Source organism: Cyprinus carpio, unplaced genomic scaffold (genome assembly GCF_018340385.1).
Source record: "Cyprinus carpio isolate SPL01 unplaced genomic scaffold, ASM1834038v1 S000006515, whole genome shotgun sequence".
Lineage (NCBI taxonomy): Eukaryota > Metazoa > Chordata > Actinopteri > Cypriniformes > Cyprinidae > Cyprinus > Cyprinus carpio.
The window spans coordinates 17,387-161,565 of NW_024879183.1; the positions used below are offsets into that span (position 1 = coordinate 17,387).

The window sequence follows — 144,179 nt, forward strand, 5'->3', positions numbered from 1 at the left end:
AGTGGCAACATGAATGTACCAACATTTAATGCAATCCAGACGGTCAAGTACACCCTGCAGTCCAGGGGGAAGACAGCCATGCAGCTCTTCAGAAGGGACGATGTGAAGTTTGGGGAAAGCAGGCCGTGGAGACACTGGTGGTTCAGGCAAAGAAGAAAAAATGAGATCTGGTTTTAAGAGTATTACGAACTGTAATGTAAATTGTTATCTTTGCCAATAAAATGTATTAAAATCTGAATTACATAACATTGTATTGGCTGTCAATCATGATGGAAGAGTGGACTAGTTAAATTACAGCATGTCCACCATCTCTTGTGGGGATTAGGCCATTTGTGGTGCCCTTACCACATTGTGCCTCATATACTGTAAATGTTAGACCCTGTGACAGGCTGGCATGAAATGGCTTGCATAATACTTAGTAAGGAGGCCATAATAATTTTTGACTCATGGCTAAGTTAAGTTTCTCCAGCTCTTCTCAGGTTGGCAAAAAAAATGCATCAGATTGATGCTTTAAAATATGGAATATTAAAATTTTTCTTACGGGGTAGCATGCCCCCGGACCCCCCTAGAGGGGTAATATCCTTCTCACCTTTTTCACCCCTGACCCGTTTTCATGCATGGTAGTTACTAAAAGTAGTTTACTAAAGTGTCTCAATATTTCTTGTACTAATTACATTGTCATAGCTGTAAACAATTTCTCTTTTCCTTCTTTCCCTAAATCAGACCAGACCTCTGTACTGCAGGATGAAGCTGAATGTGGCAGCGCTGGACAGGTGTTTAATGGTTTTGGGCTGAGCAGGGAGACCCTGACTGTGCTACTGGATCTTCAGAGAAGTGCCACAATCCAGACCCTGGTGTTTGTCTTCCATCTGCCAGTGGTACATCATAGAGGTGGTCTTCAGAGTGTTTGACATGTGCCTCGTTCCATTATCCTCTGAGTCTCTGAGGAGGTGCTGGTCATTCAACTCCTGAAGACCCCAGAACACACGGAGGCAGGGCTGGGCTCGAACTGATGTTGTTTTTCTGATGTTAAACCTAAGCTATGTTGTAAATAGGTGTAAAAAAAAATTTAGAGGACAAAAAAATAAACAGAAGAATGTTTTGTGTGCATGTAAAATGAAAATAAAACTTCTCTTTTATTTACACATCCCAGCCAGCACATGACCGACCTTCAACGTAGAAATATGGTTGAAATGAGGTTAGTTGTTGTTTTAATGTTGAAACATGTTTAGTGCTAAATGGTTGAAAAAGGTTAACAAAAACACTTGTAAATCAACATATTTTTATTTTAAAGATCTGTATGTTGAATCAACTTGTCTTCAACATCATACAAAATAAATGTCTGCCTTTTAAATTATTAATATTAAATTATTTAAGATTATTATTATTATTTTAATAGCATTTTACAATATTTTAATCATGATACCTATTCTAAAATCTGAAAGTGTTATATATACCTTCATATTTCAGAATATATATATATATATATATATATATATATATATATATATATATATATATATATATATATATATCATTAACAACAATCATTTCGCTGCTAATCATGCTGAATCAATTCCTATTGGTTGTTTGACTTTATTGCTTTGATCATGATTGGTTAATCTGGCTGTCATCCAGGAAACTGGACAATGAAACGGTTTGCGCCTTTCTAAATCTGAAAATATGATGGTTATTATCGTCTTTCTGTGAGTGAGGCGACTGACTGTGAGCTGCTGCTCATTGAAACTGCTCGGTCGGTCCCGAATTATTTAATATTTGCCTGTTAATTTTTTTATTTGGAGCGAATTTGAGTCGTGACATGTCAATGGAGAGCAAAAACTGTAATGTGAACACAAGAAGGGTCAGATGTGTTCTGCGAGGTCCAGAAAACATACTGGCAAAATGAGGTAAGAAAATGGCTATCTTTATTATCTTTCGAAAATAGTAAAGTATAACGTTACCAAAGTTTACAAATGGGTAAAGAACATGTAACCTACAAGAATTCCTAGCGAGCTGGGCTTTTTCTGTTTCTCCCAGTTGGGTAATAAAGTTTTATGGCCTGGTCAGGAATTTAAACCCAGCCATGCTGGCACAAGGCCGGTCATTCAGCTTGCAGAGAGTTTGATTTACCTGCATGAGTTCAGGGGCTAAAAGCTTTGGGTTTTAGCCAAGGAATGTGCATTGTTTTAGATTCAACAAGCCATGATTCATTAATTCAGAACCAATGAATGAATGAACTGCTCATACGCTACAATGAAAACAGACTTGACATGAATACTGAATTCAATTATTGGTCACACTTTAGTTTGGGGACCAATTCTCACTATTAACTACAACTTTTGTCTCAAACTAATTTGCTGCTTATTAATACTTAGTAAGGTAGTTGTTAAGTTTACATTGGGATGGAATACAGAATGTAAAATATGGTCATTCAGAATAAGGAATTAATATCTGCTTTATAATACTAATAAACAGCCAATATGCTAGTAATATGCATACTAATAGCTAACTAGTTAATAGTGAGAATTAGTCTCTAAAGTGTTTCACAGATGAGGTGATTTATCAAAACAAAAATGTGTAGATAAAGTTCTATTTTACATTTTGTAACATCATGCATCTAGTGGACGTCCATGACATGCGGAGTCCCACAAGGCTCAATTCTTGCACCGCTCTTGTTAAGCCTGTATATGCTCCCACTGAGTCAAATAAAGAGAAAGAACCAAATTGCCTATCACAGCTATGCTGATGATTCACAGATTTACCTAGCCTTATCGCCAAGTGACTACAGCCCCATTGACTCCCTCTGCCAATGCATTGATGAAATTAATAGTTGGATGTGCCAGAACTTTCTTCAGTTAAACAAGGAGAAAAGTCATTGCATTTGGAAACAAAGATGAAGTTGTCAAGGTGAATGCATACCTTGTCTGTAGGGGTCTAACAACTAAAAATCAAGTCAGGAATCTTGGTGTGATTCTGGAGACAGTTGGAATTAGCATTGCCAACGGTCTCTTAAAATACTGAATCGTAAAATGATGCGTCCCTTATCAACACAATATGGGATGAGATTTGTTGCATATTTTACAAAGGCCAACACATATTTGAACAAACAAATAATTGTTTTGCACTGTTTATAATACTAATAACAATTATAATGAAATCTGTTTCTTAAGAAGTATTAGAAAAGCTAATTTGTGCATGATTTTGGCGTTTTTGTTACCATAGCGATGGAGTCTCCAGCACGCGCGCCATTAAATCCCTTTCACAAGAGCACAGCATGCAGTAAACAAACCTGCGTGGTTTAAAACATCTAGGAGCTCACATCTGCCCTCCGAACACAAGACTCTCCAGATGTTGGGCTGAATGGGAAAGTTATCAATGTGTCTGTCCAGTAAATTATGATGAACGCGCAGTTTGCAGAGAGGCATTTCAGTTGTTCACGGTGGACTGTCTTACTTTAAGGGACAGTTCACCCAAACATGACAATTTTGTCATCATTTACACACCCACAAGTTGTTCTAAATCTGCATTAATTTCGTTCTTCTGTTGAACATAAAAGAAAATATTTTAAATGATGTGGGCAACCAAACAGTTTCTGGTCCCCAATGACTCTGAGAGAGCTGGAGTTATTAAAAGTGAAGCTCCTATCAGTTGAGCCTTCAAGGGCCACAGCGTTCCCATGACAAGCAGTAACTGTCCTCTGCATCCAATAATTTCTGCTTGTGTGCAGTCTTATTAAATGGCTCTTTTTATATCTTATTCTAAGTAGTCGATATTTCTGAATAATGACAGCTGTCTGTAGCAAGATTAAATAACTGACCATTCATCCAGAAAACCTTCAGTTTCTGTTCTGTGGTTTCTTCAATAATTTCAGCTGAGATCAAAATTTCACTTCATTTATTTGATAAGTAGCCATGCAATAAATGTCATAATGTACAGTGAGCTGCTCAATATCACACAAACAGTAATTATAAATATAGTTCGGCTGGATAATGAATAGACATGAACACACTTCAGCTCTCTACAGCTCTCTAACAAATCTGCAATTCCACTAATAACCAGCAGAGTCAAAAAAAATGTACTTCATCTCTAAAGAACGCTGAAAAGAAGATAATATGAGGACAAAACATTATAATAAGCAGGTAACTGGCTCTGATTACTTACACATTCAGACTACCTAATTTTACATAAACTACACAGAGAAAGCAGCGTGTATCTACGTGTAGCATTATTTGACTTTATCCTTTTTTTAACTGTATTTACAGTACCTAACCGGTTAATCTCATCTGATCTCAAGTCACACTCTTGCTAGACACACAAATGTGTTTTTCGCTTGGTTTTAACTGAGCAGTGGTGTGTTCACAGGAGTTTCTGAATAAATTACTGATGTGATATTAACACAATGTTGATACGAGAGTTCATGAAGATTGAAAGGAGAGCACTTTCACAGTCTCCCTCTCGACACCGCCCTATATAACCTAACCGCTGAAGTCGTCAGTCTTTACTCTTCAGACCTTCATCCCGGCTCTAGACCGAGGCCAAAATGTGATGTGGTCGCATTTATGTGAGTTTAGGGGTGTGCCATATGACTATATTTTTGATCGTGGACAATAAAAATGTCTCCAGGATTGGCTGCTCTATCCAGGAGTTCATGGGTATGTTACTATTCATCATATTATTATGTTGAAAACAGCAGAGGAGAACTTTCTCAGGTTTCTTTGATGAATAGAAAGTTCAGATGAACAGCATTTATCTGAAATAGAATCATTTTGTAACATTACAAATGTCTTTATTATCACTTTTTTTAAATTAAAATTATCAAATAAAAATACTAAATTACATAATTCAATAACCCAAAAAACCCAAAAAACTCTACATCATACAACAAAAAACAAAACCAAAAAAGAAAAAACCTATATAAACATATATGTTTCAATATAGGTTTTGATATAGGTTTTTAATATATGTGTAATATATAAAATTGGCCGTTTTCCTATATTATATGTACATATATGCACATATATATGTACACATATATATGTGCATACATATACCTATATAGGTACATATATGCACGTATATATGCACCTATATGTTCACCTATAATAGTAAAATTAAAATCCATAGCTGCTAGGCAACATAAATAAAAGTCCAAAATGTAGAAATGTACATTATGTATTTACAAGAACAATCAAATAGTACAAGAACAAAAAATAAGACAAAAAACTGAACTGAACAGAAAAAAAAATTACCTTGTTGCTTTCTTTTCAGCTCCGTGAGCTTTGAATTAATAGATGTGCCTATCTCCCAAATAAATACAGCCGCAAACATCTACAAAGGAACCAAAAGAGCAGACAAAACATCTAATAAGACATTATTATTATTATACTATAGTGCTTCATCAGGAACCCAAAGTGCTTACAGTACATCTGCGATTGGACACACATTTTGGATAAAGGGCTGATCATAATAAAAAGTGCGTCATGTAAACACGTCAGTTGGATGATTCTGATTGTATTCTGTTAAATCTGAAAGAAATTCTGATTGGAAACATCACCCCCTCCCCCCTTTTTATTTTTAGCGGCATCGTTCTTTGATATGCACATGTTCGTCATGGGGACTGCATTGTTAACAGTCACACGGTCAATCATGTACATCCAAAGCAGAGAAAATTCATGGATAGGAAAAATTTAGCCACTCCTGCGTTTTTTGGTTTGCTTAAAACACAAGTGAAGTACAACTTCTGCAGTTGTTTTCGGGAAATTACCGCTCTGCGGATGTCAAAATGCTATTATTCTGAATACAGCTTGGTGCATGTTTATGCACGTCATGATTTGACTATTGATTTGAGAAGAACAACAGCTAATTGTTATATAACTTCTTTTGTAAAAGGTTGATTCTGATTGGCTGGGAGGATGTTACGAGAGGTGTAAGAGGAAGGTGACAAGAAGTCTAGGGCAGAAATCCCTCCACTTGGCTATATGTAACTGGTTGTCCGGCCTCCTGGTGGTTATTCCCTACTTAAAGGAAAGCTACACCGTTTTTTCAATTTTTTACTATGTTCTTACCTCAATTTAGACTAAATTATAAATTCCTGTCTATTTTCAATGCGTGCAGTGCATCGTGAATATGTTAGCATTTAGTCTAGCCCATTCATTCCTTAGGATCCAAACAGGGATGAATTTAGAAGTCACCAAACACTTCCATGTTTTCCCTTTAAAGATTGTTACATGAGTAGTTACACCAGTAAGTTAAGCGGATAAAAAATGAGAACTATATTGTATGGCGGAAGAGCACTTAGTTTGCAGCACTTCGACCTCTGGCGCAGTAACATCCTCACTCCTGTGGAGAAGAACCACAAATAATTGTTCATATCCTTCGACCTCTGGCGCAGTAACATCCTCACTCCTGTGAACTCCCCCCTCTCATTCAAACTCATTGAGAGGAAGAGTGATGTTGTTACTGCGCCAGAGGTTGAAATGCATTTGTCCTTTAAAACATGAAACTTCCACATCTTGTATTTCATGTAATGTATGTATGTAATACACCACACACTGGATGTCATCATTTAGGCTACCTTTTTCTTGGAGGGTGGTACTATGTCCTCTTCATCCCCAATACACTCCTCCTCTTCGCTGGCCCGCTGGAAGGGAGAGAGAAAGAGAGAGAGAAGACAAAGTTGCCTACTGTGCTGGTGTCATACCTTGTAACAGCTACTGGTAATGCACTTTATTATAAAAGTCTTACTTATCTTTACTGTATTGAAATGTAATAAAACACACAGGATGCAGACTGGTAGTGTACCTTGTTCTTTGAAGGTCTGTCATGACGCGCCTCATCATCCTCCTCCTCCTCCTCTTCCTCGTGGTTATATTTGGAAGACCATCTCTTTTTCACGTCAATCTTCAGAGGGAGAGGGAGAAACAGAGGATAAAGTTCCGCATTGTGCTGGTTTCATACTTTATAACAGCTACTGTTAAAAGCAATTTAACGGCAACATTGGCACAGGTGGCGAGTCGTCTCATGATTGGAAGGTCGGGGGTTTGAATCCTGTGTCTATGGGCAAGACACTTCACCCAATCCCTATGTGTGAATGTTTGGTGGTGGTCACAGGGACCATTGGCGCAGATGTGAGCAGCCTCGCTTCTGTTAGTCTACCCCAGGGGAAACTGTGGCTACAAATGTAGCTTACCACCATCAGCATGGAGTGAATGAACCACCCTCCCTTTCATGTGTGAAGCGCTTTGGGTGTGACTTGTGTCTTATAAAAAACGCTATACAAATAAGATTCCCTTATTCCCCATAAAAATCTAACTCATCATGAATGTATTGTAATGATACAACACACACAGGATGCAGACTGGTAGTGTACCTTGTTCTTTATACTTCTTTAAGTGCGAGCAAAACCATTTAATGTGGTATTTAACTACATAACGTCAGGTAAAGTTTGCGTGTAACATACTTGCCACATCAATAATTCTGGCTCGGTGCACCGGCCATGGTTGGCGGCCTTTTCGCCATTCCACCAGCTTCTCGGTTTTATCAGTCCTTTCAAAAAAATCTGCAACTGAAAAATTCCGGACACAGTTGAGGGGCAAAATACTATGGGCCCCTTTATCCTCACCCTCAGTCCATTCAAGTAGGACACAGCGGATCTCCAACGCTTATCGCCATTTTACTCCCAGCCACTATCTTTCAGCGCCAAAGATGAAATATAGCGCGCTGGACGCATGCGGATGACGTCATCAACTACGCGACGCTGTAGCGGTGATCGGTAGCTGTAGAGTGGAGAAATGCTTGCCAGTATAAAAAAGTTATGGAAATAAGACGCAAGAAAAGCAATAGATATGGATCCAGTATGTTACAAAAGGTACCTCGTTGACGACGAAGCACCCGTTCCAGAAAGAACAAAGAGAAGACGTAAACGAAAGTAAGTATTGTAACAAAATGTGCTAGAAGCTAGCTTGCTAAGTTAGCCAGCTAACAAAGCTACCAGCTACAGATTATTTCCTATAACGTTACCATGTAAACGTATATGGCATATTTTCCCTTAATGTATATTAAGTAACTTATGTTTGTAGGTAAAATTTATATTTTCATTTCTACTGTATAACACCCCCCAAAAAAATAAATAAAAATAAGTAAAAAAAAAAAAAATAAAACAGTTAAAGTTGGAACTCTAGCTAGGAAAATATTTCACTTTGTGTGTTTTGAATTTACAATCTTAAAGGTTTCACCTCATGAATGGAATTTACCTACTTGTCTTGGACTTAATCAACAGTCGTATCAATCCTATTATATTGAGTGATGCATAACATTACCACAACATTTTTGTTAGGGAAATTTCTGAAGATATGGGTGATGAAGAAGCTGTGGCCTCTTCTTCTACAACTCAGTAAGTAGAAAAATTGCACACACGCATTAGGCCTACATATTTCTTGATCATGATCAAGGATTTTTATTTTATTTTAGGTATCTCACCCAATAGGACAATCAAGATGACCTGGTGTCTACTGCTTCTGATAACACCGTAAGTTGCTAAAAATGGCTAAAATATTCAAGTTAGGTGTTTTGTTTGTGCATGTGCATGCACACTAGTTACTGTAAATCATCATTAGATAATTCCACAATCCAAACTTCCACCCCTCTCATGTTTCCAAAACAAAATCAAAAATTGTAACATATTAATACAATATTTACTTTACCCATTCCTTTGACCACATCGAATACACACCCATTTATCTTATCAAATATAACTTTTAAAATATAACTCTAAGGTTTTGATTCACACCAGATCAAAAACAGCCATAAAAATAAACAATTCAACAAAAGAGATAACAGAAATAAATTATTTTTTAAATAATTTAAAATTTAACTCGCTCAAAGTACCTTTTCTACAAAGCATTTGATTCAGTGAAAGAGATATTAGAAGTACATTATGTGTGCAAGAGTTGCAACGTAAGCATGCAGGAAGGTCCCTTTAATGTCAAGTGCCCAGTCTGTGACCAGGACACATCAAAAGTGCATGCACAAAAAGACCAGTGTTTTTTGTACTTGCCACTACAAAACCAAATAAAAAAACTGCTTGAGGACCACCAATTAGGGACACACCTGAAACACCGTTTTGAGAAGAAGGATGCCTCCATCAAAGATATATACGATGGACATTTATACAAAAAACTATCACCCCTTGCATCACCAGACAACGTATCACTGATTTTTAACTGTGATGGAGTGCCAGTGCACAAATCAAACACACAAAGTTTGTGGCCAATTTTGTGTACTGTTAATGAACTGCCAATACAACTACGTGCAAAACATGTTATGCTTTGTGGCCTGTGGTTTGGTCAAAACAAACCAAATATGAACACCTACATGAAACCATTTGTGAACAAACATGTTGACATTGTTTTCAAATTCATTAACCACAGTGAAATGCTCCGATAGATGGGATGAGGATGATGATGATGATTACTTGAATGTATGTTCTATGTACTTTTTTTTTTGCTACATTTAGACTGTAATGACCTTTCAGCCATATTCATCTAGAAACTGCATTAAGACAATACAGAAAACATTGCGTTTACATTGCATTTGGTGGATGTAACGGTGAATGTGTGGATGTGTATGAGCTGTGATGTGAATCTGGAAGTGACTTGAAATTGAAAAAAAGGTTTGACAAAATAAAAATTTATAAACCATTTTGTTATACATTTCCTTCTTTTCCACTATCTTCATACAAGAAAGAATTGACCTTGTAAATGTTTCTGGAAAACATGTAGATATCATAGTTAATATATCATGTTAATATATTGCCATAGTTAAATTCCATAACATGCCAATTACATGTGATACCAATTTCACGTGTTCGCACATAAGTTCTTGCATAATTTTTTTCATTAATTCTTAGTTTTTGCCTTGATAATAGAAAATGTGAGCTAGGCATCATGTATGACAGTCAAAAATGAGATATGAGCTACAAAATGACCAGATCCTGCCATAAGCTATATAGAAGACATATCTTGTATGTATAGGGCTTATATGTGGATATGAAGAAGCAATACAGGAGACCTATATTTCCTGTATATGCACATATATGCACCTCAATTTTGCCTATATGTGGCATATGTGGCGGCTTGAGACTAGAGGTACACTAAAAATTTAGGAGAGTCACCGACTACGCCACCCCGGGGCCTCTTTCCGGGGAAATGCTCTTTAAACAAGAACAAGGCTCAGAGGTTTGTTATATCAGAGTCAGGTATCAGACATGGGTTGAGTGTAAAACAAAAACAAAAAAAAATACTTTCTCATTAATGAGAAAAATATCAAATTTTATTTAACACGACAACACCAATAAACCAAAAGAATCTACACACAAAATGACACACAAACGCTCACTTCAGAATGGGGCGCTGGCTCTCCTTGGCAGAAATGATACAGCAATCATATGTGCACACGCAGTAAACCAATCATATCCACAACATTAAACAGAGCCCCAGACAATCTAAAACAATTTTAAAAGAGTTCACCACATCAGTTTGACTCGTCGAATCAAGGTGCCGCGTCCGGTCACCCGACAATGCTAGGATGGACAGAAATGGGCAAACACCGCTAACAATATCACAAAGAAAAACACATTCTATAGGCTGCCCTTAGGTTGCCCACACATAAGAAATAAACAAACAAAAATAAACTTGAATCACACAAAATATATATATGGATAATATACCAAGCACAACTCAAGTCAATAGGAAAAATATAAACCACACAACAACAATCAACTCACAGGAAAATCAAATAATGTTTAAAGAAAACAAACTGCAGAAAGGAATGGTGACAGTTAGGTGGCTGATCTAATATGTGGACGCCACTGGAGGCTTTTGATTCAAATTGGTTACTCACAGCACATAATCGATGATACAAGCACCACGCCAACGGCCCGCAATCATCGGTCCAGCTGATAGATGGTAGACAACCAAAATGGGTACTATTGCCGCGCGTACCGCGGCGTTAACTGCAAGTCAGTCGTGTGTTAAATTCATTCGCGAAACTACCGCCAGGTGGCGCAAAGGGACGGATTGCGAAATGAATGTAATTGTAAATTAGATAAAAGGAGGAGGTAAAATAACAATAACATTATGATATAACATTGTAACATCTTTAAAAAAAAACCATTTAAAAATGTACAGTGAGTTAATTTCAAAATGTAGGATAGTCTTAGGCTACAGTCTACTCATCAAAAAATAAAAGAAAGACCTTTACACAAAGGATCTTATGCTTGCTATTGTTATTAAACAGTCATTAACTAAGGCCTATATATACGGATCAAAAGCTAAATATTTTCATTTCGGTTCATTCATGGTTTAAAAAAAAATCCTTCAGGTTCCATTTGCAGATCGAAATGAGAACGGTCCAGCATTTAGCAAAAATTATCATTAATTCTGTTATTATTCTTGATTTTTCAAACTGCTAACACTTTGCATTTTTGAATTATGCCTTTACTGTGTGACCAAAAATTTTGTATTTTCTGTTTCAGCTGTTTGATCACGCTGGTGCCTCGCGCACAATCATTGGAAACAGTAGCCATTCACCGTGCCATTCGGCGTGAGCAGCGGTCCACTTTGGCATATTTTTGTTAATTATGTTTTTTTTTTTTTTTTCGATACTGGTAATTCTTGTTCTGTTCTGATAAATTTGTTAAATTTAAAGTATTTATTGTAAAGTGAAGAGAACTAAAAATATCCTGTTGGCACATTATAACATTATTAGGCCAGCCGTTATTATTTCTGAATGTAATAAAATGCAACTTATACATGACTTATATATATATTTTCCTCTCACAAACTTAATTTATTTTTTAGCCTGTTTTAAAAAATAAATAAATAAATAATAAAATAAAATAACATGCAGCAAACGAAAATAGGCGATTAATCGGTTAAAATTGGTTACTGTGAGGTAATTATAATTATTATATACTTAGGAACAGAGTCTGGGCCTAATCTAGGCTATCCAGGGTTTTTATTTTTTCATTGCATCTGAAAATGACTTTTGTGCAGCACATTCACTTCGCACGCTCAACCTGCCTCGCGCGTTGCTCAGCTGTGGACAGATTTAAAAATGTTTGATATAAAGGTTGCTGTCCCATTTTTTTATGCAGGAATTGTTCATTAAAAAAAAAATCGAATTATATTGTTAGTTCTAATTATATTGTTAACACAAGTTCATTTAGGCTATTTAACATGCACTGTGACATTTTACCCTTTTTAACTTATAAACTCCTTGAGATTTTAAAGTCAGTTTAATAGTATTAAAGTTCAAGTTTTTAAAAAAAGGTTTTAAATGCTTAAATTATTTCTATGAATTAATAATATGTTATCATGTTTATTCTTGTAGAAAATACGTGTTTATTCTTTAAGAAAATAAGGGAAAAAATAAGGGACGATCCAAATATTATTCATATTTGTTTTGCTTCACCTATTTATGTAAGCTACAATTATTCTAAAAAACAAAAAAAACAAAAACAAAAAAAAAAAACATAATGTAATTAAAGGTGCCATCGGCCTGAGTAAATTTGACCATTATAGAATTGTGACTTTAAAGGTTAGTGATTTAGGAGGTGAAAATACTGTGAAATTACAAATGGCATGGTATTTTAAAGCATAACAACTGAAGGGCTATGAAACGTTAGCCAATAAAGCATTTTTTAAACAATGGCACTTAAAGTTTTGAACTAAAATATTATTTCAACCATATAGCCTGTGAATAAACAAAATGCATACTTTTCAATGAAAGAACACTGAGAGTTTGCTTCTGGTGTTTGGATTTGTACTTCAATAATGAGCTCCAAGTTTAAGAATAGCCAACACAGGTTTTCTCTCTCTCTCTCTCTCTCTCTCTCTCTCTCTCTCTCTCTCTCTCCATTTAAACTCTCTATTTAACAGCATTAACTTACAATGAAATACATCTTCCTTCAGGTAGACTGAATGTTTTTCTGTCTTGCTAAATGTTGGGCTCATGATCAGTAAGTTTGTATTCGCTCAAACTGATTTAGTTAAATCAAAACTTGCGGACTTTGAAGCTGGGTCAGTTAGCGCGAGTCCCGCGCTCTGTGAAGCGGAGCAGCTGACGGAGGATTCCGCTTGGTCTTAAAAGCCTTCCGCAAATGCTACGTTCACAAATAACAATGATTTTCGTAAAATAATGATGATTATCAATAGATAATTTGTTATTATTATGGTCTTTTTGAAAACAATAATTTGGGCTGCGGGAAAATAATGAATAAAAAGAGTAGGGCTGCTGTGAGTGCAGGCATGTTTCAACCCAGTAACATGACAACACACCGGTCCCTCACAGCCAAAAAAACAGACCGAATTCAGTTCAGCTGGAGGGGGTTGGGGGGTAGTTATGTATAGCTTGTGGGGGGTCGAGATAAAGTGTAAAAGGTGTAATAAACTTTACCGGAAGGTTTCCTGCTCTGACTCAAAAGCTGAACTGTCCACCCCTTTTGTTTAACAGCAGGAGCACTTGGAGCACTAGTGCTACTGTTGCTTCCTTCGTCAGCTTCAAAATAAATAAATAAACATTGTAGACTACACTACATATTGTAAGCTAGAAATGGAAAATCAAAATTTCTGGTCAAATTTGGCACTAAAAAAATACTGTGTCCCCATAGGTAACACGGTGTGCTAGTTTGTCATTAAGATGCTCTTTTAAAAACCTCTATCATTATATATATTTGTAATTTCGTATTTTTTAGAATAGTTTGTATCTATTGTAAGTCTCTTTGGATGAAAGTGTCCGTCTGCCAAATGATTACGTAAATATAAGGGGTGCAAACAGTTCAACTTTTTCACGGTTAGGTTTTGTTTCACAGTATGTGCTATGTTTATGGAAAAACGATACTTTCAAAAATATATATTTTTATCATATTATTAAGAATATTCTAACTACAAGCAACAAAACTGACTTTCAGGGTTTTTTAGGTAGGTATAGCATAGTTTTTAGGGTACATAAATTGAATAAAGTAATCAAATGTAAAACAGCATTGAATTTTGGACTACAAATTAAGATAAATCTTTATTAAAGTTACAAAAGCTTTTCAATCAAGAGCATTGAGTGATTTCTTTGTTGTTGCTGTTCGATTAATATAAAGACTGTCACTTTAAAAGAATGCACTGATCCAGTGTTCGTATTCGTATTTGAACAAGAGCGAATGGTTTGGCCACGGGGTTTTTTTTTTTTTTTCATCTCTGTTGTTGTAATGTCTGGGAAGCCAGAATGTTCATCCATCAACAGAAACATATATTTACTGAACCCTGTTTGTTTTACGTGTTATTTATAGTAAACCATATTACAGATGCTTTGTCAGAATTAAGTTGAACAGCGTTTCCAGCGCGTGCCGAACCGTGTGTGGAGAAACCGAACAGTTCGATTTTTTCATGTGAACCGTCCCACCCCCTAGTAAATATAATGTAAATGTAATTCTGACCGACCTGCTCCCTTACTGGTGAACATGGCTGGAATTTTGCATCAACTTAATGCGTCTGTGGCCAGGGCTTTTCTCTTTTTTATACGTTCCCGCTCTGCTCCTCTTTGCTTTTACGCTCCGTTTATTGCACGGTTTTCTAAGATGAAGCCTGCCTCTGGATATAGCCAATTAGGCAGTGCTTCGCTGATGTTTGGTCATGTGATGGTGTCATTTTCACTCCGCGATCGCCTGATTCGTTAGATTCATAAATCCGTCAATTAATTCGCAGTTGCATCCCAGCCTATTGCACATCAGCCTGATCGACTGCACAGCGGCAGCCGGCAGGCCAGAATGATGCTCCCTGGACATGACAAAAAATGGGACTAGCTCACTAAAATAGGCTACCACTTTTAATGCTCTGATGCAAAGTAAAACCCCAATTTCTATTGAATAATATAAACACATAATTCATATTATATAAATAATACTGCACACCTATTTAAATGTGTCAAATCTAAAATATGGTTGTAATACTTTGTAGCTTAGAGAAAATATAAGCACAGGCTCAGGCACAGGCTTGACATTTATCCTGCTTAAATTCGTTCTAAGAAATGCAAATAACTTCATAATTACCAAACTTTCATCTGTGAATATTAAATATATTAACTATAGTGTTTTTCTTTCATTTTCCCTGACCGCAGCCGTCAAATGTAACACATCAGTGAGGCAAAACTGACGTCTATTTGCGAAAATGTGCTTTGATGCGACTTGTTTTGAAAACTTGTGATAAAAGCGCCACTCAGTGGTCAAAAGCTGTAAATGCACTTTGCAGACGCGACGGCGGTACGAGCGGCGGTAGAACCAACGTTTTGGATGTCCACCTACTGTATATAAGTATTTATTTACTTTTTGAACAAACGTACAATATCTATATCAATATCTCATCTCACGAAGTTTTGATCATTATATTCCAAACATTGTTTTCATAACGCGCATCTTGATGTAAATAACGCTTCAGACAGTTTCGTTCATTTGGCATCTCAGACCTTTCAGACATATTTATATTACACTGGCTCGTTCACCAGTAGTGTTAGGTTACCTATTTTATGTTCACCTGTGAATTTACCTGCTGTTAAGAGAATGCAGTCTAGCTAATCACCGCTGAGTGATGATTGCGCTAGAGCTGCTTTATTATTCTCATGTGTTTTAAGCCTTGTCAGTTTAAACATTAAAGCGGTTCGAGCCATTATCAGTGTCAGAATGGTCCTCATCTCTTCTGTGGTCAGTCTGACTGAAGGGTCTGTCTTGATCAGCTGATCCTCCTTGTCAAAAAAGAAACCAGTATAAACCTTTTGATCCACAAACATTTTTAAGTATATTCTTAACATTTGATACACTTACCAACAGGGAATTTTGTGCTCTCTGATGGTGATGTGCTGCTCTCTCCTGTGTCCAACATTACAGTTGAAGCACTGCTGCTTTCTGCTGAATCTAATGTGCAAGCACTTGAATCACCATCATAGTCCTCAAAACCAAGGAGCTTCTTCTTTCTTCTTTGTGGTGCTGGACCCTGTTTCTTCTTTGGGGTTCTCATGTTGTGGAGTCTTTTCATTAAAGGTTTGAAGACAGAATCCTGTTTGAATACGATACAAGGTTGTACAAACAGAAACATTCAAATTAATTTATCAGATGGTTTATTTGTGTGTGTTTGTGTCTAGACACACACACACACACAAACTACCAGTCAAACATTTTTAAAGTAATCTCTTCTGCTCACCAAGCCTGCATTTTTTTAATCCAAAATACATCAAAGACAGTAATATTGTGAAATATTTTTACCATTTAAAATAACTGCTTGTATGCAATTTAAATGTAAATGTAATTTATTACTGTGATCAAATCTTGATTTTCAGCATCATTACTCCAGTCATATGATACTTCAGAAATCATTCTAATATGCTGATTTGCTGTTCAAGACACATTTTCATTATTATTATTATCAATATTTAAATCAGCTGAGTAATTCTTTTCAGGATTCTTTGATGAATAGAAAGATTCAAAGATCAGCATTTATCTGAAAGAAAAAGCTTTTGTAACATTATACACTATTCCATTCAAAAGCTTGGAGTCAGTATTTCTTAGAAATTATAATAGAACTTATAGTAATAATTATTTTATTTAGCAAGGATGCTTTAAATTGATCAAAGTGATGATAAAGACATTTATAATGTTACAGAAAAAACTTATTTCAGATAAATGCCTGTCTTCTGAACTTTTTATTCATCAAAGAAACCTGAGAAAATTCTACTCAGCTGTTCTCCACATAATAATAATAAAAAAATAATAAACGTTTTTTGAGCAGCAAATCAGTATATTAAAATGATCTCTGAAGGATCATATGACACTAGAAAAAATACTAAAAAAACACATCTCAAAAAAAACAAAAAAAAAACACATTAAAAAATATACAAAAATAAAAAATATATTAAAATAAAAAAAACCAAAAAAAAACTGTTTTTGCTGTACTTTGGAGCAAATACAAATGCAGTCTTGGTGAGTAGAAGAGACTTATTTAAAAGCATTAAAATTCTGACTGTTCAAAACCTTTTGACTGGTAGTTTATATATATATATATATATACAGTATATATACACACACACAGACATACATTTAAAAATCACAAGCCCTTAAACACTTACCGAACTATGTTTGGAGTGCACAGAGTCATCCCGAAGCATGGGATCATGCTCAACCAGTCGCTTTGCCATTGCAAGGACATCATTTTTGTATGGATAAATATAGTCAGTACTTGATGCTCTCATTAAAGACACCATGTTGGTCACCGTGTTCCTCACTAGTCGACAACAAAGTTCCTTTGAAAGTCTGCAACCTCGTTCTTGCCCAACACGCTGCAGATCAAAGCACTCTTTTCTATCATGTTCTAATTCACTATCTGTGTAAAGAACATATTCAGGGTTTGCCAACTGCTAGGTTCTTGGAGGACCCAATGTATTTTGTCCACTGGGCCCTTCAAAGGTGCTGCTCCTCAGGCAGAGTGTGCGCTGGAGTCATCCTGCTCCCAGTTTGGAATGAGGTATTCCGTCTCCTGTCCCTGCTGAATTCAGATTAAATTTATTACAAACAGTATAAACAACACCAACTCCAAACTTGTTAACAGAACACTCACAAACTAAATAATAACAACAAAAATATCTCTTCTTGACTATTGCACCGATACAGATCACTCATTTAAATAAGGAGTTAATTAGGTTACTTACAATAGAAGGCTAACTGTTACTCAGACAACCACTATAAATCATCAAGATGTTTAGTATGATTGTATAGAAATTATGTGAATATTGCAGTACATCAACTTTATTTTTTGTGACACTATTAATTATATTTCATTAAAAGTTAATACTGTTTGAAAAAATGAGTGAAGTTCTACCTCCTTGTCTTCATGAAACATCTCCCATATAGTTTTTCGTCGTAAAAAGTGTTCTGGTCCTGGGAAAAGATCACGAATGTTGTCACGTGACAATGTTGGTAAGACTGCACCACTGATGTTTGCGGCTAAGATGATTATAAAAAAACATACAGAACAATCGGTCATACAACAGTTATTATACACATGAGCGCGTGCAGAGAGTGCTAAAGTTTGTGCAAAAGTTAAGGCATATTAACAAAAGAGAGTGCAAAAGTTAATATTAGATTGCTTGAAATGGTGAAAACCGCGAAAAACTGGCGTAACTATAACAGTCGTACATAAATTTAAGGACAGATCCAAAACACTATGCATAAAACTTGTTAAAATGATAACAATCATAGCATTTCATAATCTAATTTATTTGAATCTTAGTACTACTTTTTGTAAGTGTTCTATTCAAAAGGAATAATGCTTAATGTTTCCACCGCCGTATTTTATGTAGGATGGAATATTCTGGACTAAAAGTTTTAATCACTTCTGATTGCTCTCAGTGGGACAGACACGTACAGAGAATGGGGTAAAGATAGTAAGACTGATTCGCTTTTTCCTCGTAAATGATTTGGTGTTGTGTTATTTGCTGCCTGTTTGTGGCACTGTCATTAAGAGCTTTGTTGAGTCACATAAACACTGCATAGTTCCAGACTGGATTTTCATGTGGTCTGTGGGATTGATGGCTGCTGTCAGGAGTACAGAGTGTACAACTCATTTTACTATCATGGCAAACCGAGGCATTCTTCGCATTTTATCAGTCACAAATCCAGGTCAAGTGGAAGCCAAAGAGCAGATAAAGCTAAAGGGAACGATTCCTTGCTTCTACATCTACAGCTTCTGGAATCAAAGCGGCAAGGAGACTTTCGAGAATTTCGGCATCCCAGTACAGCCAGAATGTGTGCCAAGTGAACATGATGCGTCTAGGGCCCCAGGCCCTTCCAACCTCGAGGAAGGTTTATCTGCGGCCAAGCACCAGACTTCACCGCTCCTGCCAGCTCTGATGATGTTTACACTGTGGACTGAAACAGAGGAAGAAGTCATGCACGCAAGTGGACAAATATGACAAATAAAATATTTCTTTCATTTGCATATCTGCATTTTGTGTTGTTGTAAAAATAGTATTGTTATCAAAAAGATAAGTCAGTCAGTCTTAAATGATAAATATTGATTTTATCACAAGCCTAATAGAGTGCAACTGTCATGGTTCCAGGAGTAAAATAACATTTGATTTATCCATAGGAGTTTTGAACAATAACTTTTTTAAAAACAGACCTGCTGTGATTTCAGACACTGTAGCTGATGGATGTGGTGTGTATTTAGCGGTCCACTGTCGTTCCCATTCTGCATATATTATGTGTGTATGTTTTGGTGTAAAAGTCATGACGTATTCAGTACAGTGCCTTTATCTTTTGTTTCAAGTCAAAATCCATAATGCTGTCTCCTCCTGACGTTAGCTGACTGATTTGGTGCATGACATATAACTACTGAACAATAAATTAAAGTAAGTTACACTGAACAGGAAAAATACTTCTGGAACCAAGGCCACTGAAAAAGTGGATGGGCACTGTTGCACTTCTTAGAGGTATTAAATTATAAATTTCTAAATGATACAGTCTTGAAATAATTTATTTGATTTCCAGCAAGAAGGTGGGATAAATGATGAGCCTGAGGTAGATAAACTGAGGAAGCATGCTGCTGTCTTTGTATTGTATTGTCTTCAAGAGAGAAACACTGTCTTTCCCAGGTGAGAGTTCATTATTTGGACTTGGACACACTGAACAGTGCTGTTCTAGGATACCCATACTCAAACCTTGCCCTGTTACTGTCTCCACATTATCATCAAATGACTGAGCAGATTAAAGATTTGGGTCCAGTGCTGAGACACATGTGTATGAGGTTTGAATCTAAACACTGTTTCTTCAAACAATGCTCTTCTAGGTTACATTATAAGAATGTTTGCAAGTCTTTGGTTAGACACAATCAGATGTTTGAGAGTTGTCAAAATACCAGCCGTGAGAATCACCCAGTTTTCTCAAAAGATGTAATAGTGGGTCCTGCATCTGAAGTGGAAAATTTGAAGTATGTGCAGGATAAAATGAGAGATTTCTTGGGTGTAGAAAATGTTCATCATGTGATATCTGTAAAATGGCTTGAGCTAAGTGGTAACAAGTACTCATGTCAGAAGTCAGTGATCATAACCGAAGGTGTCCCTGTACTTGGGCTCATAAAAGACATATACATTCCAGATTCTTCATTATATTGCTTTGAATGTCAGGTTTATAATGCAGTGGGTTTCAGTCGTGATTTAGTATCTTATGAAACTGAGGTTCCAAACCTTGCTCAAGCCACTGAGATAGTGGATGCAGATCAAATTGTGGATTATACATCATATAATGCACTCAGTTTTAAGAACCGTACTTACATTCCTCTCTAGTATTATCTGGGAGATGTGTGTGAGATTTATGAGTGCACCACTCACTACTAATTTACTAACAAAGTGAAGCCATTACACAGAGCATGCAGTTTATTGGCATCTTGTTTTATTTATTTTACATTGTAATTCCCATTTTACTAAATGACTGCATGGATCTAATAGAATCTTTTTTATTTTAAGGATCCAAACTCAAATTTAATTTTATGTATACAAACCAACAAAACAAACAAACAAAAGAAGAAAAAAAACCCTACGCATTAAATTTTGGAGATTTATACTGGATACTGTTTGGTGTACAAGAAGTTATCTCAATAAAAATTGACTTTGTCAGTATCAAATAAAATGTTATACTTTTCTGATCTGCAGTTCTTGTTCTCATTTAGTTCAAAAGTTAAGTGATGTAAAAGAAAAATTACTTTATTTAAAAAAAAATTAATTATCATTTTTTTAATTAAACATGGTGTTCTTAAAATAAGGATATATGACTTGAAATTTCTTGTTTCAGGAAGTAATGTGTTAAACAATGTTCACTTTAAAAAGTTGATTAATTAATTGAAAAAAATCATTTGAATTAGCATTTTTCTAAGCAAGAAAATTCAAGTCGTATTTTCTCTAAACAAGCAAAATATTCATTTACTTTATATTCTAGGCTAGTTCATTTGTCTTGAAAGAAAAAAAAAAAGATTTATTGCCTAATTTCAAGATTTTTTGACTTGTCAAGATTCAGTTTTTTGCAGTGTAAGACCAGAACTGGTGCGTTTCACCATTGGTCAAGTGAATTTCTAAGTGACACTGGGTCATCAATGAAGGAATAATTTAAAGTATTAGATTTCCAGAATAAATCAAATATCTAAATTAATAAACAATCAATATTTGTGATCAGTTTTTTAAAATTAGAAATATTGCCTAAATTTAATGATCACTTGAATTTGGAGTCCAATTGAACATGGAGCTAGACTAAAATCGAACTGATAAATTAAATGAACTTTGCAGAATGGCAAGTAAAAGACCTACATGCATTATACTTTTCCCTGCCAATTGGATTTGCCCAATCTGAGTGGATCCTTACACAATACAGCTTTACAATATTAAATAGGAAACATGAACAATACTTTCAATGCTGTTATATGTAGAGGTACAGAATCATTTTACAGAGTTAATGCATTTCACAAGATGCAGCATCCACCCGGAGGGCGCGCACTCATCTGCTTCTGTAAAGCATTCATCTGTTCTCTGTGCTGCTGCATCATCATAGCCATAGACTCCTCATGTCTCTTGTTGGAGTTCTCCAACAGCTCTGCAAACTCTCGAGCTCTATTACTCTCAGCTTCAGCGTTCTGTCTCTTGAACTCTTCCATCTCCTGGCTCATCCTGTCAGCCTTCTCCTTAAAGCCCTTCTCCAGCAGAGCGGCCTGCTCCCTCAGTTTGCTGTCCATGGCACGCTCGGCCTCCTCTCTCTGAAGCCTCATCTCCTCATCCATCTTCTCCTTCATCTGTCTCATCCTCTCTTCATTACTCTGTTTTTCTGCTTCCATTCTCTCTAGTAACTGTCGCTGCTGCTCCTCTTTAGCTTTGATTTCCTGCTCCAGGAGTATGGCTTTCTCTGTTTCCTCTGGTCATTGACAAAAAGAAGAGGAAGGAAAGAGATGCTTTACAGATAGAGAAAAGACTCAAACCATGAGATTAACAGTCTATTTAACTGTAAGGCAGATATAAACTACAAGGTAAAATATTTTAAATTATTCATTACACTTCTGCTTAAGTCTTTGTTTTCGTTCATGGAGCGCTTGTTTGAGTTAATAAAATACTGAATGTAACATTCAGGTTCTAAGTTACACCTGTCTTAGAAGCATTAAAACAGAGCCTGAAGAGTTAGAGGAATTGGCCTGAATCACACGGTTCTTGATTCATGATGATAATGGCACGAATATCCTCCTGAAATCTACACCCAGGACTGCAGTTATTATCTGTTTTCTGAAAGCAAAATTATTCATGGACCCTTGAAACTGCTTCTACCATGTATTGCTACTTGTTGCTTTTGAAGTTTATCACCTAAACCTTTGAGCACTTCTTTCACAAGTAACCTGGTCAGAATGTGAGAATGGGGAACTCCTACCTTTAATCTTTTTTTCCTTCTCAGTCAGTTTTTTGTCGGCCTGCAGAATAGCTTTAGAATCCACAGACTTCTGCTTCAGAAACACCTTAAGGACCGCTTCAGCCTGTCGACACACACAAACAGAGAGCTTAGAAGCTATATCAAAGCACAATGTTTTAAAATGTCATAAATAAATATAGACAAGACCTTGACTTCTTTATTGGTCTGGCTGTTGTATTTCTTCACAATGTCCTCCAGATCCTTGCAGAAGAGATCATAGCCACCAGATTTAGCATAGATGCCCTGTTTGAGGTTTTCATTCATTGTTGCTGAGAGGAATGACAAGAGATCCTCGCATCTTTTCTTTGAAGCTTGCTCATTTTGGCACAGGTATCCATCAAAGAGTTCATTAACTTTTTCCTGAAAAACATACAGACAGTGTTTCAGTTCTTTGATGACTTGGGGCTTGCTATTTGGTCTGACTTGTTTATTTGGAAAACCACTGCCAGCACAGAATGACATAGAGAAGATCAAATCAGTGAGAATGTCCAGATCTCATTCACTACTCTGAAAGAAGATCTCTCTATTAGTAAGCTCAAAGCAGCTCTTCAGAGAGAGATCCAGCTAACCTCTAGAGATTTCAGGTGCTTCCCGTCAGTGTCCCTGAAAGATCGAGTCATGAAGGTCTGTGTTGCCATGCCGCTGAGACGTTGGTGTTCTGAGGACACAACCTTCAGTTCCAGAGGGAAGGACTTCTTCAGCTTCTCCATTCCACTCTGGTACACCTCAAGCCCCTCCTTCACCGCAGCTTGATTCTCAATCAGTGCCATGGCGATCACAGCATTCTCCAGACACGGCACAGCTCCACTGGCGATGGTGTCTACGTATGTTTTTGCTAGATGACCCAGAACTTTTAAAAAAGAAGGAAAGAAGTCAAACAAAGTGATTGAGCAACAGATATTCCACTGAAAGCACATACGCAAGCTCTTCACATGTCCTTCTGAATCACCTCTGCCAGTGACTGTATATCCATCTTTCAGCTTCTTCACTTCACTCTTGTCAAAGACAAACTTGCAGAAACGTGCTGTAACCACCAGGAACTCAGTGGATAGGTCAGCAGGATCCAATCTCTCCAGACGAGACACGTTCTCTGGGGCGGTTGGAAACGGGAACGTGAAGCACGTCCTGGAGGGGAAGAATTTTTGGATGCACTCCCTGGGAAGGTTGTACTCCATCACTTTTCTTGCTGCTCCTAGAAGAGATGAACACAAGCTGTAGCTTTTCTCAGTTCTAGAGTTTTGTAAAGTTAAAAAAAACTGTGTCTGTCCTTTGAGCAGAGTGTAGCTGATTTAGCTACTCTTCTGGGGCACATTGTCACTGGACATTTAGTTTTTCTCCATTCTGAACCCTTTCCATCCACCGTGTATTATAAATTTATGCTATTATCTAGGTGTCCAATCCTGCTCTTGGAGGGCCAGTGTTCTGCAGAGATTAGCTCCAACTTCAATTAAACACATCTGTACATCTAATCAAGGTCTTACTAGACACATTAGAAACTTCCAGGCAGGTGTGTTGAGGCAAGTTGGAGCTAAATTTTTCAAGACAGTGGCCTTCCAGAAGTTTTGGGCAGCCCTGATCTAGAGCAGTGGTTCCAAATTCCAGTCCTCGTGTACCTCCGCTCTGCATATTTTGCATGTCTCCCTCATTTAACACACCTAATTCAGATAACTAGCTCATTGTAAGAAAGCTTAACTGTGTTCCCAATGACATGGTCCCTGCACAGTGTTCATTGCAGGGGAAATCTGTTGAAGTTTACTTCACTACGGAACATTCGTTCACTGATTTCCACTATGCAGCGGCCTGCAGTGTCTCCACACACAGACGAAACTTACTAAGTCAAGTCAAGTCAAGTCACTTTTATTGTCACATCACCACAGCACATGTGCCTTGGTGAGTGAAATTCTTGGGAGCGTGCACCAGAAATTGCAGAAACAGTTAACATATAACCATACAGACTTCAACAGGTGAAAATATGCAATATGCACATACATATAGTCAGTACACACAGTGTACTATTGGACATACTTACAGTTAGCACTACACATTTTACGCAATATGTACATACATACAGTTAGCACTACACATTATACACTATACACAGAATGTACACATTCCACATTATGTAGACATATATACGCATGAAAATATGCTAAGGTGCAACAGAGTGTACGTGGATACAGAAATGTTATGGATGTGCATTGGATGGAATCCAGTGGTAGCAGGTAGATTATTGTGTTAAATAGTTCGGTGTTGAACTGTCAAAGTTAAAGTGCAGTGTGTGGCATACCATATTGTGGAGTATGCTGTAGGGTGTATTAGTTCAGACTGTTTCATAAGTCGGATAGCCTGAGGGAAAAAGCTATCCCTCAGTCGGCTAGTGCGGGATCGGATGCTGCGGAGACGTCTTCCTGAGGGCAGCAGAGAGAGCAGTCTGTGGGAAGGATGGCTGGAGTCACTGATGATCCTCTGGGATTTCCTTATACACCGCCTGGTGTAGATGTCCTGGAGGGAGGGAAGCTCACCTCCAACAATGTGGCTGGCAGTTTGCACGACCCTTTTCAGAGCTTTGCGGTTGCCAGCGGTGCTGTTTCCAAACCAGGCAGTGATGCAGCCAGTCAGGATGTTCTCTATAGTGCAGATGTAGAATGTTCTGAGGATGCTGGGGCTCATTCCAAACTTCCTCAGCCATCTCAGGAAGAAAAGGTATTCATTTATCTTCCTCATCAATCAATGCATCAGTGTGTGTAGACCAGGTGAGATCCTCACTGATGTTAACGCCGAGGAACTTGAAGCTGCTTACCCGCTCCACAGGTGTCTTGTCGATGGTGATGGGTGTGTGTTCCCTGCTCTGTCTCCTGAAATCCACCACCAGCTCCTTGGTGTCAAGAGAACCACCTCTCACTCAACATCGACAAGACCAATTAGTCAGGGTGCTCACCTCCTCTCTGTAGGCCATCTCATCGTTGTCGGTGATCAGGCCTATCACCGTTGTGTCATCAGCGAATTTGATGATGACGTTGGAGCTGTGTGTGGCTGTACAGTCATGTGTGTACAGGGAGTACAGGAGCGGGCTGAGGACACAGCCCTGAGGAGCACCAGTATTGAGGGTCAGCGGGGATGAAGTGTTGTTGCCCATTCTGACCACCTGGCTTCTGCCTGTCAGGAAGTCCAGGATCCAGCTGCACAGAGATCTGTTTAGTCCCAGAGTCTGGAGCTTCCCAACAAGTGTGGCAGGCACTATGGTGTTAAATGCTGAGCTGTAGTCCACAAACAGCATTCTCACATAGGTGTTCTTATTTTCCAGGTGGGAGAGAGCAGTGTGTAGGGTGAAAGCAATAGCATCGTCTGTAGAACGGTTGCTACGATATGCAAATTGTAGCGGATCCAGTGAGGCAGGCAGCACAGAGCAGATGTAATCTCTGACGAGTCTCTCAAAACACTTACTGAAGATGGGTGTGAGAGCAACAGGCCTCCAGTCATTCAAGCATGTGATTTTATTTTTCTTTGGTATGGGCACAATGGTGGATTTTTTGAAGCACGAGGGAACCACAGACATACAGAGAGAGAGGTTGAAAATGTCTGTAAAAACACCGGCTAGTTGGAATGCGCATGCTCGGAGCACACGGCCTGGGATGCCATCAGGACCCGCAGTCTTGCGGATATTCACCCGTCGGAAGGATCGGGTTACATCCACGACAGAGACGGAGAGTGCACTCACATCTTCTGCAGCAGCTGCGGTAGCGCTCTCTGTGTGGGCAGTGTTGTGAGCCTCGAAACGAGCATAAAAGCATATTCAGCTCGTCCGGTAGAGAGGCGGCAATGTTCACAGTAGCTGGTTTGTTCCCTTTAAAGTCTGTGATGTTATTGATTCCCTGCCACATGCCTCTTGCATCGTTGGTGTGAAATTGTTTTTCAACTTTGTTTTTGTATTGTCTTTTTGCGGCTCTGATGGATTTCCTGAGATCCTAACTGGCTTGTTTGCGATCATCAGCGTTTCCGGATTTAAAAGCGGATGTCCGCGCTGACAAGGCTGCTCGAACATCGCTATTAATCCACGGTTTTTGGTTGGGGTAGATGTGGATTGTTTTTGTCGGCACTACATCTTCTACACACTTCCTGATGAAACACGTTACAGTTTCTGAGTACGCCTCTATGTCGTCATCAGACGCTGCCCGGAACATGTCCCAGTCCACAGTCTTGTAGTATAGCGTCTGATTGGTCCGACCAGCATTGAATTGTCCTGAGGGCGGGTGCTTCCCGTTTCAGTTTCTGCCTATAAGCAGGCAGCAGCAGAATGGAAGAGTGATCTGATTTGCCGAAAGGTGGGCGTGGAAGAGATTTGTAGGCGTCCCGAAAAGGAGAGTAGCAGTGGTCCAGTACACGATCACCACGCGTGTTGATGGTGATGTGTTGAAAATATTTCGGAGCTATTGTTCTGAAGTTGGCTTTGTTAAAGTCCCCCATAACAATAAACCCTGCATCTGGGTACGCGGTTTCCTGCTCACTTATATTCCCATACAGTTCCTTGAGTGCCTGGTCTGTGTTGGCTTGAGGAGGAATGTAAACAGCTATGATTTTGACCGCTGTAAATTCCATCGGTAGCCAGAATGGTCGACACAGAAGCATATGAATTTCCAGATCAGGGGAGCAGAAGGATTTAATAGAGTGTAGGTTCCTCTCATCACACCACGAGTTGTTGATAAAGAAACAAACGCCCCCACCTCTGCTTTTCCCTGTGAGCTCTTTCGTTCTGTCCGAGCGGTGCACGGAGAACCCCGTAAGCTCGATGGCTGAGTCTGGAACCACTGCAGACATCCAGGCTTCTGTGAGGCAAATAATGCAGCAGTCCCTTGTTTCTCGTTGGTATGAGATACGTGCCCGCCGTTCGCAAAGTTTGTTGTCCAGTGACTGAACGTTAGCTAGCAAAATGGATGGGAGAGGAGGTCGGAGGGGACGACGTCTGAGTCTGACAAGGACACCGGCTCTCTACCCTCTTTTCCGGCGGCGTTTCCTCGGTCGCGCCCGCGCAGCCCAGACAAAGGGCTCTGATGCCGTGTCTGAAAACAAAGCGCCAGCGTTCAAGAACTCAAAGTCCGGTTTGCGTTCCGCAACGTAGGAACCAATGTTTAGAAGCGTGTGTCTGTCGTAGACAGTTATACAAACAACATCCAACACGTAGAACAACAAAAAAACAAGTAAATCAAACGAAAAACTGCAAAGTTTACTCGGAGCTCGCAACTAGAGAAGTGACATTATATACACCTGTGCAAATAAATACAATTTAAAATATAGCTGCAAGCAGCGATGGGGGGCTCAAGCCATCAGCACAAACGCCACCCCGGTGGCATCAGGTAAACTGTGCCCAGCGGGCACATGCATTTACAATAACCCTCTGGCACTCAGATTTTAAGGGATACGGCAATTAACGGGTTAATCCGAAGCATCAAGACTTTGAAATCACATACACAGAACAATATTCATTAAGAAAGTGAAATTAAATGATTAATAAACTATTTATTCGAACCCTTGCTATTTTCTATTCTTGGCTGTGGAACATCTGTAATAGAGTTGGCTAGCTGGATGCAAATAAAGTCATGCCTTTTATTTGTTCCCCTGTTTGCTATTTCACATTCCTGTCACTGAAGCGTTGTGGCCAAAGACACAGAAGGTAACTGAAACAATGTGGTTTAACTCCAGGTGATCATAAGGGGTCCAAGCACAATGGTTTGTGTAGATGATGCAGTTAAACAATGGACGTGTCTCTTTTCAAGTAAATTATTATACGCACAACATGAAAATAGATAACAAATATAGTGTCCCTTCTTCACTTTTTCAGTAATGCGTGATAACTTGAGAAATATGTTGTCAATACTATTAAAATAAGATAAAAACGTAATGGTATTTCGGAGATGATAGTTTTTGCATAACTACTATATTGGGCTTTCTTAAAGTTTATGAAAAAAGAATGAATGTATATGCATTTTTGATTTATTTACATAAACTGAAAAATTTTCAAGTCTTTGAACAGATCTTGAAGTATTTGCTGTCCTGTGGCGCCATCGAGTGGACAACATTAGCATTGTGCCCTTCATTTTTGAACAACATTATGAAAGGGGCCAATGTTTTTTGATTGATTATAAATATTTAATGATTAGTTTACTGATAATATACCCACATTAAAATCGAATTTACTGATTCTGTATCTTATTTCATGCTTAACCATGAGTTTAATTTTCAACTTACATTTTTAAGCAGTGTTGAATGATTACTATGTGAGTTGCTAAATTTGTTTTGTTTTTACAATTATAATACATAAAACTATATAATGATGAAAAATACAACAGTTATTGTTTTCATAATATTTACTATTGACAATTGTTATTCTGTATTGTAAAGAAGAAGGTTTTTATGACAACAAAAATGGTCATTACTAAAAATTAAACACTAATTTAATTCATAGTTTTATTTTTCTATAGGTTAAGCACCTTATCGTAAATATGGCTGTTTCCCAGTTTTATTTATTTTTTTGTTTGTTTTTTTTTTTTTTTTTTTTTTTTTTTTTAGGATTTACATTTAAAAAAATGAGCCTACTTCAAACATTTTAAGCAGCTTGAACAAAACCTGTTAATATTTATTATAGACCACTGTAACTGTCTATTATCTAAAAAAAAAAAACAAATTTATTATGAAAATAAAAGTGTGTACACCAGTTAAACTGGACGATAAAGAAATTGCTAACAATAGTTTAATAGAGCATGTTTTAGGTTTATAGGTGTTTAGATGCAGAAATGGACAAATCAAATGTAAAATAACATGTCATCGATTTAATTAAATATAGATTAATTCTTGTTAGAGCAAAAATAAATAAATAAATAATAATAATAACAAATACATGAATACATACAAAAAAAGCAGCCAAGACGAATGATTTTCTGTTTTTATAGATTAAAATTAAAGACAGAAAGCAGCTGGTAAATGCAGTCACTTTAATATTCAAATCTAGTATCATGATACACTTCAGATTTATTTCTCAACTGTTTATGTTCACGTGACTGTTTTCGTTTATATTCGCCAAGCTATTATGTCTTTTTGAAATAACCTTGTTCTTGATTTGTTCGTTCTTGCCAGAATCAGCGTCCTCTGGAGCTCGAGAGATCGATGTTATTCTGCCCTTAGACAGTCTCGCGCTGTCAAATAGTCCTTTCACTTTTCACAATCAAACAGCTCACAAATACCTGAATTTAGCTCTTGTTGTGTTCTAATGGGTGGATTGGTGTGCATTCGCGGTAATATTTTATTTTAAAAAGCTCTTAAAAACTATAAAAATGCTTTTATTGTGAGCTCGTGGTGAGACTGCACGCGCTGATGCAGCGTTGATTTCTCTCTGGTCTTTCTCACTGTTCTGGCCAGACATCAATTATTAATGAGATCTGAGCCGGTAATAATAACATATGTTGGTTCAGCTTGTCAGTGTGAATTAAATGTGTATTTATTTGTCCGTTCTCGCCGAAAAAAACCATCACCGTGTTCTGGAGCGCAGAGCAATCGATGTGATGTTCAGCCCTTAGACAAAGAAAATCTCATAAGCACTCATAAACACTCATTTTCATCTCTATAATATGTTCTTCTAATTGTTTTCTGTTGAATCGCCGCAGTGTTTTAATGTAAAAGGCTGTAGTTTCTGTATGTACACTTTTTTCCCTTCAAGTGTTCAGACGTCTCGCGCTGTCAGACAGGCTGCAGCAAATATTTCATTTTAACATGTTAACAGCTCACAAACATCTGAATTTAGCTCTTGGTGTGTTCTAATGGGTGGATTGTGTGCAATCGCCGTAATATTTTATTTTTAAAAGGTCTTAAACAAGAATAAACTCGTTTGTTGTGAGCTCGTTGAGACTGCACGCCATACCTGTCAACACTCCCGTTTTTCCCGGGAGTCTCCCGTATTTCACACCCATCTCCCGCCCCCCTCCCGTTTTGTTATTTCTCCCGGGAAACTCCCGTAATTTGTATGGCCTTTACCTCATAACATTACCTCATACCGTCAATACATTATTCCAAGGTTGTCCAGTTGTCAGATCTTGTATGAAACGTATCCTACTCACACAATAGATACATCATACAATTTTGAACCCATTTGTGACCTCAACCTGGCAACCTACAGCTCTGTTGCGCAGTTGATATCTGCGCAGGTAGACGGGGGAATTTGAATCAAGCGTCACTAAAAATGGCATTAGAAAGCTCAGGTGGTGCTACGGCGAAAAAAACTAAATATAGCTGCAAATATAACAACAGTTGGTCGGAGGGAAAAACGACATAACGCAGCACAATAAATCCCAACGGCACAATCGCGCTATGGAGGCACAAAGGGGCACACCCGCGATTTCAAACTTTATCACTCCCTCCAGAGGGGTACTTTTAACAGCAAAGTCTGCTACTTACAATTATAATTCTAGATGTAAGAAACACAAGGAAACACCTTCATGTTAAATACACGAAGTACTGTACTTCATGTATTTAACATGAAGGTGTTTCCATGTAACAAAAAATTTCATGGACTTGAAGTACATGTTCCACATGCACCACAGTGTTTCCTTTTATGTAATATAAAATTTGTTATAATAAAGATAAATAAAAAAGAAACATGAATAAGTCTCATTATTATCACAATAATTCTTATTATAATTATGTTTTATGTGTATTTAACTGGCTTCTGACCCGCCCCAAACCCAACCCCCATCTGTCGAGCCCCGCCCCCGCAAACACTCCCCCGCCCCGCCCCCCGGAGTCTCCCGGATTTCGTTATCCAAATGTTGACAGGTATGCTGCACGCGCTGTTCGGAGCTGTGATTTATCTCTCGTCTATCTCTCTGTTCTCTGGCCAGACATCAATTATTAATAAGCCCTGACCCGCTAATAATAAGATATGTTGGTTTAGCTTGTCAGTGTGAATTAAACTGATTTATTTAGTTGTATTTTTAACCGATTTAAAAGTGAAACTAAGCGAGACTCCTCCCTCTCAGTCCCGGGAATTGCTCCTGCAGAGGCGCATTTTCTCTCAGACAATGAAAGTCTCACCACACATACATTCCTCACACAGAGCCAAAAATCCATATTCAAATCAAAATAGGCCGACTTCCTGTTGGTCGTAGCTAATGACTGTAAATTAGAAAGTTGTCCGTCTTAATAAGAACAATATATGTACCGAGTTTGGTGTCTGTAGCTAAAACTAAGCCCCCCACTTTTGACAAAAGGTGGCGCTATAGAGTCCCTCCTCCACGCCCTCTTATGACCTTTTGCCAGTGTCTAGCTATCATTAACACTGATATGTGTTCTGAGTTTCATGAAATTCTAAGCATGTTATCTGCCTCAAAATCAGAATATATTATACAGAAAAATATTCCAGTTTCATATGTTGCCATGGCAACACTATATTAGATATCAATATCCCCTCAACAGTTTTACATGGGCCGTGTTTTGTCATTATTCTGATGAAGTTTGGAAGCAAATTGAGTAAAAATAAGATGCTGAATTCAAAGCATTTTGAAAATGACACACTTCCTGCTGCCAGTTGGTGGCGCTATAATTTTGACTCCTAATAGTCACATATATGCGATCGGCATCATACAACGAACAAATTGATGAAGTTTAATTAAAATCAGGAAATGTATGTGGATGTTATTAGACACTTCTTGTTTCTCATTTCTCGCCATAATTTCAACGCCTCGCCACAAGCAAACCATTCGAGATATCAAAAATCCCCTGGCAATTTTGCATCCCCAATGTCTTGAGATCATGTTGACCAAGTTTGGTGGCAATCGGGTAAAAAAACCTATGACAAGTATATCAAATTCCAGAGCATGCACTTTTTACATAGCTCTAAATAGCTGACTTCCTGTTGGGCGGAGCCTATGACATGCAATACGAAAGTTGTTCGGCACAATGAGATCTATATGTGTACTAAGTTTCATATGAATACGTGCAAGTATGTTTGAACTATACATCAACATTTCTGACTGTGTTCCAGGGGGCGCCGTAGAGCGCCAGTGCCACGCCCGGGTCTCAGCCTCTGCAGCCTCCTAATGGCCACAGATTCTAAGGTGTGTGCAAATTTTCAAGAGTTTTTGAGCATGTTAAGGGCCCCAAAAGCCCCCACAACTTTGACGAAAAATAAGAATACTAAACCCTAAATAGCCAACTTCCTGTTGGGCGGAGCCTATGACATGCAGTACGAACGTTGTTTGGCTTGATGAGATCTATATGTGTACCGAGTTTCATACGTCTACGTGCAAGTATGTATGATATATGGCCCTCCATATTCCAGGGGGCGCTGTAGAGCCCCTGTGCCACGCCCGTGTATCAGTCTCTGCCTGGCCCTAATGGCCGCAGGTTCCAATGTGTGTGCCAATTTTCAAGAGTTTTCGAGTATGTTAAGGGCCCCAAAAGCCCCCGAGACGTTGGAAAAAAAAAAAAAAAATAATAATAATAATAATAATAAAAAATAATCCTAAGGAAAACAATAGGGCTCTCGCCCTCCAGGCTTGAGCCCTAATTAATATCTTACACACTTTAATGCCCTTTAAATTAATATGCACTCCCTTCTGACAGGAATCTTGGCAAAATATCCTGTGATGTACACTTTGTAAAGCATTTAGGGGCTAATAGAATAAATATCTGAAGTGTAAGAAATACATACAAAATGTGCAGAGCAGGGGGTCGCAAGGACTGGAATTGAGAACCACTGATCTAGAGTTGTAACAGGGAGAACACAATCTGCTGTGGATGAACAACACTGGTTCAGGGAGTAGATATGTTGACTAGGAGATTTCCAGCTTAAATCCTTTTAAGAAACTTTTAAATGAGCTTAAAGTTGCATCCCATGCTATCATTTTTGGTAGTGGAAAAACTGATTTGAAACTGATATGTCTTTTTTTTTTAGTCCATTTAAACAAACTGCACTACATCCAAAACTTGGATCTTAAATAGAACCAGAATAAGTGATGTAAGTGTAAGAAAGATCTGTTGATAAACGATGAAGTTTGGAAAAACTCATAACAAGAGCTCATTGTGATAGTAATCGCAAGGGCTCTTAAAATAATCTTTGTGTCATATTTAAGATTACCATGTTTCAGCTTCAGAGCAAACTCTAGATAATCATTCTCTGTTGCATCTTTGCCATCAATCTTTCGCTCCAGGGTAAAGTCCCTCACTGCCCAGATGAAACTAGGGAAGAACTTCACAAACTCATTTGAATCATCAGCATCCTCGTCTGGTGATTTGACCTTGATGCACTCTGTTAGTTCAGTAACATATCTGACAGTTTGTTTAGGTATGAACACAAAGTGACTGTCCAACACGATTCCATTAGTATTTGTACACATTGCAGAGAACTATAATAATGCTGTCTCTTAAACAGTTGCTATGTTAACAAACTTACATATCTGGTGCATATGTAAATATCAGACAATAATGCAATACTAAAACCAAGTTTGCCAAGCACTGTTATAAAGATAAGATGGAGATGTTCACCAGAGAAATGCAAGGGCAGCGTGGCAGAGACTCAACACGATGATGGAGAGAGCTCAGGTATCAGTTCAGGAACAGTGTCCACACTCAGTTAATGGTTTTAAATATAGTAGCATCATTTTAAATACTGGGGTCCCACAAGGCTGTGTCTTGTCACCTATTTTGTTTTCCAAATACACAAATTACGTATAATGCTAATGGTCTGTCACTTTTGAAAAAATATTAATATCCTTGGATGCCTGTATGATGGATCAGCAATCTCTGTTTAAATGCAGGCAGTATGAAGACACTTTGGTCCTCTGGTTCCAGGAAATCTCTCTGGAAATGAAAACAGAGAACCTTTCACCTAGATATCATACTATAGAGACTGTGCCTGCTCACTGATCTAGCAAATACAAAAATACCCAAACCAATTTAAGGGCAATAATTGAATTGATTTTCTACTAATACGAAACATATTTAAGATAAACAAATAAATAACCTTGGCTTAATGAATATTAGATCCCTTTCTACAAAAGTGCTTTTTGTAAATGATACAATCATGGCTCATAACCTAGATATGCTCTGTTTGACAGAAACCTGTCTAAAACCAGGTGATTACATTACTTTAAACAGTTTTACCCATCAAGATCACTGAAGGAAAAGCAGTGTTGGGTCTTTGTCTGCCTCCTTACCGAATGAGCTCAATACATTCTCTGCTCGCTTTGAGACATGCAGCACATTCCCTGCTGTGAAAATACCTGCTGACCTTGACACCTGCCCTTTGGTTTTAACCACACTCGAAGTGAGTAAGGCCTTCAAGAGAGTCAACGGCCAGAAAGCTCCAGGTCCAGATGGCATACACGGACGTGTCCCGAGGACCTGCGCTGTCCAGTTAGCAGATGTCTTCACCATCTTCAACCTCTCCTTGAGACTAACAGTGATCTCCACATGCTTCAAGCAAACCACCATCATCCCTGTTCCCAAAAAACAACTGTCTCCTGCCTGAATGACTACTGCCCTGTAGCACTGACATCAGTCATCATGAAGTGCTTCGAACGGCTAGTCAAATCCCACATCTGCTCCTCTCTGCCTGACACCTTGGACCCATTACAGTTTGTCCTGGACTTCCTGACCGGCAGACCCCAGGTGGTTAGAATTGGCAATCACATATCCTCCTTACTAACACTCAGCACTGGCGCCCCACAGGGATGTGTACTCAGTCCTCTCTTGTACTCCCTATTCACTTATGACTGCTCTGCTAAGCATAGCTCCAACATCATCCTCAAATTTGCTGACGATACAACTATCCTAGGACTCATCACTTATGGCGATGAGACATACTACAGAGATGAGGTTAATGCACTCACAGCATGGTGTGCTGATAACAATCTCTCTCAAAACGTCAGCAAGACCAAGGAGATGATCGTGGACTACAGGAAGTCACAGAGAGAGGGTCACGTTCCCATTCACATCAATGGAGAGATAGTAGAGACAGTTAAGAGCTACAAATTCCGAGGCATTCACTTCTCTGAGGATCTTTCCTGGAGCCTACACTCAGAGACCGTAGTGAGAACAGCCCGTCAGCGTCTCTACTTCCTGCAGAGGCTGAAGAGGTTTGGCATCTCCTCTAACATCATGTCAGATCTCTACCGCTGCACTATAGAGAGCATCCTGACCAGCTGCATCACTGTATGGTACGGCGACTGCTCTTCTTCTGACCCAAAGCGAGTGGTGAGAACAGCAGAGCTCATCACTGGACACAAACTCCCAGCCTTACATGACATCTATCAGACGCGCTGCTCGAGCGAGGACAGGTGGCTCATCACCTGTTTGCCACACTGCCATCAGGCAGACGCTTACGATCCATCCGATCACGGACAACCAGACTGAAGAACAAGCCATCAGACTGCTTAACAACCAGCTATCCTTCATCTAAAACCAGAATACATGCTGCTCTTATGTTTACTTTTATTGTACTTGCACTGCCACTTTTTAATATTCCTTCATGTAGCTCTGTGACACTCTTCAATGACATTTTAGACACCGCTCTACCCATATAGTCTTATATCAGGACCTCAGGACTACTTATAACTCTTAACACGGTCTATCCATATTGTATCTGTTACTGCCACTTATTTGTATGTAATATGTGTCACTCAAAATCTCAGTGACCTCCACGTACGTCTATGTCTGTTTATGCTGATGACACTCAACTCTACTCTCATTCCATTTTGATGATCCGACGGTAGCTGCTCATATCTCAGCTTGTCTAACAGACTTTTCTTGAACTTTTCTTTTCTGGATGAAGGACCACCACCTTCAACTAAACCTGGCTAAGACAGAACTGTAGTATAAATACAAGTAGTCAACGTCCGCGCTGTGAGTGTATGCATCCAGATTGCTCACGCGGAAAGTATAACACAGGCTTAACTCCTTCAAAAACAGCCAGAAACCTTGGAGTTGTGATTGATGATCAGCTAACTTTCTCAGACCACATTGCTAAAACTGTCCGGTCCTGCTTTATTTGATTTGCTTTATTCAACATCAAGAAGATCAGGCCCTTTTCTTTCAGAACATGCTGCACAACTCCTTGTTCAAGCTCTTGTTCTGTCCAGGCTAGACTATTGCAACGCTCTCTTAGCAGGTCTTCAAGCCAGTTCTATCAAACCTCTACAATTAATCCAGAATGCGGCAGCAAGATTAATTTTTAATGAGCCGAAAAGAATACACGTCACACCTCTGTTTATCAATCTCCACTGGCTACCAATAGCTGCTCGCATAAAATTCAAGGCATTGATGTTTGCCTCCAAAACCACCACTGGCTCTGCACCCCTTTACCTAAATTCATTACTTCTATAAGCTTTAGAAGCCATCTCAAAGTGAAAACACTTTCACAGACTTTAAATTAAATGTTCCCTCCTGCTGGAATGACCTGCCCAACTCAATCCCAGCAGTCCTTAGCCATCTTCAAGAAGCGACTATAAACACATCTGTTCCATCTTTATTTGACCCTCTAACTCTAGCACTTTCTACTCTATTTTAATTCTACTTTATCTATGTCTTTTTTTAATAAAAAAAAGACACTAGCTTTCTATTTTTTGTATCCTATCTACTTGTTTTTCTTTGTATGTGTGTGTGTGTGTATATATATATATATATATATATATATATATATATATATATATATATATATATATATATATATATATACCTTGCTACATGTACTGCGTTAGGCTAACCGAGACTTGTCATTAGCACTTACGTATTGTTGCTCTTTTGTTAGAAATAGAAGATTGCTTCTATTGTCCTCATTTGTAAGTCGCTTTGGATAAAATCGTCTGCTAAATGACTAAATGTAAATGTTCCTTTTTTGGGAAAAATGGTTTCTATGAGGTTTTCCAGTCAGGATTTAGACCGTATCATAGTATGGAGACTGCTCTCATCAGAGTTACAAATGACCTGCTCTTAACATCGTGGTTGTATCAGTTGCATCAAGTACAGTATGTAGTATCACAAGGCTTAGGACTAGGACCACTGCTTTTCATGCTTTACATGTTAACCTTGGGAGATATCGTCAGGAAATACCCTACATTTCCACAGAACCTTTGGCTCCTGGCAAAAAAAAGAGCTTACTCATTTCTGAAGTGTGTGCCACTGTACTGAGTTTATTGTGCTTAATAACTCTTTTTAACATCAAGCACATCCCATGCTTTATTTTCTTATTCATGCATGTTTCTTGTCTTGTCAATACAGTTAGCCAGTCCTGCATTGTGTGGATATATAAAGTTGGCGTGGCCAGTGTGCCTGCAGGGAGTGAAGCAGAGCGCTGCACACACTCTGCCCTGCTGCCACAGCTCAGGAAATACGGCTCTTATTTAACTGCTGTCACTCTTAAGGCGGGCGTACACGGCACGATTCTGAAGGTCAGAACGTCATGAGCCCTCGCACATCACAATTGAGTTTATCCGAAAATCGTACGGAGGCAGTCACACACGACATGGATTTACTATGATTTTACAAACTCTAACATAAGCATTTTCACGCCATTCATAAAAATATGGATTGTGAAGACGAAATAGTTTTCTTTGTGGCAGCTATGGCTTGTGATGTCCAAAAAAAAAAAAAGAAATGAAGACATGGCAAAGAGAATGACTGAAAAGAAGAGAAAAGCATGGTCTTTCTGTCCTTCATAAACAACTCGAGGTGAGAAGGATATTTCTGAATTTCTGCTCGTTTTGCAGGAAATACAACAGGTAGCCTATATTCATTCATGAAGCTGAACGGCAAATTTGTCACAATTCGGAATAACAAATAAAAAAAATAGAGCTGTATAGTTAAACTAAAATTACTATATAGACTATTTAAATACATAATATGTGGTTTTTGTCATCTTCGGATTGGTCAACTTCAGATGGATCGCCAAATTGTCTGGTTTGAAATTGACATGTTTGAAAATTATCGGGAGGTGCTCGTAACGTTCTCGGATCGGCCCGTAATTATTCTCACACGGTACAAGCGGTGACCATGCAAGCATCTGCGATTTTCTCCCGAGAGGAAAAAAAATTCTTTCAAGCTCATACGACAGCAAAAATCGCACTGTGTACGCCTGCCTTTAAAGAACCAGTACTAGTAAAATGAGGAATCATACTGATTTTAAAAGCAGGGATTGTGATACCTTTTTCAGTACCAGTATATCGTGTAACACTACTCTATACATTACTCTATACTGTTGTATAGCACCAGACAGCACTTCAAATTAAACTATGTTTGGACTACTTTGGTACTGCTTGTTGTCACTTTTGGAGTAAGTTATTGTGATTACACTTGCCTGTCTATCGTGTGTTTTTTTCCTTTATATTGTGTATACTTATACAAATAAGAAATTGTTAGGTTTAGAGATAAAAGAGGGTTTAGTTGCCAAAAACTGCATAATTGAATATTGCAATTAAAATTAATTAACTTCTGCCAGTCATGTTTTAACATTGGAGTACATGTAACTATATAAAAAACTTTTTATATAAAGCATTCACAAAGCAAGCACATTTGCACGTTTTCCTGTGTGAAATGGTGGTAAACATCTGAACCATCTCTTTCTTTTGCAAATAAACAAATAAATGAATGAATTAATAAAGAAATAAATTCTAATCTAGGGGATCTTCAGAAGGATACTGCAGCTCCTCTATAGCCCTGTTGTCGATCGTCCCTCGACTGTTGTAGACCAGAGTGCTGCTCAGTAACACAGCCAGACAGAAGATGTTTGTGTCATGCTTCGGGTCCCCCTAAGATGCAGAAACACATTTGTGAAGTTAGAATAATAAACTGGAAATAGCCTTGAATTTGCATTTACATTCAACTCCATGAAAGGTGCTCACACAACTACAGGCTATAACATCTACTGCTCTATTTAAGCAGGTTGAGATGTCAACGCCTCCACTTTACTGAAAACTAGCAAGCTAGCACTAGACTGAAAACATCTGTCCATTCCATTCTCAAAAGCCAACAACATGCTAAATGCACGACCAAAATAAAAAATGCACTTGGAAAATACCGAGCTGGTTGACAGCTGTTATTGCACAGTCACCATTTCAGATTGACTATCTGTAATACTATGCAATAGGGTGAAACGACAACAAAATTTCATGATGCAATAATATCACGGTATGAAGTCCACGATAAAATATTTATTGTGATATTTAAATAAAATAAAAAAAAAAGACAAATGAAGATTTTGAAAAAAGTGCCATAAGTGTTTATTAAACAGTGGCTGAATGTTAATAAATGAACCCCGTTATCTCTCGTCACCAAACACTCTCAGTTCCTTATTCATTCCTCAAGTTCCTTTCACCATTTGAACCCTAAGAAGTAAAACACCTATGTCTGCATGTGTGTATACACTGAGACAGAGAGAGGTAAGACTACCGGGAGAAGAGAGGGAACACAGAAAGAAGGAAGGAAAAGCACAAGGGGAGAGAAAGAGAAGGCGCACAGACAGGTAAAGAGCATGATATAATCTAACACTGAACATTACATTACCACATCATATCCTGGCCTCTTTTCTTTATCCTCTAATCATAACTGTTGCTAAGAGGTATGAGGTAACAAATAAACATCATTATTTTTCTAACATTCTCTATGCTATAACCTAACTACCTCGTAGATTAGCTATCAACTTTAAAATGAAAATAAACTGCGTTTTCAGTTTTCATAACAAGCAAAAAATAATCAGACCCAGTAATAAGTTTCAGTTTAGTTTGTCCACTTTTAACAACTAAAAGAAGAATGAACTCTCAGACACTCATGTTTTGGGGATTATGAGCTGGTAATATTGTTTGACAAAGTATGGCTGTGATGGGATTTTCTATATTTTGTGTCGAGCGTGTTTGATAAACTCCTGAAACCTTGGCTGTCCACCGCGGAGGATGGCTGTAGGTCCTTGGCTATATATACTCTTTTGTTGATTTGGATTGCTTCTATTGTCCTCATTTGTAAGTCTCTTCGGATAAAAGTGTTTGCTAAATGACTAAATTACTAAATGTAAACTTATATTTAATAACCAAAAAATGCTCCAAACATTTTTCTAAATTAACTAAAGGAAATATAATCACTTTGCCATTACAAAACTGAACTACTTTAATAGCTAAAACCGTAGTATAGTCTGTTTTGGGAGAAGCGGGGATAAAGGCGGGGTCGGGTCGGACTTGGACGATAATTCTGAACAAGGGCCGGGCTAGGGCCTGTATTTGAGGCCCTTGCAGGGATCCACTGTGTGGTATTTTGAGATAACACTTCATGTACACACCCCGGGGACATCAGAAATTAATTTTACATTAAATACATTCATTTTACATCTGGTCTTTAAGGTTATCTCTGCTGCCGAAGTGAAAGTGTTATTGGACCCTTGGGCACTAGTAATTTGTTAAATTTGTTACTTCACCTTGTCCACGTCCCCGAGTCCCTCGGTGTCCAGCAGCACCAGAGTGGTTCCTGGTTTAGTGGGGTGAGGCACGCACCACATCCAGATGCCCTTCGTCTTGGACTCGATTGTGCTGCCCAGTGCAAACCCTGATAACCACACACCAGAAACCCCACAATGACTTGCATGCATTCATCTGAAGGGCACGAGCGTTTGGATGACATCAGTACTGCTGACCTGTTTGCTTCCCTGCCAGTCGATTCATCAGGTAGGACTTCCCGGTGCGGTAGAGACCCACCACGGCCACCACCACCACGGGCTGCTGGATCTGCTCCAGAACCTGCAGCGCTGACTGCTGGACACACAGCTTCCCATCGGACGCCGTGTCAATCAAGCACACTGGTTTGTCCATGCTCACTGGAGACCCAAACACATTTCACTTCAATAATTACTCCAATAATCCTGCATTACACAGTACAGTAACTCCCCACACGAGCAGCCTTTCCTCTGTTTGTGTCAAATACAACACACTTTCACACAAGCAGGCTGAGTAAGACACATAGAGACACTGTCAGATTTGAGTGTGCCCAGCTACAGACTAGAACCATACACAGAATATAACAATGGTTCCCTGAGTAGGGAGAACCAGACTGGGTTTAGCCGATGCTGGCTTCTACAGACTAGATAGAATGTACAGAATGTAACCATCGTCCCCTAAAGACTAGAACCAGACTGGGTTTAGCCGATGCTGGCTTCTACAGACTAGAACCAGACTGGGTTTAGCTGATGCTGGCTTCTACAGACTAGAACCAGACTGGGTTTAGCTAATGCTGGTTTCTACAGACTAGAACCAGACTGGGTTTAGCTAATGCTGGTTTCTACAGACTAGAACCAGACTGAGTTTAGTTGATGCTGGTTTACTAGAGAGGTACAACACAAGTTAATCATGTCACATAAACAAAGACCATTGAAGCTCTAATAAAACATGGTCAGGGGGCCGTTTCATAAAACAAGTTTGCCAAATAAACATCTCAGGTTACGAATGTAACCATGGTTCCCTGAGTAGGGAACGAGACACTGCATCCTCTAGGGGTCGCTATGGGGAACACCTCGTCGTGACCCGTGTCTGAAGCATACAAATGAAAAAACACCAATGAGTTGGCCGGCGACAGCCTCTGACGTCACTACCGGTGCGACTATAAAACAGGCACCGGGAAAACACGTCATTCACTTCTTCGTTTGAAGCTTGCGTCCGAAGCATGGCAGGGAGCTAGAGGACGCAGTGTCTCGTTCCCTACTCAGGGAACCATGGTTACATTCGTAACCTGAGACGTTCCCTTTCAAGGGAACTTCGAAGTGCGTCCTCTATGGGTCCCTATGGGGAACAGTATACCCACGCCGCCATGCTGAGGGGAGTGCAGGCCAGAATCATGGCGAACACTAAGTACCAACTCTACCATTTCAATGGGAGTTGCCCCCGGGACGTTTAGACGGCTGTCTGTGACAATACCCCTTACGGCCAAAGGCCTAAGCTACATACCCAACTTAATTGTTAGGGCCTCGGCCCGGTGGTAGAGCTAAAGGCTTGGAATCAGGAAAGATTCCTTTAAAGGGATACGGCTAGGAACCTAGCATTTTATACTAAGTCTTGCCTGTCACACAGGGGCTACAGCTTGCTTCCGCAAAAGCTTGTTGAAGGAGCTGTCTCAACAGATCTCCAGTAGCAACACCCTGTTTAGATAGGTATCCGAGGATACATGGGTGGAGTGGCGCCCAAGATGAACGGGGCTTTTACCAACTCAAGAAAAGGGCACGAAGCAAACCGCGCGAAGCCCTCACCATATAGGATTTTAGAAAGAACGCAGAGTACTAGCGTGCGAACTTACCACAGTGTGGATTTCAGAAAGTGTGCAAAGACTTCACATGCACACTTACCATATCATGGATTTTCAAATACTGTTCTAGGGAAGGGCTCTCGTGGCACTCTGATAGAGCAGCTCATAGATGGAATGGTGCATCTCAAAAAAGTATGTTTGAGAGTCATCAACTCGATCTGTGGAAATAATGCTGGAGCGCTCTGGGGAAAAACAGTGAACTCAGTCTCATATGAGAGGAGAACTCCTGAATCCAGAGTAGCACGCTCATAGGCGACCCTTCTTGGAAAAGGGGAGCGCTGCTAAACTACCACGAGAATCGCCCGAATAGCCCCTCATGTTGAGGGAAGCGATGCTTGAAGTGTATAAACAAATACACACTGGCTGAATGGAGCCCAAGGAACCAAGGTCTAATCATCTCAAGAAAGGGAACGAGGCGGAGCGCGTACCCTTACCATACAGGATTTCAGAAAGTGCGCAGAGTCTTGCGTGCACACTTACCAATATGTGGATTTTTAGAAAGTGCGCAAAGTGTTCACGTGCACACTGACCACCATGTGGTTTTCAGAAAGTACACAGAGCTTAGCGTGTGTACCTAAAGGTTCCTAAGCATCGCAGAGGCGCTGAACCGCACGGGAGAGGCAAGCTCAAATTTTATAAACCTCTAGCGAGGGGGGCATCACCTGAGGCAGCATATACAAGAAGACTTCTGTAACTGCCACCTTCACTTCCCGCTGGATGCGACAGCACCTAAGCGGCCAGGAGACCCCTCAGGGTGACCTGGCCGGACATCCATGAAATTCCCTGCAGTGCTGTGCCAGGCCTGATGATCAAGGAGGCTCCCGCAGAAACCTGTGATCTCAGCCGCCTAATACCGGAACATGAAGCCGGATGGCTGGTGCTGACGAGTGTTTAGTAAACACTGTAACTGAGCACTGCAAAGGAAACTCACAGAGTTTATTAGTAGATATAACCACCAGCAACTTACACATAAGTATATACAGAAAGGGTTATTTTTATACTCCCACCCTCCTGCGCTGGAGCCCCGCTCAAGGGGCGCCTCCTTTTAGTCCGGACCATCAGTAAGGTGGTTGCTAAGAACATAGAACCAGCCAAAATACATTATAGGTCCAGCATAGGAGACTGTTATGCGTTAGAGGTTTCCACCTAACCTCGATCAGGTGGAGAGCTGGTGGTTACAGGGGAATTAGGAAGGGGAGGATAAAAGCAGAAGTTAAAAATCCCTAAAGGGAACGAGTAGATACCTCAGTATCACTCTGACTCAGACGAGAACGCTGCCTCATCTGGATCACATCCCTTAGGTTCTGCTTACCCTCCTTGTGACCAACAATTCCTCTTAACCCTGCCCGCAGGTGGGGGAGGAGCGTGAGTCGCAACACTAGCCTTCTGTGCCCGTCTTTGATCCTCAGATCGAGACAGGCCAGGACCCCTATGTTGTTCGGGCTCAGACCTGGACCTTCGTGCAACGAAGGATCTGAAAGCAGCGGAGTGCGCCTTCGTCTCCCCGAACTTCTCGATCACCGTCTCAACGGAAATACCGAAAAGTTCAGAAGGCGAAACCTGAGCATCGAGAAGAAAGCCTTTTCTTTCTTCCCGATGTCTGCCAGGTTCATCCACAGATGTCTCTCCGCCACCACCATGGCCGCCATAGTCCTGCGCTTGGCAGAGGCGGCCTGCTTGGTAGCACAGAGAGAGGCCTGTGGTGCGGCACAGCTCAGCTACCTGATCAGGAAAAAGGCCTTCGCCTCTATCCAGGTCTCTCAGCAGATCAGTCTGATATGCTTGAAGCATTTATTTTGTAATAAAGCCACAGCCTGACCTGCTGCTGCGTATGCCCTGCCATTTAAGCAAGATGCATTGCTTGAAGGGGCTTAGATGGCAAGGAGGGAGATTAAGAGAGGATGTCTCTCATAGCCGTTTTCGCGCATCGCCTCGATGTCGGCAAAACTCTTATGCCGAAACCGATGGATGCGAGAAGAAAACGGCCTCTTTCATTTCCTTTCGATCTCAGTATGGAGATGAGGCAGAAATGGAAGGCTCACCTGAGCTGGAGGGCTATGGTCGGAAAGATAACGCTCATCGAGGCGCGATCCATAAACTCCAACAGCTCTACATACGCAGAGCAGGAGAATTGAGAAGGCTCAGCCTCAGCTTCTTCACCATCCTCAAATATCTCCTGCTTTTCCTGGGTAAAAAACCCAGCAGAGCACTAACCTCAGTATCAGAAAGTGTTAAAGATATAACATCATCCCCCCGAGGCTCTCTCTCGTCCGACGCCATTATGAGCCCGAAAGGGAAAGTCCCTCTTTAAACCATTCAGACAGATCCACCTGAAATTCTCACAAGCTCATTCTCCTCCGTGCCTCAGCAGGGGCGGGTCCTGAACCGCGGGAAGCAGATGGCTGCCTTTTTTATTTATTTTATTTTTTTTTTTCGGAAAGAGAGACGAACGAGAGCGGAGCTTTTTCCTTGAAAAAACGCTCGCAATGCACGCAGATTGCCTCCTCAAAGACATCACGTGCGTGCTCTTTACCCAAACAAATCACGTAAAGATCGTGTGTGTCATCGGGTGTCAAATAATGCCGACACGGATGCATACATTGTCTAAACGCTTGCTAGTAGTCACCATGATAGACAGAGAAAGAGCGCTCTTACCGGTTCTTTCAGATGCACGCTTCAAACAAAACAGTCAGTGAAGACGAAGAAGAGAATGACGTGTTTTCCCGGTGCCTGTTTTATAGTCGCACCGGTAGTGACGTCAGAGGCTGTCGCCGGCCAACTCGTTGGTGTTTTTTCATTTGTATGCTTCAGACACGGGTCACGACGAGGTGTTCCCCATAGCGACCCCTAGAGGACGCAGTTCGAAGTTCCCTTGAAAGGGAACCAGGCTTATTTCAGGTAGTCTGACTTATTGTCACTTGATTTGGTTTCATAAAGCAGAATGAGCATAGCTCAAGCTCAGTGAGTGTGGTATCTTATGCTGGTACACTAACCCTGGTCTGGAGCAGGATAACGGTCAGGTTAAGATGAGCTCCTCTAACACTGATCAACAGAAACACATCGATATTACCACTGACTCTCTCACATACTGTTATTTTACTTTATCAGGCCTAAAATACAAGCATACAAAAAATGCAACCTAAACAAATCAAAATACAGGCTAAAACCGACAGTATTTAATGTATTGTGCCCAAGATATAATGACTTTGAAAGCATTGTATCATGCTGCTACATGTGCATTCAGTTGATCAGCAGTTTCTAGCCACGCTCTCTCCGGTTTATGACAGAAGTACTTTATGGTTATTAGTAGAACATAAAAATATAAAATTGCCCTTTAAAGCATTAAAAACACTAAATTAAAAAGTAAAATAAATAATATAAAACAGACTATATTTTATATGATAAGATGAATACACATTAACTCATTTGAGCTTGTAATTAGGGCTGTATTAGCCAGCTTACATTTGATACACAGTTACTGCTATCATAAAAACACACTTATATGTAGAAATAAAATTCTACATGTGTCACATCTAATGTCCAACAACAAATATTTGAGCAGAATGCGTATTTTATTCAGAATGATTGAGCTATTATTCTATTGAGCTCCATCTGTTCAGCGCGCATGCGTCAGCCTCGCCCAATCCTGACAGCAGAATTGATTTATCTGCATGACTTTCTAACATTTAGAGATGAAGAATATACCTGTGACGTGTCAGTTATGCACTGAAGAAAACACAATGTCTCAAATGCATTAAACAGCACAAATATTCTCTGTTTGTCATTGTGGATCCATGATCCACATTAAGCTGTCTTTTATGAAACAGCCCCCAGAACATCTATCAAGATAAGTCAGTCTGTAGAGTTCACACACACACACACACACACACACACACACACACACACTCATTGAGTGCTAAAGTTAAATCCCCCACACAATCTCAAGACACAGGGTCACACATGATCAACTGCAGGAGCAAACACAAACGTGAAGAATCTGCTGCTGACTGTGAAACACTGCACATTGTATTGTTTGCAGTTATAAGAGCAGCACAAGTGCTAGAATGATCTGAATGAAGGGACGTCCCTTACCTGTTTGTTCAGTTCACTCCAGTCTAACTTCAGTCTGAGATGTGTTCATGTCGTAGCTTCCTGATATTCTACCAGTGTCTCTTAGACACACCCTCCGCTCCAGACTCTGGATGCTGATTGGCCGAGAGTGAGTTAGGGGCGGTCCCTGGTCTCTGATTTGAGCTCCTCCTATTGACTGAGCAAACAACAATCTGCACTTTCACTCTTAGTTTCAGTTTCAAATCCAGCAACTGCAGACTGGAAAACACGTGACAGCAGACACAAGAGGCTTGGATTGTTTCCAGAATGAGCAGCCACATAAAAAGATGAGACGTTTTCCTTTTTGTGGTACTACATCACACACATTGGAATGACATCTTGTATATGTGAGCTATGAACAACAAAAGCTGACCAGGGATATTCCAGAAATAAGAAGAGTACAGTAGCTTGTCTGTAATAAACCTGGTTTCAGATGACATTGAATGGAACTTTCCCTCCAGTGTATCAGACACTGTGAAAAGAATTGGGAAAGTTAAATGTGTTCTCATGACTCCATCAGTTCTGCATGACACTAACAACACAAGAGTCCAGGGAACTCTTTCACTCATAAACTGTGTACCATAGAATGTGTTAAATCAGCTGGTCGGGGTAAAGCATCAGCTAAAAAGTATGATTGTTATTCTACTGGGCTGTTTAGTGTTTACTGATTTACTTTGATGGCTATAAAGCTGTATGAATGTGGGATCATGTCTTCATTTAAGTTTTTATTATCCTTGGAGCTCCTTTGGAAGACTTGATTACTGATAAACTCAGTAAGGTCAAAGGTCTCTGTGTCTTTATTGAGTGTTTTGATTTGTTTCAACATACTGACTGATCTGCACATTACAAAGGTCACATCTTACACCTCGTTATTGCTGATTTGTCTTTCGTATCTCAGTTTTACTTTCTTTCTGACCATCCTGCCATCCTTTTAAAATGCAATTCACTCTTAGAAAGCTTTCCTTTTCTCATACTAATAATTTTTGCAAGTGAAAATCTATTGATCTGTCTGATTCCACAGACTATATTCCTCGTTATATGTTTTTTCCCTGCAATGCATCCTGATAGCAAAATTTCTTGATTAAATACAGCTCTGATTACAAGACTGGATTCTATTGCTCTTTTAAAATAATTGGCAAGTATGTTTACACACAAGGAGTTTGTCTAATAATTATAAGTTGAATCCAAAAGTGAACTGGTTTCTTCTTTTATAATCATCGAAGTCTTACCTTTGCTCAACCATATATCTATCCCTGCTCACATCCCTCAATAGCCCTTGATTTATCTAATCTTCTTTCTTATGTTTGACTAGTACTTCTGCTTGATTACATGCTTGCTTTGTGTGAGCTGTATGTTTCAGGTGCTATATCTTAGTATCTGTGGTGTTAGATAGTGTGTGTATCTTATCCTAGTGTGTGTTGTGTTTTCTTCATTGAATATGTTAGGTACACATACTACAGATGCCTTTCCTTCAAAGTCTGCAGACAACAGAATTGAGGTATGCTTGGGTGTCACCATTTGCTTTTGAAAGGTTTTTTTTTTTATCAATTTATTGCATTTGTTTATATTTTTATTATGTTTATATTATATCGTTTTTTTTTTTTTGACTTGTTTAATTCACATTTTACTTTAAATTATTTAAAATATTATTGTTCAATTTTTCATAATTAAGTTTAAAAGTCTGCTTTCCATCATCACTTCTCTGTCTGACTAGATCTCACTGCATCATTGTGTAATAATAGACACAGCAGAATTTACTCACTGAGTGATTTATTCATGAGGGAATGAAGGAAAGCTTTAATGCAGCACAGGAGATGCTGACTCACTTCTCATTTCTCAGTGCTTTTAAAATGCACAGTAATATAGCAAATCCACTTCACCAAATTAAATCCAGTTTAGTTTATTTCTGAAGAACATTTAAAACAGCAACAAGGCTGTACAACACAAATAATAAATAATATAATAAAGGCATAGCAACTTTTAAGGTTTTCTCATATAGAAACATCTTAATTTTAGTAAAAAGAAAAACCCCATGTTTTCTAAAGACAGAACCTAGGGAAAGCATATACAGTGAAAACAGAGCTGGTGATAGGACAGAACCCTGAGGAACTCCATAAGCAAGATTTTCTGTAGAAGAGGTGATATTTCCTGTTGTAACTGAGAATTTACTGTTAGCTAAGAAAGACTTAAACCATTTTAATACAGTTCTCCCCAAGATATTAATCTGGAGATAAGAATTGTTTGAATGATTGTGTCAAAGGCAGAGGACAGGTCTGATATAACTAAAATATCTGAGTTACCAGAATCTGTGTCGATTAAAACATCATTAAGAACTCTTATAAGGGCAGTTTCAGTACTATGTCATGACTAAAGCCTAGATTGAAATTCTTCAAATATCTCATTCCTGTCACACCCCTGGACTCATAATGTTGTGTTTTCCCTGCATGTGTTCCATTCCCCATGTTCTGTGTGACCCAGTTTCTGTCCCTCCCTGATTGATTAGTTCCCAGGTGTGTCTCCTTAGTCCCTCATTAGCCTGTCTTTAAAACCCATGTCCTTTCAGTCTGTGTTTGTTGGGTCTACCAGTTACATACGTGTGTCTTCCTCCTGTTTCCATGTTGGAGTTACCCCTGTGTTGGATTAATAAAGACTCTCTCGATTACTCTCAACTCTGTGTTCCTTCCGGCAGCGTAGCGTGACAATTATGAGCTAGAAAGGCACTATCTTTTCCAACACCTTAAATAAAAGGTGAGGTGGATATTGGGAGAAATTTGCTAGGACAGTTGCATCAGTGTTATCTGTATGCACCGGGGGTCTGAGAGTAACGCAATTTCAATTCTCTGTATGAATGTACTGTACATGTGGAAGAATTGACAAAGCATTTACTTGATCAAGTGAAGGTTTTTTTTTTTTTTTTTCCAGCACAGGTGTAACTGACCAGTTCAGTCTATCTGAGACAGACCCAGTTTGCAGACTTTTATTTATGAATCACAATAGACCCACAAGAGTCCACTATTTGTTTCAAGTTTTGAGGATGATTACATCGTTTGAACACAAGGAAGGTTTGAAATGATTTCCCAGCCTAATTGTAAGGAAACAGCACCAAAAGTACTGCTGGATGAACTGATAATTACAATACTCTAGACATTGAAAAACACAAAACCTGTGCGTATGCAAGAAATGGTGAAAAATAATTTGAAATTTATCTATTAGATCTTTGATGTTATTCAGCTGGCTAGGCTGTTACCTTGATCTCAATTATATGATGTCATTACGTTGCTTGTCTTGTTGCTGTCAGAGAACTGAACCGAGCCGGATGATGACATCATTGATGATCAGTGACTTTAACTGAAAATTTGACCGTGGGCTATCATCCTCTTGCATTATCAACACACTATTTTCCCGCTTGACACTGTAAAGCTGCTTTGACACAAGCTGTATTGTATAAAGTGCTATATAAATAAAGGTGACTTGACTCGATTACTGACAAAAAAAAAAATAAATAAACATGAAGTATCTTTATTGTGTTTACAGTTTTTAATGTTTTTTTTTAATCCATAAATATGGAAATAAATTGCATTTGGGAAGGGAGGGAAATATAGATTTGAGGGTGAAGATGTTTTCCCAAGTAGGCTTTATTGAAGACAATGAATAAAGAGGTGAGTGAACACAGCAACAAGAAGATGATGGGAATGAGAGCAAAGAGTGAATTCACAGAAATCTGACTCAGCCAAGTGAAATATTTAGAAGCAAAAAAAGTTTAAATCTTGTACAATGTAATTAACAATTACCGTACTGACCCGAATATAAGACGACCCCCTTTTTCCAGATGTACCTTTTCTTTTTCTTTTGCGTTCACTCGAGATCTTTACAACACATCACATTACGTATTTCATGGCACACTCGTTTTATGTGTATTTGGTGCCACCTATTGTTGTGGTTGTGTTACTGACATGTTAAAGTATAGACCCTGAAATATAAGACGACCGCGTTTTTTTCAGATTTATTTAAAAAAAAAAAAAAAAACCCTTGTCTTATATTCAGGTCAATATGGTAATAATTCATTGTTTTTAATTATATGTTTGCATGTAAAATTATTAATTTGTACCAAATCATTTTATTTGTTTTTAGTAAACATAAAAATAGTCATCCAGTAACTTGGTAAATGTATACCATTTAAGGTAGTATATTCACTGTTAATATGACATAGCATTTTTTAAAGTTTATGTCAAATCATCATTACCTTTTTAGAGTCAGATGAGGGTCTTGTTACATTTAATTTATGTCAAGTATACTTAAAATTCTTGGAAAATGTCTTGCCCAAAATGTTTTTATTTAGTCCAGTACAGTAACATGAAAGTTTCAGGGTGACAGAAAACAACAGACAACTAAGCCCACATGTTGGTGCAAAACTTGTTTTATTGCCTCAATACTCATAGTAGACAATATCCTTAAACAGAGAATATTCCTTTCATCACACATCAACATAAAGAAAGATTTCCAAGAGAGAAAGAAAATACTTTATTCAAACGTAACTTTACAGTATTCAAAAAATATTAGAGCTAAAAAGAATAAAAATTGAGTATAAAGAATACTTATTGATACTAAATGATTCATAGTAAATGTGCAACAACATTTTAAAACAATGAACAGTTTCAACGTGATACAGCAAAAAGCTGAACAAATAATTAATAAACTATTTGCAAATATGTTTAAGTAGCCGAAGTGTGCATGCAAATGTGTCAACAGACTGTGGTTATGAGTTAATTAATCATGTCAACATGGATAAAAGTGTCTAAGCTTAAATGTACTGACCTTTATACAATATTTGTAAGTGAAAAAAGCACATTAGATGATATTTTAATCAGTTTAAGCAACCAGTTTAATCACATTTGCAAGCATTCAAATGCACACTAATAAATAAGCTGCTAATTAGTGTATAACATCTGCTAAAATCATTTGTATATTATTATAAAGTGCATGATCATATGCACTTGATCACAGTTGAAACTTTATTTACATTTGTAAGCATTTTATGTTAATTAATGATCTATTAATCATTATGTGATGTTCACTAGGTGCCTTAGGAATCATTCCCATCTTGTTTGTGAAAACGATTGCAAAGGGGGTTACATGTGAGTATTTTCTGTAAAAGCTAGGATATGTTGATTAAATGGGTTACTTTGCCTGTTTTTGATCTGCATGACGCCGCCTGCCATTTAAAGGCCATTTAGTAAAGCAGTGCTATTCTGGTGCTTTTGATCGGTTCCTTTCAAAACATATTTTAGCTCTGTGTTGCTTGGTGCATGTCCAGTAGTTTATTTAACAATGTTAATCTCTATTCATACATATTCATAGGTAGTCCATATAGCTAACATTGTTCTCCTTGAATAAGGTTGGTAACCAGGTCAGCATTACATTTAGAACAACGGGTGATCAGCTCTCACACATTACCATGCAGCAGAAGGTGAAACAGCTATGACATCAAATAAAACGCTTTGTAACTATAAAGTCAAAACACACATTGTATTCAGTGAGATTATAGTAGTTATGAATTCAGAATTGTGTAAAAGCACATTCACTGTATAGAACAGCCTCGAGATGAAGGTCTCGGTCTGCTGTTGATCGCTTCCATCTGCTGTCTGTGCTGTTGCCTCAGCACTTCCATGTTCTCTGCGTTTCTTCGCTCCTGATCCGCTATCATCTGTGCGAACTCTCTGGACTTCCTGTCCTCTACCTCTTTATTATTCCTCCTCAACTCCTCGATCTCGCTGGCCATTTTGTTAGCCTTCTCTTGAAAGCCCTTCTCCATCAGAGCAGCCTGTTCCCTCAGTTTACTGTCCATGGCACGCTGTGTCTCCTGCTGTTGGAAAGACATCTCCTCTTCCATCTTCTGTATGACCTGTCTCACCCTCTCCCACCTTATTCTGTTCTTCAATCACCATCTTCTCCTTCAGCTGACGCTGCCTCTCTTCCTGGGCCTTGATCTCCTGTTCCAGAAGGACTGCCCGCTCTCTCTCCTCTGGTCAGCCAAAAAACAAGTGTTTCAACCAAACAGACATGCTGTAAGTTCAGTGAAGGAGACAAATCTAACAACATCATCCCTCTCGTTTGACACACTGAAAAGATAAGCGTTCAAAACAAGCATTCATCCATCCATCCCCTTACTCTAAATTCCCTTACACCACCCTTTCATTTACCCTAACGCTAACTGTGCTACTAGGTTGATTCTATTCATATTCTCACGTGCAGGGCTTACTGTTGAAAACACAAAGCTCTTACCACAAATCTTTCTTTCATTTTCGGTTAGTTTATCATCAGCCTGCAGAATGGCTGTGGTGACTGCAACCTTTTGCTGTAGAAATTTCTCCAACACCTCGGCAATCTATGAAGAAACACAGAAAGAGTAAACCTGATGGTAAAAATCTGAAGATGCTTATTGTTATTGCTTTAATGTAACACATTTATCACCTTGACTTATTGACAGGCCAGTGTATTGTACTGATTCACAATGTCCTCCAGGTCCTGGCAGAAGAGATCGTACCCACCAGCTGTGGCATAAAACCCTTGATTGATCCTCTCCGTCATTGGTTCAGAGAGAACTGATAGAAGACTTTCACATTTAGCCTCGGAGGCCTTCTCATTGTCCCAGAGATACCTGTCAAACTGATGATTGATGGCTTCCTAAAACAGCACAACAGAACAGGAAGGATCCTTAATGCTCCTGATAGTGCATTTATCTGTGCTACAAACTTTGCCCAATTTTTTAAAAATTTGAATTAACTGTTACCCATGTTGTTATTGGAGTCTTAGCTGTGAGTTTCATGTCGTTTTCCATAAAGTGACTTAAAGCCATCTATTGTTGTAATCTGACATGTCCACTCCCCACCTACCTCTAAAGATGTCAAGAACTTCCCATCACTGTCCCTGAAGCAGCGTTTCATGAAGGTCTGTGTTGCCATGAGACTGAAGCATTGGTGTTCCGAGGTGATTTCATTCAGTTCCAAAGGGAAGGACTTCTTCAGCTTCTCCATTCCACTCTGGTACACCTCAAGCCCCTCCTGAAAAGCAGCCTCATTCTCAATCAGTGCCATTGAGATCACAGCATTCTCCAGACACGGCACAGCTCCACTGGCGATGGTGTCTACGTAGGTTTTTACAAGATGACCCAGAACTGTAGGAAAGCAGAGGAGTCAAACACAAGTAAGGTCAAAAATAAATGGATGCAATTCTATCAGCTTTAGTTTTGAAGTGTTTTCCAAGCTGTATGTCATTAAGTTGTCGATGAATAAAAATGCAAAAACAAAACATTAAATCCAAAACATTAAAAGCATAGTTCACTCAAAAAACAAATATTTGTTTTTTGTTTTGGATTAAACCATTTTGGTTACTAATGACTCCCATTTGTATGTACAAAAAAACTACAGACAGTTCTCAGAATAAACTATTCTATGTTCCACAAAAGAAAGAATGACAGGTTTGGAATGAAATGAGGGCATGTAAATGACAGAATTTTAATTTTAAAACTTTAAAAGAATGTCTTGCTACAGCAACATTACTAAAATTAAATGGTGACCAATAAAGTATTTGTTGAAATGGTTGTGGTACTTGAACTGTGGTTACTATCAATTAGCATTATGTGGTGCGAGCGACCTAATCTCATTTGGGGGAAGTGAGGGCGAGCTGCTTGATGACTGCATGTCATTAGCAGCTGTCCTGGATTCTGTGACCCTCAGGGACCTGAGGAGTGCTACCGACCTGGCTCTGTGTGCCATCAAGACCACCACTCAGGCGATCGGGAGATTGATGGCCAGCCTTGTGGTGCTCAAGCGCCATTTGTGGCTGATATTATCAGAGATCAAGGATGCAGATAAGATCCTCTTCCTCAATGCTCTAGTCTCTCCCAAGGGTCTTTTCGGGTCAGCGGTCAAAGGATCCGCCAAGCACTTTATGGAGGCACAGACATCATCCCAAGCTATTTGATATTTCCTGCCTGAGCGCTCCAGCTCCGCTGCTGCCTCTGCTCACCCTAAGCCTGCACCGACTCGGCAACCCTAACAAAACCAGCACCTGCCTCCCCCCCGTTCAGCCCGCTTAGGCTAACTTCAATTCCTAAGCCTAAATCCTATTGGGCTAACTCCAATTCCCTCGAAGACCCCCGCGCTTCAGCGTAGTGGTCCCCACCTTAGTGCAAAGCAAGGACGCTCATGTCCTGCGCTCAGAGATGATGAATCTGCTGGCAAAAGGAGCTGTGGAAAAAGTTCCTCCAGTCCAGAGCGAGTCAGGCTTCTACAGCCGTCACTTTCTCATCCCCCAGATCCTTGCACAAATTCACTCAAGAGACTGGTTCTTTCCTCTGGACCTGAAGGATATGAAAAGGTCATTCAGGATGATTACACTGAAACAGATCCTTGCACAAATTCAATAAACAAACAGCCCCCCTCCACAGAACCAAAAAGACCCCCTTCACAGCCTGTCACAGGTGATTCTTGAGATTTGCATTCGAAGGAGGGCTTATCAATATATGGTCCTTCCCTTTGCGCTGTCCCTGGCCCCCTGCACTTTTACGAAGTGCATGGACGAGGCTCTACTACCTCGATGACTGGCTTGTACTGGGCCAGTCAGAGGCAGAATTAATATCACACAGGACCCTCCTCCTCAGCCACATAGAGTGCCTGGGACTCTAGTCCAGAGTGCCCTGGGTCAATTTTGCCAAAAGCATTGTTGTTCCCCAGCCAGCGAATATCGTGAGATAATCCAATTGAGAGCTGTAGTCAAGACGGATAAAGGCTTCCACATCAACTGCCTAGAAATGCTAGTAGTATGTCGAACCAGTCAGTTCTTCCTGCCAATGGCCCAACTCAACTTGCGTTCGCTGAGATCAGACAACAAGTCTCTGGTGTCCTACATAAATTGCCAGAGAAGTCTCTCCTCGAAGCACCTCTTCATTCTGGTAGAGCTCCTTCTGGAATGGGCTCAAGAGACCAGTGCATATACCAGGCAAATTGAACCAAGGAGAAGACATGTTATCAAGGAGCAATATCCCCTGGGGGGAAGTGGACTCTTCATCTGCAGATGGTTCAGGGGATCTGGGAGATCTTCGGCGAGGCCGAGGTGGACCTCTTCGCTTCAGAAGACAACTCTCACTGCTCAATTTATTTCTCAATGACCAAGGATGCGTTGGCCCACGATTGGCCCAACCTCCTTCTTTATGCTTTTCCCCCGATTGCCTTATCCCACAGGTAATCAGGTGAGTAAGGGAAAACTAAAACACAAGGTTCTCCTGGTGGTCCCCCTTTGGATGAACCAACTATCTGTGGCTATCAGTGCTAACTCAGCTGTTTTTTAACAGCCCCTTGGCCTGTTCCGCTGAGATGGGATCTCCCCTCTCTGTCCTGTTCACTTTGGCGCAGCTCGTGTGGCGACTGGCAGAGCTGCGTGTGTGCTTCAATGTTTGTACGTTAATGAGTTTGTTAAGTGGATTTTTTTTTTAAGTATTTAAAGTGAAGATGATAACTCTGTGGAAGATTGTGCTTTTGTTGCTGCTGCTGATCAACTGGGGAAATGTTTTGGCGCATGGCAGAGTCTTGGCAGAGAGCGTGCCAGTGATGACTAGAGAGTTCCTGTTGGGCTTGCGTTCGAACGCCGTTCCTGTCGATCACCCTTGGAATATTCCTGTATAATTAATTTGGCCTTCTGCGAATTCTCGAGGCCCAAAAAGCAGAGTTAGGAGGAAACGCAGGAATCGAGGTGGAGTCAGACGCAGACTAAAGGGGGCACAAAGATTTACTCTGTTGCCTGGAAGACTTTTAGGCAATGTACGCTCGCGTCGTTTCTTGGCAGCTGTACACCTTTACTGTTGTGTGACCATTTATTTTGGAAGCACCCATCATTTCTGCCAGATTGTGATAAGGAGAAACACACGGAAAGAGTGGAAGGCACCCATTTAATTTAAAAACGGTTTTTGGCTTCTCAAAGTTATAACAGATATAATGGTTGTTACATCAAAGCAAATTTATCCAGGTCTAAAAATATTTCTTATACATTTAGGTGATTTAGCAATAAAACCATGTCAATCATTTAGCTAAACATTAGCCTGAACTGGTAAGCTACAGTAGCTATTTTTTTCCAAAATGGCAGCTATGGGGCAAAGGGAGCCAAATGTTGTGGGGTAAATTGAGTCAGCATTTTAACTTACCCCACCATAAGGCACTGTAGTCAAATTAAATATCTGAATTATAAACTGATGCTTTAATGTGATATTATTGATTTAGTTTATTATATACATAGTATTTGTAGTTTATTTGATAGGGACAGTGTACAAGTGCACCAAATCCTTCTCTGATAAGAACCGGAAAATGCTTTTCACATTATAAAGATATATCTTTCCACCTGAAGTCACTAATGGCCAACAAACTCTGTTTAGTCTGTTTTAGGAAGGCTGCAACTTTGGTGTTCAAAATATTGTTTCAGAAATGCAACCAATTAAATATTGAAATGTAAACCTAATTTGGTTGGTTTAATGTTGTTAAAGTTAACTTTATGAAAAAGAAATATGACTGTTTGTAAGAGGAAGTTATTAAATTAGTTTTTATATTGTTATTTATTTCACATGTGTTTGAATCAGATTCGGTCGGATGGTCATTTTACACCCAGATGGTGCATCTGACTCAACTCGGGTCAACTTACCCCTGACCCAGGGCAAACTGAGCCATGGGAACACTTTTTAAAAGAAGCCATATTTTTAGAACCCTATGTCATACATTCTGATCATTTAAAATGATATGAATACTTTCATTAGGATAGGATAGGATAGATACTTTCATTGTACTTCTGTGCCAATCTCTCTTATCTTGAGGACCACATAAGTAAAAAATGGTTAATCTTGCCCCACTCTCCCATATAAGCATTAGACATTTAATTTCATATTTTACAGCATAAATCTATATTAGCCTTTTTACTAATAAACTCATTTAGAACATTTGTATTATTTTTAAACTATTTATAGGCCTACTATTAATATGGTTTTAATAAAATATAATGTCATAGATTACTTGTATCAAGACAAGTGTTTATAATGTGAAATATACTTAATTACAAGAATTAAAGTGTGACAAACTGTTGTGACAATGTTGAACTGCCTTTAGCAGCCTCCCTTCGCTCTTCAAGTGTGCCAGCAACAGTGGATTTTATGTTTTTTATGTTAGATCGGAGGGGGTATAAGAATTTTATTAGACATTCAATTCTAAGAACATGGTTATTTTGTTGTAATCACTTTTTTATCACTTTACTGACATAAAAACAAAAACAAACTACCAAATGACTAATTCAGCTAATCATCCACTAACTGTTAATGAACAAGCTTCAGACAACTGAGTTATCCACCACAAAGACCAGAAAACACGGAGCGGATTCGCGTAATCAGCGGATGTTTAGCAGATCAGGAACAGAATGTATTGAGCTCAGGTGAGTCAACGGGCCTCCCCCCTGCACGGCCCTGAATAGGTTACATGTGCTGCTCGTGCTAATAAAGTTTTAGATAGATGTTATGGCCCGAATCCTGGAACCTAACACCGGGCCTCCCCCCCTGCACGGCCCTGAATAGGTTACATGTGCTGCTCGTGCTAATAAAGTTTTAGATAGATGTTATGGCCCGATTCTGGGAGCTTATAGGTCTCTGTCACTACCACCTCTTGGTTCAACTGATCATAATATAATTATGTTGTCTTCTGTGTACGTTCCTATTGTTAAGCAAGTGAAGAGAGAAGTACGATTTGTTCGAGAATGGACGCCTTCTAATATTGAAGTTGTAAAGGGTTGTTTTGATTGGAATATATTTTTGGACACGTTTTGTGATCTTAATGAACAGGTCCTTACCGTTTCTAACTATATTATTTTCTGTGTTGATTCTGTCATACCTGCAAAAAAGATCATTTTGTATCCCAATAATAAACCTCGGGTTATGAAGGAGTTAGAAGGTATTTGAATATGAAGAGGGTATTTCTCTCAGGAACTAATGAGGAGAAAAAAACAGATAATCAGGGAAGTTGAAAGGCCAATAAAATTGCTAAAAATAATTATAAAAATAAGATTGAGGGTGTGTTTATGCAAGGCAGTCTTAAAGCTGCCTGAAAAGGAATTAAGAGTATAGGATAATAGCATGAAATAAGATTTGAATGTGTAAAAAACAAAAGAGATGATTATCAATTTTAGTAAGAAAACACTTGCACCTCAAAGGGTGGTCATTAATGACATATAGGTTTATATAGTGGAGGAATACAAGTATTTAGGAACGATTACTGATAATAGACTGAGGTTTGATCAAAACACAGATGCAATCTTTAAAAAGTCACATCAAAGATTGTTTGTGCTGAGGAAGCTAAATTCTTTTAATGTACAGAGAGTCATTCTCAGGACTTTTTTAAATTCATTTGTTGAAAGTATCCTGTCCTTTTCCTTTATTTGTTGGTTTTCCTCATTGTCTACAAAGAAAAAAAATAGTTTGCAAGGTATTGTTAATATGTGCTCAAATTTTAAAACAGTCTCCGCACTTCCTCCTTCTGAAGAGGACAGAAAGTTATCTGTGCTCTGCCCCGTCAGAGCTCTGAGAATCTACATTGAGCATTCCGCCCCCAATAGGCGGTCAAAACAACTCCTTGTCAACTTTGGTAACCGCATCAAAGGGCTTCCGGTCACGAAGCAAAGACTCTCTAGCTGGATAGCAGACTCCAACTCGCTAGCGTACTCTTCTTTGGGCCTTCAATGCCCCATTGGAGTACAGGCCCACTCAACCAGAGGCATCGCCTCGTCTTGGGCATGGTCCAGTGGTGTGTCACATTCACATTCACGAATCCTGTGGAGAACGCCAGCTTATATAACCAGATGCCCTGCCCATTCTGGCAGGCTTTGGCAGGCTTGGCGGGCTTCATTGCCATAGCTCCGCTGCCAAAGCCATTGGTTCATTTTTAATACACTGCACAAACCAATGGCCGTGCAGTTTCACTGTGTGATTGGAAAAAGGCTTCAGTTCAGGAGAAAAAAGGCTTTTCCCCAAAGTATCTTAGCAAGATGCAGTACTCGTTCCTGTATCTCAGGGAACCGAGGTTACATTAGTAACCGAGTACGTTTTCTTTCTCTACCAAGACGTTACTTTTAATGCCATATATAACTCTCATTTTAATGCCGTACGATTAGTGTTGCTTTCGTCAATGAAAATTATGACTAAGTATCGTCATCAACGAAACCTTTATCATGTGACGAAAACGAGACGAGATGCAACGTAAATGCTGCTCATGTGACGATGACTATAATTAAATGTATAATGCAATATTGTTGACGAATAAAAACGAGACTAAATGTGGTTTACAAAATAAAACTATGCTAAAATGTCTCTTCATTTTCGTTGACCAAAATGAGATGAAACGAAATGTTATAAAGTTTTTTCATCTCGTTTAGTCACGTTATTATTATTTTGTAGTATTTTGGTTTTCTGCGCAGACGCGACCGATGTCACTTCCTCAAGTCCCACTCGCAGCATTATTAAGATGACAACAAATAAAGTAAAGTGGGATTTATACTTTCCTGGCTCCCTGACTGCAAGCGCACCTTCTCAAACGGACGAGGCTTTTATACTTGTCACGTTCACCATTGTACTATTCTTTGAAACGACAGGGGAGCGACGAGGAGTAATGACGATGAATAAGTTAATGAATTGCCATAATTGCTTTGATGAATTAATAATTTCTTTAACAACAACTTAAAACAATCTTAAACTATTGGCTGCATTACGCATCAAACACAAGACAACTTTAAGCACATAGTGTATAATTAATATCTAAATGAATTCTAATTCTATTTTAAACAATTAAAAATAAAAATATACTTCAAATAAGTAGCCTTGGACAACCTATGCAAAAATTTTTTATTATTTTTTTTTTAAACGTTTTCTGTCAAAAAGCACCTGATGGAGTTTGAACTTCACATTAAACCACTTCTGATTCAAAACAAATGCCGGCTCAGACGTGCATGTTCGGCTAGAATCGCCCTGAACTCGTGTTTCGATGCCAATCCGCCACGCGAAATACAAAAAAATGCTGTGCACTCCACCACACGAAATGAGTTCACGCACACTCAAAGCGAACTTCTGGCAACACCGCAATTACGTCATATTTTCCACGCTCACCCAAGCGAACTTGCGGACACGTCGAGTATAAATCAGCCTTGACACCGAGAAAGGGACAGATGGCCGGCCAGCCGGGGTTCATCTTTGGGAGAAAAATTTGCAGAATTTTTTGTAATTTTTTTGTTTTATTTATTGTTTTTATTTATTTTATTTAAATGTATGTGTGTGTACTTCTTATATGTTTGGTTGGTAAAATAAATGTAAATTCAAATCAGAGAGTCTTCCGTGTCTGGAATGGATGTATTCTTGAGTCTATAAGGGAACAATAATATAATAAGATAACCTTGTTTGAAATGGGTTTGGCTAAAAGATAATTTTGGTTTCTTCTATACTTCTAGGTACTTGTACTATATTGACTCCGTTAAATAGAATGGCATTACTAAAAAGAGACTAAAATACCATTTTTATTGACTAAAACTAGACTAAATGTCTAAAACTAGACTAAATGTCATCAGTTTTCGTTGACTAAAACTAGACCAGACTAAAAAGAGTATGAACGTGACTAAAACTAATAAAAACTAAAATGACAGCTTCACACAAAGACTAGACTAAAACTAAAATTAAAACAGGCCGCCAAAAACAACACTACATACCATTAAAGCTTCTCTCCATTTGTCTCTGATATCAGTACTTTCATTTAGTCCTGCTCACTAAAAGTGGCACTGATTTATGTGCTAGACAATGTAATAAATACAGTATGTCCAAATCTCAAATGGTGGGCCATTTATATCATCAACATAAATCATATCGCCCAGCTCTAAAACTGCTCAAAGTTAAGGAATTAAGGCATTACAGACATGCCAGTATTACTTTCTATAAAGCTGCTTTGAAACATGTACAGTATCTTTATGGACCTTTTTCACATTTCCTGCTTTCTCGGCAGCGGAAGTCATCATAGTTGGGTTAACTTGAAGAGCAGTGAATGGGAGAGTACCACAAATATATTTTTTGCATTCCCATTTGCTCAAATAGCAAAAGAAAAACTCCACGATAGTGTTTTCATGATTTTCAATAAAAGGAAAAAAAAAATTGAGAGCGACTGATAACGGCAGTCAGAAGAGAGAACGATGTCAAATTTACCGACCCTCCCATAGACGCTGCATTAGAAACACCCTCGCATTAGCCTGCTTTTTCGTAATTTGATGCAAAGGTGATATAATACAAAGAACAGTGTTATAAATGTACATAATTTTTTTTTTTCAACAAATATAAAAATCTTTCGAGGATTTGCGATGATGACGACCGTTAAACGCATCATCACAGTCTTGTGAAAAGGGTTGATTATGAGAAGGGCTACAGAAATGATTTGATCTCTTGGATTAGCCACTATCTAAATTAACCTATGAGTTACCTCTGCCGGTGACCGTGTGTCCATCTTTCAGATTTTTCACTTGGCTCTGGTCAAAGATAAACTGGCAGAAACGATCCGTGACCTCCAAGAATCGTTTTGAAATCTCAGCTGGGTCCAGTGTCTCCAGATAAGAGACATTGTCTGGATTGGTTGGGAACGGGAAGGTGAAACATTTCCGAGATGGGAAGTATTTGCGAATGCACTCTCTTGGAAGATTGTAATTGTTCACTTGCATCGAGTTACCTTCAAAAGTAAAACACAAAGCTGTCCTTCAGTCAAAATACACAGTGAAAACTGTAACATCACAGAAACTGCTAGCTTGTCAACATGTAAATGATCAATGATCTTGGCTATCATTAGAGATAGACACAGAAAGCTAAAATCATTGACTGGAAGTGGCTAGAAAGGTTTTGTTTGCTAACCGAATGACAAAGCACATGTTCTGACAAAGCTGGTAATAAAACTTCCAGGATTAAATATTACCTAGTTTTAGCTTCAGAGCAAACTCTAGGTATTCATCCTCTGTCGCGTCTTTCCCTTCGATGTTTAGCTGCAGAGTGAAGTCCCTCACAGCCCAGATGAAACTGGGGAGAACTTGACAAAACTCTCCGTCATCTACAACTTCATCAGGTGACTTGATCTTGATGTACTCAGTTAGCTCAGTGACGTATCTGTTCAGTGTGAGTCAAAGGACTGTTGAACATTCACTGCAGTAATGTAAACTGAGAAGAGCTGTACCAGAGCAATCCCAGCTAATTTCCAAAATGGACAAAAGACAACTATAATTTGGAGGTTGCTTTACGTGGAGTCTTTGTAATTTACATATTAATAACCTAAATACTTAGCAAGCTCTCATATCAAACAAACTTGTTGATCAGAAGGATACTGCAGTTCCTCTATAGCCCTGTTGTCAATAGTTCCTCGACTGTTCAGGACTAGAGTGCTGCTCAGAAGGACAGCCAAAGAGAAGATCCTGGTGTCATGCACTGAGTCCCCCTGAGACAGACAGGACATGACGACATGAGACCACAGCCCATAACAGACACACAGTTCCTGATATTGAATGATCTGTGATTGTGAGATTGGTGTACAGTGTGATATTTGTTTGGTTTGGGTCTGTCTCTACAAAAGGTAAGCAGGCCTGGACAGCTGACCAACCATCAGACAGAAAGACATATAGATAATATATGACAGAACTACTTTAGTTTGTCACCTTGTCCACGTCCCCGAGTCCCTCGGTGTCCAGCAGCACCAGAGTGGTTCCTGGTTTAGTGGGGTGAGGCACACACCACATCCAGATGCCCTTCGTCTTGGACTCGATTGTGCTGCCCAGTGCAAACCCTGATAACCACACACCAGAAACCCCACAATGACTTGCATGCATTCATCTGAAGGGCTCGAGCGTTTGGATGACATCAGTAATGCTGACCTGTTTGCTTCCCTGCCAGTCGATTCATCAGGTAGGACTTCCCGGTGCGGTAGAGACCCACCACGGCCACCACCACCACGGGCTGCTGGATCTGCTCCAGAACCTGCAGCGCTGACTGCTGGACACACAGCTTCCCATCGGACGCCGTGTCAATCAAGCACACTGGTTTGTCCATGACCACTGGAGACCCAAACACATTTCACTTCAACCGTTACTCCAATAATCCTGCTTTACACAGTACAGTAACTCCCCACACGAGCAGCCTTTCCTCTGTTTGTGTCAAATACAACACACTTTCACACAAGCAGGCTGAGTAAGACACATAGAGACACTGTCAGATTTGAGTGTGCCCAGCTACAGACTAGAACCAGACTGGGTTTAGCCGATGCTGGCTTCTACAGACTAGAACCAGACTGGGTTTAGCCGATGCTGGCTTCTACAGAGAGGTACAAACACAAGTTAATCATGTCACATAAACAAAGACCGTTGAAGCTCTAACAAAACATGGCCAGAACATCTATCAAGATAAGTCAGGCTGTAGAGTTCACACACACACACACACACACACACTGCACATTGTATTGTTTGCAGTTATAAGAGCAGCACAAGTGCTAGAATGATCTGAATGAAGGGACGTCCCTTACCTGTTTGTTCAGTTCACTCCAGTCTAACTTCAGTCTGAGATGTGTTCATGTCGTAGCTTCCTGATATTCTACCAGTGTCTCTTAGACACACCCTCAGCTCCAGACTCTGGATGCTGATTGGTCGAGAGTGAGTTAGGGGCGGTCCCTGGTCTCTCAGTGTGTCTCTGTCACTGATTTGAGCTCCTCCTATTGACTGAGCAAACAACAATCTGCACTTTCACTCTTAGTTTCAGTTTCATTTCCACCAGCAGCAGCCTGGTCACATGTTTTCCAGTCTGCAGTTGCTGGAACTGTATAGAGCCGCCCCATCTCCACCAAATATTATCAAAGTGTCCTCCGTAATGTGTGTGTGTTTATTAGTTTTTGCATTATGCCTTCATGCCACTAGGTGTCATTACTTTAGTTAATCTTTTTACCCAAACATACTATCTTTGAGAACAATTCTAATAATATCATAAATTAAAATGAGAGATCGGCTCAGACAGAGAGTAAAGTTGAGGCATGGAAAGAGTGCATTAGATATAACACTTAATACAGTGTAATGCCTTAACCAAATCTACATATTTATCATACCTTAACTTAAATTGAACTAATACAAAACTCACAACACAATACACTTAACTCAGCTCAGATTTAATTTAAGGGGGCTTTAAATATGATAGCGTCTAATGACACACTGTAATGGCCTAATATTATTTTATTATTATTTTACTGTACCAATCTGTTTTCAGAGATATTTGAGACAGCACAATCAGTTCAGCTTTCTGCCCATTTCACACAGTCTTCCTCAGCCACACCCCTTCATATATTGATATTGTTTATTCAGCTGTTATTATGGTTAATATTGTTATTAACCATCTTTCTGATATTGACTCTAATTGACCTGATTCTTCCAGCCATAGAGAGAGGAAGCACCAACCAGCCGACACTTGTCATTTTTCTAATGAGCTTAATGTGATGCAGAGGCTACAAACATATTCCAGACAGAGTCATAAAATAAAAAAAAATGCCACTTTTTTTGTGTTGTCTATCCAATGTCACTGTCTCAAAGGATTATTAATCTTTTAATTGTTTATTTGTGGCATTTACAGTTTTTCTCATCAAATATTGATAAATAATTATTTGTGACTAATAAGAATAATTAAATCAGCAAATCATGTAATTATTAATATTAAAAAAATAATAATTGACAGTCTGATGCCCATTTTCCACAAGTTAATTTGATCCTTTAGGGTCTTTATGAAAATCTATAACATACTTTATTAAAATTTCTCAGTGGTAGTGTAAATCAACACCCTTTAACCTTGTCATAAACAGTGTCACAGCGAGCTGTTTTCTTGCATGTCTCTTTAAATGCTAATGAGCTCTGCTGACCCCGCCCCTCTCTTCTGTGGGGTGACGCACTGTTCTCTGGGAGACGGTAAACTTTAGGTGCATTCATTGAGAAACTTGCTAAGTAGCTCGTTATTAGGAAAGGCAATTTGCTCAATTCAGAGGAAAAAAAAAACGTAAACTCACTTCTTCTGGAGGTGAAGCTGGATCACGAATGATTCGCGTGAACATAAACACATTTAGGTAGATCGGGGTACATTCCCTTCAGAAACAAAGCTGATGTCAGGAGTAAATGACCACTGCTATGTTCATTATAACATTCCAACAACAGAACACTGCCAGGACCGGAAGAACAAACTGAAATCTCTTCTGTAAAAATGCCCCTGTGAATATATTCTAAACATTAAGTCTTTTTAAATTTGGGGCAACCATGTCAATGAAATCACCAAATGCTTAAAAACTCTGTAAATAAATGTTTTTGCACTTATTTTCAAATAATCTATTTTAAAAACATATTTCACTGTCATTTCATTTTTTCCATCAATTTAATGAATCCTTGAATTAATTTAAAAAAAGTAATGACCCCATACTTTTGAATGCTACTGTAAATATAATACAGGCCCTCATTACAAACACAAATAATAATCAACTTCAATAGTCAGTGCAGACAGTTAGACTGTTATATCTGATGGGGGGCGGTGAGGGACCTGAATGATGGGTAGGGGGCGCTAGCACTGACTTACAGCCTGCAGCTCCGCATGAGTATAGTTCCTCCTCAACATGACTACAAAAACACATCCTAAACATAACCACATAAAAACACTCATACCCTTCACTTCACTTTTAATAACGACGCAGCTCAAATCTCTCAGGTGTTTCAGTCCTAATTCCACATTCCCTGCATTCCAGGGTGGATAAGGATGGATGGGTCTCTTCACTTTTAATGGCCCTTCAGTTTTCATGGACATGTTGGTGTTTTCCCACCAGTCTTTCACCCCTTTTGATTGTCTTTTCACCCCTTTTTCACCCCTTAATTGATAATTATTTGAAAGATAATTTTAGTAAATGATACTGGAGTTTTTTTTTATTGTTTGCATTCTACAAATGAAAAGTTCAAAGAAAGCAAAAGTTGTTGAGAATAATACACTGTATTTGGTCTATTGAGTTATTGTATTAGAAAGATCAATAGTTGGTGCTCCAGGTGTATATAGATGTAATATATATATATATATATATATAATATATATATATATATATATATATATATATATATATATATATATATATATATATATATAATAAACAATAAAAAAAGTTCAAAGAAAGGTGCACGTTCCTTTGGAAAAGTTCCTGAAACAGAGGAAATGAAGCCAATGTCAATCACCTAACTGACTTCCTCTGATGTGTAACGCTGTTGCAGATCATCCATCACTACCTTTTCACTTGTGATTTTAGGGCATCATCTTCCTCCCTTTCATTCAGCAGGCCAGTGATGTGCTTCATGACAGGAATCAAAGATGACAGGGTGCTTTCTTTTTTCTTTTTCAGAAACCAGTGGATCTGTGCATCATTTAGAGGCCCCAGAAGTTGGCAGCTTCTCCAGAGTGTGCACGTCACTGTCTTTGGCACTAGATGCCATGAGCTTCAGTCTGCTGTGGGCACAAATACATCAGTCGTTTTGAGAATGGTGCCTCATCTCCTCACTACATCGAGGATGCTTGGACAGCTGAGTCAACTCTTTGAGTTTTGAGCACTTTGGCTATAGCTAGACTCAGGTTATGGTCAAAACATAGGGAAACCCTTCAAATGCTTGATTCACAATTGGTTGGATTGTCTATTATGAGGCTAGACTGAAGCTTCTCTGTGACACTCCACTCCTGCAGCATGTTTTCAAAGAAATCTTAAGATGTTGTGAGCTGTGTGGACCTCTGGGGAAAAAAAAATACATTTAGAGGCAGATGGACTTCAGTTTCCAACCTGAACAGAGGAAATGCACTGTGAATATATAAATAGATACTGTATATGTGTGAGCACTATCACACGAGTAGATGAGCTGAACAAGCTCTTTCTCTCTGCTGCCACATGAGCTTTCCACACTGTGTTGTTTTAATCATTGATTTTATGAGTATGGGTGTGTGTGTATAAAAGTGTTCAGGTACTGCCAGGAGTGGCGTAAGAAACCTATGAACAGATTTCACAAGGAAAACAGGAAAAAATAAACTGATTAAAGGTCAAATGTTGCATAGTTCTGTATGATAAGCGTGTACTGATGAACTTTATACAGACAATAAAAACTATTACAACAGTATGTTATGAACATCATTAGAGGATTAGACTGTAACAACTCATGTTTCACATCTTTGATCGGGCCCCCTAAAGGACATCATTGTGGGCCCCTGTCTAGTTCTGGGCCTCATGCGTCTCTTTCCCACACTACTGATGCCCCTGGTCAGGGTTAAGTGTAGCGTTTAGTCATAGTTAGGGTTATTAGTAGGGGTGTGACGAGACAAGACAAGACACAAGACTTTTTTAGAGAAATCCTCAGTGATTAAATATAGGGAAAAACAGTCTTTTATTCAACTGAAAAACAATAAAAGTATATTTAAATTTAAAATATAATATGCAGCAATAAAAATAGTTAATAGCATGTTAAATAGAGCTGCACGATTCTAGATAAACTGAGAATCACAGTTTTTTTATATATAAATTGGAGATCACAAAAAGAGTAGAAAACTAAACAAAATAACAATTTACTAGTGGTTCTGGCAAAATGTCCATTGCTTAAGTCTTTTACAAAAATGTATTTATTTAAAAAATAAAAATCAATAAGAAAATCAATGAAGGAGTCAGTGTTTCAATTCATAAAGACCTGTTTCACAGTTGTGATCTCCTGAATGAATGACTCAATGACAAATACTTTTAAACACGCAGTTGTCTGCACCTGCTGGAGGAAGAGTGTAAGCGTTACAATACATACACGTGTTAAGATACTTTAGTTTTGATCACACACTGTAGAGAATACAGGTTTATACCCAAACTATAAACGTTCTAACACAGAAATGATGATGTGTGGTTGAAATGCTCTTTCTGGATCAGCTGCAGCATGAGTGCAGATCTGAAACACCTGTAACTCTCTGACATGGGCAGCAACAAAACGTGCTTAACAGTCGTAACAGACATAGCTGAATGTAACAGACGTAGCTGAATCGCTGTTTTTCAGGAATAAGATCACGTTTGCAAATTTGACATTGATTTTATACAAGAGTTCGTTACTGAATGATTCAGCGTTTTTAAATGAATCATTTGAGTCAGTGATTCAGTGGTCCAGTCATAAAGACAGGCTCTTGCTTTATTTTTGAATGAATCGTTGGAATGAATGCCTCAAATAACTCACTCATTAAGACTTGCTGCCTCCTACTGGTGGTTTAATTTTATATTTAAAACTACCTTCACTTTGCATTATTCCCAACATTTCATATTTGGATATATAAACTGATTTAAAACACCAAGCTCATGACCTTATTTATGCTGTTATATTTTTTCAGTGTAAATGCAGTCATGCTACATTTCTGCTTCATTAAACTGTTTTTAATGACATTTCTGCTTGTGTAAACTGTCTTCTTCTGTTTCTTCTGTGGTGGAAAGATCGTTTTTGTTAAAACTGATTTCACTGGATTGGTAACAGCCCTATAGTGTCTTATTATATTGAGTGAAATTATTAATAAAACTGAAGAATTCGATATGAAAGATGATGCGGTTAGGTAAAAATGCCCTTTAAATAGACAAAATGACCTGGAAATCAGTTTCAAATTATTTTTAGAATGCAGTAACTTTAGTCATATAAAATGTATTTTCCTAACAACTAATTCATGGGCAGTGAAAATGCTGAGTGGCCAGTAATTTTGGAAAACCACTAGCCACAGTGGCTGTTGAGCAAAACAAGTTAATGTCAAGCCCTGCTTAATCAATCGATTCACCACTATTCTGATGATATTTTAGAGTTAAAGGACAACTCCTCTATTTCTCCATTAAAACACTTACCCGACCAGAGAGAGCAAGGAGCTGCTGGGAGTATTCATGATTACTAAACACAGGTCATTAGTCTCATTAACCAGAATTAATCACTCAGTTTAGTTAGCTTATCAACAATCCAGTTGGTGTAGGTTTAAAATTGTTATTGAGCACAATTAATTTCCCCCTCATTTAATATATCACTAAGGAATATCAACAATATTAATAAGTAAATGAGTCAGTTTAGTTAGCTTAGTTTTACTGGGTCAAAAGCTACTCTCAACACATTAACTATTACAATAAATATAATTCATAGGACATGCCATCTCATTTTGTCATCATACAATCAAAATAAAAAAAATCAATACACACAAACAAGTAGGTCTTTGTGAGAAAACTCATCTCAAATCACATCTCAAACAGTAGTCAGGAGTTGCTTATCGCTCTTCATATCTGTTGTCTGAAATATAAGCAATATGTACACACACACACACTCATTACACACAACTCAGTGGCTCAGATCACAGACAAACAAGAGGACTATAAGCAGACTGAGGAAGAGGGCAGATGTGATGAAGAAAATCTGAGCTGTCCATTGACTGTCACTGCTTTGGTGCGTTCAGAAGGAATCATGTTCAGGTTCAGCATGAAGCCCAATGTCCAACCAACGTCTGTCTGCTCCCTGTGACCATCATACAGTCTTATGAGTACACATCACACTTACGGGGGAGTTAAGAAGATTGCCGGCAGTAAGAGGTTTCCTTATACTGCTGGAGCAGAGCTCGTCTGATATATTGGTTTATATCTGGTTGAGCATATTGTGCTCTTGAGCAATGCAAGCAACCTTGAATTACTAATGATTCATGAATCACTACATATCCACATTCAATCTGGAGAAGCCGTGGAGAATGTTATGCTGGCTGTAACATCGTTCATCATGACCGGTTTGGTGGTGGGTCAGTGATTGTCTGGGGAGGCACATCCATGGAGGGACACACAGACCTCTACAGGCTAGACCGGGCACCCTGACTGTTATTAGGTATCAGGATGAAATCCTGGACACACTGTCAGACCCTGCACTGGTGCAGTGGGTCCTGGGGTTCAATGCCCGGCCTCATGTGGAGAGAGTATGCAGGCAGTTCCTGGAGGATGAAGGAATGGATACCATTGAATGTCCTCCACGCTCAGACTGTCCAGGAGCTCAGTGAAGCCCTGGTCCAGATCTGGGAGGAAACACCCCAGAACACCATCCGTCGTCTCATTAGGAGCTTGCCCTGATGTTGCCAGACATCCATACAAACACGTGAGGGCCATACAAAATACTGAGTACCATTCTGAGTTTGTTGCAATGAAAGTTTCAGCTAAATGGACTAGCCTGCTGAATCAGTTTTTCACTTTGATTTTCAGGCTGTCTTTGAATTCAGTCACCTGTACGTTGATAATTTTCATTTCCATCAAATAATGTGGCATCCTTTCATTTCTCACAGTCCATATCAGTATAGATATCCAGCACAATATTTTTCCCTATTGAGATCTGATGTGTTTTTTAAAGTGTTCCTTTATTTTTTTGAGCAGTGCGTTACAGATCTGGCCACTGAAAATGTGGGGGTTTTTTTTCACGTGGCAGCCTGCGTGATAACAGAGCTCCCTGCAGGCGCTTTTTCAGATTTTTTTTTAAATAAACATTGTTGTGCTTCACACAGTATCCACCAGATGGCACAAGACATAATTTTTTTAATTAAACACCACGGCAAGTCGCAAACTTGCGTAGTCTGAACTACAGTTCAGGGGTCTCATTCATAAATGTTGCGTACACACAAAATAGGCATAGAAATTGTGTATGCAATTTTGTACACATATCGGGATTTATAAAAAATAAACGGCGTAAATATGTGCGCACCGTACGGACATTCTAAACCATGTGTACGCACTTTTTTTTTTTTCCTGGCATGAGAAAAGTAATGAAGTTAGGAATGATTTTAAAATCTGTTTTTCATTTCAATATACACATTTACATTAAATATTCCACTCTCATTAATGGAGAAAAGCACTGAAAATACATAAAGTCATTACGCAGAAGTTTATATGAAGACATATTTAGTGGATGAGCATTACCACTTATCCACAATAACTCATCTTTAAACTAAACTGAGGAGTGCTATGGATGCACAATAATTCATCTTTAAACTAAACTGCAGATCTCATGCTATGCAAAAATATTTTAGTGAGAACAATGATCAATGATGTGCACCTACTTCGATATTATGGTGGAGACTGCTGGATTCAGAGGTCGAACGGTCCATTGTCCGGTTTGAATAGGTCCAGTGATAATATCTTACTGTACAACAACAGCTGCACGGAAGTGTTGATGTCGCGTGAAGTTCATAATCATAAAAAATTATGAAAATAAAGTTGTAGCAACGTGATTAAAATCTAAATATTTTGAAAGTAAAGGCAAAATTACAAGAATTAAGTCGAAGCAATTACAGATTAAAGTTATCATATTTTGAGAGAATTTCACATGTAAATGGTCCAGATTGGAAGCACCAGGGGAAATTCCCATGGCCTGGCAACTGATTTTAATATATGTTGGATTATTAGCAGAAATCATAGCATGTGTCATACACTCGCAGCAGGGACAGTATGCTTGAAAATTTCACGTCTTCGATTGCATTTACTATTATTATTATAGTGTGCCTGCCCCCCCCCCAATAATAGCAATAAGCTTTGTGCTTCTCACAAAAAAAAAAGCTGTATAATTTAATGAAACAAATGTCTCATTGTAATCGAAAAGATGACTGATTCACATTCAGATTTTACTGAGTCGAATACAGTGATCTGTCACGCCACATTAAAGAGCGGGAAAAACACACTGTAAAAAACAGTATGAGCTAGGCTATCTACTTAAAAATTATGGTAGCAATAATACACATAATATTTTTGAGTAGTTTTTAAGGCTTGCTTTTTTAATAGAATCTACCTGAATAAATAATGTTAAATCACCTAAATTATTTAATCACAACAAATTACATATTGTGTAATGTGCTCATTTACTCTAAGTTGATTCTAAAAAGTCAATTAATTAATTGAATTTTTAATTATAAACTGACAGAATTTGCAAGTTAATTAAAAAAGTCTTATTAAAACTTTTTAAATTAAATTGATTGAGTGATAAAGACAAAAACAAAACAAAAAACCTCTATAATCTATCATGAAATCATGTGAAATCACGAATAGTCTTCACTGAAGACACAAAATAAAATGCACACAAACCTGTTTAACCCCGTGACTAAAAGCTCCCTTAGCAGTTAATAGCACTAGTTAATAGCACAAAGCACAGGGCAGTGATAGAGAGTATTCTCACTTTTGAGTCCATAGGCAGCATGATTTAATCTCTATCCTCTGTCCAGCAGACCACGGAGCGGTGTGAGAAACAAGAGATCACTGGCGCTCACCTCATCATGACCGCTGGTTGTTAAACGTTGAAAACATTCCTCTTTTCTTTGAGGACACATAGGAGAATGTTATGTTTTCTAATACACGCATGAATTGCATGTATTCAAACAGCTCTGCACGAGCTCACAGGGTTTAAAAGGCCAAAGCACAAGGAATATCTGCACTCAAAACAGGCTGTTGTCAACAAAATATTAAAATCATTTTACAAAGTAAATATAAATCACAATGCTATTATAAACAATAACACCAACAAAAACAACCATCAACATTCATAGTCGAAAATAAAATAAAATAAAAAATATTATTATTGTAATTTTACTTTAAACATTAAAAAAAAAACAAAAAAAAATAAAAAAAAAAATATGATGATAATAATAATTACAACAGCTATATTAATACATTCACTAAAACATTAACACAAAGTCTTCAAATCTGTAATAGATTTAATTTTTTTTAAAATACATGGTTAATTCAATATATAATTTTTTAAAAAGTATCTTCTGCTCAGCAAAATACATGGTTGATTCATTATATATTATTAACTTATTAATATTAAGTTAAAATGTGCTTTGTTGGTATAATGTCTGCTAGAAGGTTAAAAAATTTTCAGTGTTAAGTAAATATATTTAAATTGTTGGTGTGTAACTTATGTTTTGTTTGAAAAGCAAGACAACACAATAAAAAGCAAAACTGGTGAATTTACTTTATGCAATGGTGAAAAAAATGGCAAAATACAATGGTAAAAAACATGAAAAATCATGTTCGGCCTTTCGGCCCTCATAATTTTCATTCCGGTGCATCCCTACTTTGGGCCCCCCAACCCCCTACGACTTAGGTTTCACAACCCTTGAAATCACAAGAAGTAACCTCACAGTTGTTAATGAGAGGGGGTCGTTTGTGTGCATTGTAAACTGGCCAAACCAGAAGACCAGGCTTGTCTCCAGGGGGTTTAGAGTTGGATGCATTTAAAAGTAAGAGACTTTTAAAAGTAGGCTGTAGTGCCCAGCAGACAAGTGATACATATACTGCATTTCTCTGAAAATTTTAGCTTGGTGATGGATATGACAATGTTAATGTATTTGGTCTCGGCAGAACAGATCTGCAGAACTCTTACAGAGTTAAATGCCACCCACCAGCCAATCAGAAATTAGAATGCTGTTTCCATGAAATGCTACAAGCACATTCCTTACTAAGCAACATAGGTGCGTGCACACATGGAGCAATATGAATGTGGGTAACCCCTTTTGATTTTACGATTCCTGGATGAAATCAGCTCTCACTATCTTTGATCACAGGCAAGTGTTGTTGTTGAATATAGCCAAATTATTGATGCTGTCAAAAACTCTCCCACTGTATTGCTACCAGAAGCTTTGTCTACTTGAAATTAAGGAAAGTACTAAAGATATTATAACAGTTGGTAAATCTGATAAAAGACACACACACAAAACTTGAAATTGTCACAGTGTCTAGTTGGTGTGCCCATGTATAGCCACCAGAGGGCACTCTTCTTAGTTTTGGTTTGTTTCTTCTGGACTTCAGTTCCCATCACTCTTTGTCTCCACTATCAAATCTCATTACCTTCAGCTGTGTCTCATTTAGCTGGTTAACTCATCCAGATATAAGCCCGGGTTTCTATGTCTTTTGTTGCTGGTTTATTACTTTTGTTACGTGTTTTCTGTTGCTCTGTTTTTATGGGTTCCATTTTTTGTGGATTACTTTGTGCATGTGTTTTTGCCTTTTGCTCTGTTGTGGATTACTCTGTTTGTCTTTGGACTCTTCAGTACATGCTGCAGTAGGATCTTGTTGTTTAGGATCATTCTGTGACAGAGATACTTGCTCAGGGCAAGCGCTGCAGTCCTACTGTATGTGTACAGTATGTAGATTGAGTACTGCTGTACAGTTGACAAATTTCTATTTATTTTTGATATATTTGTATTTTTAAAATTTATATATCTATTTATTTTATTTGGATGAATTTGTCAGATTTACCAGTTATCATATCTATTTGTGCTGGTCAATTATGAACAACAGGTAAAATTGAACTGCTAGCAAAAATTTTAAAGAATTGGGTGCTGCCAATATTTGAGTGGCTCCTCCCCTAACAGATGTAATCTCTATAAATAAATATTTTGCATGCTTTTATTTGTTATTTGGGTAACACTATATAATAACGTTCTGTTATAAGTCATTTATAAATTATTAGTTAATGATGAACGAATCATTTACAAAACATGACTATATTTTCATAAATGATTAATGAGTGGTATGCTAATGATTTACAAATGTGTTGTAAGTTATCTTAAAAAAAGTTTAAATCATGTAATATATCAAACTGATCATTAGTAGATGGTTTATAAGTTATTAGTTGATACATTATTTATCACTTATAAATCATTGAAGTATTTCTGTCAAAATTGTTTTGTATAATTATCTCAATAAACAATTGTTAATCATGAACAAATGATGAATAAACCATTAGTAAATGATCAGTATATGATTTATTGATGAAGTTGTAAGCTGGTCTGTGTTCAAAAGCACAAACATGCAGGTATGCTAAAGCACTATTTTTAAGAAGAGAAATTCATTTGTTTTGAAGTGGATAAACATTTATAAATGCCTTAGTCAGGTGATTCCAGCGGCTTGTGTTAAATCCTTTCACTCATCAGCACAGACTAGTGTTCTGTGTGGAGTGTGTGGATCTAGTGATGAAGTGAACCCCTTCCACTGAAGCTCACATCAGGTGCACAGAGTTAAAGACTCCATGTGTGTGGGGACATGCTTTTACATCAATGAACGGTGGTGTACAGATGTAACTGTGTTAAAGAAGATGCGCTGTTCAGATCTAGAAGTGCTCTTTGTTAACTGCAAGCCGTTCTATTCGCCGCGGGAGTTTCACTCATTCATTCTTGTGAGTGTTTACATCCCTCCGCAAGCACACGTGAGCTCAGCTTTACAGAAACTCGCTGACCAGATCACAGAGACAGAACAACAACACCCGGACTCTGTTTTAATCATTCTTGGGGACTTTAATAAAGCCAATCTCTCCCGTGAACTGCCAAAATACAGACAGCATGCTACATGTCCCACCAGAGACAGTAACATATTGGATCACTGTTACACCACAATAAAGGATGCATATAACTCTGTTCCACGAGCAGCTCTGGGGCTGTCTGATCACTGTCTGATTCATCTTATACCGACCTACAGGCAGAAACTTAAATCTGCTAAACCTGTAGTAAAGACTGTAAAGAGATGGACCAATGCAACAGAGCAGGATTTACAAGCTTGTTCTGACCTCACTGATTGTAGTGTTTTTGAAGCTGCTACCACAGATCTGGACGAACTCACAGAGACTGTAACATCATATATTAGTTTTTTTTGTGAGGATATATGCATTCCTACCAGGACTTGTTTAACATTCAACAACGATAAGCCATGGTTTTACAGCAAAACTCAGACATCATCAGGCAAAAGAGGATGACTACAGAAATGGGGACAGAGTCTTGTATAATCAGGCCAGAAACACACTGAACAAAGAGATTAGAGCGGCTAAAAGGACCTACGCTAAAAAGGGCTGAGAGCCATCACTAACTACAAGACACCATCCTTCTACACTGAGACAAATCAACGACTTGCTAACGACCTGAATGAGTTTTATTGTAGATTTGAAACTCCCCACATCCATTCTGACCATCTCTCTACACAACCGTTAACATCTCCTGCAATCCCCCTCTCCACACCTCCCTGCTCTTCAAATCTGTGAGGATGATGTGCGCAAGGTCTTCCGGAAGAACAAAAGAAAAAAAGCACCAGGCCCAGATGGCGTTACATCAGCCTGTCTGAAAACCTGTGCTGACCAACTGGCCCCCATCTTCCCACAGATCTTCAACAGATCTCACACAGAGCTGTGTGAAGTGCCGTCCTGCTTCAAACGCTCCACCATCATCCCCATTCCAAAGAAACCCAAGATAACAGGACTTAACGACTACAGACCTGTGGCTCTAACATCTGTCGTCATGAAGTCGTTTGAAAAACTGGTTCTGGCTTATCTGAAGGACATCACTGGACCCTTACTGGACCCCCTGCAGTTTGCTTACCGAGCAAACAGGTCCGTGGATGATGCAATCAACTTGGGATTGCACTTCATCCTGCAACATCTGGACAAAACAGGGACTTATGTGAGGATCCTGTTTGTGGACTTCAGTTCGGCTTTCAACACCATCATCCCAACAGCCCTCCAGACCAAACTGACCCAGCTCTCTGTTCCTAGCTCTATCTGTCAGTGGATCACCAGCTTTCTGACAGATAGGCAACAGCTAGTGAGACTGGGGAAATTCATGTCAAACAGCCCGACCCACCAATACTGGTGCCCCTCAGGGATGTGTTCTCTCCCCACTGCTCTTTCTCGCTGTACACCAACGACTGCACCTCTAAAGACCCCTCTGTCAAGCCTCCTGTAGTTTGCTGACGACACTACAGTCATCGGTCTCATCCAGGACGGTGACGAGTCTGCTTACAGACAAGAGGTTGAGCAGCTGGCTGTCTGGTGCAGTCTTAACAACCTGGAGCTGAACGCTCTCAAAACAGTGGAGATGATCGTGGACTTCAGAAGAAACCCCCCTGCACTCCCCTCACTCACCATCATAGACAGTACTGTGGCTGCAGTGGAGTCATTCAGATTCCTGGGAACCACCATCTCTCAGGACCTGAAGTGGGACATTCACATTGACTCCATTGTTAAAAAGGCCCAGCAGAGGTTGTACTTCCTTTGCCAGCTGAAGAAGTTTAACCTGCCACAGGAGCTGCTGAAACAGTTCTACTCAGCCGTCATTGAGTCTGTCCTGTGCACTTCAATAACTGTCTGGTTTGGTTCAGCTACAAAATCAGACATCAGAAGACTACAGAGAATGGTTCAGACTGCTGAAAGGATTATTGGTGCTCCCCTGCCCACACTTCAAGAACTGTATACATCCAGAGTGAGAAAAAGGGCTCAGAAAATCACTCTGGATCCCTCACATCCAAGTTACCCCCTTTTTTTCTTTCTCTGTGTGTTGTTGTCTCTGTGTACTGGAAGCTTATGTCACTAAAACAAATTCCTTGTATGCGCAAGCATACTTGGCAATAAAGCTCTTTCTGATTCTGATAGCTTTGTCTCATTTGGAAGGTGCACCCTCCAGAGGTCACATTATGATATCAGATGACCTGCTCAACGGAATAAAATAACTGTAGATATTCACTGTTGGTCTACATACATAGACTACATGAGAAAATTCCCAATTAAATTAGTGTTTTTGAAAACACATACATACACATTTATTAACATTACACTTTAAATTAATGAATTTAAACATTAATACTACACATATTTGGATCAAATGGACAATGTAATGGTACATGATCTACAGTAGCCTAATTATATTCACTGTAGGTTTTCATATATACAGGAAAGGGATGATATATATGTTGTTGTGAATTTATATCTAAAGTTACATTCAGATATTAACCATATTTAACCCAACACACACACAATAAAAACATATTCCACAAAAAAAAAATAAAAATATATATATACTCTAAAATACACAACACTTTGTCATAAAACAACAAAACAACATTCTACAACAAAGCATTTTATTAAGACAAACACAATTCACCCTTTTCTAAAATTCCAAGGGTTCATCCATCTGAGAAGAAAAAGACCACTTTCTTGTGTACAACAATATTTTTTATAAACATTATTATAAACATTTAAAAACATGGAAAAGGATGACTCCCGTTGATGAATCTCTTGCTGTTTTATATAAACCACAAAAACTTTTCTCTTTAGAGCAATGGTCGTACATTATGGATAAACTATTTGACATTAAAACAATGTGAATCTGACATGCAGTGTTATTTAAGAATGATCATTCGATGTTAACCTAGATATTTCTTAAAGTTTAAGTGGAAACATTATAATAATTATGTAATCTTAATCAAAGTTTTAGCAACATTTTGTCTAAGTTGGGTATTCTCTGTCTTTTTTCATTCAATCAGCATATGTACTGTTGTCCTTATGTTTTTATTTCTCATCACCTATTTGTTTTCTAATGGCTTTTCTTTATTATAATTCTAACACCTTAACATATTTGTTTTTTTCTATTCTGCCTTCTGTGAGGCTCATAAAATCAAGCTGATTAGATTGCTTTACTGCCAGGAGTATATGGTCGCATCATTCAGATCCGCTCTCGTTTATTATCTTCCTAATAATCGAATGTGGCTGATTCTCTAATTCCCGCTGAACTTTTACTCTGTCTGATTTAAACTAGTGACCTCCCCAAATGAGGTCATCCAGACTGGACACGCCCTCAGGGTCTTTAAATAACTCTCGCTGCCCCTTCATGCTCCTCCTCCAGACTCCACTGCATCCTTCTGTGTCTCTCTTCTTATCAGTGAAGTCACACTAGAAATAATAATTATTCGTCACTTAGGCACTGGAAAGTGAAGTGAAGTAAGTGAAGCTTACATTGAGAACACCACGTCCTGATCATGCTCACCCTCATGTGCATGAGTCTCTCCAGTTGACTGTTTTCAATCTATCAAATATCACCCAAATCCTCTTTTTTTCTTCATCTTGTTCCTGGTAACCGTGTTAGGGAGCCTCTAACCCAACCTGTTCCATAATATTGAGTGAAGATATTGCAGGAATATCCTCAAAATCTTGCTTGTTTGGAGTGAGGTCTGGAGTAGGCCGAAGCCTTTGGAGCTATCCAGGACTTTCATGAGTTTTTAAACCCAGGGCCCAGGTGGACGCACAGGGTAAGAAACAACATGCCTTACAGACAATCAAAGACTAAACCACCAGAGGATGAGTCACTGGTGACCATGAGCCTCTTCACTCAGACGCTTGAGCGGCAAAAAGATTTCTACAAAGACATGTTACAACAACAACAGGACAACTTTAAAACTTTTGTGCAGCTCATAATTGATGGCACCAACAAACGCTTAGATGATGTATTTTAGGATGTTCAAGGAATCAAAATCAGCCTGGAATTTACTCAAGACAAAGTTGACAAATTGGCTAAAGCACAAGAGGAAATGAATAAGTTGAAGAAGCTTGAAATGGAAATACTTAAATCAAAGGAGGAGCTGGACAAGATGGCTACAAAGCTGGATTTTATTGAGAACCAGTCATGAAGAAACAACCTTATAGTGGATGGCATTCCTGAGGAAAGAGGAGAGAGTTGGGATGTATCCGAGAAGAAGATCAAGGACATGATGGTCAGTAAAATGGGTCTACATGACAACAATATTGAAATTGAACCCACAGGATTGGCCAGCATCAGGAGGGTGGAAGACCCAGACAGATAATTGTCAAACTAACTTCTGCGATTTAAGACAAGCAGACCATTTTATCCTCTGCAAAGAAATTAAAGGGCACACGCATCTACATAAATGAGGACTTCTCTGAGGCTGTAATGAAGAAAAGAAAAGAACTGCTACCCAAGCTGCGAGCTGCCCGGGAAAGAGGAGAGATAGCCACTCTGAAATATGATAAACTGGTTATAAAATCCAAGAGTGGAGGAGTCTAGTTAGAAGTATGTAAACATTTATTTATTTATTTTATTTTTTGTTTGTTTGTTTATTTGTATTTTTGTGTGTTTTTATTTGTAATTTAGATCATGGCTATCGACTTGTGTCATTCAGCTTTTCCAGTTAAGGGTATTACAATAGCGCACTTGAATATCTGCAGTTTGAGATACAAAACTAATGACATATATCAGATTTTGCAGTCCAATAGTATACAAATTATAGCTCATTCTAAAACACAATTAGATTCTAGCTTCACGGATGCTGATGTGAAGATAGACGGTTATAGATTATTTAGGAGGGACAGAAATGGACATGGTGGTGGTGTTGCATTCTGTGTTAAGGATAACATCCCAGTTAATGTTCGAAATGACCTCATATGGCAGAATATTGAAGCATTATGGGTACAAGTTCATTTCCCACACATAAAGCCTATCTTAGTTGGGTGTGTATATAGACCTCCCAGTGCCAATACTCAATATTTGGATGACATATGTGAAATGTTTGAAGCTGTTTGTGATCAAAACAGAGAGATATTTATTTTGGGTGATTTTAACATTGACTGGTTGTCACCAAACTGTCCAATGTACAAGAAGCTTAAATCTACAGCTACAACCCACTAGGGTTGCTACCAGTACACTGGTGTTTATCTGCAACATGTATAGATCGTATATTTACAAACGCTTTTGAACAATGCTCCAAAGCAGTCTCTGTGCCCACTGGTTGTAGTGACCATAATATCATAGGAGTCACAAGGAAAACTAAATTGCCTAAAGGTGGCTGTAAAAATAATTCATAAAAGAACTTATAAATATTTCAACCAAGAGCAGTATGTGGGTGAAATTCAAGGTGTGGACTGGTCAGAAGTGTGTGAAGGTCGTGACCCTGACTCAGCCCTTAATAGGTTTATGGATATATTAATGAAAATTGTCGACAAGCATGCTCCTCTCAGAAAAAGAGCTGTGAGAAATAAAAGTGCCCCTTGGTTGGACAAAAAATCTTAAAAATGTAATGCTGTCTAGAGACAACGCTAAAATAAAAGCTAATATTTCTTGCGAATTAGCTGATCAAAAACAATACCGAACTCTTAGAAATAAAGTAGTCAAAATGAATAGAAAGAAGAAAAAAGAGTACATCCAGGAAAAGATTAATGAAGCAAAAAATGATGGTAAAAAAACTATGGAACACTTTTAAATCAGATAATGGGCAGGAGTAAGCACTCAGCTGCTTCATATGTTGAAAATGATGGAGTGTTCATTACAGATCCAGAGTGAATTGCTAATTATTTCAACAATTACTTTATTAGTAAGGTAGAGAAATTTCGATCTGGTATGTGTCCAAATACCTCAGCATCTTATGATGCAATATTAAGTAAGATAATGAGTGAGAAGAACCATTCTGTCACTTTCTCATTTAGTCAAGTTGACAGAGGTTCTGTTGGAACAATTCTTGCAGCTCTTCCTGATGGAAAGGCATCAGGCATGGACCACTTGGACTCCAGGCTTATCAGGGTGGCTGCTGAAGCTCTGTCCTTCCCATTGCTCATTTTGTCAACTTAAGTTTGCTGCAGGGCATATTTCCAGAGAAATGGAAGGAGGCTAAAATTATACCATTGCCTAAAAATAAAAGAGCCACATTTACAGGACAGAATAGCCGACCTATCAGTCTATTACCTTTACTCAGCAAAGTCATGGAAAAGATCGCTTTTGAACAAGTTTATAAATATTTTTTTTCTAATAGGCTGATCACTAAGTACCAGCATGCATATCGAGAGGGTCACTCCACATGTACTGTTTTAACTCATATGACCGACAACTGGTTAGAAGAAATCGATGCAAACAGATTAGTAGGAGCAGTGATGTTGGACTTCAGTGCAGCGTTTGACTTGATAGATCATAAAATACTGCTTCAAAATTTAGAATGCTATGGGTTTACACCTTTGTCTCTGTCATGGATGGGGAGTTACCTATCCAATAGGAAGCAGCGGGTGTTCTTTAATGGTCAATATTCATCTATTAAGACAATACATTGTGGTGTGCCCCAGGGTAGCTGCCTTGGGCCTTTGCTATATTCGATCTTTACAAATGATTTACCTTTTATTGTGAAACATTCAACTGTTGTCATGTATGCAGATGATTCCACACTGTACTGTTCTGCAAAAACTCCTCATGATGTTTCAAATCTATTAAATCATGACTTGCAGAATATAGGCAGTGGGTAAAAGATAACAAATTAGCTTTAAATGTAGACAAATAAACATCTATGATATTCTGGAAAAAGATCAAAACTAATCACCGAGCCTTCTCTGAACTTGTCAGTCAATGGGCTGCAGCTAAGACAAGTGATGCAAGCCAAGTTATTGGGCGTCACCTTGGATTCTTACTTGTCTTGGTCAGCTCATATTGATGGAATGATAGTTAAAATGGGGAATGGTATTGCAATGTCCAGAAAATGTATGTCATATATTCCTATGTCCATTGCTAAACAGGTTGTCCAGTCTCTTGTTCTGTGTCATTTAGAAAAACTGTCCAATTGTATGGTCGTCTGCATCACAAAAAGACCTACGTAAGCTTCAAGTGGCACAAAATAGGGCAGCGAGGACTGTCCTCCAGTGCTCTCTTAAGACTAACGTGGCCCTGATGCATACACGCCTTTCTTGGCTTACAGTTGATGACAAAATCAAACTACGATTAACTTTAATATTGTGGAATGCAGTATTTATGAAACAGCCACAGTTTCTTTCTGAGCAGCTTGTTTTTGTAGGAAGTGGACACCTATATGCCACCAGGCAGGCACTAGGTGGTGACATAAAACTTCCGCTTCCCAGGACAAATTTTCTGAAACGCACATCATTTTACAGAGCAATATCTATTTGGAATCGACTTTCTGTCTCATCACGCAGAATTCAGAACAAATATAAATTTAAGAGGACAGTAACCCGGGAACTGCTACAAATGACCTCGTGAAAGCTGGAAATTGTCATGTTCTTTTAATTGATAATATTTTGAATGTAACTGTAATGTTTGAATTTTCTTGATTGTAATTTGTGTTTGTTTTGTGTAATTTTATGTTGTGAAGATTTTTAAAGAGGACCCCAGGAAGACTAGCTGCCATTAAATGGGCCGCTAATGGGGATTCTAATAAAACAAACAATTATCAATCAACAATCAGTGCTCTTTCTACTGCAGCTTTTTTTTCTTCTCTACACTATTCTCTTAATAAAACATATTAATCAGAAAGCACTGATACAACAAGTGTGGTATTTTCTTGATAAAAGCTTTTAAACAGCAAAGTGGTCTCATCCTTATCTCTTTGACCATGAATTTAAATCTGTGCAGCCGCTTCTGCACACACATAACTGACATATCTTTCATTAATACACATTAACTAATCATTACTTAATATATATTCACATATCTAGAAATATGAGATAATGTGCTTGTTGAGGTTAACGGATGGACTTATTAAATATTACCAAATGATTAACAAATCATTATTTATTTATAAATGTCAGTAAACTTTCAAGGTCCTTGTTTGTCTGTAGACTTCTACTGTTTGCACATCTTAAGACATATCACACATTGTAATTTGGGTGCAAACCATGTTTTTATCACCTCAACACTTATATTAGTACACTATTGTGAATCATTAAACAGAATATTCCTCGAGTTATACCTTGACAGGATGGGGAAAACTTTTTTTTAAAGAAAATACTTAATTTATCAAAAGAATGCAATATAACCAGATTGAATTGTGTTCCCTGATAGTATTTAAATTGACCCCTGTACACTTGTTGACCTCTTACTCAACCTTAAACCCCCCCACACACCAAACCTGAGCCTCACCTTATACCAGCATCACACCTCACCAGCAGAAGTGTTGTGCATTAACACAAGCTTTAAATCATTGAATAACACCTGTTAAAATCATTTGTAGATTTTCAAGATGTGCATGATCATATGATTTTAGAAGTTTAATGACATTTGTAAGCATTTTAATCTACATGAAATGTTAATTCGGTCATGTTTAATACTTTTAATAGTAAACATTAACAAGCACATTATTTCATGTTTATAGATATGTGAATATATATTAACCGATGATCCATTAAGTGTTACATAATGTTTGTTAATGATCTATTAATGAAAAATTGTTATAAAGTGCTACTTATTAGCTAAATACATCAAAAGAGGTGACTATGTACTGTATACAGTGGATTCAGAAAGAAAAATAGTTTACTAAACTACGTTTGAGTTTCAGGACTAGTTTTCTAAACTACGTTTGAGTTTCGATTCTTACCACCTGACGTCTGTGATTTTCATGTACCAATTTGGACAGGACTAACATCTCTGTGTTTGGCGTCACAGTGGGAGGGTCTGTTTTGTGCATCTTGGCGTCACAGAGATCATGCGCTCTGTATGCGTGCATTGCATATAACGTTAGTCATTCAGATCGATTACCATTAGTATTATTACACAATAAACTCTAAATGGCTAGTATAGCAAAACCATGTTAATGTGTGGTTTCTTTAGTTTAACTTGTTTTTCTATTTTTATTTATTTTTTATATATTTATTTATTTATTTATTTATTTTTTGTAGTAGGCTAAACCCATGTTTAATTTTCATAAAGGTACATCTGTAATTTAAACATTATGTAACTGAGTGCATAAATGAACGTGAGTAATCTTACCTGATGCTGATATTACAATAGCCAGCATTAATAGTTTACGTGATCTGGCTCTTGATTTTATTATTTTTATTTTTTATTCAGTATTATTTCTTTGCCGCGAAGCAAATCGTGTGGTAAGAAATAAAATATCGCCGGCAATCACAGACATTCGCATTCGGACGGGATTAGTTTTTCTCAGAGGATCACTGAGTTTGCTGAAAAACAGTAAGTAATTTGCTCTGGAATTATCACACAGGTTGTGTGAGAAAAACACAGACGTGGCAGATTCGTACGGGATTAAACATCACCAAGTACGTCTGTGAAACACAGATTTCTCTAACGACCGCCTGTAAAACTAGTCCCGTCCGAATAGGGCTTTATACTGTATACAGTGGATTCAGAAAGTAAAAGAGGTGATTATGTCAAGTCTCCTTTGATTATGAACAGAAGGCTGTAGACATGAATTATACCACAGAAAGTGTTGTAGTTTTCACATTACAGTTTTTCTCGATTGCTTAAACACATTTCTTGAAACTATGCCTCATATTCTCAAAACAGTAAACACAAATTCATAACGTCTCAACCAATTAACCAAACAACCTATTTTCAGGTCAAAATGAAGCTCTACACTCAAAACCATTCACTCTTGCTGAAAAACCAAACTTTGCCCTCAGACATCACACACAAGCCCTCAAAAACACACACACTACAACATATTCTTACACACTGGCGAGATAAATTCAAAACAATACTACAAAAAACAAAAACAAAAGCCAGTAATAAGTTGTTGCTTGTGGTTCTCCCCCTCAAGGAACATTTCACATGATGAACACGTGTATACATTTGCACATTTTCTATTCCATAATGTACTGTACAGTACAATACACCAAACAACAACAAAAAATTCTGCCCCAGCATCAGATCTTTGGTCTGGGACAGACATCACAGGCTATACTGGCCCGAGCCAGGCAGCGGGGGTGAAATCTGTCACACATCAACTGTAATGTCTAGTCAGGCTTCTTCCGTTCCATCGTCTCTGTGTCCTACAATAACAGAAGTACTGATTTTACAAAAGTACTTTCTACAAAACGGAAGCAGACAGAAACTCTATCTGTGTGTAAGGGAATCTGATGCATGTGTTGTAACAGAGTACAGCTGTCAAGAGTTACAGTAGAGTACACTGAGGTACATCTACCTGAATGTTTCTATGATCGGGGCGATGGTGAAGCAACTTAAATTTGGCTGAACTCATTGCCCAGCCTCCCTCATATTCATACCATGGACAAGGTCATCATGGTCAACTAGTGGCACAAATTTCATCTGAGACTCCTTGTCTCCTTGGTCTTGAAATTTTAGCTCAAAAGCCTGCAATCGAGAAAAACCGTAAGACCAAAAATGATGGAAATACCCTTTAATAAAACCTGTACAAACCTAAATCTGTGAAATACAGAGGAAAATCTAGGGGTATGGGGGGAGGGATTAGGTCACAAACATGATGAATGTACGTCTACAGTTAATAAGTCCAAAGTCCAAAGTTCAGATCAAAGTTACCATTAAGAACATAAAACAACATGTGCCTGTATTGTATTTATAATCAATTTGTAAATCATTAAGCTAGCATAAAGGTAATGAAACAATATAGTTTGAGCAACAGTCATAAATCTACTGTATGCTGCCAGGCCAAACTGCCCATCATGTGTGAATTACTGAAGATATAAGAACGGTATAAAAGCATCAGATTGGTAACATTCTGTTAAAACCATCCTCATACAGCAGACACATCTCTAACACGCTTTAGCTAAAGCATTAGAATGAGGTTAACAATAGCAGTTCTTCTGCTGCTATACAAATGCCTTATATTCGCTCCGAATGTCACAACAGAACCGACCACCTCTGAATTGACTACTAAAGACGACACCTTTCTTCAGAATGAAATTAAAGCACTGACTTGTCCTTTGCAAATATGCACAGACCTACTGCAGGAACTTGGAACAACAGAGGAGAAATTACAGAGCCACAGAGACGTGACTCGAAGCTCTGGAAATCAGCCAGCAGGAGCTCGTGTCCAGATTTGCTAACAGTGAAGCTTAAATTGAGGAAATCAGACAGGAAAGCCAAGGTGAGACTGATGTTTCTGAAGACCTAATACACTGATAAACAATAGGTGTAGGATTTAATTTGTAACTGTGAAATCTACAAGTGATTTCTCAGTGAAATGTGTTTCCAAGAAATGGTTTCACATTGAATTAACACAGTCTTAGAGTGATGTTCATGATTTTTAAGATGATATATGATCTCTTCAGACAGACCAGACGTGGCATTTTCAGCTTCATTAGGATCTAATGGTTTCTTTGGTCTATGTCACAACAACACGACACATATATTATTAACCAAAACTCCTGAAAATATATTCCTCTACCAACAGGCCACAGGTATTATTAATCCACACTGCTGAAAATATTATCAACACACTTGTAGAATTCATGTCTACAGATGTTAAATAAAGATTTGTCTCTTTCTTTAACAGGGATTTTCATTGCACCAGTACGAGGAGTTTACTATTTCAGTTTCTTCTACCATTCTGGAACTAAGCATGGAACAGGATTGGCCTTGTATAGAAATGGAAAGCATGTAGCATTAACACATAATTACCCGAGTACTGATTCTCCAGAGAACCGAGGCAATGGCTTAACGCTGCTGTTGGAGAAAGGAGATCAAGTCTACATCGTACTCCAAAAAAGCACATGGATCTGGAATTCAGAGAATGTCACAGTGTTTAGTGGCTTTCTTATCAATGCCATGTAAATAAAACACACCCTGAGAACAAACATAACAGTAATGTAACATCTTATGGGTTTACAGCTTAAGGTGAAATATCTGGCTATTTAATCCAGTCTTTGTTTTTTTTTTTTCCCCATATGTTTTATTAGGTTTTCTCAACATTAAAACAAGACATCCAACCATCTGAACTTTCACATCAAAACAAAATGACTCCAGGACAGCATACAAAACTTAGAAATAATAATAATAATTAATTAAAAAAAAAAAAAATATATACATATATCTATATACATCTATATATATATATATATATATAAATATGTAACTAAATAAAAACAAATAAATTAATAAAATTACACATATACACACCCCCCAAAAAAAAAAAAAAAAAAAAAAAAAAAAAAAGGGGTTATTACAGGGAATAGTTATTTACATACAATATCAGCAGCAATTTACTATTTAACCTTGATATTTTCCTTGAGTTCTATTCTCCTGTCAGGTTTACTTGGTTGCAGAAGTGTAGAAAGGAATTCCAAATGCTATAAAACTCTTTTAACCTCCCTTTGATGATGTATGTCAGTTTTTCCAGAGCAAGATTAGAGGACATTTCCTTGATCCATTGATTAGAAAAGGGTCTTTGAGTCTCTTTCCATTTTAATGCAATGACACGTTTGGCCTGCAGCAAACTAAAATCTATTAGTTTGCGCTTCTTTGTATTCACAACCAGGGTACTTGGGTACATATGAAATAAACACAGTTTTGGGTCAAGAGGAACATTTTCTTCTGTTAATTGACAGATCAAACAAAGAGTCTCCTTCCAGAATTTCTGCATCTCTTTACATTCCCACATACAATGATAAAGTGTACCTATTTCTTCTCTGCATTTTGTACAACAGTCAGGAATATTTGGATTGAATTTATTTAGCTTTACTGGGGTAATGTATGTTCTAAAAAAGCCATTTATACTGCAGTAGTCTGCATCTTGTATTGATGCTATGGGTTTGGGCAAATAAACATGATTCTTCCCATTCTTCTTTCGAAATATTTTCCTGGAGATCATTTTCCCATGCAGATAGGTAAGATAGAGAATTTTCTTTTGACCCCTCAAGAAGTAAATTGTAAAAAGAAGATAAGTTACCCCTGCTGTTCAAATGCTTTAAAGTGTAATTTTCAATAGTTGACAGTGGAGGTTCTGTATACGTTTTCATTTGGGAGTACACAAAGCTCCTAACCTGTAAGTATTTAAAGGAGTGATTCTGAGGAAGGCCGTAGTATTTCACCATTAACTGAAAGGACATCAAAGAACCTTCTTCATACAAGTCTTTAATTTGACTAATGCCTTTGAGCATCCAGTTTTTTAAATCCAATATCGTTTCTGCCAGGTATGAATACTGAATTACCCCAAATTGGTGAAAGACCCGACAATTTAATTCCTTCCTCTAAAAAGTTATGTGCTTCATACCATACAGATATGGTATTTCTAAGAAAAGGGTTTTTGGTATATTTTTTTTAGAGTTTTTATTGGGGAAGAATAAAGATATGTCTGTAAAGAGTGTGTGTTGTTTCACTGTTTTCCAGATCAACCCATGCCGGAGAGGTGTCCGTATTCTTGAAATAGTACATGGCTGTACAAAGTTGGGCTGCCCAATAGTAAAGTTTAATATTTGGTACTCTAAGTCCTCCCCGGTCATATGGCAGATAGAGAAGGGATAAGCGTAATCTAGGTCGTTTATCATTCCATATGAATTTTGTAAAGGTTTTATTAAGTGTGGAAAAGAAAGAGGTTGGTAGCGGAAGTGGGATTGACTGGAAAAGATATAAAAGCTTGGGCAGAACTGACATCTTTATAATGTTTATGCGTCCAATAATGGAAATGGGTAATGCTTTCCACCTCTCAAGTGAGTCTATGATTTTCTTTACTAATGGGTCATAATTAGTCGCAATAATCGTCTTTATATTAGGAGTTATCTTAATACCTAAATATATAAATCCTTCAGGAGTATTAGTAAATTGCCTGTGTTATATGTAGAATTAATCCTTTCATCTTCATTTAAGATTAGCAGGGCACTTTTATTTTTGTTAATTTTATAACCTGGAAAAACCTTTAAATTCTGATAGTATGTTGTTAAGTGTCGGAATAGAAGTCTTCAAATTTGAAAGAAAAACTATAATATCATCTGCAAACAAAGATAGACAGTGTTCCTTTTCTCCTACTGTTATACCTTTTACATCCGGACTATTACGAATTGTCATTGCAAGAGGTTCAACTGCAAATAGAAATAATAGGGGGGACAAAGGACAACCTTGGCGTGTGCCTCTACTTAAATTAAATGGCTTTGAAATTTGGTTATTTGTTATTACTTCTGCTTGAGGTTCTGTATAAAGTAATCTGATCCATTTAAGATAACCATCTCCCAGTCCAAATCTTTTAAGCGTTTCAAATAGATAGCCCCACTCAATTCTGTCGAAGGCCTTTTCGGCATCCAACGACAGGACTGCGTGGTCTTTGGCATTCTGTTTTTTGTATAGTATATTAAATACCCTACGGGTGTTATGAAAGGCTTGTCTTCCAATAACAAATCCATTTTGGTCATTCATGATGAGGTTGGGCACCAGTGTTTCAATTCTATTAGACAGCACTTTGCAGAGTATTTTCGTGTCGCAAGACATTAAAGATATTGGCCTATAAGATGATTTATCCTTGGGAGATTTTCCTGGTTTTAATACAAGAGTTATTATTGCAGATCTTAATGAAGGTGGTAGAACTCCTTTTTCCAACGACTCGTTAAATACATCAAGTAAGTGGGGCATAAGTTTCACTGCAAATTTTTTATAACTTTCTACAGGTATACCATCAGGCCCAGGAGCCTTTCCGTTATTCATACACTGTAATGCTACTTGCAGCTCTTCAATACTTAAATTTCCCTCCAGTTTACATCTATCCTCATTTGATAAAGTAGGGAAATTAAGTTTATCCAAAAAGGAATTTTGTCTTTCTGAGAAGTTTGCGTATTCTGATTTGTATAGATTCTCATAATATGCCTTTAAAACATTATTAATTTCTTGTGAATCTACAATATCCTCTCCATTTTCATCTATAATTGAATTAATTGTTCTATCTGTTTGAATCTTTTTAATTCTCCATGCGAGTAGTTTTCCCGTTTTTTTCGCCCTGATCATAATAAGACTGTTTTAACCACATTAAATTTTTAACTATCTTGCTACTAGTTAATTCATTATATTGGGCTTTGAGTATTAATATTTCTTTTTGTTTCAGAGGATCATATCTATTAAATAGTTGTTGCTCTATTGCTTTAATTTGCTTTTCTAGGTTTCCAACTTGAGTATAATATAATTTGGTTTTATGCCTTGTATAGCTTAGTATCTCCCCTCTTATATAGGCTTTAAAGGCCTCCCATTTCACAGAGGCACTTGTCTGGTTCGTATTCACTAGAAAATACTGATCTATTTTAGTGTCCATAAAATTTACAAAATCGAGATCTTGAAGCCATCTCGCTTGGAATCGGAATCTAAAAGCGGAGAACGAGAGGTTATTAATTTGGATTGTTACTGTAATTGGGGCATGGTCCGAAAGTATAATACTATCATAATAACATTTACCAACTTTTGAAATTAGGTTATTTGAAATTAAAAAATAATCTATTCTAGAAAATGTTTTAATAGGTACTGGAGAAGCATGAAAATTCTTTTTTGTTAGGGTTAAGGTATCTCCAGATTTCAGTCAAATTCAAATCCGACATATATTTTTCAATAACCCTTTGGGTTTGTTGATGAGCATTCCCTATTCCTGAGGAGCGGTCATATGATGGATTCAATACACAGTTGAAGTCTCCTCCTATTACGTAGTTTCCACTGTATGATGATATGGTGAGAAATAAAGATTTGATAAAAATTGGGATCGTCCTCATTAGGTGCATATAAATTTATTAGATTAATTTGTGTGGTTAGAATAGTACCATTAAGAATTATGTATCTCCCTGAAGGATCTATACATTGTCCTTTTAATTGAAATGGGATAGACTTGTGAATGAGAATAATAACTCCTATTGCACGAGAGGTGAAAGAGGCATAATGAACTTGTCCCGGCCATCTCTTAGTAACTTTGCCAATATCATCTTTTATCAGATGTGTTTCTTGTAAGAAAACAACGCTCGATTTCATTTGCTTCAGTTTACCCAGTATTTGTTTAAGTTTTACAAGATTGTTCAACCCTCTTATATTCCAACTGGTAATTTTGACCTCTGAATTATTAGCCATTAATTACTTTGGTTTGTCCTGTAAATATTGCCGCAATGGAGGAAAAAAAAAAAAAAAAAAAAAAAAAAAAAAACCCCACCACAAGATTACACATACACTTAAACAAACCATTAATGAACACGTAAAGAACAACCCCAAATGCATTCCCCTATCAAAATGCATATATCCCCCCAATAACCAACTTACAGTCATGAACGACGTTTGATCCATAGTATGGAGCAAACTTTGCGAGCCTTCATTCACGATATACCCACTGGGCTCGCTGCCAAGTACTTATCTGGTCTGGACCAGAGATCTAACCATTTTAACTTTCACTTATACTGTGGACAATGATGAACTGTATAATTTTCCAACCTATTTTGATACATGGACATGTTGAACTTTTTTTATATTAAAGAGAAAAAGAAAACAGTTTTGAACTAATTAAACTAACACAAAGACCTGTAGTTCTTATAATACAGTCAGACTCAAGAATAGTATAACGTTACATCGTTATTCACCTCCTTGGGCATTACCTTCGCCAAAATGAATCACCGTTAGGGTTCAAGTTCGTCATCCGATTCCTGCATCACAGCGTTCAACCTGTAGCTTGCACTGACCGAATAAAAGTCCTCTACCTCAGAGACGGATTTAAAAAATGTGGCGCCGATCGGCGTGTGTGACTATCAGGTTGGCCGGATATATCATGCCGTAGGGGATTCCCTTGTCTCTGAGCTGGGCTTTCACACTGTCGAACTGTCGCTGTCGCTGTCGTGTCTCAGTTGACAGGTCCGGGAACAGGCTGACTCGTTGTCCTTCATACCGTAGCTCTTTAAGCCTTCTAGCTGCTCTCAAAGATTTTTCTTTATCTTTGTAATTCAGAAATTTCATTACAATCGGTCTCGAAGCTGTTGGGCGGTTAGGATTAATTTGTCCGATCCGGTGAGCTCGTTCAATATAACCGGCGCACAGTCGAAAGTGCCGGTCAAAAGGTTTGGGAGCCAATTTTCAAGGAAATCCCAAAAAAAACAACATAAACCATTACAAGGTAGGCCCACCAGTCGCAAGTTGGAGCGCCTTCGCGCGATCTTCCAGATCCTGAACTTTATTGCGCAAAAATGAAGTTACTCCTTCCAGTTTTTTAACTTTATGCTGAAGAGCTGTGACGTCTTCCTCGGTTTGCGAAATTCTCTCCTCAGTTTCCCCTATTCTTTTCGACTGAGCCACCAAATCGGATTGTATGCTTTTTATAGCATCTAGCATTTCGGTAGATTGCTTAGAAAGGTCCGCCCTCAAAGAGTTTAATTGCACTTAAAATGACTTCGTTTGTAGCCGCGCTCTGTGTACCTCATCGCCATGTTTGCTAGTCTGCTCTCGGCTATCTCCTTCAACTTGAGTCAGTGACTTCGATTGTTTGTCCAGACTTGGTTTGCTTTCGGTGGCATTTCGTCCCGTGTATCTTTTAATATTATTTCAATCGGCTACATACAAGTTTGGGTCTATTACAAGGATTTATTCAGAGATTTGGCAGCGAGCTCTCCTCGTGCGTCCTACCAGCTACGCGCCATAACCGGAAGTCCGATCCAGTCTTTGTTGATGTAAATAAACTTTGCAACATCAAAATAACCACCCTCAAATTACTGAATGACATTTTTACACAATATAATGAAAGGCCTTATAACTTGCTACAAAAGTATAAACTATCAGCCAGGTGTCAGAAAGCATGTGGCATATTGTGTGAAACAGGTTTTTAGCAATGTTTTGATCATATCGATCATTTAGAGGCTTTAGAAACTGATTTGTCAACTATGATACCATAGGTTTATAGAGTTAGGTACTACAATAGCATCAGTTTCTACCGAGTGAGACGGTGTCTCCACACGCTGTAACAGGTCAGGCAGCATCTTTAACTTCTCTTGCAGATCCACGTTTAGTCAATTCAGATAATGCAGCATGTCAACCAAAAAAACAAAAAAAAAAGTGATTTGAAATCCAATGGGGATCATGTAGCTCAGGATACTTATGTTTTACTGCGAGGAACAGCTTCACTGGATTCAAAAGCTAAAAAAACTAAATAAATAAATGAGAAAGCAAATGATCTCTTGAAAGCCATCTCACAGTGCAGTGAAGAAGCAGTGAGATTTTGAACTGTCTGTGATTGAGAGCATTTGTGCATATTAAACTGACCATTTTCCACCACAGGTTCATGATGTGGTCTAAGTTCAGCTTTTTAGGGTGTGTTCACACTTGTAGTTCAGTAAGACCAAAAAAGACTGAAAAAGAAGATACATTCAGTCCTGGTCCGGTTAGCATTCACACTGGCATTTTTGACAGCGAACCTAAAGGCATAGTGATACGTTCACAACCTGATTGGCCAGTTTTTGTGATGTATATCTAATGAAGGATTAAGCGTTCCTTCATGTGCATGTAATGTATATATGGGTTTACTTTTACCAGCTGAGAACTCACGTTATATGCAGAAATGAAGATCTGCTGCAAGGAGACAGCGTCTCCGACACCTTTTTCGACTAATGGAACAACATGTGTCCTTTGATGAGATGAACGAGGTATGCTTGAGCATTCTGTCCTTTGAAATCAAAGAATCATTATCAGAATTGTCAAGGATCTGGAAGGAGGACCCAATTGCAGTGTGAGTAACAAGGGTTTGACAAAACAGACTGATACAAAAGGGTTGTGAGGTGCTCAGGTGAGACCACAACAGGAAAACACATTAAATAGAGACAGCTAGGGAAGGCCACTGGAACAGCACCAGACACCAACTGGCAGAATACTATAGTAGCGAGGCTGGGCGGCAGGACCAGGCTGGAGGAGAGACCAGAGCAATAGGCACCAAAGAGCAGAGCTCAGATACTTGACCATGAACTCTGCAGCACTCCAGATGTCAGGCAAGGGAACCAGTGGACAGGAACAGGTCAGGACGGGAACTCTAACAGCACAAGAGAAAACAAGGCTCCACAGGAACACAAATTACTCCCAAGACAAGGGGATAAATAAAACAAAGAACTGATAAAAGTAAAAGTAACAAAATTAATAATTACCAATTTAACCAACACATTAACTAAAAGAATATCAAACAAAATACAAAACCAAAAATCAGGATTAGAAGAATCAATACAATATAAAAAGTAAAAAGCAAAAGCAAGAACAAACAGATTGCTAAAACAAGGAGCAAAACAAAAACATGGAAACTACAAGTAGTAAGTGACAAGTATGGTGACCCATACTCAGAATTGGTGCTTTGCATTTAGCCCATCTAAAGTGCACACACACACCGTGAAACACACACAACACAAAAAAAAACACCACACACACCCACAGCAGTGAACACACACACACGCACGCACGCACGCATGCACGCGCGTGCACACACACACACCACCACACACACACACACCCGAGCAGTGTAGTATCATTTATGCTGCGGCTTCCTGGAGAGCAGTTGGGGGTTCGGTTGTCTTGCTCAAGGACACCTCAGTCGTGGTCATATTGCCGGCCGAGACTCGAACCCACAACCTAAGGGTTAGGAGTCAAACTCTCAAACCACTAGGCCACGACTTCCCACACAAAGGACTAGACAAGACAAGGGCACAAGACCAATAAGGCAGGGAGACAGGAACACATACTCAGCCACAGACAGAGACGAACACAGCGACAGTGAGGGTAAGAATGACCACGAACCAGCAAAGACAATAGGGCAAGGGGCACTATAATCAGGGTGGAAAACACACAAGAGACAGGTGAGCACTATTAGACCAACAAGGCTAACAAGAGGGTGTGGTAAAAAGAAAAACAAGCAGGAGGGGCTAAAGAAGCACATGGCCAAGAAAACAATCAACTAGACCATGTGCTGGAAGACACAATGTTCGACATACATGTTCGACTTCATGTAGCGCTGCACAAACCAATCGCAATCTGACTTGAAGCAGTGCATCCCGGTTAGAAATTTTGTCCGATTTGAGATGGCGCCGATGCCACATGACTGTCACGTGTGTCATCAAAGCACCGCGAGAGCATTTTGAGAGCAGCCGGCTGACTCAGCCGCAGCAGTTTCTCCAGAGCGACTGCAGGAGTGCTGATGACGACACAGCTGTTTCACGATTGGCCAAATTCACCGCATGACAAAAGCTTCTTTTTTTTTTTTTACCGTAGTTGCACTGTTGTATTGAGTCATGTTTATCACACAACACTGAAAAAAGCATATATACCCCACTTTATTAGTATTTATATAGTATATGATTAAGTTGAACTTTATTCTTGAAAAGATGGCACTGTATTAAGCAGTGTATAAAAAGTGTTTCTGTTGCTTATGAAAACGTTTCTAAAATGTCTGTGTATTTGACAAATACTGCATTTTATTCACTTCATTTGTGAAAAAGTATGCAAACGCCGCGTGAGTGTCACTAACAGGAGCAGAAAGTGTCCTGCCTGACGTTTGTTCTCAGCTCCGCCCCTAACTGCAAGCGGCTGCTCTCGCCGATCACCGTCTGTAGACGTGCTTCAAGTCGAACGCACCTATAGACACAAGAACAAAACACGAGACAAACAGAGTGTCAGTGCAAAACCCCTGACAAGAATTGCATTTGTTTAATAATTAGTGTAATCAGTATTTTCGTGATTCCCAAGTGTTCACAGCTGTTATTTGTAATAATATTATTTTAGCTTGAGATTACATGATAACAAAAAATTAATCATGGTTTTACTATAGTAAAACAGTAGTACCTTTTTGTGTAGAGATTACCATTTGTATAACTGTTATACTACAAATACCATGGTTAAACTATGTTTAAGTGTAGCAAACAGTGAATTTTGTTTGTTACCATGGTTTTAATCTATAATAATGGTGGTTCTTTGGTTCTATTTGTAGTAAACCAAGGTTAATTTTCATAAGGGAAGTTAAAAAGTTAAAAGGCAACTTGTATGAAAAACAAAGTGATGAAAGATGCTGTGTAGAAGTCTATTAACTGTGCTATGCTGCTTTGGTCTGTGTAAATGAGATTATTGTAACATGAGGGGATAGTTCACCCATAAATTTTAATTCTGTAACACTTTATAATAACTTTCATTAATAAATCATTAACAAACATAATATAATGTTTAACTGAGCATTACTTAATATATATTCACATATCTAGAAATATGAGATAATGTGCTTGTTAAGGTTAACTAATGGACTTATTAAACATTATCAAATGATTCACAGATCATTATTTAATGTAAACTGAAATGCTTACAAATGTCAGTAAACTTTCAATGCGTTTCAAAATCGAATCAAATCAAACGATTTTAATAGAAATTACACAATGATTACAAGTTTATTTGTTAATGTACTTTTGAATGCTTACAAATGTCATTAAACTCCAGTTCACAGATTAGCTAATGCTCATTTTACATTCACAAATGTTGTGAAAATATAACTTAATTATTTAAGCACTTCACAAACTATTCCTGTTAATAATAAAAATGTGCTTTGATGCGCTTGTTTGAAAACTTGTGATTAAAGCGCCACTCAGCGGGCCAAAAGCTGCAAATGCACTTTGCAGACGCCGCAGCGGCGGTAGAAACGACGTTTTGGATGTCCACCTACTGTATATTAAACTTCCATCTATAATCCAGCCTTAATATATTCCGCGCTCAAAGCACATGCATTAAGTTTGCCACAAAGCACAGGCAGAAGTAGCCCAATAATTGTAAAAAATTGTGAAAAACATAAAGAACTTGTTTATTAATAAACAAATGTTTTCTTGTCGGCTGCAAGATCGAAATTCACAGTGCTGACTCTCTCCACATGAACGCGCCTTTAAAGAGAAAATACAGCCTTCACAGATTACATAATGTTTTCGTTTTGAATTGATTCGTTTAAAAGACATTTCAAGCTTTCTGCTGATATATTTCTCATGTATGAGAGACACCACAATTTTAAGTTAATTCATTATCAGGAAAAAATTCAAGTGATTTAGAGGGCGCCTCCCTGTCCTGCATGCGCATTAATAATTTTCACACAAACACTTGAATATGAATAATAATTCACATTTGCATATGCATTACAAAGTAAATCACTTTTACATGCAATTATCCAAAATAAAACCAAACTCGATTTGTAATGAAGATAAAACAAATGAGAATAAATGCTGCGCATGCACTCAGCATCACTCGCGCTGCGCAAATCTTGCACGCAGACATTCTACACACCTGCATTTAAATGCGGCTGCAATTTATTTATTTATTTATTTTATTTTATACTTAAATTATATGAAAACAAGTAAATTCGGCTCCCTTTAAAAATCACTGAAGCTGTCAATTAAATGAAGCTCTTATTTACATCGTGTGTATTTTGTTGAGTATAATGAGAGAACTTGTATTAAACGTGAGAACGATTTATTAATCAGTCCATTCTTTAGAGTTTCAATGATTTAGCTAAATCGTGCAGGTTTAATTTATTCATTTCTTGTTTTAATTAGGCCTAAATAATGGGAGCAAAATTATACAGTGCCTCACATTTTACTAAAATAAAGAAAATAATTTATAAAACAATTTATTAATCAGTGTACAGACAAATATCTTTTTCCCAAGAAGTTATCTGTCAAAATAAAGGACAGGTAATAAATAACAAAGTAGTTTGAGACAAAAATGGATTCTGTTTTATTTGAAGGAATTTTAAAATATAAATTTAAATATAGGCCTAATATTTGAGAATATTGACATTTTGCATATAAATCCATGTAGCCTAGCTCACTAAAATAGGCTACCACTTTAATGCTTCGATGCAAAGTAAACCACAATTTCTTTAGAATAATATAACACATAATTCATATTATATAAAATAATACTGCAGACCTATTAAATTTGTCAAATCTAAAAATAAGGTGTAATACTGAATTCGTTCTAAGAAACACACATACAGGCTCATAGGCTTGACATTTATACTGCTTGAATTCGTTCTAAGAAACACACATATCTTCATAAGTACTATACTTTCATCTGTGAATATTAAATATTTAACTACAGTCTTTTTTCTTTCATTTTCCCTGACTGCAGCGTCAAATGTAACACATCAGTGAGGCAAAGCTGACGTCTATTTGCGAAAATGTGCTTTTATGCGTTTGTTTGATACCTTGTGGTTAAAGCACCACTCAGTGGTCAAAAGCTGCAGATGCACTTTGCAGACGCAGCGGCACACACGACGGTAGAACCATCATTTTGGTTGGCCGCCTACTGTATAAGCGAGAAGGCGTCAACTATCCTGCATAATGCTGTGATTCACACCTGAGAAGACAAAGGCCCGCATAATGAGCTGCATAATGAGCCTTTCAGCCAGGTGTGACTGAGAGAGGAGTTACAAGAAAGACTCTGAGGACAAAATACATTTTTTTAAACTACATTATTAACATTATTGTGATGGTCACTGATACTAGTACAAATTTATAGAAAAAAAAAGCACACAATTACCACATAGCACACAGTATCAGTGATATGAAAGTGAAAGAAAGTGGAAAGTTATGACATCCCAAAAAAATGGTAAACCATATTCTCAAACGCCCCTATCAAATAAACCCATCCAAATGCACACACACAGCAGTGAGAAGTGAACACACTGTGAACACACACCCGGAGCAGTGAACACACACACACACACACACACACACACACACACAGCAGTGAGAAGTGAACACACACCCGGAGCAGTGGGCAGCTATATATCCAGCGCCCGGGGAGCAACTGGGGGTTCAGTGCCTTGCTCAAGGACACTTCAGTCATGAGTATTGAGGAAGAGAGCGCTGTTCATTCACTCCCTCCCACCTACAACTCCTGCCAGCACCGAGACCTCGAACATGCAACCTTCTGGTTACAAGTCCAATTCTCTAACCATTAGGCCACAGCTGCCCCCAAAAACACTGTTGGCAGTGGTGGGATTCGAACCCACAACATCCTGGCATGGTGAGACATTTAGATGCTATGAATGAAACTTTATAATGTTTCACTTGATTATACATTTAGTCAGGAATTACAGTTTGGAAAAAGTCTAACTAGTAAAATGTGTACAGGTCATGTGAAAACTAATACAAGTAGGATAATAAAAAAAGACTTACTCATGTTTAGGATCTCTGCTTGATCAAGCTGCTGCGTCAATAATCCAAAGTTTCTTGAGGTGAATTATTTTGTCACAGCAAGTATTTTCTGAGGTGAATTCAGTCTCATTCCTCTCAGCGCGAAGTGCAAAGTAAAATGTAAAAAACTCGCTGCTTTGTTTGTTGTTATGGGGCATTTACCCGCCGTGAGCTTTTACGTGGATAATTATAATGCCAATAGTGCGCTCGGCGCATGGGCCTGGTCGCATTAGATATAATGAAGGGAGACTTGAAAGACTGGACATCGGGTTGGTTTCATATGGATTACTTTATCACAGAATATTTGTTTTGGTAGCACTTGCTCAGTTTAAAAGTAGACATGTCAAGCTTTCTATAGATATCTCTCTCATGTCTCTTCATTGAGTATTCACTGAGTTACAGTTAATTTTAATGACGCATTTCTAAATGAAGATCACAAGTCAGGTCACAAACATGAAGAATGTACGTCTTATATGCTTTGTACAGTTAATAAGTCCAAAGTTCAGATCAAAGTTACCATTAAGAACATAAACAAACATGTGTCTGTATTGTATTTATAATCAATTTGTAAATCATTAAGCTAGCATAAAGGTAATGAAACAATATAGTTTGAGCAACAGTCATAAATCTACTGTATGCTGCCAGGCCAAACTGCCCATCATGTGTGAATTACTGAAGATATAAGAACGGTATTAAAGCATCAGATTGGTAACATTCTGTCCATCAACATCCTCATACAGCAGACACATCTCTAACACGCTTTAGTTAAAGCATTAGAATGAGGTTAACAATAGCAGTTCTTCTGCTGCTGTACAAATGCCTTATATTCGCTCCGAGTGCTACAAGACAACACCTTTCTTCAGAATGAAATTAAAGCACTGACTTGTCCTTTGCAAATATGCACAGACCTACTGCAGGAACTTGGAGCAACATTGGAGAAATTACAAGCCACAGAGACGTGACTCGAAGCTCTGGAAATAAGCCAGCAGGAGCTCATGTCCAGACTTGTTAACAGTAAAGCTCAGATTGAGGAAATCAGACAGGAAAGCCAAGGTGAGACTGATGTTTTTGAAGACCTAATACACTGATAAACAATAGGTGTAGGATTTACTTTGTAACTGTGTGAAATTTACAAGTGATTTCTCAGTGAAATGTGTTTCCAAGAAATGGCATCACATTGAATTAAAACAGTCTTAGACAGATGTTTATGATTTTTAAGATGATATATGATATCTTCAGACAGACCAAAGATTGGCATTTTCAGCTTCATTAGGATCAAATGGTTTCTTTGGACCAGATGTAACACTGGTTTACAAGAATGTCTTCATTTATCTTGGTGATGCCTACCAACAGGCCACAGGTATAGTTAATCCACGCTGCTGAAAACATTATCAACACAATTGTAGAATTCATGTCTATAGATGTTAAATGAAGATCTGAGCAGGGACATAATACCCTGAGTAATAATACTCCAGAGAACGGAGGCAATGGCTTAACGCTGCTGTTGGAGAAAGGAGATCAAGTCTACATCGTACTCAGAAAGAGCACATGGATCTGGAATTCAGAGAATGTCACAGTGTTTAGTGGCTTTAACATCTGTAGTCATGAAGTCCTGTGATTTTTGGTTTCTTGGGTACAGGGATTATGGTGGAACATTTCAAGCAGGAGGAGAGACTGGTGCTGGGCTACTTAAAGGACATTACTGGAACCTTGCTGGACCCCTGCAGTTTGCTTACAGAGCAAACAGGTCTGTGGATGATGCAGTCAATATGGGATTGCATTACATCCTCCCAACATCTGGACAAACCAGGGACTTATGCAGAGGTTGTACTTCCCTCGTCAGCTGAAAAAAGTTAAACCTGCCACAGGCACAGATGACAGTTTTACTCCGCTATTATTGAGTTGGTTCTGTGCTCTTCTATAACTGTCTGGTTTGGGTCAGCCAGGAAATCAGATTTAAGAAGACTGCAATGGACTGTTAGGACCGCAGAAAAGATCATTAGTGTGCACCTGCCCAGTCTTCAGAGTGAAGAAACGGGCAGTTAACATCATCAAAGAACCCTCTCACCCCGGACACAACCTGTTTACACTTCTCTCCTCAGGCAGACACTACAGATCTCTGTGCACTAGAACATCTAGACATAAAAACATTTTTCCCCCATGCCATCTGCAGCTTAAACAGCTAACATATGAATCATTACCTGTGTTCTGTAATTCTGTGTTCTGTAATTCATTTCCATAAATCATTCATAACGCCTGACCCAGGTGAAGCCGCGCAGGTGATACTGTCCCTGATTACATCAGCGCCCTCACACAGCGGAGCTGGAGGAAATGTTGACTCAGTGCCAGGAGCTGCCGGAGCAGCGTCATGCAGGGAAGCGGAGCGCATCAGAGCCCTGTGTGAGGACATCGGACCGCGTACACACCGGTGAGTTAACCTGCCTGTCAGATACCCATCCAAGGACTGGACCGGGGGATACCATGGGTGTGGGGGCCGGTGAGAGCTTTCGCATTCGGTCGGGTGACAGAGCAGCAGCGTTAGTTACAGAGGAGCGTGCAAACCTCTGTGAATCTGGGGAAACAGTCAACATGCTACAAACACGCTTGGGTGGTTCAGATAGTCGTGCTGCACAGAAAATAAAGGATTATCCACTCTTTCAATCTGTTAATCATGCCCATGTGCTTTGTGATGTTTAAGTGCCTACAAAACCTAAGGGAATATTAGGCGGACAGTTAAACATACGCAGCCTTGTCCCCAAACGTGATCAGGTCTCAGCACTTCTCCTGGACTCAAACTTGGATTACCTCTGTTTAAAAGAATCGTGGCTCCATAGTAACATTCCAACTAATATGATTGACATTGCTGGGTATCAGTGCTTTAGAAAGGACAGAATTACAGGCAAGGGGGGAGGAGTATTAATATACATCAAAGACAAATTTAAATGTCATTTAATTGAACTGAACACCCCCCTGGAATGTTTAGCACTACAGAACTAAATCTATGCCTCTACTGTGGGAACAAAGGACATTTCGTACAAACATGCCCGTCTCGCCCTCCTCGATTACTGGTGAGTTCAGTCCATCACCAACCCTCTGTATCCACTCCGTTAACCATATGTGTAACTCTGAAGTCTTGAGATTTCAACGTTGCAGTCTCCGCCATCGTGGACTCTGGATCAGCGGGCAACTTTATATCCGGAGATCTCGCAAAGACGCTCCAACTCCAAAGAACCCGTACCTCTAAGCCGTACTATCACCCTATGTGGTATCAACCAGGGGTATGTAACATCGCAGATAACACCTATCACCCTATGTGTTTAAAGCATTCATCACAAACTATTTGACCCATTCATTCTTGAGAATAGCCAAGCTGATGTAATTCTAGGCCGTCCATGGCTCATTCGACACCAACCCACTATCAATTGGAAAACTGGTAAAATCCTGAACTGGGGCTGTGACTGCCTAAACTCACTTCCCACCCAACCTGAACCTGTGTCCGTGAATTCCACCTCCATTGAAAGTCCAAAAGAAAATTTGTCAGTCAACATTCCCCCGTGCTATTCATCTTTTGCAGATGTATTCAGTCCTACAGCAGCCTCCAAATTACCTCCACACCGACCTTGGGATTGCGCAATCGACTTGATCCCAGGAGAACCCATTCCCAAGGGTCGGATCTACTTGTTGTCCATCCCCGAACAAGCCGCCATGCAAGAATACATCGAAGACGCTCTGAGACAAGGGTACATTAGACTTTCCACCTCTCCAGCTGCCGCCAGCTTCTTATTTGTTCCCAAAAAGGACAGGGCTTGCGGCCCTGCATTGATTATAGAGCCCTAAATAAAATCACAGTGAAATTCAGTTATCCGCTCCCTCTAGTCCCGTCTGCCCTAGAACAACTCAGAGATGCTCGTATATTCACCAAACTGGACCTCAGAAGCGCATACAATCTAATTAGGATTCGAGAAGGAGATGAATGGAAAACGGCGTTCATCACCCCTGCAGGGCACTATGAATATCTGGTGATGCCGTATGGCCTGGTAAACGCCCCGCTGTGTTCCAAATTTTCATGGATGAAGTCCTCCGAGAATTCCTGAACCACTTTGTTCTCGTGTATATTGATGATATTCTAATCTTCTCCCGTAACAGATCTGACCATCAACATCATGTCTCTTAAGTACTCCAACGGCTCCGAGAGTTCTCCCTGTTCTTCAAGGCAGAAAAGTGCGTCTTCCACCAGACCTCCATTGAATTCTTGGGTTACCACCTCAGTGAAAAGGGAGTCAGGATGGATAACCGAAAGACCCAAGCCATCACCTCCTGGCCTACTCCTACATCAATCAAGGAGTTACAGAGATTCCTGGGTTTCGCAAACTTTTATCGCCGGTTCATAAACCAGTAAAGTATGATAACAGCTCCGTTAACATCACTCCTGAAGGGGAAGCCAAAGACCATTCACTGGACTCCAGAAGCGGAACAGGCTTTCCAGACATTGAAGACTGCCTTCACCACTGCTCCCCTGCTCCAGCATCCAGATCCAGAAAAGAAGTTCATTGTCGAGGTGGATGCCTCAACGACAGGCGTAGGGGCCATCTTGTCACAGTACCCAGAGAACTCATCCAAACCCATGCCTTGTGCCTTCTTTTCCCGAAAATTATCCCCCGCGGAAAGGAACTACGATATTGGTAACCGAGAACTCCTAGCTGTAAAGCTTGCCCTGGAAGAATGGAGGCATTGGTTGGAAGGGGCCAGACATCCGTTTCTTGTACTTACCGACCACAAAACCCTCCAGTATTTGAAGGAAGCCAAGAGACTTTACCTCTCGCCAAGCTCGATGGGCTCTATTTTTCACACGGTTTCACTTTCAGCTATCCTACCATCCCGGGCCAAGAAACATGAGAGCAGATACCCTGTCCCGTCTCCACGCTCCCGAAGAAGACATTCGAAGAACCAGAAACCATCCTACCTACCAAACTCTTCATCAGTCCCATTCAGTGGGACCTTGATGATCAAATCCAAGAACTATCACAGAACATGCCCGTACCTCCAGAAATTTACATAAATATTAACCTACAGTCGTGGCCAAAAGTTTTGAGAATTACATAAATATTGGAAATGGGAAAAGTTGCTGCTTAAGTTTTTAAAATAGCAATTTGCATATACTCCAGAATGTTATGAAGAATGATCAGATGAATTGCATAGTCCTTCTTTGCCATGAAAATGAACTTAATCCCAAAAAAAACCTTTCCACTGCATTTCATTGCTGTCATTAAAGGACCTGCTGAGATCATTTCAGTAATCATCTTGTTAACTCAGGTGAGAATGTTGACGAGCACAAGGCTGGAGATCATTATGTCAGGCTGATTGGGTTAGAATGGCAGACTTGACATGTTAAAAGGAGGGTGATGCTTGAAATCATTGTTCTTCCATTGTTAACCATGGTGACCTGCAAAGAAACGCGTGCAGCCATCATTGCGTTGCATAAAAATGGCTTCACAGGCAAGGATATTGTGGCTACTAAGATTGCACCTAAATCAACAAATTATAGGTTCATCAAGAACTTCAAGGAAAGAGGTCCAATTCTTGTAAAGAAGGCTTCAGGGCGTCCAAGAAAGTCCAGCAAGCGCCAGGAACGTCTCCTAAAGAGGATTCAGCTGCGGGATCGGAGTGCCACCAGTGCAGAGCTTGCTCAGGAATGGCAGCAGGTTGGTGTGAGAGCATCTGCACGCACAGTGAGGCGAAGACTTTTGGAAAATGGCTTGGTGTCAAGAAGGGCTGCAAAGAAGCCACTTCTCTCCAAAATAAACATCAAGGACAGACTAATCTTCTGCAGAAAATATAGTGAATGGACTGCTGAGGACTGGGGCAAAGTCATATTCTCCGATGAAGCCCCTTTCCAATTGTTTGGGGCATCTGGAAAAAGGCTTGTCCGGAGAAGAAAAGGTGAGCGCTACCATCAGTCCTGTGTCATGCCAACAGCAAAGCATCCTGACACCATTCATGTGTGGGGTTGCTTCTCAACAAAGGGAGTGGGCTCACTCACAATTCTGCCCAAAAAATACAGCCATGAATAAAGATTGGTACCAAAACACCCTTCAACAGCAACTTCTTCCAACAACCCAACAACAGTTTGGTGAAGAACAATGCATTTTCCAGCGCGATGGAGCACCGTGCCATAAGGCAAAAGTGGCTCGGGGACCAGAATGTTGAAATTTTGGGTCCATGGCCTGGAAACTCCCCAGATCTTAATCCCATTGAGAACTTGTGGTCAATCCTCAAGAGTGCGGGTGGACAAACAAAAACCCACTAATTCTGACAAACTCCAAGAAGTTATTATGAAAGAATGGGTTGCTATCAGTCAGGATTTGGCCTAGAAGTTGATTGAGAGCATGCCCAGTCGAATTGCAGAGGTCCCGAAAAAGAAGGGCCAACACTGCAAATACTGACTCTTTGCATAAATGTCATGTAATTGTCGATAAAAGCCTTTGAAACGGATGAAGTGCTTGTAATTATATTTCAGTACATCACAGAAACAACTGAAACAAAGATCTAGTTTGAAAACTAATATTTATGTAATTCTCAAAACTTTTGGCCACGACTGTACGTACCTGAAGATCTTCGCACTTCCCTCATCTCCTCCGCTCACTCATCCGTTGGAACAGGCCACCCCGGCATCAGCAAGACATACTCCACCCTTCAGCAAAAATACTGGTGGCCAAGAATGCAGGACGACGTCAAGACATTTGTCCAGGGATGCACACTCTGCGCTATAACCAAAGTGCCACGTCAGTTACCCACCAGAAAGCTAGTCCCTTTACCCATCCCTCATCGTCCTTGGTCCCATGTTGGAGTCGATTTTGTTACTGACCTCCCAGTCTCTGATGGAAACACATGTATTCTCATAGCCATCGACCGATTCTCAAAGGCGTGGAAACTCATCCCTCTCAAAGCCTTGCCTACAGCTTTTGAAACGGCGGAATTACTATTTGAACATGTGTTTCGCAATTTCGGCATCCCAGAAGACATCGTGTCTGATAGAGGACCCCAGTTCATCTCCCGAGTCTGGCGATCATTCTTCACACCCCTGTGGACTCGGATGACCAGCCCATCCGGTTACCACCCACAAATAAATGGACAAACTGAACAAAAAATTCAAGACGGAGGGCAAGGTCCGCTGGCGCGGACCCTGGAGGGGGGGGTAATGTCAGGGACCAGTCAAGCCAGGTCTCATCAATCCCACAGCGATCAAGTTCCCTGGAGTATTAATCACCTGCACCTGCACATAATTATCAGCCTCATCACAGAGCACTATAAAGCACTCACCACAGCCCCAGTTCGAGGTCAAGCCTCCAACAGGAACAGACCATATGCCATTGTCTCCCGACCTGTTGATTCACCGCTGACTCAAGGACATAAAGTATACTCACCTTTGAAACTCTATCCTCTGTGTCATTGTCCTCCTGCTTAATTCCCTGCTACCTGTGATCTGAAGTTCCTCCGAACTCCCAGTGTGTTTCTCCGAGTTTGCTTGGTTGTACCCACACCTGAAGGAAAGAGAGACAAGTGCTAATCATCTGTGACGGCTTGGCATTAAAATATCTATTCAAGACGTGCTCACCTGCATTCAGCCCCGCACTGAGTATCTGCTCCGAACCTGCACCAGAAGTCACTAAGAACTCACCTTGCATCTGTGATTTGCAAATAAACACTGTGATTGGATTCACTTACGCTCTGTCTCTCGTTTCTATCCTGACAGGCTGATAAATTAAATTCATATTTTGTACAATCTGTTGAAGAATTAACAAAAGAATTCCAGCCTGTCAATCCTCTCAATCATCCATTGACAGTAACCCCAACAGATTCCTTTTATATTAAAAAGGTGCCGGATACAAAAGTTGCAGAAATAATTAATAAACTTCCAAATTCCAAGTCTGATGACATTTTTAGGATGAATAGTTGTTTTCTTAAAAAGTATAAGGATGTCCTTGCCAAACCATTGACCCATCTTGTTAATCTTTCCATAAGAATCAGTACATTACCCAGTGCATGGAAACAAGGCATAATTATTCCTGTGTTCAAAAGTGGTAGCCAAGGCTCAATGAGTAACTATCGCCCTATATCGATTTTACCAGTTTTATCTAAAATAATTGAAAACGTTGTAGTAGTGCAACTGAGTGACCATTTAGAAGCCAGACAGCTACTCCATCCTTACCAGTTTGGGTTTAGACCAGGTCATTCAACAGAAATAGCAAACTGCTGTTTAATTGAAAATGTAAAAAAGTCCCTGGACAAGGGTAATGTGGTGGGAGCTGTAATTATTGACCTTAAAAAGGCACTTGATACGATCAATCATAGTCTGCTTTTAAAATGTAAAATTTTAATTTCTCAAATGAGGCAGTGTTGTGGTTTACATCTTACCTCCAGTCTAGAGTGCAGTGTGTTAAAATTGATCAAAACATATCCGCACTCTCAAACATAAAGACGGGCATTCCCCAGGGTTCTATACTTGGCTCCTTGCTGTTTAGTCTTTTTATAAATGACTTACCTCTGCACTGCTCAGATGCCAGCTGTCAGCTCTATGTGGATGATGCAGTTATTTATGCTCCCGCCAAGTCACCTGAGCAGGCTGCAGCTGTACTGTCTACTAGTATGTTTGACATCCAACAATGGCTCATCCAAAATCAGCTAGTTCTAAATCCATGTGCTTTTCCGTTAAAAAACTTGATTTAAAAGGAAAATTTAATATTAATATACTAAATAAAGAAATTCATTCAGTTACAGAATTCAAATATCTAGGGTTGGTTTTAGATCCTCAACTAAAATTTGACATATAGCATATAAGCATATAAAGAAAATTTTAAAAAACAATACAAAGTAATCTTAACTGTTTAAAATTAATTAGAAGCTTCATACCGAATCAGGCAGCCCTGCTGTACATGCATGTTATGATTTTTTTCTCATATATCGTACTGCATGACAGCATGGGCTCAAGCCACTCCCATTGCAATCAAATGCATAGGTTCTGTATACAACCGAGCAATAAAAATTATGGATAAAAAAACAATACGCCACCATCACTGTACCATCCTTAAGAAATATAATTTAATGAATTTTGAGAGCTTAAGCAATTTTTGCTTTCTTAAATTAATTCACAAGTGCATTAATCATTTAGCACCTGAGCCACTTGGGCTATGTTCACACTGCAGGCTGAAACGACCCAATTCCGATTTTTTTGCCCCTATGCGACCTGTATCTGATCTTTTCATGACAGTCTGAACGACACAGATCCGATCTTTTCAAATGTGACCCAGGCCACTTGGGTATGTGGTCCTGAATCCGATACGTATCCGATCTTTTGAAATGCGACCTCCGTCATGAACGGCCAGGCCACATGTATCCGACCCATACGTCATTGATACGCTACAAACGTCATAATTCTGCGTTGAAGTAGGCGGGAACGAGAAGATAAACAACAACCATGGCGGACGATGCCGCTGAGACCAGTCAATGGAAGGGAAGCGAGGTCACAGATTTTATTAATATTGGGGGTGACAGCTCTATTCAGGCCAAACTCGAGGGCTCTTATCGGAACCGGGCGGTTTACGAAAACATTTCCAGCGAAATGGCCGAGCGTGGTTACAGACGATCCTGGCTCCAATGCCAGCGAAAAATAAAAAAGCCTCCGAGCCAAATACAAGGAGGTTAAAGACTGGAACAAACTAAGTGGCCGTCAACGTATCACCTGTCCATTTTACGAAGAGCTGGACCGCATTTTGGGGGATAAGCCCAGCGTTCAGCCACTAGAACTGTTGGACAGCTGCTTTGGCCAAGAGGAGCCCGAGGAGGAGAGCCCAGGTCCCGCAGCTGTCGCGGCCAGCCTAGCTAGTCGCTCTTGCAGTGATACAGGTGGGTTATTTGCACATGGCCTATAGCTACTGTGACTTAACTTTATAACATTGAAATACGATGTGTGACAGTTTGTTAAATGCATACACAGGTGATGGGACCCTTGTAGCTCTTTCGCCTTCTGCCTCTACCTCCGATAAAAGTTCTGCAGCAAGTGAAGATACATCTGTGAACAGCCATGCATCTTCCACACCCACTGCTTGTATGTTCTTGGCTGTATTTTGATCATTTTCCAACTCAATTAACCTCTTAACCCCCACCTGAACCGAATACATTTTCTACAGTTTGTCATTACCCAAATCTAAAAGCTTCTTGGAAAAAAAAGCAACGAAAATGTTACGAAAATGCAACAAAAAAGTATTGTTTATAAATGGCCATAAATAATCATAATTATTACTAGATATAAACTGGAATGCTTGGCGTTTTTACTGTTATACTATTGAAAAAATAAACATGGTAATCCTTATTTTGATCTGATTTTTTTTTTTTTTTTACAGCTACTACTGCCAAGAGCAGAAAAGAAAATCAAAGATGGAGGCAACGCTGGAGGTGAGTTTACCAGTGCCCTTAAAGATGACGACACAGATCTTTTGTTGAAGATGCAAGCAGCTCAGCATGAGCATGATCGTAAAATGTTCGCCATGATATCTCAGTTTATGGAGAGATCAATCCAGCCTCCATAGCCACCTTTCTACCAAGCACCAATTCAGCCCTCTCAGATTTACAACTCAATTCGTCCTCCTACTCATCATTCCACACGGTTTCCTGTGGCTTCCTCTCCATTTCCCACCCAGCCCCTGCCCTTTTTTCAAGATTTAAATCAACCACTGCCCTTCAATAATACTCATCCACATCCTCATCTCACGCAGTCATTTTTCCAGGCACCAGCAAATACTCAGGGTAAACAGGCTTTCGACAACGAGGATCATCAGCCACCTCTCCAGTCTAAAGATGATGAAACGCACTTTACAATTTTATGAATGGTTCTAAAACATTAATGCCAGTTAAAGATGCAGTTTTGCACAATGTTCAGGTTGAAGTGTGAAGGTTATTAATATGCAAGGTTATTTTGATTTGTTGATGGAAAATTTAATATGTTGCATTGTATTTGTTTGAACTATTATAGCCACACTGTTTTCTCTTAATAAAAAGGAAACCGCAATAGCAGTATTGAAAATGTTATTTAAAAACTTATTGCAGCTATAAAATGCAAAAAGAAATTTCATTTTTTTTCTTTTAAACCTATGTGATTGTCCTGTGAAATCATTTTCCTGAACTGTGATTTGTTGGATAATTTGACTTAAATGTTTAAATAAAGTCATACATTTCCTGAGGTTATTTCATTTTATTTGTGTCAATTGTGCGTTGAAATAGGCTCCAGCATCCCATGCAATCCTAGAGTAGGCCTAAATAAAATTTATTTTCATTTAATTCATTTTTTTTTATACATCTAACACTAAATGCAAAGCAACTCACTTAAAAACTACACATGAAAATCTCATAGAATGGCTTTTAAAACCCATGAAGTTCAACTTTAATTTATTTTACACACAAGTCAAGTAACAAAGATTTTTAAAACATATTTCAATATATTGAGCTATTAAAATACTGAAGACCTTGTAATGACACAGAAACTAACTAACAAATATATGTACAGATAAACATTCAAAAAGTACAAAATGTTGAACGATATTGTAATTATTGTGACAGCCCAGTTTGTTGCTCAACGTTGGCTAAGAAAAAGCTGAGTCAGTGCTTCTCTGATTCTTGATGGCTGCACATCTACAAATCCCCCTCCTTCAGCCCATCTCTCAACATGAGGAAGTTGAGGAACAGTTCCACCAGCCTCTTCATAATTCTCCCCGTGCATTTCACACACGTTGTGGAGTGTGCAACATGCACTGATTATGGTGGGGACAAGGGAAACGTCCACATCCAGCCGTTTAGCAAGGCACCTCCACCGGCCCTTCAGTCGGCCGAAAGCGCACTCCACAGTCATCCTGGTTCTGCTGTGGTGCTCATTGAAGTACTTCTGCTCAGCTGTCAGGGTCCCTGTGTCACAGTATCCTTTTAACAGCCAGCTTCGAAGGGGATAAGCCAGGTCACCGAGCAGCATGATTGGCACTTGAACGCCCCGTTATAAATCACTATTACTAGATTACTCACTGGTGGAAAAAGCTAATAATTAAAGACATTGTATACGTTATAAATCACTATTACTAGATTACTCACTGGTGGAAAAAGCTCCCCTCTCTCTGCGAGTGAGTACACATGGGAATTCCGGAGTACCCTCGCATCATGAACACTCCCTGGCCATCCAGCATAGATGTTGGTGAAGCTGTTGGAAGACAGTGTTAAATTACTGAACAGTGTACAGTGTCCTATGTACAGTATTTTCAAGGATAATATTCTTGCAGATGTATGGTTCTACCAAAAGAAAGTGAGGCAAGTACAGTACTTTTAAACTATTATAAAAACAATATCTATATTTCTTACCAAAACCTATGATCCACGACACCCTGGAGCAGAACTGAGTGCCACCCTTTGCGGTTGAAATACTCTGCGTGGTTATCCTCTGGAGCGATGATGGGGATATGACTCCCATCAATAGCTCCTCCACACTGCGGGAAACCCCATCTCTGCTGGAAGCCTTCAATGACCTCTTGCAGGGCATCCCCTTTGGGCAGTTTTATGTAATGGGGCATGAGGACACGGCGAACTGCTTCGCAGAACTCGTGTACAATGGAGCAGACTGTAGACTTGGCTATGCCGAACAAGTTAGCTATCGTACGATAGCACGCACCTGTTGCTAGCCAATACACTCCAACTCCAACGCGTTTCTGCACTGTTATGGGCCGCCGCAGACATGTCTCTTCCTGTGACAGAGTTAATCGTAGGCGCTCACAAACATAATCGAAGGTGGATCTGGTCATTCGAAAGTTACTGATGAAATCTGTATTTGTGAAGCCACTCACATCAGTATCCCACCACTCCTGGCTGCGACTCTGCACCCACACGTTTCTCTGTACTGACGTTGCTAACACTGCTCCACAAAACGCCATGGCCAAAAACCTTGCTCTCCTCCTTCTTTTTAATTTTCTTCTTACACCGAGAAGATTGTAATTGTGCTGGCTCCGTTGGGAAAATAACTTTAATATTGCAAAAAGAGCTCCGCTGTTGACTACACTGTTGTTGACATCCATGTTTAACATTAGCTACTTCCGCAAACAACGAGTGACGTCGTTGACCGTTGAGTACTCTTCTGCGCATGCGGGTCACTTCTGGGTCATTTCACGTTCACACAGGAGATCACAAAAGGTCGCATTTAATTGGAAATGTGAACGGCCTTGCAAAAAAATCTAATTTTTTCAAAAAATCGGAATTAAGCATTAAGCCCTGCAGTGTGAACGTAGCCTAAGTTCATTTATTGAGAGACAAAGCAGCACTCGAGTCACTAGGGGTTTCACAAATCATGACTGTAAAATACCATACTGCAGGACCAGCTTTGGTCAGACGACCTTCTCTGTGAAGATCTCCAATCTCTGGAACTCATTTCCATCTGACATCAAGACTGTACTGGACTTTAAAGTGTTTACTTCCAGGCTAAAAAAACTGGTTAAAAACAAACCAAAGGTGTACTCATTTTTAATTAATGTAAGTAGGTAAGTGAGTGAGTGACAAGAGTGACGTGACGTTCAGCCAAGTATGGTGACCCATACTCAGAATTCGTGCTCTGCATTTAACCCATCCGAAGTGCACACACACAGAGCAGTGAACACACACACACACACACTGTGAACACACACCCGGAGCAGTGGGCAGCCATTTTTATGCTGCGGCGCCCGGGGAGCAGTTGGGGGTTCGGTGCCTTGCTCAAGGGAACCTAAGTCATAGTATTGAAGGTGGAGAGAGAACTGTACATTTACTCCCCCCACCCACAATTCCTGCCGGCCCGAGACTCCAACTCACAACCCTTCGATTGGGAGTCCAACTCTCTAACCATTAGGCCACGACTTCCCACTTACAGTTGTATATGATATATGTGTGTACATATGTATGTATGTATGTATGTATGTATGTATGTATGTATGTATGTATGTATATATATATATATATGTATGTATGTATATATATATATATATATATATATATATATATATATATATATATATATATATATATATATATATATATATATATAGAGAGACTGAGAGAGAGAGAGAGAGAGAGAGAGAGACTGAGAGAGAGAGATTTTTTTTTTTTTTTTTGAGGTATGTTTATATATCATGTTATATTGTTTGTTAAATTGAAATAGTTAAGTATGTATATTGTATTGTGTCTATGCTATAAACTTTTTATGCAGCACTTCATTGACAAGCTTGCTTTGACACTATGTTTGCATTGTCCCTGTCAAATAAATAAAATAAAGAAAAAAAAAAATGAATTGTCCTCTATGGCAGTGAGTAAAAAAATAAAATAAAAATTCTACAATGTTTGTTTGCATTGTCCCTGTCAAATAAATAAAATAAATAAAAAAATAAAATAAAAATTCTACATCTTTAATTATTGCCTTTTCAAGTATTATGTAAATACATATGCATATCTCTATTATTTATACAGTTCTGTATAGAGTAAAAATGCACAAATCTGTACATAAATCAATATACTGTTCCAGATTCATACACATTATTTATTGCTAAGTCTTGCTAAATGTATTTTTATTTGTTGTTCTCATGTCAGATGTGTATGTATGCATACATGTCCATATGTATGTATATGTACCAGGAGCACCTTAAAACAACCACAACAAATTCCTCTTTTGTTTGCGCACACCTGGTGAATAAAGCTAATTCTTGCTGTAGAAGTATTGTTGTGCAAAGATTGATAAATGCAAGTGACTGAGTTGGATGTTACTTTGGACATTATCTTAATGAAAGAGAAACTGAAGTTTCCTGGAAGTAATAAGGTAAACCTTATTCTAGATTCAACAAATGGATAGAGAGATTATTTGTTATTAACTGATATCAGATAGAATCTAATGAACAGTAGATAGTCATACACTGACACTATAATAATGCCAACGGTCTCTGGAAGGAGGTTTGGGAAAGACCGATATATTTACATTCCGCGACTGGGCGGTGACGTCTTCCACTTGTTGACCTGGGCCACACTGCAATGGGAAGAAAGGATTCAGATCCGTTTCACTGTCTTGAACATAAAGCACTAATGAACGATGAACTCCTGAGCACCGAGAAGGTCCTTTGGTCTGGAAACATGCAAACAGATTTGGCTCCCAAACTCTGGAATAGCCTTCCTGATAATGTTCGGTGTTCAGACACACTTCCTCTGTTTAAATCTAGATTAAAAACACACCTCTTTGGCCAAGCATTCAAATAATGCATCTCATAATTTTGGACTGCAGTTATATCTGATCAAATGTGCATTATTATTCTTTAGCTTGGGTTAATCTAATTAATTTTACTTGGCTGGAACAGCATCTACGCTAATTATGTCTCTATTTGTTTCTCTGTTTCTGCTGGGATTTACATCCCGTGGTAACTAGGATTTACACAAGCTCCAGTCTGGATCCAGAACACCTGAGAAGAGATGATGCCAGCCCCTCAGAGGACCTCAGATGATGCTAACCCAGAGGACAACATACAGAACTACCACATTTTGCTATAAGTTTGAGTGCATAATTACTGTTAATAGTGTTAATTGTCTGTTTGTTTACGTCTTTTATTGATTTTTCTGAACATTTCTGCCGTATGCACATAAACTGACAGTCATCACTGATAAGCTACTACTAAATATTGCAGAAACTTAATTTTCTGTAAAGTTGCTTCGCAATGATTTGTATCGCAAAAAAGCGCTATACAAATAAACTTGAATTGAATTGAATTGGATTATTGAAGGTAAAAGTTCTGATGTCTGTACAGAAGATCGTCTTGGTTACGTATGGTTACCCTTGTTCCTTGAAGGAGGGAATGGAGACATCACGTCGGTGACCGCGCACTACCTCACTGGGTGAGATTGGATAACACTGGGAAAACTTACCCGTTCCACTTGGAACAGGGACACTGCAGAAGCCCCATCCTTCCCAAAGGAGTTTTCGGGGGGCAAATATACATATAGCCTCCGTTTAAGTGTATATGGAGAAATTGGAGGTGATTGTAACCCTCTTGGGAAGGCAGAAGTCTGCCAGTTAAACACGGGCTCTGAGGCTATACCGTGAACTATACGCTTACGAGTACCACTTAGGTCTCAATATGGAACCCACGGTTCTCACGGATTAATCATGAAGGCCTGGCGCCGGATGTTCCCCTGCATCCGGCTGCCGAGGATGTTGGAGGATCTCAGCAGGGTCTACAGTACGGACACTCTGGAGCAGTTTCAGCAAACCGACACTAACTGGGGCCTCTCGGTGCCACTACCCATTTGAGGTGAGAACACAGGAGGATACCGGCTCTACACAAAGGCTATAGAATCTAGCGAACGTGTTAGGGGTCACCCAGCCTGCAGCTCTACAAATATCTGTCAGAGAGGCGCCACGAGCCAGTGCCCAGGACGGGAAAAAGAGCAAACCCAGGGCTGGGTCTGCCTCCTCCAGGGGCAGCGCTTGCAGGTTCGCCATTTGGTTTTTGAAAGGTGTAGTGGGAACCTTGGGAACATAGCTGGGGTGGGGCCTCAGGATTACCTGTGAGTCAGCCAGCCCAAACTCTAGGCAGGAATCATCGACTGGAAATGCGTGCAGGTCCCCTACCCTTTTAATGGAGGCCAGTGCAAGCAGGAGTAGAATTTTCAATGAAAGAAACTTTAGCTCTACTGAATGCAAAGGCTCGAATGGGCCCTGCTGTAGTGACTGGAGTTATGATTGATGATCCGCTAACTTTCTCAGAGCACATTGCTAAAACTGTCCGGTCCTGCAGATTTGCTTGATTCAACATTAAGAAGATCAGGACCTTTCTTTCCGAATATGCGGCACAACTCCTTGTGCAACGCTCTCTTGGCAGGTCTTCTAGCCAGTTCTATCAAACCTTTACAATTAATCCAGAACGCCGCAGCAAGATTAATTTTTAATGAGCCGAAAAGAATACACGTCACACCTCTGTTTATCAATTTGCACTGGCTACCAATAGCTGCTCGCATAAAATTCAAGGCATTGATGTTTGCCTACAAAACCACCACTGGCTCTGCACCCCTTTACCTAAATTCATTACTTCAGACTTATGTGCCCTCTAGAAGCTTACGTTCTGCAAGTGTTGATCGCTTGATTGTTCATCCCAAAAGAAGCACAAAGTCACTTTTTACGGACTTTTAAATTAAATGTTCCCTCCTGGTTGAATGACCTGCCAAACTCAATCCGAGCAGCTGAGTCCTTAGCCATCTTCAAGAATCGGCTTAAAACACATCTCTTCCATCTTTATTTGACCCTCTAACTTTTTCACTCACTATTCTAATTCTATTTAAAAAAAAAAAAAAAAATCTAACTACCTTTCTAATCTTTTTGTATTCTATCTATTTTCTTTTCATTTATTATACAATTATAAAAAAGACCTCTAACACTAGCTTGCTCTATTCTTTTTCTATTCTATCTGTTTTGTTTTTATTTATTATATTATTTAAAAGCCCTTGCTATGTATACTGTGTTTAGGCTAACTGAGACTTGTTATAGCACTTATATATCATTGCTCTTTTGTTGTTTTTGATTGCTTCCATTGTCCTCATTTGTAAGTGGCTTTGGATAAAAGCGTCTGCTAAATGACTAAATGTAAATGTAAATGTAAGCCGTGGGGGATTCAGACTTCCCTTCTACGGGGTCGTGGTGGCCGGGAAAGCATTTAACCTCCTGGCCCCTCTAAGGAACCTGATGACGAGGCCATGCTTACCTAAAGACTTCCCATTCACGGGATCATAGTACGCAGCAATAGCAGCAACCTGGACTTTGAGGGTGGAGGGAGACAGCCTTCGCTCCAGCCTTTGCTGCAGAAAGGAAATCACGACCGCAATCAGGCCCGCAATCGGCGAGAAGAACACCATTTGACGAACAGGTTCCACTTCAAAGCGTAAGCGTGTCTCCTAGACGGTGCTCTCGCCAAAGTGATGGTGTTTGCTACCTCCTGAGGTAGGTCACCTAGAACCTTCATGTCCCTTCCAGGAGTTTCCAAAGGTCTGGACCATCAGGGGAGCATTGCTGGAGACAGCTCGTCGGCTGCACAATTGAGCAGGCCCGGAATGTGAACAGCACGAAGTGACCTCAGAAACTTCAGACTCCAAAGGAGGAGGTGGTGGGCGAGTTTGCAACATGCGATGGGAGCACAGACCACCTTGTCAGTTGATGTACGCAACGGTTGCTGTGTTGTCTGTTCGGACTAGCACGCGCTTGCCTTGTAAGTGCCCTTTGAGACGGTTCAAGGCAAGGTGCGCTGGTAACAACTTTAGGCAATTGATGTGCCAATGCAGCTGCAGGCCCGTCCAAACCCTTGAGTCTGCATGCCTGTTGTACGTGGCCACCCAGAGTGGTGGAGGCATCCGTGTGAGCCACAGCATGCCTGGAGATCTGTTCTAGGGGAACCCCTGCCCAGAGGAAAGCCAGATCTGGCCACGGGGTGAAGGTTTGGCGACAGGCTGGTGTAACTTGGACCTGGTGAGTGCCGCGCTTCCACGCCCACCTCGGGACTCTGCCATAAAGCCAGTGCTGGACCGGTCTCATATGTATCAGGCTGATTGGTGTAAGTGCCGCTGTGGCCGCCATATGCCCCAGGAGCCTCTGAAAAAGTTTCTGTGGGACCGCTGTCCTGCTTGAACGTATTCAAGCAGGCTAGCACTGACTGCGCATGTTCCTCTGTGAGGCGTGCTGTCTGTTCGACCGAATCCAACTCCATACCGAGAAAAGAGATTTTGCTCTTTTCCCAGTTGACCCAAAGGCCCAAGAGGCTGAGGTGCCGGAGCACCAGGTCCCTGTGCTCGCATAACTGATCCCAAGACTGTGCTACTATAAGCCAGTCGTCTAGATAGTTGAGGATGTGAATATCTTCGTGAGTAGGGCCTTTCTTGATGCTCTTGAAACCGCCCGCTGCTGCCATCTGGCGAAAGGAGGAGGATGACTGAGGTCCAGTGCTTGGCCGTCCGCAACTTTATATTAATCACCACAGAAATAACTGTCAATTCATTCTTTAGTTAAAACAGTAAACATTAAATCATGCCCTATTTCAGTAGTATTGTCACAAAGTTTCAACATTATATATGTAAACATTATTTGCTGATTTTGTCTCTCTAAATTTACATCCAGATCCACATAGATATCAGAAAGTGGTGTAACATTTCTATATCAATTTAAAAAAGATTAGTTATATTCTGTTGTGCTCAACATTGTGCCACAAACCTCATAAATAGAGATAAACATCTATTGAACCCGGAACATCCCTTTAAATACGATAAACAATTAACTTTTTATCTGAAGCACTATAAATCAAGCACAAAGGACAGTAAATTTAGAACACTATAAAAAGAGCATGAGGGTCTGTGAGGATGACCGAGCAAGAGCTGAACATCAGTGAAGAATGAAGGGTTTGTTATGTACACTGCTGCTGCTGGAAACCTTTGTGTTTGTGGTACAGCAGCATGTAGATGGAGGACTCTCTGAGAAATGAGATCAGTCAACAGCTCAGTACTGAGGACAGAAGACAGAATCCAGCTCAGACAGACCCTCGGAGAGATGAAACTGACAGCCAACAATACTGCCATCTGAGCATCCCTGACTTCCACACAGCTCTCAGAGAACTGACTGTCACCATCACAGAGCAGAAAGCCAACATCAGAGCTTTAGAGACGTGACTGAAGGAACAACAGAAGTTTCATCCTGGAAGAGCTGAACAAGAAAACTGATGGTACCTCACCAAAACATTCACTCTTTTATCAATGGTAATAGTCAGAGTAAAACCACAATTGTAATACACTGCATAATGTAAATGATAGTGTAAAATTGAGTGTAAACTGTGTTATCTCTGCTAAAATAAGCCTTAGAGACACAACTGAGGGAACAACAGACGGTCATCCTGGAAGAGCTGAACAAGAAAACTGATGGTATCTTACCAGAACATTCACTCTTTTATCAGAAATCCTCTGGAAAACACTAATGCAATACACTGCATAGTGTAAATAATATTGTAAAAATTTAATACTTTGTGTAAATCTTGTTATCGATATATTATTATAAGCATTTTAAACATTTTCACAGAAATTTCTAATCTTACCGAGAGTCAAGTGGAGGAGCTGAGAAAGGAAAATAGAGGTGAAACAGTGGTGTGTTTAAATTCTATTGAATTCAGTGTGTGCATCCTCAGTGTAAAACAGACAGAGAGATCAAATTAACTTATCAAATACAGAAATAGAGATCCTCACAACACCAAAAAAACAAAAAAATACAAAAAAAGGTCCTCACACAAATAAAATCACAATAATCTACAAGAAGGTCTTCGCAAACATAGGGAACGCCTACAACCCAATTACAGGTAATTATCAATGACAAAACTCAATAGTAAAGAGAATCCTTCTGCTTCATTCAAACCTCTCTGCAGTTGTGTAATGTGAATAAGAGAATCAAATGATCTGACATGTTTCAATTACGTTTACACTGTGCACAGTTGATTCTCTTCTTTATCTTTGTTATGCTGCTTTAGGTGTTTTCACTGCCCCACTGAAAGGAGCGTACATGTTCAACTTCTCTATCTATGGTAGTGCTACTTCCTCAACTGCATCAACTGTCTCCATTGTGAAGAAACGGAGAGAGGGGTGGCTGTAGCACATGGAAACTTGGAGTTGGAGGTTGTAAACTCCTCAAAAGGAGTTGTGTTGATTCTGGAAGTTGGAGATGTCGTCTATGTGAGACTTTGGTCTGGAACGAAGATATATGATAACCAGAATAACCACATGAATTTCATACCTTATCTACCCCTTAACATAACAGAACATTATCATAACATAATTCCAGTAAAACTAAAACCAAACCTTAAGATTAAAAATTAAAATGAAAATCAATAAGAATTATTAACATAAGAACCTGTATTTGCAATAGATTACTGTATAAAAGTCAGTATATAATGCTATACTCATAAGTTCTCAGCTGTCTATGCATGTAACTTTGTATAAAGAGTTTCAACACAGGACCCATGAATATCATGTGACTCAGAGTGATTTTTTTACAGTTGCAAGATAGATATCTGATAACTTATTACTAATCTTTGTTCTGTATCTCTTCATCTTACATTAATAAGAGAATAAAGACATTATTGTTCCACTTTCATTTTCTCATGTTCTCAGATATTTCCAGTAGTACAATAATATGTTAGATCAACAATTCTTGCTTTGAAGTCATGATAACATATGGATATATAACAAGTAATTTCAGTGACATGATGTAGTCTTCATACTCTATAGCCTGAATGTGTTAAGTATGAATGTGATCTGGACATCATCTGCCTTGCTGACGTTATCATGTGTATTAACTTAACATAAACTTTGTCCAAACCACACATATATACACACCCACATGCACTAACATCAACTTGATATTAACTTAACATAAACTTTGTCCAAACCACATTTATATCCATCCTCATATTTACATTAACATTTAGTCATTTAGCAGACGCTTTTATCCAAAGCAACTTGCAAATGAGGGACAATAGAAGCAATCAAAATCAACACAAAAGCAATGATATGCAAGTGCAAGACTCAGTTAGCTTAACACAGTACACGTAGCAAGGTTTTTTTTTATTATATAGAGTAGAAAAAGAATAGAGCAAGCTAATGTTAGAGGCCTCCCATAGGAAAGAAAAATCAAATGTGAGATCTCTTTAACATCTTAAATATTTCTCCTAGACAGAAATGAGGTTACTTTAAGATCGAATGGAGATTTTTTTGCTCGAGTCTCCTGCTTCTCAAACTTGCCTCCTGAGACAAAAACTCTAATATTCTCACAACGGTCTCCTTTAAAGCTTTAAAAGAGATCTCAACAACATCACACACTGTGCTCAGATATGTCTAAATAACTAGGGACTCTGGATCGCTCACATTTGTCTCTTTTAAAGCTTTAGAAGTGAATTCAAGAACATCACACACTGTGCTTAGATTTTTCTCTTAAGCTAAGGGGTCTCATATTTGTCTCCTGTAATGCTTTAGAAGAAATCTCAACAACTTTATGTGAACGTATGAATGAGCTAAGTGATGGTGATTGACACTTGTGATCACCAATGAGTGACAAGTGCTTCCTATTTTTAGAGCTGGTTGGTTGCAGCCTATGATGCATCACGTTCGGATCCCTCCCCTTTGTTTTCGTTTGTTGATGGTGGTTTCAGCCTGTCTATTCATCTGTGTGTGTGTCTCCTTTGGTTGCTTGGGGTAAATGACTGCCCACCTTTCAGGTATGCAAGCTAAAGCGGTTTTTGTAGCAAGCAGATTGTCTGGCTTTGCTTAAAGCAGTGGGTTACATGAAGGCTGCGTATCCAGGCCTGCGACCCGATTGTAGAGCACAATTATCTCTGTTTGGTAAGTGTTGTGCATGTGGTTACAAGTGGGGAATTCTAGTTCGTGCTCTGCATTTAACCCATCCAAAGTGCACACACACAGCAGTGAACACACACACACCGTGAACACACACCCGGAGCAGTGGGTATCATTTATGCTGTGGCGCCCGGGGAGCAGTAGGGGGTTCAGTCCTCAGTCGTGGTATTGCCGGCCCAAGACTCAAACCTCAACAACATTAGTCAAACTATCCAAACTCTATAACAACAATTCCCCAAAAAAAGAGTTAGTTACACACAAAAAAAAAAACTACACACAATACAACACACTCAGCCGTGAAGTGAGTAACATCGTTTTGTTCATATTTAAAAGCAGGATTCTCCCCTTTTCGTCCTGGACAATTACTGTTACAGCTCTGTCGTTTCTTTTCTGCTGCAAGAACGCTGTTAACTCGCAAATAACAAAGTGGATTGCTGCTGTCATCTGGTTTCTTGGACTTTAGTTCATTTTCGGTTCGGAGTGGGGGATCATTTTATGAGTATTGGAGCCATACAGACTACTTGGTTGCTCCGTGCGAGTCCTGTGATCTGAGTGCACAGTGGTGTGTGTGGAAGTGTGCTTTTGAATAACTGGTGCTGGTGATCACGCCTGTGGGTAACCTCAGCCCTGTAGGTTGGTGTCGTTCTTGTTTATTTTTTTTATTTCTTTTCTGTAACCTGTTTATCTGTGGCTGTGTTTTTCTTGTGTATTTTCTTTTTATGAAGTGCACTTGGAGAGAGAGCTGCCAGGGGTGGCACAGTATCCACGAGGCTATTTTGAATGTTGTTTCTTTTTTTTTTTTTTTTTTTTGAATGTGTGAATAAATGTTGTATTTTTATATGATCCCTACGTTTCCTTCCTACCTTTTTTTATTAGAGAAGCGAACCTGTGTAACCTAATAATAAATTTTGGGGTTATTTCTATTTTCCTGGGTGAAACTCCCCCAGGTGGCGTAGTTGGATTTTCTACAAGTAGATGAACTTGGGTTTGTGTGTTTTTTAAAAAAAAAAAAAAAAAAAAAAAAAACTTGACCGTTCCCCGCCACATTTACAAAGTGTGCATCAAGTCAAATACTTGCATTGTTGGAAATAAAGGGGGGAAATCATAAATTCAGAGTTAAGGGCTATATTGAGAGAAATTATGCAGAAATAAGGATAATGTTACTTTTTTAGGACAATGTTTATGTGCTTAGGCACATAATTTGTTGTTGGAAATAGTAATGTACTGGTTGCCTCCATCAAAACTTATCTACAGAAAATGTAACCTTGGCGCTTTCTTTGCTGAAAGGCAGATAAATGGCTTATGACTCAGTCTTAATTATTGATTGACTAATTTGATTATTAATACATATTATTTGGAAGAAATGTTTGAGCTCATATTGAGGTATTTGACTTTGTGCACACTTTGTAAAGTTATTGAGATACTTCTGAAATTTAAAGGAGACCAATGTGAGTGATCCAGAGTCTCTTGCTAAGAAGAAATATCTGAGCACAGTGTGTAAAGTTGTTGAGATCTCTTCTTATGCCGGGTTCACACCGCAAGCTGCAGCAGAGCGGAAACAGCGCGTTAGCAGCAGTAGGCAGAGCGGAAGCAGCGCGCGGCTATTTTGCTTTCACACACGGCAGCGGAGGCAGCGCGCAACTGAACAGCGGATTTTGGACAGAGTACTGTCAATTGGTTCCAATTAAATCAATTTTGTTTTTTCTTGAAAAGAACAATAATTATACAATTTCACACATTGGTTTTATGTAGCCAACACATGTTTTCTGCTGAACATTCAAATGTATTAGAAGAAAGTGGCAGGCTTTTGAGGTTGCGGTAGAACTGTAAGTACTTTGAGATATTTTAACATAAAATAAATATATATATACATATATATATATATATTTTTTTTATTTATTTATCTGAATTATATTTATTATATTACCTTTTAATATTAGCTCTACCTCCATGAAAAACTATTTTATATGTTGATACACAGAATATCTGACACATGAAATACATACATTACCCATCATAAAAAGCGTATTGATAATTCATAAATGTATACGGCAAACTTCTTAACAGAGACAATGTAAATGAGCAAACTCTCAAAAATAGAAAAAAAGACGCAGATCATAGATGTCTATACTGTAGCTATGTGTGCTAGGCCTATATTAATCTGTCTATGCTATTTTAGTTGTCTATATTGAGTTGTTTGCTCGTGTGCCAGCGAAAGTGTCAAAAACACTATAAAATTACTTACCATCTGCATAAGAGCCGCTGCAGCTTCATCCCATGCTTTTTCCTTCGCCTGCAAGTCTTTGTAAAGTACATTGTGTGGATAATAAAGAACTTGATATTGAAAAAACTCCATGAAAAACTCTTTTATATGTTGATACACAGAATATCTGACACATCAAATACATACATTACCCATCATAAAAAAGCGTATTGATAATTCATAAATGTATACAGGGATGAGACGAGTGTCGTCCATTATTGTCTTTCCAGGTGCACTCTGAAGCCCACCGCCTGTGACACCACGTGCTGTTGTTTATGATTGTCAGCATGATGTCAGCACGACATCCGTTCTTCTGCCAATATATAGGCCTAGTTATAAGAATACGACTACTATTAATAATAATAAATAAATCTCTAAGGCTAAACTAGCAGTATAAATTTATTTAAAGTTGTTTTTTGTATTTCGGCCAAAAAGTTTATTTTTGGATAGAACTGTAAGTACTTTGACAGATTTTGTAATAATAATAATAATAAAAATAATAATAAAAATAGAAAAATATGTGAATTTAAAATATCGTACATTTTTTTTTAATGTAATTTCCTAGAAAACACATTAGATATCATTAATGCAAATTTTGGGGAAAATTACTTTTTCGTGTCAGTACATGTGTATTTTGCCCCATGATCATTGTCCCTTTATCTTCTTTAATATTAATTTTCTTTTCTTTTCCTAACATACTCCAGTTCTTGTTAAAACACCCTAGATGTGCTTATTTTGTGCATTTAGAGCACTTTTTGTGTGAAATCATATTTATTTTGTCCATCAAAGGTGTACTTTCACTTTAACTGAGCGTCAGCAGCGCAGCAAAAATAGACCCAGCGCCGAAACGATCGCATCACTGCTGCTTCTGCTCTGCTCCTGCAACACTCTGCGTGCGGTGTGAACGCTCTCATCTGTTAACATAGGCACCAAGAAAAATACGCTCTGCTTCAGCTCTGCTGCCGCTTGCGGTGTGAACCCGGCGTTAGAGTTAACACTCCTCAGAGTTTTTGTCTCAGGAGACAAGTTTGAGAAGCAGGAGACTCAAGTAAAAATTTCCATTCAGTATTAAGGCAACCTCATTTCTGTCTAGGAGAAATATTTGAAATGGTAAAGAGATCTGTTTTTATTTCTTTTCCATTAAGGTTTAGCTTTCAATATCATTTATCCACACCATTTCAATACATGCATTGTCACATATTTGAAGTTGTTGTTATGTAACAGAGTTTTATTGCACAGAGATTTAACAGAGGAAACCATAACCTATATTTACATACATGCAAAATTTTAATACTAAACAAAGTAAAAAAAAAAAAACAAAAAAAAAAAAACAACCATAGGAAAAATGTGTTGCTCATCTGTTGTTCAATCTCATCTCTTGAGATCAATTTGAGCTTCTCATATTCATATCATTCTGTGATCATTTGTTTCTGATGTTACTTCTCCTAAGAGTCCCTTAGGAGCAAGACATAAGCTAAAAAGAGACACAAGACACCAGTAAGACCAAAGGAGGTTAAACTGAGAAAACCATTTGAGCAATACTTGAGAAGTGGGATAAAAACAGCGGAGATCTCATAATTGTATACCCCTGATCTCAATTATGTCTTAGTTATTTGAAGGAGAATTAAAGAGAACAACATGAGATAAATCTGAGACTTTTATGAGACAAATCTGAGAATTATGAGCCTTAAAAGAGATCTTATTATTGTGTGTCCAACGTCTCTTCCATCTCTTGATTATTTCTCTTTAATGTCTTACTGAAGCTATATATGAGAATGATATCTGAGGTATATTGAGAAAAATACAAGAACAAATTGAGAATGCAATTTAAAGATTAATTATCTTTATTAATTTGAAATAAACTGTAAAAACAATACTCAATATTGAAAAGTTTGAAAACTGTATTTGTGTAACACCAGTACAACACTTTAAGACAAAAAACACTGACCAGCAAGTGGAACGTGGGATACGTGGAACAACAATGTTAGGCTACTCACAAATGAAAAATAGGTGATGGGTGGCCTGGCAGGTGCAAACCAACATGAAAAGATTACAGGGTTTGGTTAGATGCTAACTATAGTAAGGCACACTTGTACCAACTCAGCTCACTCCTCAGATGTAGGTGCTAGAGTGTGGGGACATCACTAGTACAGTACACACACTTCCAGATTGTAAAAATAAAACACTGACTAGCACATGGAACAATAATGTTTGGCTCACACACACATGAAAAAGTACGGTGGCCTGGAGGTGCAAACTAACATTACAAAAATCTGAACACTTTTACAGAGCTTGAGACCCAATTTAAATTTTATAAAACATTTTTACATATCATAAAACAAATTACATTACCATAACACATTTACAAGTCCCGAAACAAATTTAAATTTCAGAAAAACAACATATTACCAAGAACACACTTTTACAAACACCAAGACAAATTTACAAATATCAACTACCGGAGAGGGAATGTACCAACTCCGAGGTTGAACCGGAGGTGAATGGGAGCAGCCAATAGGAGTTGTTGTCGTTGATGGTGTTCATTCTGACCCGATCGGTGCCGTTGCCGGCAGTAGACTACCGTATGTGAATTTGCCCATGGTCATTACCGGTCTGGCGTCCCGTTGCCTACTACTACTAACTATATTAACATATTTACCATGAAAATGAATAAGAAAAATAAAAGAAGGGGTAGAGAGAGAGAGATAGCGGTCCACATAGGACAGGCTATATCAGTGGCCTACTCCTTGGAGCCTGCTCTGGCCCTACATTTGTTCACAAAGGCTTTCTTGAGCTTGGCCTCCTCAATTGGTTCCCAGTCCGGTAGAGTTGCACATCTCAGGACATAAGCTGTAAGACAAGAGCATTAAAATCTGTCATGAGTAATTTGACAAAAAAAAAATTACCACAATAGACCATATACAACTGCACTTCAGGTTAAAAAGGAAATAAACCCGTGAGACGTCCATATTTAAGTTCAGAGAATTGCAAATCAGAAAGTAAGATTTTTTTGGCCAATCATGCATATAAATAAAACAACATGTTATCCTTAAAGGTGCTATAAAAGTGATACTGGATAAAAACTTCATTTCTGTTTTTTTTCTGGTTTTAAAACTTCTATTCTGACAGTTTAGTCAGACAACTCTGAAAATTTAGAACAAATAATTTATAAGCATTGGCAAGCTGAAGCACAGCATCCTTGAGCATGGATGCAGCAGGTTTGGCATCAGGCTCTGACTCAGTAATTTGTTCCCTGAATGATCTGCTTTGCAAGACCAATTACAGGGAATGAAGCAGACGACCCTGCAGGGGATCATGGAAGACAGAGCTCAAAGGTGGATGCTGGGGAGGAGGTGGGTTTGCAAAACCTACATCATAGTCCCTCCAGGATTTCCAACGATGTCGCGATCGCAAACTATTAACGCAAAATTCAACAAAATCCCTGTGAATTTCAGATGCGATTTGCAAATTTGGACCAATCACCGCAACGTTTTCTTTCTGCAAAACGTTGACCAATCATTGCGGTCTCCTTTGCAAAGGGCGTTGTCATACGTCAGCAAACTCACTTCCTGGTTTTGTTCAGAAGACGCCGCATGACATGTATGTGTGCTACCAATGTCTCACATTTGCTTTTACAAAAATAACAGCAAAAGGCGGGTGTGAAAAACAGTCTCCAGGGGGCTATTGCACAGAAGTAGATATTGAACAAATTCACAGGATAACTGAGAAAAAAGCGAGGCTGGACCAAGGTTCTAGTATGTGCATCTAGGTAACTTTAAATAGTAATAGTGCTTAACTGAACATTCATCCAATTATGGCACCTATTGTATTTTAATACAGGCTGATAAACAATAAGATAAAAAACTACCTGCTGCTGAGTGAACAGAAAAGGCCCCGATGTAATCAATCCTGGCTGTTAGCCTGGTCTGGAGCAGGCTGCTGCTGCACAGAAATAAATCTCCATGGTAAACTAAGGTGCCTCTGCTTTTGTGCAAACAAGTCAAAGACTAAATTCATCCAGGATAACTGGAAAATCCCAGCTTAATCCCTTATCTAGTTTGGTGCAATACCCCCCAGGTGTTTCTTTACGAAAAGCGGGGGGTAACTCGTTTTGAAAGATGTGCAAAGATAGTTGTCAAACATAAACAGAAAATCGACAATTAAAAAACACTTTGCAACGACTACATATACGCGGAGGAATTCAGTTAGTTTGTCAGTTATAAATCATCAAAATTAAACCGAAATAAAACACTTGATATATATCAGTCTGTGTGGAATGAATGTCTATCCATTATACAAGTTTAACTTTTGAATGGACATTACTGATATAAATACTAAATGTTTTTGATGATATTCTAATTATATGACCAGCACCTGTATATCACAAACTAAAGGAAAGTGAAAAAAAATACAAAAACGCATAATATGGCGCACTTGTTAGGTAAATATCTATCTTACCTTTGCAGTTTTAACCTATAAAAAAAACAAATTGCCAACTTTCATTCACAACTTTTTAGCAAAACCTGCCTGCAATATTAGGCATTTTAGCCCCAACACTCACAAAAAAAGCCCCCGCGAACATCCTGGAGGGCTATAATGGGTGCACAGGCAGCAGCAAGATGTATGCAGGCAGCAAAGACAGCAGAGGCAGGTAAGTAGCCAACGGCTAGCAGAAGCATAGCCAGGGATTAGGAAGGTAAGCTTGTGGGGGGTGGGTTTAAATACCATGGCCTATTTGGATGAGGAGTGGTACATTGTGACTGAATCAGCGTTGAGTTGTCATGCCAGAAGTTTAGTTTTTGCAGACTTTGCATCAATCATTGCTACACTGTTCCATTATTGCGATATAATCATTGGCCCACTATCCTGGCCTAAAAACACACGGGAGCACTAAATTTTGAAAAAAAACTTACGTTAGGATTCCGTCAACTATTTTTTCCGGGTCAAGGACTGGCTTTCCTTCCTTTTCCTGAGGGGTTGTTGCAAGGGGCGACCAAAGGGCACTGCATTTGACACTCCTCAAAAAGTGAAGTAAATGACTCAAAAAGGATGCAGAAACTCGCACGCATTGCAATTTGGTTTGTGGATGGAGTTAATGGTTTTTTGATCGTTTCCAGTTTTTCACTCTGGACACGAACAGTGCTTTTAGGACACTTTTTGTTCCAATCTGGACCTCTTGGGTTGGACAAACTTTTTCCACATGGTCGTTTTTTCGCTAACCAGCACGCGGCACCACCATCTGCCCCCTGGCTTGTCCTTAATGTACTCAGTGAACATCGCTCTAAACTCAGGGCTGCAGAGAGAGAAATGGCTTAAATCAAGAAAACTCTACCGACCTTCTAAGTGTGTATCAGTCTCTCCGGCTCTTCCTTCTCTGCAAAAAAGTCTTCACTGCCTAAAACATCATACTACCAATGACAAACTTAACAACTGTTGTGACGCCTCGGGACACTCTTCAAAACCTTCTCTTTCTTCTTAATCCGCCTCCACCTCCTCCTCAATCGACTCTTAACAGCTGATGACTTTTGCAGTTTTTCTCACAAAAATAAGACAGAACCATGCAGTGTGACCAGTTCTCCACACCGCAGACTGAGGATAACTTCACCAAACGACTAATGCTCACTCTCCCTTACCTCCTCCTGGTCTCTCCACTCACATGAGGACGGACGGCCCAAACCTTTTTATTGGTCCAGTCATCCTACTACTTGCCAGATCACTGGGGATCCGATCCCGGGCGCTCACCTCCTTCAAGCGATTTCTTCTTCAGTCATACCTGACATTATAAATTAATCACAGGTATCCAACTTCCTCCTTCACTGTCTGGAAAATCTCCCCTCAGGAACAATTAAGCAGGCCTCGGGTAAGCCCAGAGAACTGAAGAAAACCATCTCTAAATCCAGAACGTACTTCTAGAAAACTACAGACACGTTATCACTGCTTCTTGACCATTCATTGGCAAAGACACTCGAGCGAGCTGTGTTCAACCAGCTCTCTATCTATGGTTTTTCTTGTAGCAGGACGACCTCCTGGACAGCACCCAATCTGGCTTCAGAAAGCTGCCCACTCAACTGAGACTGCCCTTGCTCTCGGTTACTGAAACGCCCTGCGAACTGGCAAGAGCAGCTTCCAAATTCCTCATTACTTCATTTTGCTGGACCTGTCTGCTGCTTTTGACACCGTTAATCACCAGATTCTCCTATCCACCCTCAGAAAGGATGGGCATCTCTGGACCACACTCCAGTGGCTTAAACTCCTTACTGTCTGATAGATGCTTCATGGTGTCTTAGAGGGGTGAAGTTTCTAAGTCACCACAACAACTTGCTACTCGGGGTTCCTCAAGGCTCAGTACTTGGACCGCTTCTCTTCATCTCCATCTACCATGACGTCTATTAGGATCTGTCATTCAGAAGCCAATGGCTTTTCTTATCACTGCTACGTTGATGACACTCAAAAACTCTAATTCTCATTCCAACCAGATGACCCCGACGGTAAGTTGCTCTGCATTTTCAGCCTAGTCTGAGTGAATTGTCTAGCTGAATGAATTGACCATTCACCTTCAGCTAAACCTTACTAAGACTGAACTGCTGGTGGTTCCAGCTAACCCGATCGTTTCATCACAAACTTCTCTATACAGCTGGATTCATCGTCACCCTAAAGAGCTCCTTCCAGGACACCAGAAACCTAGGAGTTGTGAAGGATCATCAGTTAAGCTTCACAGACCATATTGCTACAACGACCCGTCCTGTAGATATTTGCCTTATTTCAACATTAGGAAGAATGAAGACCCTTTCCTGTCAGAGCAATTCCACCCAACTTCTTGTCCAAGCTCTGGTTCTCTCCAGACTGGACTATTGCAATGCTCTCCTGGCGGGCCTTCCTGCATGTACTATCAAGCCTCTACAACTGATCCAGAATGCAGCAGCGAGGGTTGTCCCTCAAGTGAGTCGAAAACAGCCCATGTTACTCCTCTCCTCATCAGGTTACACTGGCTACCAAAGGGTAGCCGCTCGCATCAAATTCAAGGTACTGATGCTTGCCTCCAAAAACGAGACCACTGGGCACGGGCGCCAACTTAACCTAAACTCACTAATTCAATCTTAATGCAACCCTCCAGAAGTTTTCGCTCTGCAAGTGAACGACGCCTTGTGTTGCCATCCCTAAAGAGGTTGCAAAAACCACGTCTCAGATGGACTTTTTCCTGGACTGCTCCCAGCTGGTGGAATGACCTTCCCGATCTCAATTCGAACAGCTGAGTCTTTTACTCATTTTCAAAAAAAACATCTAAAAGAACTCATCTTTTTTTCGCCTGCACTTAACCAACTAATACTAGTACTTACCTTTTTTCTTTTTCTATCATATTCCCAAAAAAAATAAAAATAAAATAAAAACCCTGCCTACGTGTTCGGTACTAGACTAACTGAGACTTGTCATAGCACTTGTATAAAAAAAAAAAGAATACCGTTGTTGTTCTCGTTGATCTGATTGTTTCTACTGTTCTCATTTTGTAAGTCGCTTGGATAAAAGCGTCTGCTAAATGATTAAATGTAATGTAAATGATTCATGGCAGCCAGGCGGAATGATGAGATGAATATGCCGCTGCCCAGGAAACAGCTCCTGCTGGCCTGATGGTGGGAAGCTGGGCTGCCACAGTCTCTCCTCGCCAATTTAAGTCGCTCTCTGACCCTGGCCTGGATCTGAAAGGGAACAAAATAGTACAAACAAATAACAGGAGTAGAAAATACCAAGCTACTCTTTAAAAATGGTTAAAGAGCTTTAATGTCAGGTAAGTTTATTTTTGAACATAATTAAAACATGCCTAGATAACCTTGCATAGCGTAACAACACCACAAGGAAAAAAAATATTTAGAAGAGAGGGACACTTTGGAATATGTCCTGTGGGTAGGTATATAGAATGAACACTTGAGGGATCATTAATAAAACCAAGGCTTGACAACAAACCATAATAAAAAAAAAAATCTTAATCCTTGTCACAAGAAAACATTTCCATTTCATTTTTTTTTTTTCTTGTCATTTTATTTGTTCAAGCCTTGATTATATTGAATTACGAGCTGATGTCCTGTGTTAATTCTAAACATCTATCTTCCAATGAATGTATACCCCGGAGTATTCCCCTTTTCCAACAGCTGATGGGGTATTGCACTTATGGGACCAAATAGATGCATATACAGTAGCTTGTTCGTGTGGGTGTCATGTCTTTCTACATTGGCCTGAAGAAGGCCTATGTAAGGCCAAACATATAGGCATGTTTTAATATGTCCCCAAGACTTAAGTAGCCCACCATTAACTAGTGTGTCCCCTACAAAGGCTTTACTTGGGTGGCAATTTCGCCGCCCAAGAAAGGATGAAACAAGAACTCAAAACTAAACAATACTGCTGCACTAAATTTAAATTAATATTGAGGAAAAAGGAGTGAAAATGGATTTTACTTAAAATTGTAACCAGTTCAGATTAATTTGATCACCTTTAGCCCATTTACGCACTTTTCATTAAAACTATCACAATAATAATTAATAATAATGGAATTTGTTGTGTGTCTGTTAAATTATGTTCATACAACGATACATACATACATATTATTGCTATAATTTAATTGTTGTAAGTGTTATTTCAAATTTGCTAACAATATCAAGGATTATGTCAATAAATAAGCTTAGTTTTATAAACGCCTTCCCATACCATTTATACTTTTTAAACGCCCACAACCCACTTTTTCTGCCTCTTTTGTCCTAGGATAGTTCAAACAGTGTTGGTGTTCAAGGCCCAATCACTAATATAGTGGTACAAACAATTAACATCACGAATGGAATTAGCAATTAGAAAATGTACTTGCCTATTCTCGAGATGACGTCATTCATCGATCCTTCTCTTTTTCCCTGTAGGATTCTTTCAAACTCCCCCTTACAATCCTGATATGGTGTCCATGCATTTTCTTGCGGGCTGGTCTGCATGGGGCCTCTGCCAGGTGATGGGACCAGAGGTGTTGAGGCTGTACGGTGATGGCTGGCTGCACATGGCCTCCACCAGGTGATGGACCAGAGGTGTTGAGGCTGTACGGTGATGGGCCTGGCTGCATGGCCTCCCACCAGGTGATGGACCAGAGGTGTTGAGGCTGTACGGTGATGGGCTGGCTGCATGGCCTCCACCAGGTGATGGACCAGAAGTGTTGATGCTGTACGGGTGATGGGCTGGCTGCATGGCCTCCACCAGTGATGGACCAGAGGTGTTGAGGCTGTACGGGTGATGGGCTGGCTGCATGGCCTCCACCAGGTGATGGACCAGAGGTGTTGTGGTACGGTGATGGGCTGGGTGTATGGCCTCCACCAGGTGATGGACCAGAGGTGTTGAGGCTGTATAACGGTGAGCTTGCTGCATGGCCTCCGCCAGGTGATGGACCAGAGGTGTGGAGGCTGTACGGTGATGGGCTGGGTGCATGGCCTCCACCAGGTGATGGACCAGAGGGAGGTGATGTCATACAGTGATGGACTGGTGTGTATGGCCTCTGCCAGGTGATGGACCAGAGGTGTTGGAGGGTCTGTACGGTGATTGGGCTTGGGTGTATTGGGCCTCCACCAGGTGAGGGACCAGAGGTGTGTGAGGTCATACAGTGATGGACTGGGTGTATGGCCTCCACCAGGTGATGGACCAGGGGTGTTGAGGCTGTACAGTGATGGGCTGGGTGTATGGCCTCGTAAGGGTGATGGACCAATGGTGTTGAGGCTGTACGCTGATGGGCTGGCTGCATGGCCTCTACCAGGTGATGGACCAGAGGTGTTGAGGCTGTACGCTGATGGGCTGGCTGCATGGCCTCCACCAGGTGATGGACCAGAGGTGTTGAGGCTGTACGGTGATGGGCTGGGTGTATGGCCTCTGTAGGGTGATGGACCATGGTCCCCCCCTTTGGCAGAGCTATAATAAAATTACATGGAACCAGAGATGACATTTCTGTAAACACAAATTACCCAGAAGAGCTAATAACCAATAACTACAAAGAACTGACTGGCATAGACATAAATGAAGGGTAGATGCTGCCTTGACAACTGGGGCTGTCTACTCTTTTTTTATGTATATGATGGCCAGTACCAATAATGAAAATAAATGTACTATGACCAAAATCTGCCATATTTATAATCATTTTATACTTTAAAAACATAAAACATTTCAATACTGGAAATAGCTGATCAACAAGATCACAATATGTTGTGACATGTGAGCTCGTAAAAAGATGAACGTTAACGATTCTGATCATTAAGCAAAAATAATAGTCAAAATAATTTTCATCAGGGCCCACGAGTCATTCACATACTATTTACTGAAATACAGTAATGGGCTCTACGCACAGCTCCACTACTTCCTGAATTTAAGACAGCTCCTTTGTTTCCTGTCTTATTGGACAAACTGATTAATCCACTTGTGTCTGACCATTGTGACTCAGACACACGTGGATTAATCAGTTTGTCCAATAATGTAAGGCAGGAAATAAAAGAGCAGCCTTAAGTTCAGGAAGTAGTGGAGCTGTGCATATAGCCTATTCTATTATCATAGATTGGATAACAAAGTTATCCTAATGCTGTTTTTTTTGGTTTTGAACTTTGCCAAATCTGATCGGATAATGATAAAAAGTGTTGAACTCATGGGCCCAGGCGATTATGTAATAATTATGACAAACCTACCCATCGGGTGGTGGTCCAGCTGTGTTGCGGCCTGTTGCATGTCCCCCGTCAGGTGATGGATTCAGCGATGGGATTTTCTCGCCATGCTCAGACAGTGGGCTCCTATCTATTATAATGGTGTCAGACCCTGACGTTATGTCTGATGGCTCATCGCCTTTTAACATATTTAAAAAGGACTCCTGTGGAGTTGGGTGGCCTTTTGGCAGCTTAGCCTGATCTTCCCCTGAAATATATTCAACAGTGGCCTTATAAAATTTACCATCTGACCACTTTGCTAAAACAGGGTCTCCTGATCTAAGATCTTGCAGCTGCACAGGAGCCTCATCTCTTGCCAAAATGTCAGATCCTTTAAAGATTTTGCCGGTATAACCATCCTCCCATCTGACAAATGCAACACACCCTGAGAGAGAGAGAGAGAGAGAGAGAAGAGAGAGAGAGAGGAGAGAGAGAGAATGTTTAATTCTATTTTGGCCACAACAATTTAGACTGGTATTTTTAGGACATTATTTGGACAATAATGTTATGATTATTACCCCCGTATATAACAGAAACTATTACGTTAATACTTACCAGATTGCTCATTTGGGGGAGGGGAGCCCATCACCTTCATATTCTGAACCCGAACCCTCATCCTCTCCATCACCCAGCACTCCTCCATCCTCAAAACTAAAATGTAAAATACATTTTAGATCATTAACGCTAAGTATAATATAAATAGACACTATTTTAACCTAATTCACTTCATATCTTTGAGGCAAGAATGGTATCAAAATGAGCAAAAATCAAATCAAATTATTTTCCTAATTGATTGTTAGTTTTATAACCTATAAAACCACCAAGATTAAAAATAATTTAAAGATCATGAACCATGATAGCATCCCTATTCTTGGGTGAGCTTTTGCAGAAAATCTGCTCACAACATACGGACTCGTGACACAATATTTATGAACTTGCAGATCTGAAATTTCAGAGATATTTAGCTAGTGTAGAGCAAAAATAGGAGGGCGAGTCCAGTCAACTAAGTCAAATTTAAATTTAATTAAATCGTGACCTTTATTTTTTTTAAATCAAAGTCAAATCAAATCATGGTTTTCACAAGAATTGCCACACCCTAGAATTTCACAGTCAAAGAAAATGAATAAAATAAATGAACATCTGGTAACATGTAGGCTAATCAATATTTCAATTAGATATTCACAAGTGTACTGCTCGTGGATCTTAATAGGCTCTATGCACAGCTTCACTACTTCCTGAACTTCAGTCAGCTCCTTGGTTTCCTATCTTCTATTATTGGACAAACTGATTAATTCAGGAGTGTGTCGGATTAGTGTTTCTGTGACTACATAGGTCAGGCACACCTGGATTAATCAATCAGTCTGTCCAATTATAGCAGACAGGAACGGAATGGTATTCCACACTGAGTTGTTGGCAGCCACCACAGGTGGATCTTAATTAGGAAGCTGAGCACATACTGAGCGGACTGGGCGAAACGGAATGGTATTCCACACTGAGTTGTTGGCAGCCACCACAGGTGGATCTTAATTAGCTAGGGCGAATTCATGTTACTCTCTTCAATGCATCGAATAAAACAAAAAATAATTTTATCACACACATTTAGGGCTGGGATAAACGATTATTTTTTAAACGATTAATCTAGCGATTATTTTTTCGATGCATCGATTAATCTGACGATTAATTTTTTCAGACCAATTCGATTTCGATTATCTCCCCATTAATTGACTACTGACAATTTATACATGTTGATTTACCTATCTGAATGAAAAAAAACATGAATTCCTTAACATTGCAATATATGTTTATTGCTCTTAAAATTACAAAATAAAAGACTGACTAAGAATGCATTACTTTGCACTTGTATAGAGATAGCATTCAATAAAACCTTGAAGCCTTGAAAACACATAGCTTACTGAAACAAGCTTACTGAACATTACTGAAAAAAAAGTTCTTTCAGATGAAAATAACAACTACTTGATGTCTAGCATTCAATAAAAAAGGTCACCCAAAATACATGTTTAGAGCAATTGAAAGAATACAGTAACCAATGTAAACTTGAGGGCTTTAAGCTAATACAGAGAGTGCTTTTACAAAAAAATAAATAAAAAAAAATTACCAGTGAGAGCCAGCAGCCTGTCATGGAGAAAAAAAAATCTCCGAATGCTCCACGTGAAAACGTTCCGCCCTTTTTCTATCGTGTCTAATGATTTTGGTTAATATGCACGAGGGAGAGAGAGCTCGTGTTGTTTGAAGTCTTCTACATCACCCACCGATCAAACTCTCTCTCGTACGCGCCCTGTCAGGCGCAGCAGTCATTCTATTCTACATCACTCACCGATCAAATAAGGACATAACATCTACCAAAAAAAAGATCAAATAACAAAAAACACAAGATTGGTTACGTTTCAAACAATGTTGATCCGGCCATCGCGTATATTAAGCGCACATAAGGTAAACGTTTTGCAAACGTTTTTTAGAGAAATAAAAACAGGTCGACGAATTGATGCTCATATTTTGCGTCGACATATTTTTTGCGTCGACGTCATCGATGACCTCGACGCGTTGTCCCAGCCCTACATATTGGGTTTTGTGCGTTGCGGCCCGTTCCATAAGCTCCAGTCCCGAGCGTAACATGAACCCGCCCTAGCAAATTAAGATCAACCTGCCGCAGCTGCCACCAACTCAGCGTGCGACACCATCCTGTTTCTCCCAGTCCGGTCATTAATATGAGCTCAGCTTCCCCAATTAAGATCCACCGATCGCCAGTTCTCAAACTGTTTTCATTTCAAGGACCCCCAGTTTGATATGCAACGTAGAACCTAACATTAGCCGTTAGCTAACGTTAACATTAGCTAACTTAGCCAACCATCCCATTTTCGACGGGCTGAATACAGTTCGGAGTTTCTTTGTCAATTACTTGTTGGACAGACACCTAATTACCTAATCCCCACCTTCCATTATTATGATAATGTCAAAAGAATTTCATTCTTACCTCTTCGGCGTGGCAGGGGGCAAAGCCAACAGGTGCAGCAGCAGTGACCAACGCACTTCTCTCATCCCAGCGAAATTACGAATTGGCGCCAAGACCCGCCCTCCAATCTTCTTCTTCTATTTTTATCTGGCGGTTGACAACTTGTTGTTGTATTACCGCCACCGCTCTGGAGTATACCCACAGATTATATTTCCTTTAATTATACTATTAAATTCTTTTTAAAAGCCCTGTATTCTTTAAAAAAGATAACAAAAATTTTATTTGTTCAGGTCCTATCCCCTGACCAATCCGCTATCCTAACCTTAACCACTCGAGGTGAAAAGTCTAATCAATCGTGAGCCATGCAATGAGCTGCTTCGTAGGGCGGGTCTTGGCGCTACCGTTCAGCTTCTTCTTCTTTTTTCGGCGGTTACTGCACTGCCCGCTGTGGAGTGTGGGGCAGAAATGGCTCGAGTTTGGAAGAAACAGCAAAGCTCTCTGTAAAGGATAATGACTAACGGTAAGTAATAGTAGTGGTAATAGTAATAACGGACACTTTTATCACACAAGAGGTAGGATTCTTGGAGTAACGTCACCGCATTGCGAATGCCACATTCAAGGGGCTACCACTAGCTATGCTAACGTTACTTAGCTACACCTAGCTAACAGGCCTACTGTAAATGTTTGTCTACAGAACTCCAGTCTGTCTATCACCAGACCAAGTTCAAGAATCAAATCGCCGGCAGAGAGGGCAGGGTTTACCCAGACTAGCAGAACTCTATTCTTTATTAAAATAATTACAACTCGCTATATATATCTATGGTTACAAATCTCCTAGACTTCAGACTCTTCAGAAATGTCAAAACATATGAGAAATACACGTGTGTATTTGTGGAATTATTTGGCACAAAACATGTCTTAGTGACATTGAAACTCTGGTATTCATTCAATGGTGATCATAAGCCGAGCTGTATTTGTTCTTGATCATTTATATTTCATGCTACTACATAATTAATAGATTATTTATAAAAATATCAGGAGATATAATTTACATGAGTTAGTAATACAAATAACTTGCATTAAATTTACATTTTGGTGATCAATTGATCATCAATGATCAATACTTTTGGTACTTAAAGAATATGATGTTAATAATTAGTTTGTAGTTTGACTTAAGATTTTGAAATTGTGGTACATAACAGTGCAGTAGCCGAATATTAATAAAACAGCTCTATATTATTTCTGATACCAGTTATTGCTATTATTATTGTTAAAATGACCGTAGTCTCCCTGTTTCCCCCTGCTGTTCAGTAAACAGAAAATGCATTTTCGAGATATTCATTTTATCCAATTAGGAGAGAGAATTCATGCAGGATGAAGAATAAACAAGTGAAAGTAGAAGTGATAAAATAAGAGAAACTTTATCTATCGTAGGGGGAAATCAAAAAGAGAAACAAAATCTACACTATCTAAAAAACAAAATTCATTCCATCAACGAAAATTGACACTTTCTAAGAAATGTATTTCTGTTTACTAAAGAGCTGATTAGATGTAAACCTCTGTTACTGAATAAACGCTTCATCAGAATATAGAGTTTTACTTTTACAAAAAGTTCCACTGTATATTCCATCAACTTGGGTCTGTATTTATATAGTATTGGAGTGTCAAAATGACCAGACGAAAACCTGGAAAACGATGGAGAAGGACTGGTAATGAAGAAGACCCAAATAAACGACCAAGACGGGCTGCACAATTGATGAGTAGCCTGGCATAGTTGTGTTGCAGTAAATTTGCAGCAGATAGGATATTTAATGCCTTATTTTCCTCCCTGCAGTCATCCCTCCCTGCAGCCGCCAGTGTTCATGTGGAGACTGATCAGCAATATTTAGGTAACTTTTGAAATGTGTTGGTGTGTGTTTAATGTTCAAAAGCCACACCCAGTCCCATGTGCAGAGGAGAGAGAGATCCTGAACAGAATTAGTTCTGATCAAGAATCACAGGCCCTGTAAATAGATAGATTAGTAGATAGAATGCAGTCTACAGTTGGTCAAACCAAGCATGGCAAAATAGCTTTCTCTGAGTTTAATAAAAGAATTCTCACCCGAAATCTGTTTCTAGCAACAAATCAAAAAAACATAAGAAAACCAAAAAATGTAATTTAAGCAAAATGAGACTCTAATATTGATCTAGAAAAAAGGTGTGAACCACTGATGTGTCCTCTTGTCTGTGTCAGGAGGTAGCAGCAGCGGAACACAGCAGGGGGGGGGTGCCTCCTGGAGGAACCCAAAACGCTGCACTTCAAGGGGAACACGCCCAACATCCAGGTGTCCATGCAGGATGTACCGCACTCACTCTCGGACATCAAGTCTCTCACCACCTGCCAGGTACACACACCCTGTCTGTCTGTCTGTCTGTAATGATGTACAGTATATTTTGTCACTGAGCAGGGGTCTCATTTATAAAGCGTGCGTACGCACAAAAAAGGCCTAAAAACATGCATACGCCACATTCTACCCACAACTATTGATATATAAAACAAACTTGACGGGATAATTTGCGCACCTGCACGCAAACTCTGACCCATGCGTACGAACGTTTTGGAGACGGCGCAGTTTGGCGACACCGATGGTGAGCTGGAGTTAAATGTCTTTTTGGTCACTTTTAGGCAGAAAATCAAAGAAAATTATACAGCTACAGAAAGATAATACAAATATAATTTCACTCACCAAGCATATCACTTGAAGCAAATATCCATCCATTCTTAAATGTCCGCGTCAGCGAGCGCGTTGGGCCGTTTAGTGAAACTGACGCATAATATAGCCTGACGTAAAACCGTAAATCTTCATTATGAGTAGTAATCATAAATAGGCTACAGTGCATGTTCACAATAACAGTTTAAATAAATAAATTAATAATTTACTAAACTATATGTTTTACTTCTAATATTAAACATTTAGATTGAACCATTCTCATTGGAGTTAAACACTTAAAATAGGCCTACATGAAATCATTACATCGCCAGACAAGTTCATTTGATCTTGGTCTGTAGAGAGAGAAATAATCTGCGAACATAGATTGAAATGCACATAATCTTAGAATAATTTCTTAATGCGCATGTGAACGCCATCAGAGTTTATCACAGGTTCGCATTAAAGTCTGTGTAGAGAGAACGGTGTCATCTTAGCGGCCCCTAATTTAATAACTAATGAATGTTGCGACGGAAGTGAAGTAATCACAACTAACTTTAGCTAGAAAAAGCTAGATAAATAGCTAGATAATACCAAGTATTATCCATTTGTCTCTGTAAAGCTGCTTTGAAACAGCCTACACTGTTAAAAGCGCTATATAAATGAAGATGACTTGACTTGACAAAAATTTAAATATTCAATAAATAGAAATATTTGTTGTGGATGTAATGCTTTTGAACACTTTTCTTCTGGCATGCTGTGCTTTAATGTTTTAACTATAATTGCTTATCATGATAGCTGAATATTAAATGAATAGATGAATAATTGTCTGAGAAAATAGCTTCGTGCAAATAATGCACAACATGGTCTAAATCTGTTTCAATTAAAAATACGATTTAGCCCGTGGAAAAGATTGAGAAAAATAAATGTATTTTACACTATTTCATTTATTTATTTAAAAAAAAGGCAAACTAAATTATTTTTATTAATGTGACGTGACGCACATCCATATTTCATATTGACTAATGTCTTGTAGCCTACCTACCGGTAAACATGTTAGATGATCACGTGGATGAATAATCATATGCAAATGATATGCAGATGAGGATATGCATAGTAAATCTAGGCATTGTAAGCTCCTTATATGGTTATTTCGGGGAGGAGACGCATGTGCGCACAATCTTCCGCTGACTGGGATTTATAAAGTGAATGTTGCGCAGGTTCTGGCGTACGCACGGTTTTATAAGTCTGAATATTTTTTTTTGCGCACGCCATTTTTGGCTTTCAGGCGCACGTACACTTTTAGTAAGGATCCTACGCACAGTTTTATAAATGAGACCCCAGATCCTGCTAAAATATGACACAATAATCTGAGTGTAAGAAAGTGATATACAGGTTGAGAGGATATAGGTTTTGTGTTGTGACAAGATGTTTTTTGACCCTTAATGATTTTTATTCTATTTAATTACCAGCACAAGGTAGCGTGGCACAAGAGAGTATTTCAACTGTTAACTCTGTCGAAGAAAATGAAGAACCATCTTCCAGATCAGCCTTCAGAGATCCTCCTGATGACCTAACAACTGAACTAGATGGCAATGCTGAGTATGATCCATCTCAATTATTTGAGGAAGCTCTCCCTGATGTGGGGGATAGGGCTGGACAATATATCGAACGATATGATCATGCGCATCTCATCAGTAAAGCCGAGGACTGTGCAGAAGAGTCAAATTTCAAGGACACAGCACACAAACCATTATATGACAATGCATCAATAACTGTTGCAGAGAGCCTTCTGATCATCATGGCTTACGTAAACTGTCATAAAGTAACTGATAAGGCCCTTAGTGATTTGCTTAAAATGTTTAAGTTGGTTTGTCCTGATAGTCTGAATACAGACTGCTTAAACAGTGTACAGAAGTTAAAAGACTTTTTTTTTCTCACATGCTGCATCATCTCCTATTGTATTGCATAAATATTGCAGTACTTGTTTTGGGTCATTAGAAGGTGAACAATTACAATGTCTATCTTGTGGGACCAGTGTGTCAGAAGAAAGATCCTCATCCTTCATAGAGGTTCCAATTGATGCTCAAATAAGGTCATTGTTTCTCAAGCCAGGTTTTCAGGAGAAACTTAACTTTAGATTAAGCAGGAAGAAGACAGATCCTAACAACATTGAAGATATATATGATGCAGAAATTTACAAACAGCTTCTGTAGATGGGGGTGGTCCTCTTAGTGACCCTAAAAACATCTCACTTACTTGGAACACAGATGGGGTACCTATTTTCAAATCGTCCAAGTTTTCAGTGTGCCCTTTTTAT

General features: G+C 39.1%; 3 protein-coding genes, 3 long non-coding RNA genes and 2 pseudogenes across 7 annotated transcripts in view; 4 read left to right on the forward strand and 4 right to left on the reverse strand.

Annotated features, from left to right (window-relative positions):
• Positions 1–20,460: 20,460 nt before the first annotated feature.
• On the reverse strand, positions 20,461–47,025 carry LOC109059446 (guanylate-binding protein 1-like). Its single transcript, XM_042754432.1, has 10 exons — positions 46,940–47,025; positions 41,190–41,369; positions 40,974–41,101; positions 39,209–39,318; positions 33,654–33,844; positions 23,481–23,723; positions 23,101–23,381; positions 22,679–22,891; positions 22,493–22,595; positions 20,461–21,988 (listed from the first exon to the last, which is right to left on the reverse strand). The coding sequence occupies exons 2-10, from the start codon at positions 41,362–41,364 to the stop codon at positions 21,543–21,545; spliced, it is 1,890 nt and encodes a 629-aa protein (XP_042610366.1). The 5' UTR covers positions 41,365–41,369; positions 46,940–47,025; the 3' UTR covers positions 20,461–21,542.
• Positions 47,026–51,358: 4,333 nt separating this feature from the next.
• On the reverse strand, positions 51,359–64,651 carry LOC109054356 (annotated as a pseudogene).
• A 36,892-nt stretch (positions 64,652–101,543) lies between these two features.
• On the forward strand, positions 101,544–103,359 carry LOC122143834 (annotated as a pseudogene).
• A 6,761-nt stretch (positions 103,360–110,120) lies between these two features.
• On the forward strand, positions 110,121–111,830 carry LOC122143842. 2 transcript variants are annotated; one of them, XR_006159393.1, is made up of 3 exons: positions 110,121–110,668; positions 110,760–110,870; positions 111,166–111,830. It is a non-coding gene; the product is annotated as an uncharacterized LOC122143842 (long non-coding RNA). The 2 variants fall into 2 exon arrangements; XR_006159394.1 differs by having other exon boundaries at positions 110,442–110,870.
• Positions 111,831–112,846: 1,016 nt separating this feature from the next.
• LOC122143835 (protein ANTAGONIST OF LIKE HETEROCHROMATIN PROTEIN 1-like) lies at positions 112,847–113,863 on the reverse strand. Its single transcript, XM_042754439.1, has 2 exons — positions 113,165–113,863; positions 112,847–113,006 (listed from the first exon to the last, which is right to left on the reverse strand). Exons 1-2 carry the CDS (start codon positions 113,728–113,730, stop codon positions 112,847–112,849), a joined length of 726 nt encoding a protein of 241 aa, XP_042610373.1. The 5' UTR covers positions 113,731–113,863.
• A 6,611-nt stretch (positions 113,864–120,474) lies between these two features.
• LOC122143846 lies at positions 120,475–121,034 on the forward strand. The gene is made up of 4 exons (XR_006159396.1): positions 120,475–120,558; positions 120,689–120,754; positions 120,909–120,962; positions 121,025–121,034. It is a non-coding gene; the product is annotated as an uncharacterized LOC122143846 (long non-coding RNA).
• A 13,380-nt stretch (positions 121,035–134,414) lies between these two features.
• LOC122143836 (skin secretory protein xP2-like) overlaps positions 134,415–144,179 on the reverse strand; it is a 31,060-nt gene continuing 21,295 nt past the window's right edge. The window contains exons 2-4 of the mRNA XM_042754440.1: positions 136,187–136,586; positions 135,032–135,422; positions 134,415–134,951 (exon numbers count right to left, since the gene is read on the reverse strand). Coding sequence (XP_042610374.1) covers positions 134,415–134,951; positions 135,032–135,422; positions 136,187–136,586 — 1,328 coding nt within the window. The remainder of the gene's footprint in view (positions 134,952–135,031; positions 135,423–136,186; positions 136,587–144,179) is intronic.
• Positions 139,574–143,494, forward strand: LOC122143847. The gene is made up of 4 exons (XR_006159397.1): positions 139,574–139,692; positions 140,827–141,061; positions 141,406–141,556; positions 143,332–143,494. It is a non-coding gene; the product is annotated as an uncharacterized LOC122143847 (long non-coding RNA).

Bases quoted from the DNA above. Each gene is read 5' to 3' on its own strand.
- LOC122143835 (XM_042754439.1), bottom strand. From the start codon at position 113,730: ATGGCGTTTTGTGGAGCAGTGTTAGCAACGTCAGTACAGAGAAACGTG. The intron at 113,007-113,164 runs GTAAGAAATATA...GTCTTCCAACAG, and splicing joins GTCGTGGATCATAGGTTTTG to CTTCACCAACATCTATGCTG.
- LOC109059446 (XM_042754432.1), bottom strand. From the start codon at position 41,364: ATGGACAAACCAGTGTGCTTGATTGACACGGCGTCCGATGGGAAGCTG. The intron at 41,102-41,189 runs GTCAGCAGTACT...TGTGGTTATCAG, and splicing joins ACTGGCAGGGAAGCAAACAG to GGTTTGCACTGGGCAGCACA. The intron at 33,845-39,208 runs GTATCCTTCTGA...ACAAACTGTCAG, and splicing joins AGGGCTATAGAGGAGCTGCA to ATATGTTACTGAACTAACAG.